Genomic DNA, 140,899 nt, shown 5'->3' with positions numbered 1-140,899 from the left:
GCGGCTTGTCACCCAGAAAATGCCCTGAAGCACGTGCTGCCCCGGCCGCTGCGTCACACACCAGAGCAGAGACACAGGGGCAGACCGGACAGAGGCCACCGCTTAAGACAACATACATCAAACACGAGCCCACAGCGAGGGCCGGGGTGGGACTTCTGGTCGAGCTCCATAAATTACATAAAAAATACAGGCTAATACCTCCTGACATGCACCGTGCAAAACGCTTTGCCTGCAGTGCTGCATTCACCTTCACAGCAAGCCAACAAAGGACCCAGTTTACAGATGAGGAAACCAAGGCTTAAAGAGGATGACGTGCTTGCCCACAGTTACACAGTTAGTGACAAGTAAGACTTGAAACAGAAAGAAAGAGAAAAGAAAAAAGGAAGGGAGGGAGGAGGCTGGGGTTTGGTCTTTGTCCTTCCAGAGCCAAGCCTGCTAAACCTCCCTATTCTTCCCCTCTAAACATGAAGCATCCACCACTCTATTGGTTCAGTGGCTGGAAACAAACAGGAGAAAGAGCTTGACCCCAAGACTGCCACACCTTCTGTACAGAATATGGAGAGCAAAGCAAGCTGATTCCTCTCCATCGATTATCACACCCAACGCAGAAGCTCCAGAAGCTTCCAGAATGGTCCAGCCTGTCTGGGGCCCAGCTTCCCCCCTCTGTGAGTTTGCTTAGGGCATCCCACCCACTCGTGGAGACCGTACATCCTCGGCAGCAGACGGCTCTGCTTGGTGACAGAGCAGAGCTGGGCTTCCCTCCAAAAGCGCAGTGGCTGGGCTGGCGCTGGGGCTGACCCGCTGACGTTCGGAGTCTCGGGCACCCGAGGTGCCGCAGGACCGCGAGCAAGTCATTGCACCTCCACCTGAGCCAGGCCCTGCGGAGAAGGAACGCTCCTGCCTGCCTTCCTCGCTCCCTGGGTGCTTCCAGACTCGAGGATAAGATTGCTATGAACAGTTTCTCACTGTTCAGACAAAAGGGCTTCTGAAACTCAAGGCAACTCACAAAGCGATGAACTCAGCCTGAAACTAAACTCATGCGCTTCTGACGCGTTCTCACCAGTGTGGACCTCTGGACAAAGTCTCGGATGGGTCAGGCGGCCCCCTTACCATTGGAACAGGGTGAGGAACTGCAGGAATCCATTTTCTTCTCACAGTTAAAGCCAGAGAAGCCCCCAGGGCAGCGGCAGGTGTACCCTCCCTTGGGGTTGTCCGAGCACCGTCCCCCGTTGAAGCAGGGGCCGTCGGCACACACCATGGCACTCAGCTCGCAGATCCTGCCGTAGAAGCCAGGCGGGCAGGTGCAGGAGTAGCTGTTCTCGAGGTCCTGAGTAATGGAGAAGATGAAGAAAGCTTTCCTACGTCGTTGCGAGGGACCCACACGGTCTGTCTCAAACCAGGGTTCCCGGTTCGGCAGGAGAGCCCACGGTGGCCAGACTCACCGTGCAGCTCCCTCCATTCCTGCAGGGGCTGGCACTGCACTCGTCCACCTCCGTCTCGCAGTTGGCCCCCGTGTACCCAGGCCGGCAAGAGCAAGTGTAGCTTCCCTGGCCCGTGTTGGTGCAGGTGGCCCCATTCTTGCAGGGCTTATGGTGTGTGCAGTAGTTCAGGTCTGTGAGGGTGGAGACAGGAAGAGGAGGAGAAGGGAGGCCCAGGGTTAAATTCGGGAGACTGCACTTCCCCGTGACAGAGCCAGGGAAGACAGGCTGCCTGGTGGGGGATGGGAGGCTTACCCTGGTTGCAGAAAAGGCCCCCCCAGCCTTCCTGGCAGTTGCATTGCCAGGGCTGCTGGCAGGTGCCGTGGAGACAGCCGGGGTACCGAATGCACTGGTCACAGTACCGGCCCTGCCAGCCCACTCTGCACCTTAGAGGAGAGGACAGAGTCAGTGGACGCTGACGCTACCGGGTTCCTAGCAACACCTTTCCCACTCATGAGAGACTGGCTTCCAACAGCATCAACACCGCTGGTTCTCAAATGAGGCAGGACACTGGACCGTCCTCAGGAGCTTTAAACCACATGGATGCCTTCGTCCCACGTCAAGAGCGTCTGACTCTGGGTACAAGGGCCAACCAGGGCAGCATCTCTAGGTAATTCTAACGTGTTGCGAAGTTTGAGAACCAACTAAACTCTCTCCTCTTCTGTGCCAATTCTTTTTAAATCTCCATCTGTAAGTTCCACAACCATCGAGGAGCTTAGATGGATGACAACCCTTGACCCTATGCCCGTCCATGTATTTATTTAGTAGAAACACAGAAAAACAGCCCCCTCCAACCAGCTAATCTTACCTGAGGTTTTCAAAAGAGCATCTAGAGATGCTTTACTAATACACTAGGTGTAAAAGGACAGCAAGAAAAAGAAAAGAGCAACTTTTGCAAACTTACTTGCATTCCCCGGGCTTGTCACAAAACCCATGCTGCTCATCGCACCCCGGCAAGCAGATGGCTGCAAGGAGAAAAGGCACAGGGTCAAGCCCACCAGAGTGGCCCCCAGCACAACAGGGCTACAGACCGCGCCCAGCTCCGCCACAGAGCCTCGCCGAGCCCCGGGCATCGACCGTCCTGCCCGGTAACCACCGCGGACTTCACTCAGCCCAGGAGGAGCATTCTTCTTAACACAGCGGCTCCAGGACAAAAGAGCGCGGAAGCCCACCCCCACCCGGCCCCTTTTCTTCTAAGAGAGGGTCAGAAGTCCTTCCCCCTCCTCCTCCCCCACTTCCCAATTCTATGCACAAAGCTCCACCTCTTAATACCCAGAAAGTGTGTGTGTAGATAAGGGTGGACAGCTGGTATGCAGAGTACCAGGGCCAGACAGCTGCTCTATTGTCTGTTCTCTCCCCGCAGCTGCCCCAGTGCAACAATACCGGCCTCCCCCTCGCCCCCCGCGCCCCCACCCCTCACACACACCCCAGCGTGTGCACCACACACACACACACACACACACACACACACACGTGCACCCTTTCCACCAATGGGCACAGGCGTGCGTCCCAGCCGCCTATCCCTGGAGAGATCTAATCGATGGCACGCGCGAGCTGGGGGCGGGGAGAGACTCCAGTGTTTGAATAAGAAGAAAAAAAGTTTAAGTTTATGGCAACCCCACGGTGAAGGAGAGGGAGGGTAGCCAGGAGGGAGGCGGCAGGCCGGCCAGAGGTCCCGGAGGGGGTGGGGAGGCTGGAGGCTGAGGTTTCGAGCTGGCTTCCTTCTCCTGGTTATGAAACTCATTAACAAGCCGCCCCACAAGTTTTAAAGACAACAGAGCCAGCTCAGGCCAAGACAAGCTCAAAGGAGCTGTGGAAAGCTGAGTGGGCCGAGCGACCATGACGCTGTAGGTAGGTGCAAATCAAAACTGAGAAACTGCACCTCCCAGCGAGAGGTTCTGTCCTGCCAGAGAAGGTTCCCAGGCTCAGCGGCAGAAGGAAAGTTCCCTGGGGTTTCTGGGGAGCTCTAGGACCCACCCCACCTGACACCTAGAGTGCGAGGTGGCAGTGAGGCGACTGGGGTCCAGCTGAACCAGGCCCAGGAGCCAGCTGGTCCGCACAACCCTCCTACTCCCCCTGCACCTGTGCAGCTGCCCTGCCTGCCTGCAGAATACAGAACTACGGGCAGGCAGGGCCTAAGTCACTCTTGTAAAGGCATGTCCCCCTCCCAGGCAGGGTGCTATGTGAGCATCCCGCAAGCAGGACAAGCAGAGCCCTCCCCAAGCAGGGTTGACAGGCCCAGGCCTCAAAACACACCCACCCACGTCCATAGACCCTGCGAGTGAAAATGTCACGAACAGTGGAATGTTTTTAAACAGGCTGAGCACACCAACTCCGGAGAGAAAATGAAGCACTTTTCAATGAGAAGCTGTCTGGGCGAAGAGAACTCCTTTGGTAAAAGCAGGCCCTGCACACAGCCTCCTCTCTGTTCCTCCCTTCCTTCCTCCCTCCCTTCCCTCAGGCTTACTTCCTGACCCCTGGCCCTGTGTCCAAAATCCTCCCTGATTAAGAAAGGCAGCTTCCCATAGCGGAAGTTAAAACGTCTAAGTTGACCCCCACCTGCCACTGGCTAACTGTGAGGTCTCAGCAAATCTCTCTGGCTCCCCGGCCCCGGTTTCCCCACCAGAACATCTCTCCGGGGCTAAGGTCCCAAGATGCCAGCAGCTCAGAGACTATGTCCCCACCGCCGGGGAGCGCAGGCCCGGGGAGGGGTAGACCGAGGGAGTAGCGGCCTCCCGGAGGGACTCACGCTCAGTGCAGTACTGGCCTTTCCAGCCAGGGTTGCAGACTTTCTCCCCTCTCTCCCCGCAGGTGAAGTGGCCGAAGGCGTCGTCGCGGGGCCGGCAGAAGACGGAGCAGCCCTCCCCAAAGTAGTGTTCGTCACACACAAACCGGTAGGAATACTTGAGGTCTGTGCGGCCGCTGCTGTGCAGGTCCTGGGACCACTCCTCGCCCACCGTCAGGTGCCTCTGCGTGGCCAGGCGGCTGATGAGTCTTTCCGGGTTCTCTGCAGGAAGAGGACGGTCTGTTGGCTCTGACTGGGAACCCAGAGGCTTGGGGAGTGAGGGAGGTGGAAAGGATGCTGGGCGAGGAGGCTGAAGACCCTTCTCCTCAACCTTCCAGAGCAACTTGCAGAATGAAAGACGCAGACGTTTGTTTCTGGGGAGATGTGAACTCAAACACATAATAACTGGAGACACAGTTTGCACAGTTTGGGAGTTTTTTGGTTTGTTTTTACCTGTTGCGAGGTCATCAGGAGAATCAGTGTGGAGAGCTTCAATGATCAGAGAGAAGGTTCCCTGGAGGAAGAGGGAAGAGACAGAAGATAAACCAGAAATGTTTAAAAAAGAATCAGAGCTTTCGGGACAACCAAGTCGTCGCAGATCTGTGTGCAGTGTGTCGTGGGGAGGGTCTCTGTACATCTCTTGTCTGATTTCACTTTCCTTAAGGAAATGGAAGAACATTTTAAAGAGTGGTTTCCTGACGTGTTTTTTCATCCTGTTAATACAGGATATCGCGGTAAAAAAAAAAAAAAAAAAAGAAAGAAAGAAAAGAAAAAAGGAAAAACGATTGCGCGGAGCAGGCGGGGTTGGAGGGGCTTGTCTGGAGTCTTCTGGTGAAGGAGCCAAGCAGAGGGGGCTGGGGGCTGTCAGGCTGCGAGGGCGACTGAACAACTAGCCGGTCCACGAGCTGGGGAACTAGAACTTTCCCAAGTGAAAGAAAGGGCCCGTTCAACTTGGGGGCTAGGGGCAGAGACCGGATACGGAAATGTTCTGGGTCCTCAGCCTCTCTGCCTCACTCTACCTCGGCTGTCACCTCCCACACTCCCCCACCCCCCACGCCGCCGCCGCCGCCGCCGCATGCAGATCACCCGGGCGTGGAGTCAATGCCCCAGGCCCCCGCGGACCGCGGCGCCCACCTGCCCAGGCCCAGCCGCGCGCCCCCGCCGCGCCCCGGAGCAGGGTTGGCGGCCGCCTCCCTGCCCACCTGCCGCCCGCCCCGCCCGCCCCGCGCCCGCAGGTGCGGCGCTCACCGGCCAGGTGAAGCCAAAGGGGAAGCGGATGGGGTTGCTGAAGGCGGGGTCCGCGCCCGTGCCGTCCGGGAGGCTGAAGGAGTCGACGCCCAGCACCGGCGTGACGGCGCTGCCGTAGGTGCAGGGAGGCTCGGGGGACACGCTGGCCTGGTAGTGCTTGAGGCACACGCGGAAGAAAGTCCTGCAGGCGCACGGCGGCGGCCCCGCGCCCCCGCGGCAGCAGTTGCGGTTCCCCAGCAGCCCCTTCTTGTTGACGAACTCCTGCAGCTTCAGCTCGAACACCCCGGAGCTCCAGACCTGCGGGCGAGGCTAGGGCGTGGGGCTCCGGGCGCGGGGAGCCGGCCCGGCCGCGTCCTGCCCCGGGCCCTGCCCCCGCGCGGCCCGCGCCCCGGGTCCCCCCACCTGGCGCCACAGGGAGCCGGAGAGCCCCGCTGACAGCCTACCTGACGGCGCGGCCCTTAGGACCCCGCCTGGCAACTTACCTGGCACAGCAGGGCCGAGAGCACGGCGAGGGCCAGGGCGCACCGCCGGCCCATGGTGCACCGCCGGCCGCGCTCGCTCTCCTCGCGTCCCCCTTCTCTTCTGAAATCGCCAGGGAGTGCTCGGGGAGGAACGTGTCTCCAGGAGCGCGGGCAGGAAAGCGCCGCCGCTTTGCCTCGGGCTGGGATTATCCGGACTTCTTTCCTCAAGGGTCGGTCTCCGGCTCTTTCGGAGGCCGAGGTTCCTTAGATCCTCCCTGCGGAGGCGACTGCGGCTCCGGGGATGCGCGAGGGAAAAAAAAAAAAAAAAAGGGCTCCCCGGAGAGATTGCTTCTGGCGCGGCAACTTTCGGTTTTCCCCTCTTTCTTCCAATCCACGAGTAGGTAGGGGTCGTCTGCTTCCTGGTTTTGTCTCAAGATTCTTCGCAGGAAAAAAAAAAAAAAAAGGGAAGAAAGAAAGAAAAAAAGGAGAGAAAGCGTCCAGCTATTCAGCCCAATTCCCAACGAGCTGCAGGGCTCCCCGCGAGTCCGATTAGCGAGCCGGGGTCTGGAAATCCCACGCGCGAGGCGGTAATCCGGCGCCGGCGGAGCGCCCGCGGGTGCGGCCCGGCCGGCTCACTCGGCGGCCGCGGTCCGGGGAGCGCCCTGGACCCGAGTTTTTCCCAGGGACCCAGCCAGTGCCATCCAGGTCAACACCCGGGGTCCCGGACCGGGTCCCGGCGGAGGCTGCGCGCCAGGCTGTGCGTCCGGTGCGGCGCCGGCCGGGGCTCCGCGGGCGCGCAGGGGCTCCGGTTCGCCCCGCGCCGCCGCCTTATATCCCGCCGGCCGCCCGCATGGCTAATGAGATGCAAATGAGCAGCCCCCCAATCTGGCGAGAGCTGTCACAAAGGAGCCACTTTTCCAAACCCTCCTCTCAATGGATCGCCAAATGGTCAGTGAGCTGTAAAATGTGCAACCCTCCTCCCCGCCCCCACCCTCCCCGCCCCCGGCCCTCCCCTGCCCCCGCCCCCAGCCCCCCACCGCACGAAACGCACTCATTTACATTCCTGCAAAACGTCCACCGCAAGAATCCCCTCTGCGCCCGAGGCTGGTGCCGCCGCCCGGGCTCCCCGGCGCTGCCCTCCCGGCCACAGGCTCGCAGAGGCCCCGGGACCCGCGGGGGTGGCGCTGCGCCCCTGCCCTGCCGAGAGCCACCCGGCGGGTGAGGCCGCGTCCGGCCTCGGGAACTCTCCGGTCGCCGCGGCGCCCGCCTTCGTCCCTGTTGCGCGCCGCGGCCGGGGCCTGGCGGCGGGGGCGAAGTCGGAGGCCCAGTTCCCGGTGGGCCGCCCCTTCTCCCGGGCAGCCTCTTCCTAAGGAGGAGTCTCCGGGGCGGGGGACCGGGCACGAGAGGGAGGGGGCAGGCTCGAGCGGCGGGCAGAGAGTGGCGAGAGGGCAGCGGCAGTTTCGGGAAGTTTGGGAAGGTCTGACACCCAGACGTCTCCGGGCAAGGACGGCGACTCTGCGTCTGGGAACACAGGGGCGAGCGCGGCGCCCCCGGGGACCCTGTTGCCGCGAGCTCGGGGTGTCCCCGCGCTGGTCGGCGGCCGCTGGGGGGCGGGGTCCGGCTAGCGCCCGGGATCCTGACGCCTTAAACCACCGCCCCCCCCCCCGCCCCAAAAACACACACGCACCCTTCCGGGCGCTATTCTCGGCCTCCGACACCTTTCCTGGGTCTCCGGCCCCTTTCTCCTGTGTCTTCCCCCCTCGGCCTCCCTCTGCTTGGTAAAAAGTGAGTTTGGTGTGTGTCGTTCGCGTGGCTGTCATTAAGGCAGTCTGTTATTGTGCGAGGCTGAATCAGTGGCTCTTTGTGCGCTCAGCTGTATGGTAATGCAGACCGCACCTGCTCCCCGCACAATGCGGAGAGAAAGAGCTCCCCTCCGCGCGCGCCGCGGCCTCTGCAACAATGTCCGGCACATGTTCTAAAGACCCTCTAGCCTGGCCGCCTCAACCCGCAACCTTCGCACAACCATCACCTTATTAGGGTTTACACGTCCATCAGACACTAGAACTTTTGTTTTCTTTTTTTTTTTAAGGGAAATGAGTTTATTGGGAGGGCCGAGAACACACGTTATCACACAATGAGCTATCTAAATTGCTCTTATGCTTGCGGGCGCAATGCAGAGTTAAGGTGGGGCATGGACTCCTACTCCGGCATCCAGCTTCGTGCTGGGCGCACTTCGAGGTCTCTCTCCCACCCCTATGTGCTCCTCCTTCATTCCCGCCTCTCCCCAACACCGAGGGCAGCTTCATCCAGGACGAGCGGTGTCAGCGTTGGAGTACATGTCACTTTGATGGCGGCACAGCCCCAGGGCGCCTGGCCACAAAGGCCTTGCTCTAGGTGTGCTACAGCTGCCTTGTTAGTGGGAACGTGCACTGTCCTGGCAAAGTGTGACTTTCATTGAGGCAGATGTTGAGATCACAGTGTACCATATAATGCACGGGAAGAGGGAAAATTCTCAAATACCAAGTAATCAGTTGAAGTCATTCATGGCCATCCCTCCAGCTGTTAGGCAACAGGCTCCCAAATACCTTCAGGACAGATTTTAGGTTTTCCACTGATGCCAGAGAAGCAAAGAATTAATCAAAAGTAATGTGCATGTAATGTTTAAGGCTGAGGTGAGAAAGGCAGGCTTGGACCCCACCAGAACCCCCTACGGTTTGGTTCAGAACAAATGGAGACTTCAAAACCTCCTGTGCCCCCATGACGGTGGCAGTCCCAGCGTGGCCGCCCTCTGGGGACTTTTCGAGGACTCGCTGCATCACCACAGGGCTGGGCCAGTGCGAATCCTAATTTAATCTTGCCACCTAGTGTCAGCATCCTTTTTTCACTACATCCATGTTTCCTCTGAAAGCTAATTTCTGAGAACTCTGCTCCCTACTGCATGGAAGCTGGTGTGTGTGTCTGTGTGTGTGTGTGTGTGTGTGTGTGTGTGAGAGAGAGAGAGAGAGAGAGAGACAGTGGTGGGGAGAGAGGTAAGAGGGTTCCAGGAGCAGGAGAGGGCAAAAGAAGAAAGGAATGTGAACTCTAAATCCTCTGTGCTTCCAGACTGAGAGTAGATTTCAGTAAGAAATGAAATATCGGGAACCTTTTAATTAGAAAATGGAAGTGGGAAAGAGACTCATCTGAATGCCTGTTTAGAAAACTGGAAATAAAAAGTTCCACGCCCAAGGGCTTAAACCTTGTGGGGGGGGGGGACGACTTGCCCCAAATCTTTAACAAACCCGCCTCAGTATCAAGTATTTGTTAAATTGACATGGCACAGATTTCTCGATTACAGCGGCAAAGCGGAACTGAAAGGCATCGTAAAATCCATCAGAATCCTGCCCAAAGCGTTCATTCTTTTCCAACTTAATTTATGCCACGCAATTCTGTATTGGGGAAATCAAGCAGAAAGCCCTTTTCTTGCCCTTCCTCCTCCTCCGGCTCTTCTTTCCTTACTTTCTTCCTCCTCTTCTCTCTCCATCTTCTTCTCCTTCTCTCTCTCTCTCTTTCCCCCCACCCCGCGTTGGGCCCTCTCCCCCTCTCCCTTTCAAAGCTGAGCTAACGGGAGACTGTTTAACTTCAGTGTTTCTATAGGAGTCTGTTGTAGTTTAACTCCTGCACACCAGTAGCTGAGACGAACAAAGGAGAGACTCGAGGTCCAACTATTCATCCTTTCTTTGCACTTTAATTTTCATTGATTGGGAAGACAAGGGGAGCCCTTAGGGATTCAGGCTGAAGGGGGACGACACGCCTTTCGACGCCATCAGCCCCCTAGCCAGCCATCTGCTCCAAACCAAATGGCGTTTTTTCACTCCCTAACTGCATGTCTGTATACTCCTGCAGCTAATCGCTCTGAACCCCCTAATGCAGGAGGGAGCTTAAGCTCGACTATGTTAAATAGACTTGCCCCCGTGTTGGCTTTAGCAGCGATTCCCTCCTCCCACACACACCATAAATCCTCACCTTGCTCATTAGGAAAAAGCAGGAAACTTTCTTTTAAATACTTTTTGATGTCTCAGCAAATTTACTGTACAAAGTGAGACTCATTAGGGCTTCGAAGGCACCCAATATATCAGACACAGGAGTGGAGAGAGGGATTTACCGCCTGGTGTTGGTGTTTTATTTTTGCCAGGCATTCAGAGCTTATAGCCTGAATGACCCCAACAACCAGGGTAGGCCTAGCTGTATAATCAGAACCACAGCCGCATCAACTACAGCTGAGTTCTCTGTTTGTTGGCGACCCTGATCATTTTACCCATCATTTTATTAGGCCACTTGGGAATAAAAGCTCATGACCATCATTTTATCAGATTAAATATGCCCATCCTCAGCAGTGAGTGTGACTCATACTGTGGTCAGCCCAATCCTGTTTCCTTCCCCCTTTGCCCAAAGAAAGGTTCTATCCCTGAGGTATGTGTGTGGCGGAGGTTGTGGCCGGGGGAGGAGGGCCTGGGCAGATTGCAATAAACAATGCCCAGAATAGGCTCCAGACTCCAAGCCAGCCCCAGGTTCAGTTTTCTGTGTAAACAAGTCTGGAGACTTGAGTGGGGTTTGTGTTTTCTTAGACCAACTGAATACTGTATACCCAACAGAGAGGTTCTCTTATTCCTAAGAAGAATTAGGGTCCTTGTTCAGAACAAGAAAATGAAAAACTTCCAGGCAGCAAATCTGGTGTTGATCAAACATGCCAGCTTACTTGAAAAAGAAGATGATGAAGGGAACCTAAAGCAAGTTTATGAATTGGTATTAGTATCACATCTCCCACCAGCACACCCTTCTGCCCATTCTCCATCAGTCACAGGTCTGGAATCCTTCAGTGGGTAAAAGAGCAGGACTGGCCTGCTTGCTTTGCACATAGGAAGCTCCTACACGTATCTGTGGGTAAAACCGCACCCGCGCCGGGTAGCTATGACGGATAGTTCCTTACTTCTTCTTAAGGACCGAACCCCGGAGACACGTGAACATTTACAAGACGCGCTGGCCCGAATGTATACACGGTGTGTTTGCACCTGATCAAGTTCCTTCCGGATCACTCTATTGAAGATACATCCTAACCCAAGCCATCCGTTTGTCCACGGCGGGAAAGAGGGGCAGATCTAGCTTTTATATTCAGGCTCCGAGGCTTCCCTCTCGCTAAGGATAAACGCTACGCGGCACACCAAGGAAGGCCCCACAGCTCGGCCTCCCCTGCCCTCCCTGGGACATTTCCCTCGGAGGAGGGGCGGCCTGCAGACACCCAGGACCACTCCTGGTGGTCGGCAGGTTGGCGCGGGGCGGAGGGCGCCGGGACCGGAGGACAGAGCCCGGGAAGACCCAGTGGGCCTGACGCCTCCCCTCCGCCCTCCCTTCCACCCGCCAAGCGCAGACACCCGCGGCTAGGGAGGAAGGACGGCCCGGCCACGTGGTCCGGAGCGGGGACCCCGCGCCCTGGGGCGCAGCGCGGGCCGGGGTTGCGGAGGCATGCGCTGGTTTGCATGAGAAAGGCGGTCGCGTGGCTCAGCTGGCGGCGCGGAGTCCGCTCCTCCGACCCCGGGATCATCTGCCCGCCGGTCCGCGCTCATCTCCATGACAAAGCGCTGTTTACCTGGCGCGGCTCCGGGCGCCTTTGTCCCGATCGGATGACCGCGCAGCTGCTCCGCTCGCCCGCCCGAGCAGCCCCCGACTGAACGCGCCGGGCCGGGCGCTCTGGAGGGCTGCCTGGAGGGGGTGCGGCGCCAGTGGGCGCTCCGGAGGGCTGCCTGGAGTGGGTGGCGGCGGCGGGCCGGGCACTCGCCGCAGGGGCATGAGCGCCGCGTTGGGAGGGCCAGGTCAGCGGGTCACCCCCGGCCGCCGGGCGTGCGGCGTGGGGGGGGGGGGCCCACCCTGTCACCTGCACCGAGGCGCGGCCCCACCTGGGAGTCGCCGGCCCGTGACCGTGTCAGACAATGAGGATGGGAAAGAAAGGGCGGCGAGAGCCACCCGGGCCCTCCCGAGGCCTCGCTCCGGGACGCGCCCCATCCGGAGGTCGCGGGCACCTGTCGCCGGTCCCGGCGCCCGTCAATCACCCGGCCCGCGGGGCGGGGCGCGGGCCGGGCCGGAACCGCGAGGAGGCCGCCCCGCCCGCTCGTCCCAGCCGGACCCGAGCTGCCCTGCGCGACTGCGCCGTCCTTCCCCGCCTCCCACCTCTTTTCTGCGAGCATCTGCCCGCAGAGGAACAGATGTGGGCACCTGCGGTGACAGGCCGCATATGTTCCATCCTATTCACAGGCATTCAGACGTGGCTACAATGAGCGGCCTTTGTGCGCACAGTCACTAAATATATTAATCTGCACTCCCCAGAGCACCGGGCTGTTTAATTTTTCACTAGCAATAACATCTGATCTAATCCTTAAATCGGCTCCCAAAAGCCTGCCCTCCCGCCCTCCTTTTTTTCCTCTTTCTCCCCACCCCCTCCCGAAAAACGTGTGAAGCTATTCAACCTTCCACCTGTTGCCTGCTGAACTGGGCGTGGGTTCCTGCAGCATCTGATGTCGGTCGGGGCAGGGGGTGGAGGTGGGATTGGGGGCGGGCGGGGGCGACTGTGCGGGTGATGCTGCCTGGCCACATGGGCACCGCCAGGGCCTGTGTACCAGAAGGAAAGTAAGCGCAACGTGCGAGGGTGGCTCCCGAATGTTGGGCAAACAAAGAACGATGATTATTAAACAGCTTCCAAAGCAGCCCAGCATTCCCATCCTCTCCGTGGAAGCGCCTTGAAAATGTACACGTTCCCATTTATCTTTTTGTTTATTAAACTCTGATGGTCATTATAAACACTGGTCAATAGGCCACACAGCCAAAAGGTAACATAAATTTCAGATGTACGACTTAGATTTTTTTTAGCGATTTTGTTGCATGACTCTTTTATCTTAGCATCCCGTATTCTGTTTTGGTTTGTTTTCGGTCACAATGAGTCCCTTAGTGCCATTGTGGGTGTCACAATGCAGACGGACATCGGGCTGTGAATGAAGACAGAGGCAGTTTAAACAAACCAAGCTCTTTCTTTCCTTTCCGTCCATTGTACTATGAATGGGCCTTCTGCATTCGGCTGCTAGGAGACGGCTTTGCAAAGCCCTACTCCAGTAAATGGGCTGGAGAGAAAGGGACCCCAATAAACAGCCTAAGTATTGGAGAAAAAAGGGGGACAAGTTTAGGCAAATGTTTTTCCACCTTCGCATCAACACCTTTCCTAATCTCAAACCGTAAGACATACTTTCCAGCAGTTTCCCTCCTTCTTGTCACTGTAATTCTTACTCCCCAACCCCACCCCCCACACCTCCTAGGAGACGCAGAGTGGGGACAGCACTGGCTCACCATTGAGATCTGTTTCCAAATGCTGCTTTGTCTCAGGAAAGTAGAATGGGGCATGGGGCTGTTTATCAGTCATCATCGCTAATAACTAAGGATTGCAAACTGCTCTCAAAATGAATGCCTGGAGGTGTTGCTAGGTAAGTAGGGGCAGGGTTGGTGAGTCTGTATATTTAAGGAACAATCATGAACTATGAATTGTTTTCGTGGTAGTTGGAACTGTTCTTATTAACATAGGTAGGTTAACTGAAGCAAGAAACATAGCTGTTTTCAGGTCAAGGGCCCAGCTCGAGTACATTAGGGAATGACCCACCACCACCACCCGCGTTTCTCAGGGGCTAGAACGAAGTCATAGGCCACCACCGACCCAAACGCAGTCAAGGGAAATGGGAGAACCACGACTGGCTTATCTCAATCACAGTTCACAGCTGGGGCGACTGTCAGACCCAAAGCACATGGCAATGAGAAGGCCAGTTCATTTAGTCATGTATTCATTCATCCACTCACTGCTCAAGGGGCTGGAGATCCAGAGTGAAATCAGACCTGCTTCCTGCCACTAGTTGAGTAGTACAAGTAGAGAAGTGTCGCTTGGTCTTTTATTTTCGGAAAGAGTTTTTGTAGGATTAATATGTCTTCCTTCAATGTTTGAATAGAACTCACCAGTGAGACGACCTGGGTCTGGAATTTTCTTTTTTGGAAGATTTTTACTTACAAATTCAACTTAATATAGGGTTTAAGAAATATAGGGTTACTCAGATTTCCTATTTTTTCTTTGGTCAGGTTTGGTAATTCATATGGTTCAAGGAATTTCTTCATCTCATCTAAAAATGTTCAAATAGTCTCCTTTTTACCCTTTGGTGTTAGTAAAATCTGTGATACCATCCTCCATCCTTATTACGGGTAATCCGTGTCTCCTATCCTTCTATCATGATCAGTACAGCTATGGGTTTATCAGCTTAATTGATCTTATCAAAGAACAGTCTTCTTTCAGAATCTCCATCCTTCACTGCCTGTTGCCTAATGTCTAAAAATAGTAATCTCATATATTTTATCTAGTTTTCTAGTTGTTTACAGTGGAAGGACAAGTTCTGTAGGAATTATTCCTTCATGCACAGAAGCTGAAAATTACGATACTTCTGGCTGCAAATAGCAGAAAACCCTAATATTCTTAACTGTAAGGAAAAGACATCATCTCATAGAATGAGGAGGTAGAGTGGTTTTAGTTAACTTCTGGCTCAACCATGTCGTCAAGGCACAATGTGCCCTCCATCTTTCTGCCCCACCTTTCCTGTCTTGCTGGCTTCCAACATGGGTTAGCTCTCTCTGGTGACTGCATGAAGCCTGCAGGGATCCAAGAAGTCACAAACAGACACAAGGATGGCCAGTAGAGGAAGAGGACAATTTCTTTCTATATGATGCTCTTTTGTCAGTGATAAAACAATTCTGTAATATTTAATGTGGATCTGCCATGTAGAAGTCGGTATGTTTTAACGGTTGTAGCTTTTTTTCTTTCCCAGTTTTTGGGAAACATTTTACTCTCCCTTAATTCCCAACTTCTCCCTACTTTCAACCTACAGTTTTCTATTTTTCTTCCTTTCTTTTTGTCCCTGTTTTTCTCTCTTATGTAAATCCTTCACCCCCTGTTTTTAGATTCTCCCATGAACTGATAAATCTGATGTGTACAGTAGGGCACAGGAAAGTGTCTATAGGTGGTATGAAACAGAAGGTGGGGAAAAGGATGTGAAGAGTCTCTTGTAAATCTTTGTGCTCCTTTTACACTGATTTCTATGTACAACTTTTCCTTTAGTATCCTAGGAAAGAGACCTGGAAGTAATCTTTGGCTCTTCCTTTCCTTCACTGTAGTGTATGGTAGTCGTAAAAAATTTTAAGAAGCCATTAGAATTTAGACAGATTCGAGTTTGAGTAATAATTGTGCCACTTACTACCATTGTCCTAGTTACTTAATCACTTTTTAAAACTTGTAATATTTTCCTTTTATCAAAGTAATATACTTACAGATTTTAAAATTCAAATAGTACTTCTAGATTTACAAAAAACAGCAATTTCCTACATCACGCATTCCCACTCCCAATTCTTTCCTTTCTAACTCGTAGCTACTTCTTTTGAAATTTATTCATATTTTAAAAAAACTTTCTAATGCTATGTCTTTTTCAGTTGTGTACATTGTCTATGGACTTCCTAACTCTAGAAGATGAAGGTTTAACACTTCCACCTGATTTCCTAGACACATGCATGTTTATGAACGCATAGAAGATCACCTCCCATTTTTTCAAAAATAATTATAGTACCCTTTTGATTAAATTACCATTCAGCATTTACCTCATTAAAATTATGGAATCATTATTCACAGCTGAGGCATATGCTACGATTACGTTTTCTTTTTTGTACAATTTTGTCTTTACTGGATTCAACAATTGCCGAATTTATTTGCTTATTGACTTTTCTATGTACCTATTACATATTGTCACCAAACCCTGAAGATCTCCTTTTAAAACACTCAAACAGGGCTTCCCTGGTGGCGCAGTGGGTAAGAATCCACTTGCCAATGCAGGGGACATGGGTTCAAGCCTTGGTCCGGGAAGATCCCACATGCCGCGGAGCAACTAAACCCGTGCGCCACAACTACTGAACCTGCGCTCTAGAGCCCGCGAGCCACAACTACTGAAGCCCGCACGCCTAGAGCCCGTGCTCCGCAACAAGAGAAGCCACCGCAATGAGAAGCCCGTGCACCGCAACAAAGAGTAGCCCCCGCTCACTGCAACTAGAGAAAGCCCGTGCTCAGCAATGAAGACCCAACACAGCCAAAAATAAATAAATAAATAAAATAAATTAAAACAAACAAACAAGAAAACACTCAAACACCTCAGGCATTCCATGGACTGGCTTTTTCCTGGAGATGTGTCTCTAGCTTTCTCCTGGGATTTCCCACCTCTCTCTTCACTTGGATTCCCTACTGTCTGGGTCCTAAATATTCCTTTTTCTTGGCCTCTTAGTTTTGGAGAATATCCTCCAGCAGGTATCTGAGATAAAGTATTTGGTAGAAAATATTTTTGAGCTGCATATCTGAAAATATTCTACCCTCACAATTATAACTAATATTTTGATTTTGAGTAGAATTCCACGTTAGAATTATTTTCTTCAGAATTTTGAAATTTAGTGCTCCACTGAATTTCAGTTTCCTGTAATTCTATTGAGACTTTCCATGCCATCCTGGTTTCCAATCCCTAAATGTGACATTTCTGTTTTTCCTTATGGAAAATCTTTAAGGTCCTTTCTCTGCCCCTGGTGTCCTGACATTTTTTTTTTTAATTGTTTTGTGGGGTTTAGGCATTGAGATTTTTTTTTTAATTAATTAATTTATTTATTTATTTTTGGCTGTGTTGGGTCTTCGTTTCTGTGCCAGGGCTTTCTCTAGTTGCAGCAAGTGGGGGCCACTCTTCATCGCGGTGCGTGGACCTCTCACTATCGTGGCCTCTCTTGTTGCGGAGCACAGGCTCCAGACGCGCAGGCTCAGTAGTTGTGGCTCACGGGCCTAGTTGATCCGTGGCATGTGGGATCTTCCCAGACCAGGGCTCGAACCCGTGTCCCCTGCATTAGCAGGCAGATTCTCAACCACCGCGCCACCAGGGAAGCCCCTGTCCTGACATTTTGTGATGATGTGCCTTCATGTGGATCATCGTAAGTTTGTTGTGCTGGGCGTTTGGTGGGTCCTTTCCATATGAGAACATGTCTTTTAGATCTGGGAACTGTTCTTGAATTATTGCTTGAATAATGTCCTCTACTTCATTTTTCTGTCCTCTATCCTGTAACTCCTATTTTTCAGATGTCAAACTTCTTAATCTTCTAATTTTCTTATGTCTTTCTCTTTCTCCATCTTTTTCTCTTCTGTTATGAGAGATATCAAATTTATCTTCTCTTTTATCAGTTTTTAAGTTTAAACTACTGCTTTTTTAATTTTCAAGAGCACATTTTCTGAATGTTCTTTTATATACTTTTTTTCCTTTCCCTGGTATATGATCTTCAGAGACTGCAGATCATGAAGTTTTTCATAATAGTTTTCCTCTTCCTAGTTTGTTTGTTCCCTTTTTTGCTGTCTTCCTCCAACGTCTGTTGGCCTTGGTCATCTGTGCATATTTAGGAGGGGCAGAGCCAAGTGCCGCCGAGTGGCAGGGCTCACACAGGGCGGTGAGTAGGGCTGTGGTCGGCCTGCCTCCTCTGCCTCCACGGTCTGGCTCCAGGGGTCTGCGCTGTCTGTCTGTGTGAGGCTCCTGCTCCTACAGTCCGGGATGCCTGGCTTCTCCCTCACACCACCTGAATCCCTACCTCCATCGCTCTCCTCCGTTTGCCCCTCTGCCCACAAGTCCTCCTTCTTCTAATCCTGCCTCAGGCCCCACCCGCCCTTCCAGGCTCAGCTCTCACATTGTCTCCTTGCTGCCTTCTTCATCCACGTGTTCTAAGACTTTATGTTTCACTTGTTCCCTGATACCTGAAGTGTGTGTTTGTCTCCCCAACCACCCGCGCACTCAAGGTTCGAGACCATTTCACATACTGTTGGTGTGACCCTATGGCACCCAGCAAGTATTAGGTGCTGAGCGCTCTTTATTGATTTTAGAAAAAAATATCAACAGGAAATGAAAGCCTTGTATGCCGAATGAAGAGATGGCTTCCCAAATTATTTAATACATACATATGGTGTCACTTCAATTTGGTAATGCTTTTTTTTTTTTTTTTTTTTGGTGGGAGGGCGGGTAGATCTTAGTTCTCTGACCAGGGATCGAACCCATGCCACCTGCAGTGGAAGCTGAGTCCTAACCACTGGACCACCAGGGAATTCCCATCAATTTGGTAATGCTTTTTGAGTGCTTGATCTGCAAGAGACTCTGCAGGAACAATATTTGACCATCTTATTTCCCTGATGGAAGCCTCCAGCTCCCTGGGGCTTGCAGCAGCCCTCCTGAAATATGTCATGTGTAAAGATAGGTTTTGAGATGCATCTTAAATAACTTGATATCATTAATTGAAGTTTGTCAAGTATTTACTTAAAAAATAAGTTAGATTGGTTTCAAAGTTATTCTTCTGTCATAACACTTGGCTACCAAAATGTTCTCTTGGTTGTATAGAAAAGGGTGGCGTTGTGACTAGAGGAATGGGAATTGTGTATAATCTGAAGCCTGCCTATCTCCCAGCCCAGGGGAGCATGTCCTTAATGGGAACCTTACTGGCCTTAAAGCAGATGCAGAAACAAAGTCGAGGCGGTGGCTTCCAGAGTCCAAACTCCTTAACGTGAGACGCAGACACCGCACGACCAGGCAAGCGCGTCCTCGCTTCCTCCCCTCCTCCACTGCCGTGGCTGCCCGCCCCGGAGCTCTCATGCCCCGTTCCAGACCGCAAGCCTGCTCACTAAAACTGTGGGCTCCAGAACAGTTCGGGTGGCCGCCGCCGTCACAGCAATGCTAGCAAGGCTCCTCTCTACCTAGTGCTTGCTGTGCTCTGCTGTGTCCTTGGTCAGCCCGCGCTGGGGAGCGCCGCCCTCCTCCAGACAGTACAGACACCGAGGCCCAGGGTCGAGGTGGACAGCGCGCCAAGGTCCCTTGGCTGGAAAATCCACCCGTTCCGGACCCCCGGCCGCCTGCCTCCTGCGGGGCCCGGGCTCAGGGCCAGCCTGCCGTCTCCTAGCAGCCCGCACCGCCCTCCCGGCGCTCATCCGCCAAACTGCGGCGTCAAGGCCCAGGCTCGCGTGTCCGCACCACCAGTGGCCCAAAGCGCCAGCGGGTGAGCCAGCGGCAGCCGAGCGAGGCGTGACCCCGACCTCCACGCACCGCGCGGTTTCCGAGGCAACGGGCGCTACGCCTGCGCATCTCGCTCCCCGGCGCCTGTGGGGCCCGGCCGCGCAGGCCCCGCCCACCGAGCGGGCGGGGCGGTCTCTCGGGCGGAAACGCCCGAGCGGAAGCGGAAGTGCGCGGCGGCTGCGACGGGCCGAGGTTTGTGCGGGCGCGTCTCCGGCTGTGCTGGCGCATCTCTAGGTAGGGCCGGGCCTGCGGGGCCAGCGCGTCTGGGCCGCTCTCGGCCGTCGCGTCGGCGCGGCGGCTGCGCTCGTGGTTCTGCGCCGTCGCGGTCCCTGGGCCGCGTCTCCCTCACCGCATGTCCCCACAGCCGTGCGCCCTGCCTGCTCTTCCCGGTGCCGCTTTGGCCCGACTCCTCCCCGGAAAGAGGTGTGCAGTTCCGGGTCGCCGTGTGGTCCCTGTTGGCCGTAGGGAGGCGTCCTCTGACCTTTGCACTTGGCGTCTCCGAACTTGGGCGCCTTCCCCAGTGACCCGGCTGTTCTGAGCCGGGACCGTGGCACCCAGCAAGCACCATGCCCTCCGGGGAATAAAGGCTGGCGGGATGACGCCTAGGTGGCTGAGAGGATGATTTGTCCATGTCGGCCAAGGAGGGGCCAGAAGTTTCTATACGGGGGGGGGATTCCAGTTTAGTTTCGAATAAGTGGGAGTTGGGAGGTGCTGAGGGGCAAGAAGCCATTCATTCCTTCAGAGGGAGCAGAATGCTCAAGACCTGCAGGTTTGAGACTGCCTGACATATTCTGGGAGAGACAGGGTGCTAGAGCTGGGGATGGCAGGAAACTCAGGGGAATTGGGAACAGGGAAGTGATGTGATCGGATCGTAGTGTTAAAAGAGTCATCTGGCAGGCGTAGGGATGGTGGTGCTGGGTGACTGCATGTGATAAGAGGGCTTTTGCAGCCATTTAAGGAAGAAGTTTTAGGAATGAAAACCTGGAAATGGTAGTGGGGAGAACTTGGAGGTGAGTTTGATGGGGAAAAAGTGAGGCCGTGGTATTTCCAGTGACTTCCACATTTTTGGCTTGAGCGCTTGAGTAGGTGATGCAGAGAATGAGAACCACAGAATGGGGACAGGTCTGCAGCATCAGGTTTTTCACCTGTCGCCTCCCAAATGTATTACGCTCTGGTTCCTCCGTGTCTGGTGTCCTCCTCCTGTTTTGTCCTCCATCTCTGTCATTTCTGAATCGTGGCCTCCCATCCTCATGTGCTCTGTGGCCTGCCCACGTTTGGGCCTTTCTGTTAGGAGCTACCACTCCTGCACCATCACAGCCTTCACACATTCTCTATGTGTCGATTTCCCCATCACCGCATCTCTGCCATCTCTAAGCTCTGCCGTAGGGGTTTTCCCCCAACCTGGCCGTCTCTCCCTCCCAGGACTGCAGTGGTGCATTCCTTATAGGTTGTGTTCAAGGAAAGCAGTGAGAACACCTTGGCTGTGTCAGGTCGCACACTACTCATCTCCACACATACCGTTTCCTGACCACCTTACCTCCCAGTTTCTTTGTGTAATTTCCAACAGGCATGTCTATCTTCCAGACATGGAAATCTCTAATCACTTCTGGCCCTCAGTTTTCTCGTCTGTGAACTGAGAAGACCGCAGTAGGTGTTGGTGGAGGTCACTTACAGTTTTTACTATTCTGAGGTTCTCCCTACTCCCTGAGCCTGAATCAGTGTCATTTATGGGGCAGGTTTACTGTAAAGCTAATGAAGTTCAGGCTTCAGGGTCCTCGCTTTCACAGGCCCCTTCCAAGGCACTGGGAAGGACCTCAGTGGTCTTGTGTTTATAATTTTGTATTTTTTATTTTTATTTATTTATTTTTAAAAATTTATTTATTTTTGGCTGTGTTGGGTCTTCGTTGCTGTGCGCAAGCTTTCTCTAGTTGCGGCGAGCGGGGGCTACTCTTTGTTGCGGTGCGCGGGCTTCTCACTGCAGTGGCTTCTCTTGTTGCGGAGCACGGGCTCTAGGCGTGCGGGCTTCAGTAGTTGTGGCTCGCGGACTCTAGAGCGCAGGCTCAATAGTTGTGGCTCATGGGCTTTGTTGCTCTGCAGCATGTGGGATCTTCCCGGACCAGGGATCAAACCCATGTCCCCTGCATTGGCAAGCGAATTCTTAACCACTGCGCCACCAGGGAAGTCCCATAATAGTGTATTCTTTTTTAGAAGAGGGACCTCAAATTATATGTTTCAGGCCCTACAGTACTTGGATCCCTACGAAACTGGCCATTAGTCATATCCTGCTGTCTTGGTTCTTGTGTTCTTGTCCTTCAGACTTTCCCCTCCCCACCTCCTAGTCCTCCTTGTGTGTGCCTCTTATTGAGGCTTAGAGAGAAAATATGAATGAATGGAACTGGTCAAATTCCTGCTGTAACCTGGCTTTGGTTTGCTCTTGGGTCAGGAAGAGAGGTGTCAGATTGGCAACTTAGCACTGTGGGCAGAATCTTCACAGCAGTGCATGTATTTGATTTGCTTGTGTGCTGGGTTGCCATCTCTTTCAAGAAAAGGTTGAAAGTAAGAAGGGAAGTCCACTTAATTGAGATCATAAAAGCAACTCTTATCTGTGTGGAAACTAGAATCATACACTGGAACTTCATTCAGAGGAATTAATCGCATCCTTATTTTATTAGTTTGAAAGTGAGGCAACCCTTATGCTATCAGTTACTTTTATAGAGCTTTATAATAAGTGTGAATAACTTTTACATTTTCATTTGCTTTTAGAAGCAAATTTCTGTTTCTTTACAAGGTGTTCTGTTGGAAAAGTCTTCAGAGTTAAAACATGTTATTTAAGGTTTAAATTATTTATATAAATATAATAAGATACTTCTAAAGGATTTTATAGTAGTAGTTTAAAATCTGCCAAATTGAGAGGTAAATCATTATCTTATTTCTACAAATAAGGAAATCAGTGATGTACAAAGAGAGTCAGTGATTTGTCTTCAGTCAGCCAGTAAATCAGGGCCATTGCTAGCTAAAAAAGCCAGGTCCTAAGCACTCTTTTCCTTATAAAAACGTATGGTCCAGAGAAGGAGGAGTCCATTTAAGTCAGCTCTTACTGTCGAATGCTTACTACAGCGTGGACCGAGTTTATACTTCCCCATACCTGTCCAGCTGCACGCCCGTGTGCATGCTAGGCTGTAGAAAGTACACAGCCGAGATGGATGCTTTCCCCATCAGTTCTTGAGCCCGAAGAATCAACTCAGTACAGATTCGTGTAAGTTACTGTAAGTCATTTATAATAAAGCGGTTGGCAACCAGGACAAGGGGACAGTAAGTCTTTGAACAGCAGAGTTTGCTGGATAGTTCAGTTTTGGATTTTTGCCCATTAAGCACCAAAATTTCACATTTAGGATGGAAATCTTTCTAAAATAGAGTATTTCCCTGCTTTTTAAATTTTTTTTAAATTTTTAAAAACATTTTTTAAATTAAAAAAAATTTTTTATTTTTAAATTAAAAAAAAAATTTTTTTTTTTTTTTTTGGCCACACCACAACAGCTTGCGGGATCTTACCCCAGGCCCCCTGCAGTGGAAGCGCACAGTCCTAACCGCTGGAGCCATTCCCTACTTTCTTAATAGAGTGTGCTAAATGTGATATGAACTTTCCCTAACCCCTGTGATATGATCTCAAGTCAACATTTTAAACATAAAATTTGTGATGCAAACGGTGTTCGGGCTCGTTGAGGCACATACAACTGTTCTCCCTGTTATTTGTTTGGAGTTTTTATGTCTTTCGGCCGCTTTCAGTTTTTCTGTCCCTTTGCTTTCCCCAGGTCAGCTGTTAGAGGCTCTGACCCTTGTCACTATGTGCATGCCTGCAAATGCCCTTTCCATACTTTTCTCTACTGTGGACTTAGGAGCTAATTGTTAGAACTATGGAGAAGAAGAATTTATAGATGATAAATCAGAGCCTGAGAAGTCGTTTATGAATAAATTATTTCAGTTTTACTTGTGAATTTTAAAATTTTTATTGGAGTCTTATCCTAAATTCTGGATACATGAGGCGTAAGTTTTGGTAGGTGGCAGACATTTTCCTTTTCTATGTTCGTTGACTTGAAGGGGTTTTGTAGCGCTGCAGTCGGGTGGGGAAAGGCCCAGGGTCCAGCCTTCTGGGTTGCTCCTTCAGTGCAGATGTTCTGTTGGGCCCCCGGGGCTGGGAGGACCTTCAGAAAGGAGCGCCCTGGGCTAAGCGCGTGCCCCGCAGGCTGACTCTGCCACGCGAGTTGGTGTTCCGCGCGTGCCGGCCGCCAGATCGCTCTGCAGTGCAGTGTTGGGGTGGGGGCTCCCCTGGTGAGAGGAACCGGCTTCGGGGGCAGGTGGATCCAAATCCCGGCCTTGCCGTTGCTGTTTGTGCCCTCAGGCAGGTGACTGAGCAGCACACCCTGCCGGCGGCCGCCATTCCTAACCTTCGTCGCTGGCGGGCGCGCCCCACAGTGACGTCTGAACAAAACTTGATAGCGTGCCAGCGGGACGAGAGGGGTGTCTGCCGTGGGGCTTGTAGAATAAGCTGCACGTATTTAAAGTGTACGGCTTGGTGCGTTTTGACATGTGTTTGCGCACCCCCAGGCTTGCTTCTTTCCTGACGGACCCTGAGCCTTTGCTCCCTCTTTCAAGGTGCATGTCTTAGGGACTTTGTCTTGCTCGTTGCTGTGCCCACAGCTGCTAGATCTTTGGTGTATGGGGGGGGGGGGTGGAGGAGCAGAAGAGCCTCTCTGTACCCTCCTTTGTATTTTGCAGCAGGAAACAGGGCTCTGCCTCCCTGCAGTGTTGGGGTTCTTCCACATCCACGTGAGGGAGGGTGCTGGGCGGTGCCCGGGGTAGCTGGTTTTCTCCAGTCCGGCCTGCCTCTCTCCCTCCTCCGCAGCACAGGCAGGGCAGTGCTTCTAAAAAGCGCTTGCTTAAGAGCCCTGAGCAGCATCTGCTTTCCATTAGGATGCAGTGTACACGTGCGTGCGGCTGTGGAGACTGGTCGCTGCGCCTCTTCATCTCTCCAGACTTCTTCCCTTACTGCAGAGGTTCTGGCCAGACTGAGGGGTTTTGTTTTTGTTTTTTTTTCCCCCATTTTCCATGTTGAAGAACACATTTATGATACAGTAAATAAAGTTGCAGGTTAAACTACCTAATAGAACAGATATTTTAAGCACCTTAGAAACACTGATTTAATAATAAAAAAGACACCTTATGGACTTAAAAAAGATTCATCCCTTATTCCTCTCGCTCACGCCCCCCGTCCGCCTGCTCTCCCCCTCCCTCTGGCTGTGCCTGCCGGCTCTTCTGCCTCATGTCAGGGCCGCTTGGCGTGCCCTTCCTCGGGAGGGCCGTCTCGGATCCCAGGTCTGGGTTGGGTCTTCCTGCTGAATATTACACACGCTCTCTGCTTTTCTCTGCCCTATAGTAATACCCAAGTGATCATTGCTTGTTGGAGGTTTTCCTGCTGGAGCATAAGCTGCCAGAAGGCAGGGACCCTAATCTGTCTTAGTCATAGCTCCACGTCTGCTGTAGCGATGACAAAGGTAGTTGCTGAATGAATAAACCCGATTTATGTCTAAATAAAGTTACCTGGTGTCACTGAGGAGGAGTAAGTGTGAATGAGTTACAGCTACAGTTGGGGAAAAATGACCAATATGTGCTTTTGCGTTGACTCAGCAGTTTCACATCTAAGATTAATCCCAAGGAAATGATCAGAGATAGTGTGTTCAGAGATGTGTATTCACTGATGTGATTGACGTTCTTATTTATGGCATGCAGCATTGGAAATGAATGTTCAACAGTAGGGTTAAATAACTCCTATTATGTCTACATGGTGCATCCATTAAAAGTGACACTGCAGGAGAAGGTTAACGTTATGACTTGGCAATATATTCATAATAAACTAAGACACAGAAGTAGATCATAGAAAAGCATGATCCCAATTTTTAGTAACAATGAATAATTTAAAAAACTAGAAATACGTACTCAAATGTTTGTTGTAGTCATCCTTGGAAGATGAGATTATGGGTAGTTTTTTTTCTTTTTGTGCTGTCCTTAATTTCTGCAAAGAACATGGCGACTTTTTTTTTCATGGCTACTTTTTTAATCAGAAAAAAAAATTTTATAAATAAGTACGTTCCTGATATTAAAAAGTAATATAGGTAGTAAAAATCATAAATACAGTAAAGCCTGACTAAAATTTATATGGCTTTGTTTTAAATTTTGAGATAATTTAATAATTTTGACTTGTGCTGGGCTTATTTCACTAAACTTTAGCAACTAATGAAAAATGTTTGATGACCAAATTTATGATATAAATAAAATTGCATCACAACAATTGAGTCTTATAAACCTCATTTTGCATATAAGAAGAATGAAGTAACTTGCTCCAAGATTCACTGCTAGTGCGTGGAGGTTAGAATTTCAACTGAGCTCAGTTTTGTTGTAGAGCCTTCCCTTCTGTCAGCAGTGCTGTGCTGCCCAGTGTTCTGTCTTTTTCCCTAGGACGCAGCCAGGAGGGGTTGAGCTCCCAACTCCATCTGCCACGCACGGTTTTCTGAATGTTGGCGTCAGTGGTCATGGCCAGACTGTGGTCCAGAGGGTCCTCCAGGGAGGGCACCCTGAGTCTGGAGTCGTGACGGCTGTGGGCTTTCCATTTCTACTTTGAATAAACTTTATTGAGGTTGGAGTTAGCGTTAAAACATCCCTCTGACACTTGTTAAGACAGTGAGAAGGACTCTCTTCAAGACTTGAGTGGGGAGAGAGGCGGGCTCAAGTTCGAACACAGCACAGACACCGGGGGATTGAGAGCCTGCAGCAGAGGGAGGGCCAGTGGGACCGGAGGGCGGGGGAGCAGCTAGACCCGATCTTGGGGAGGGTCACGTGTCAAGGGGGGGGGGGGTTGCTCAAGCTGACTCAGCAGGAATCTGGCTGAAATTGGTAAGGATGACCTTGCAGCTCAAGGTGGAGGCCTGTCGAGAAGAGGGCCCAGGAGCCTAAGTTTGGTCAAGGAGAGCGTGTTGGCCAGTAGTTCTGCGAGTCCCGTGTGGAGGCCTCTGACGCAGGGAGACCAGCCTGGGTGCAGCCCCCCCGGGACCACCCTCGGTGAACCGCTGCCCTGGCTGTGCATTCGTGAATTCCAGCAAACACTGGGCAGTTGCTGTGTATCGTGTGCTGGCCTGGGACACGTTTTCATCTCTGAATTTTCAGTCCCTGTTCTTACCCTGCTGTGTTGAAAGGGTCCCTGTAAGTTCCTCTTTTTAGCTGGGGCTAAGGGGGAGGAGAGGAGAGAGCAGACTTCAGACCCTCCACTTCAAGGTGTGAGGGGCCTCATGAGAGGGCCCAGGCCCAGGCAGCAGGTTACCACTGAGAGAACAATTGTCCAAGACTCAGACACGAAGCAACGGAAAAAGAGGACTGTATGTTCTTCACTGAATCCTGGGACATTGTCCAAGAGATCCTTCCAAGATTATTCAGTTTTCTAACAGAAGGTCCCTCTCTGTTTTACTTTGCTGTTTACTCTTCATGAGAGCTCAAACACTGTGATGTTACATGTTAACTTGTAGATTTTTGTCGTGTAGAGACATTATTTCTGTCTGATAAAGATCTATCCAAAGGTTATGGTTCTATTTCTGTAGGACATTAACCCAGTTCGTCTCCAACTTTAAAAAGCTCACTTTGGTTGGCCAGCTCTTCAGATGCGCTCGGAACTGGCTTCCTGTCTTACAGTCTCTTTCATTAATTTATATTTGCACGGGTTATGTCTTTTCACCTTTGAACATTATGCCTTGACACCTTTGGGATGCTGGAGGTGGCTCAAGGTGGCCGCAACTGCTGGTACTGGTTGCCTACAAACACTGCTCCATGGGGGTGTGTGCCCTGGGCTGTCCATGGGTCCAGTGTCCCTGTGTCCAGAGTGACTCTCCATGTGTAGCTTTTGACCCCGTTCTCTCAGTGGCAGATAGGGTGCATATGTGTTTTGCTGAGCCCTGCCTCTCTCTTCATTTCTCTAAGTGTGTGTCCGCTGAAAGACTGTGAATAAAGGAGCTTCTGGGCTTCTCTTTCCTTTTCTCTCCAGGCCTCATTTACTGGTAACCCAGTACATTGGGATTGGTCTGGGTGTAAGGAGAAGAGAGCCATTGCTAGGAGCGAGGCCTCCTCCCGTATCACACACTCTAGCTGCACTTGTGCGCCTGCTGCTGCGTCCTAAAATCTCCTGCACTGATGCTTTGTTTCCCGAACCAGTTGGTCAGCTACTCAAGGGCAGACTCTACTCTGTACTCCTTCTTTGCCCGCAGTCGGAGTCTATAAACTTGTTGATTCCTGATTTCTCTTTATGCGCTTTTGCCCTTTGATGCCTTTATCTATTTATTCTTTCACAAGGGCTTGCCAGGTCCTCATGTGCCGACACTGTGCTGGGTGTTCGGCATCTGACAGGGTGACATCTTCTGCCCTGAGGCCCGCATTAGTGCCTGTGACTCCCAGACTGTGTTTTGGGCAGTGGGCCTCCTACCTAGTGAGACGTAACTTTTGTTTTCCTTCCAGACAACAGTTATCTAGATAATGACAATTTCCTGTATAATTTGCAGGTAGAATAAATGAAATTTTATATATGTGTGTGTATATATACAGGTATAATTTTACAATATATATTATATAATCATATTATATGTGTTTGCAATCATCTTAAAAACTACCTTTAGAGTATATGCTGTTAGCAATAAAAGGCTTTAAAAAACAGAAGAAAGTTATTTAAAAAGGTGATATCCACAGACTTCTCTTTTTAAGCATCTCCTTTCACACCACACTGACTGCATTGATGGTGGGCTAACGCTGCATTAACGCTTTGAAGAGCCGAAGTGCCGGAAGGCATCCTCTAATGCCCAAGTCCCCAAACCTTTGCCTATCCAAAATTGTCTTTGTGAGTGCCATAGAAGAGCACATTGTAACATGACATTCCTGAGGTAATTTGTGATTCAAACTGTGAGAAATTGGCAGTGTGAAAGACAGGAGAAACCAGTACATGTTTAAAAAATAGTGAGCTTTTCACTACTGGGGTAAGCAAGGAGGAAAAACATTTGAATAAAATCAAAGCAGAGGCTGAGCCCGACCTCTTGCAGAATAAAGAGGGGAGTGTTTCAAGAAACTCAGTGTTGTCACTTGCAGTTTCAGTAGAAAAATGCTTGGAACAAAAATGTCTTCTTATCGGTGCGGGAAGGCAGCCAACGCAAATGTGGCAGAGCTGCTGCGCAAATGGACCCACGTCTGTGTGGGGTGGGAGTGAAGGCGGCGCCGGGGCTTGCCCTCCTGGCTCCGTCTCCACGTGGGCTTGGTGGGAGGGTCCTCAGCACCCCGCACGGAGCCTGGGGAAAGAAGCAGGCCTCCTCTCACCGTATAGAAGAGGCGGCCTCCCGCTGGGTAAGACCTACCTCGGATCCAGGATCCACTCGTCGTCCACAGACCTTGCCCTTTTTTTTTTTTTTTGAAATCCATTTTGGTATTTTGTACAGTCTGACATTGTGTTCTGAAACATATCTCCTTTCCACACCAGGCCCAGAGGGCCCGACTGGAGAACTACCTTATGGCTGAGATAATCATGTTATGAAGTCTATCGTCTGCTTCAGAAACACACACCTTCCCAAGATGAACCCAATGCTAGTAATAGGTCTACAGTGGTTTGGGGTATATGGATCCATTATGTGTAACAGCTTAATGAGCAAGGCCTCACTCAATTTCAACTTAAATGTGTGCTCTTTGTGTCCACTCAGTTTTTAGATGTTCTTTATTATTAATGGCTGTTAAACAGATAACTTCAAATTCTCTTTGGGGCAAGGGTCCATTAACAGGCAGCACATTCTTAAAAGATAAATCACGAGGGGGCCTTTTCCCAGCCTAGTAATTTATTTACTGAAATAGGGCTAATAGTTTTTTACCCGCCAGGGTTGTTGTGAAGAGCGGAGACGTGCCTTGAGTGCGCAGCGCTGTCTGGCAGGCAGTGGGCACAGACAGGACCTGTTACTGCTGTGCGTGGGCAGCCTGGGGCTCCGGCCCTCAGTCCCCAGCCTGGGAGAGGCACCATTCGCTCTTGTGCTGCTGTTTGCATAATAAGGGTTTTTTTGTTTTGTTTTATCGGAGGATGGGAAGCCCTGATGAAAAGAATAGGCCATTAAGATAAAAGATGTCTGACTACTGATGGATGTTACTGGCTATATTACACCTTTTCTTATGCGTAAGGACATCATACTTACTACATAAAGGACTCTGCTTAGATTTTGTCCAGAGTGTGAATTCTGACCCTTTGAACTATTTTGTGTGTTTTTACATTTTAGAATGGGCAGTTTTCCATCCAAAGTCAGTCAGTCACCACCTCAAATGTTGCTGCATTTGGCCTAGTGAATTTTCATGTAGTTTTCTTTTTAACACCTTTATTGAGATGCACTTGATGCACTTGGTGCACAGGAAACTGCACGTATGTACAGTGTATGATTCGAGAGGTTGAGCATGCGTTCACCTGTGACACCATCCCCACAGCCAAGGTGGTGAATGTGTCCCATCACCCTGTCTCCGCTCTGTCAGTCCCTGTCGCCTCCTGGCCCACTGTGGGTGACCACAGGGCTCTCGCCACTGCGGGCAGCTCAGCTCCTAGTGGGCTAGGCTTTTACGTAAGTGGGATCATGCAGTGTGCACTCCTTGGTCCAGCTTTCACTCAACACAATTATTTTGAGAAACATCAGTGTTGCACGTACCAATTTTACATTTTAGGTTTTCAAAATTAACTTCTGTTTGAGCTCCTAGATGGGCAGTATTACTTCTTTGAAATCGTTAACCTGTTTTCGAACTTTGTTGAGAAATCTCTTGAATAATAGTCTTAGTGACAATCTTAAAAGAGTGCTGCCCTGTGCTGTCCTGGTGGAAGTCCGACTCAGCACCTCACTCGCAGGTGCAGCCCCACGGGTGTGTCCGGGGAAGCCTCTTTAGGCTCCTGACCAGCGTGTCGTGCTCTGTGTCATGCTGGAGACAGAGAGTGAATGTTAAATATTGTCTGTGTTTGCTCTGAAAGGTGCCATATGTCTGGAGATAATGCCATAAGTACTCATTTCTTTTCCTTTCCAGATCCTTTCCAGGAGGTCAGTTATGGGTGTGAGAGGCTTACATGGATTTGTGGGAAGTAGCTGCCCACATATATGTATGGTAGTAAATTTCAAAGAGCTGGCAGAGCACCACCGAAGCAGGCATCCTGGAGGGACTCCTACCATTGTGGTCGACGCCATGTGTTGCCTCAGATACTGGTACACGCCGGAATCTTGGATCTGTGGTGGCCAGTGGCGGGAATACTTTTCTTCTTTGCGAGAATTTGTGAAAACTTTTACAGCTGTTGGCATCAAGTTGATATTCTTCTTTGATGGCATGGTGGAGCAGTCCAAGAGAGACGAGTGGGTGAAACGAAGACTCAAGAACAACAGGGAGATAGCCAAGATCTTCCATTATATCAAGTCCCACAGGGAGCAGCCTGGCAGAAACATGTTCTTCATCCCCTCAGGGCTGGCCATATTCACCCAGTTTGCCTTGAAGGCCCTGGGTCAGGAAACTCTGTGTTCGTTACAGGAGGCCGACTATGAGGTGGCTTCCTACGGCCTCCGGAACAACTGTCTTGGGATTCTTGGAGAAGACACTGACTATTTAATTTATGACACCTGTCCCTACTTTTCCATCAGTGAGCTCTCCCTGGACAGTCTGGACACCGTCATGCTCTGCCGAGAGAAGCTCTGTCAGAGCCTGGGTCTCAGCCTGTCCGACCTTCCTCTACTGGCCTGCCTGCTTGGCAACGACATCATCCCAGAAGGCATGTTCGAAAGCTTTCGTTACAAGTGCTTGTCTTCTTATACCTCTGTGAAAGAGAACTTTGACAAAAAAGGTAACATTATCTTAGCTGTAGCAGACCACATATGTAAAGTTCTTCGGTTGCATCAAGGTGAGAAGAAGCTGGAAGAGATGTTACCTTTGGGGCCAAACAAAGCTCTTTTTTATAAAGGAATGGCATCATATCTTTTGCCAGGACAGAAATCTCCATGGTTTTTCCAAAAACCTAAAGGTGTAGTAACTTTGGACAAGCAGGTACTATCCATGAGTTCAGATCCTAAATCCAAGCAAGAAGTTCCCGTGTGTACACACCCTGAATCCAAGCAAGAAGTTCCCATGTGTACAGACCCTGAATCCAAGCAAGAAGTTCCTTTGTGTACACACCCTGAATCCAAACAAGAGGTTCCCATGTACACAGACCCTGAATCCAAACAAGAAGTTCCCATGTGTACACACCCTGAATCCAAGGAAGAAGTTCCCATGTACACCGACCCTGAATCCAAGCAAGAAGTTCCCTTATGTACACACCCTGAATCCAGGCAGGAAGTTCTCTTATGCACACACCCTGAATCCAAGCAGAAATTACCTGTAGGTATGGACCCTGAATTTAACCTAGAAGCACCGCTGTGTACAAACCCTGAAATTAAACAAGAAGATCCTGTAAATATGGGGCCTGAAGTCAAGCAACAAATAACTATGGTTTCGGATCCTGAAATCTTAAAGGTATGTAGATGTGCCCACCCAAATCTAATATGTCATGATTGAAAGTGTACCCACTGATAGATTTGCCAGTGAATATTTATTGACTGCCTGCAGTGGTTAAGACACTGGGGTGGGGGCAGGGGGGAGGACACAGAACAGAACCCTTGGAGTTTAGCTAGGAAGTAAGATACAATACATGTGAAAACCCACATTATAAACTCTGTATCGCGTTGTTACATCACTGTTGCCGAGAGAGTGCTCGAAATTTGAAAGAGAGTAATCACTGTGGGTTAAGTACAGAGAGAAGCTCCCAGAGGAAGGATAACGGAAGCCAGGCCTTCATGGGGCCTGAGATTCACTGTGAACAGGTGGAGTTGGGGTCTGTGGGAGCGCTGGAGGGCTGGCGTGTAGAATCTGTCCCCTCAGGCACAGTTCTGGGGCAGGTAGCTGAGGCATGGGGTTTGAAGGGCTAAGTAAGGAGAAAACAGTTGGAAAAGATAGACTGCAGCCAGATGGTGGATTTTAGTACATGCCATGCTAGGAATTTGGACGTAGTCCTGAAGGTAATATAGAGCCCTGATCGTTTTTGAAGGAGAGCCACTGTTTATTAACTGCTTGCTGCGTGTAGGTTCTGTGTACGTGCAGTGCGTGTATTTTATCTCATTGAATCCTCTCGTTCTCCTTGGGTTAAAGAGAAGGTGCATGTCCACGTGAATGCCCCGAGGCATCTCAGCAAGTGCAGAACCAAACATGACCACAACCTTTCATTGTTCCTGGCCTTGACTGTCACCATCTTGCACAAGTTAAAAACCTGGGAACCATCTCTCCCATTTTTCATAACCAGTCTCTCCCAAGTCTTGTTACTTTGATCTGTTCAGTGGCTCTTACCACCCTAGGCCAAAATACCGCTGATGTGAGTGACTGCAGTCATCTCTGAGCGCTCTTCCTAAACAGACTTCTGCCCCTTCCCGTCCATTTGTCGTGCTGCACACAGAAATAAAGCTCTTACTTGCGTTCCATAGCTCTTAGGAGGGACACAGTCACCGGAGCAAGGCTGGCAGCCATCACCCAGCCGCCACCTGCGGTTCCCCCTTTGTCTGCCCCTCGGCTGCTTGCAGCCTTGCCTGCGCTCTTTGCCCTCCTGGACGGCTCTCCTGCCCCCTTCCGCCAGTCGACGCCTGCTCGGCTTTTCCACCACACACACCGAGAAGCCCCCTGACTGCCCACCCTGTGTGTGGGTGCCTGACATTTGCAGCACGTGCCCCTGGAATGTCGTGTTTGGTTCCTGTCTTTCCTGCTAGATGGGGCGGTTCTGCGAGGGCAGGACCTTGTTTGTCCTTGTCACTGCCAAGCCCCTTGTCCTGTCCTGCTGTCTGTCTGGTAGGGGCTGCTAGTTCAGTCTCAGAGGGGATGTTCTCTGTCTCTTGCATCTTTAGGTTTTCTCTAGTGACTTCTTCCCTCCTTCCTGTACAACTGCAAGGGTTCTCCTGTCTGCAAAGTCTTTCCCCTCTTTCTCTGTTACATATATTGTAGCAGAGGAGCTAAGAGGTAGAATGTGATACATGTTTTATGAGAGTTGTAGGTGAAAAAGTACTAAGAAGTTAAGAAATTTATTCTACTGGGAAGCATTCTTAACTGCTTTTTAGAGGAAAAAGAATGTGGGTGGACATTGGAGGAAGGTTAGAAGTGGACCTCCACATGGAGGTGCTGCCAGGCAGTGGGACATGAGTAGAACATGACAGCACGGGGACGGGTGGGCCTCAGCAGAGAATGAGGGGTCGTCTGATGAGGAAGAAGGAGAAGAGCATAGAGGAAGGACAGAACTAAACCTGGGCTCGACTTGCACGTGTTCAGTTTGGTTACTTAGGTGGTTCTCCAATGATACATCTCTATGTAGTTGCTCATGGTTCCCAGAAGGCGTTCCTCACTGTGTCTCCTTTAATCATCGCAGAGCTCTGTCGCTAGACGTGCGGGTGAGGACACAGGTGTGAAAGGTTAAGTGACATGGCCTGCAGTAGTCACACGGCTAGTGCTTGGCAGACCCCGGGGTTGAACCCAAGCCTTTGCCGCTTTACAAGATCACAGCCGCCTTCCCTGCTGGTCTAGAAGTTCATTGGCGCTTAGAGAGGTGACACAGTCATGGTCAGTAGTCTAGAGGCAGGAGCGTGGAAGAGTTTGTAAGGGAACCCCCTGCTCTGAGTCCCATTCGAGAGGCGGTGGTGTCTGCTTCTCAGCCAGCCCAGGACTCTGACGGAGCGATCACCTGCCACATCCACAGCGCCATCCAGGCCCTCTCTGCTCATTCTCTTCTGCCCTGGCCCCTGCCAGTCCCCGACTCCCGCCCCGGTCTCCCGTCTGTGTACGCCTTGCACCTGTCCCGTCTGGGCTCCTCGTCACTCACCCTGGCTCGTTCGCCACACCCACCCCATACCCACCTGGGCTTCCGCTGTGCTCATGGGCGTCCTGGCCATCTCACCCGGTCTCCTGCAAGGGGAGTGCGGACGGGTTGGGTCTGACTGCCAAGGGTAGCACGTGCGCGCTGAAAGAGTTCAGGACTTAGTTCTTACACTCTTTAAGGAGGCATTGGCTATCAGGCAGAGGTGTGGTGAGATCAGATCTTTGTTTTTTGAAACATTGGGTACACGGCAGAGAATGGCTATTGGCACATAGGAGGGTTGGGTGGCCTCAGAGAGCTGTGGTCACCCAGGGGCTTGGGGGAGTTCAGATTACAGGGATTTGGGGAGCAATTTGGAGGCAAAAAAGGCAGGAGCTGGGGATGGGGTTGCTCTTTCAGGAGGTTTGGCAGAAAGAGCCTGGGATGGGAAGAGGCCGGAGAATCTGGTAGGCCTGTCTGCCGGTGCGGGCGTGGGAGGAGGGTAAGGGCAGATAGTGTGCTGTTCCAGTGACACTCGCATTTATTGAGCTTAGTGATACCTTTGAAAACAATTTTGAAGTTTCTTAAGTTTCCCTTAATTTTTCCTTAAAAATTTTTTTGCAATGGAGTCTTCCAGCCCTGTCAATAGGTAACCAAAATTCAGATGTGTGCATTTTGACCACACATAGTCACCCTAGAAATCCTTAGGTGCAAAGTTGCTGAATGCAGCAATTACCTGAGTACACACCCACAACCATTGCTCTTTCCTCCGGAGTTACACACTGTTGGATAAACTGAATTCTTGCTTTAGAATTTTCAGATTAGGTGCATATGGTAAAGGTTTTCCAAGTGTGGAATGCTATATAATATCTGCAGTTAAGGGCAGAGATAAAAAGATGCTGAGGTGATGAGCTAATTAATGAATTAATATTATGCTTGTAGAGAACTTCTCTGAAAACCCTGTGTATACCCAGAAAAGAACGTTACATCTCAATTTCTATAGAGTTGCCAAAATTGAAGATTTCTTGGTAGAGTGAATATAACTTATTATAGCTATATACATAAATTTGTCAAAATACTAACTCTTTTGAAATAAAAAAAGAGTAAGAAATGGAAGAGGGAATAGGAGAATAAATTAGAAGGTATTCTGCCTTAAAAGGATCATGAAATATCTAGCCATATTGTTTCTGATAGATTCTGTATCAAAAGGGGCATTATAGAGAAATAGGTTACTTCTAATGATCTTTGATTGGTTCGAGCATCAGGTAATAACTCTTTTGGAATCCTTGCTGACCTTAAAGTTGCTAGCTTGTCTGCCATCCTGATTTAAAGAAATTTTAGCCATGAGATAGACACTCGAGTATGTCCAGCCTGAGAGCAGAAGTTATCACCTATTGGCCGTGCACTATGTGCCAGCCTCGTATATTAACACATTTAATCCTCACAATAGTTCTGTGAGGTCAGCACCTTTGTTAAACCTATTTTACATATGAAGGAAGTGAGGAGTTAAAGGGATTAGGACTCAAGTCTACAATAATGAATGGGCGTGACTGAGCTGCTTCATGTGTATGAATAACGAGACACTGACACACAGAGGTTTTGATGTTCCAGGTTATTGTCAGCACACTTTAAGGGCCATTAGTGGTACCCTGGATTTAAATTCTGAAGAGTAATCTAGATGAATTTATTCCTGCAGTAATAAGAATGTTTTTGCAGGAACATGAAACCTGTATGGAGGATATTATAGGCCATCTGATCTCAACTACTCATTGAATGAGAAAGTGGTATCCATTTAAATCATCCATCTCATCACCTACCATGTGCTGCCACTGTGCTGCATTCGAAGTAGAAAGAAATGAGTGCCCAGTGCATAGTTTCTGCTCAGTAAAAAATTCCTGAACAGTTGAATGAACGTGATGCAGTTTCTAATCCCAAGGAGTTTATGGTTTCATAGGAGAAGTAAGGCCAGGTAACCAGTGTAGGGTAAATGTGAGTTGAGCCCATCAGGCCAGGGGTAGGTGAGTTGCTGCTCAAAGAGGGTGACAGGGTTATGGAGAGATGACGCTTTAGGGGAACCTCGAAGGGGCAGAGACTGGGAAGTGGCTGGTTGGGAAGGGCTGAAAGAGGTCAGTTTCCCGGAGCACAGGGAGGGTTCTTGCAGAACCGTGGAGGTTGGGCCCCAGAGAGTCCGCGAGGGGCAGTGGTGTACGCGGGAAAGGAGATGGAGGCCTCCGCGGGGCCTCCCTTGACTCTCAGGCTGAAGAATCTGTGGTAGCCGGCCAGATGCTTTGAGGAGGTATTGATTGGGCCTCTGTTTCCAGGAAGGCAGAGTATCGCTGGGATGAAGGGTGGGTTGGAGAGAGGAGAGACTGGCGGGGGCGGCTGGAGCCCTGGCTAGCATCTCTCCCTGTCAGGTGGACGGGATGATGAATGACGGCAGAAGGAAGTATGACAAGTCTGGTGGGTGGTTGGAAATTGGAGGAGGAGGAAGAGGGGTAATAGAAGGTTTTGAGCTGGAAGCCCAAAGGAAAGGAAGCACAGAGGCCAGCTTGACGTCATGAGTCCAAGTGACAGTTACTCTATTTCTGGGCCCTTAGAGGCGTTGGACTTCCTATTAAAGGCCACTGTTTTGTTTTCAACGAGAAACCAGTGCATTTAAATTTCCTGCAGGTTGCCAGAGCACATCACGTCCAGGCAGAGAGCTACCTGGTGTACAACGTCATGAGCAGTGGGGAGGTCGAATGCAGCAACAGCCTGGAGGACGCGATGGACCAAGCTCTGCCCAGCCAAGCCTTCGTCTACCGCCCAGTGCGGCAGCGGGTGTACTCCCTCTTGCTGGGGGATGGCAGAGGTGAGTCGTGGTCTCGCAGTGACTGTGCTCATGGAGCTGAATTCTGAGAACTGGCCAGACAAAGTAGAGTGCATTCTTTCAGGACTTGGGGTTTGTTTCTCTGTGAAATCTGTAATGGAGAATGCCACTCACATCTGTGCAGAATAAAGGGTAAATGCCTTGGGACGTCTATATCTAATTAGCAAGCAGTTGAGCAGTATTCATTAAAAGAGAAGTGCATTGTTTCTGTAAAATGTCGAGGTTTTTTTTTTTTGGCCGCACAGCTTATGGGATCTTATTTCCCCAACCAGCGATCGAACCCACGCCCCCTGCATTGGAAGTACAGAGTCTTAGCCACTGGACCACCAGGGAAGTCCCTAAAATGTTGTATTTTTATGCCTTAAAAGGATTCGTGCTTTTTAAGAAATGTGAAAACCCTTTGCTCCTGTAGGAGTATAGCGTGTGTTTATTATTAGAAGACAGCGTCTAGTTACTCTCCCTCAGAATGTGAGTTTCGTAAAATGATTGTATGTAATCTAGTACATCATATTTTAAAATATAAACAAAATTTTCCTTTGGAGTTTTTGTAATTAAATTTATGTTTTTCAATCTGTATTTCAGTTGCACAGTAGGAACAAAGAATATAAGGAGAGGACTGTCCATGGCTAGGCCAGTAAAATTGGGAGGACCTTTAACACCAGGAATAAAACTAATCAGACCCTGTAACCCTCTGTTAGGAACAGTCTGGGGGAATTGGGAGTGTCGGAGAGCACTGTAGCACAGGCTAGTGATGCTTAATGCATGCAGTTACCTCTGTGCAAGGCCTTGCTGACCTGAGGCAGGCTGCTGGAACATCGTGGTCTGATCGGATGGTGCTGGGATGAGAAACAGAGTCTAGCACACTACTATCAGGGCAAGGATTGAAGCAGAAAAGTCCTGGTGAAAGGTTGTCTGTGGCCCATTTGCCTAAACTCCATTATCTCCAAACCTACCAACATGACTATTAATATTATTCCAGAAAGGAAACATTTACATAATCTAAAGGTGGTGATAGAATCATCAGATTGAAGTGTTGTGATTATTCTTTTTTTGGGCGGAGGGAGTGGCAGGTTCTTTGCACCCAGACTTTATTAGATTCCCAGCACCACCCAGCATGTGCTGCCTTCTCCCATAGGTCCTGTGAGAGTTCAGACACTGATGTGGCCTAAGGAGGACATGAGAAAGATGTTTAAGCTGATTTGAAGACAGAAACAGAAGAACCTATGTAAACTTTGAAACCAAATATTATTGAAATAATTTTTCTATTTTTCTTACGTGGTTCTCAGCCCATACTCTTTCTTAGTATGAATGATGGCACATTGACTCCGATGATTAAAGAAGAGATATCTTCATCATGAAAAAATTTTATGTTATAGAATAATATTGGCCTAGAATTATTTTTAGAGTATTTTGTTAAATGAGGTTAAAATATATAAACTTCATAACTTAAATTTCATACTTTCTTAATGCAATTTATTGACAGCCATAGAGATAACTTTATTAGATAACCACAATAACAGGAAAATTACTCAGATTGAACTTATCTTCACAACTGATCCTCACTTTCCTTTTTTCTTTCTCAACTTTTTGGCTTTCTACATGAAGTCTACATTATTAGGATGTAAACATAAAAAGCTGCTGTTGCAGGTTTATTTATGATGAATATAATAAAGCGTATTCTGCGCTGTTTGCTTGGCTTGGCTTACTATTGCACATGCACCTAAAAGAGATGTCTTTTCTACAGTTGAGCGCGGTGTTCTATAAATGCCAGTATTGTGAAGAGGGCTATGAGAGTCTTCCACCGACTTTCTGTCAGCTTGTTAGTAGTTTTTAAGAAAAGAGTGTTGAAATCTCCAGATACTGTTGTGATTGTTTTTATTTATTCCCTTCAGTTCTGTTAGTTTTTACTTCAGATGTTTTTGAGGTTCTGTTGTTAGTGAATGTACATAGAGGATTGTATGTTTCTTAATGAATTGGCTCCTTTAACATTGTGAGATTTCCCTTTTTTAGAAAATCTGATCATATTCCCTATGTTGAAGCTGGCTTTGTCTGATACTAGTATACACACCCCAGTTTTCTTATGACTATGGTGTATCTTCTATCCTTTTACTTTTAAACTATTTCTTTATATTTAAAGTATGTCTCTTTTAAGCAGCATATACAGTCTTTCAATCTCTGTCTTTTAATTGGACTGTTTAGGCCATTTACATTTATTGTACTTATTGACAGTACATGTAATGTCTTCATGGGTTTAAGTCTTCATTTTTCTCTTTGCTCTGTTCTTTTTTCCCTTATATTCTCCTTTTCTGACTTCTTTTGGATTAATTGAATAATTTTTAGTATTTTGTTTTATATTGGCTTATTATTGGACTTGGATTATTAGATTTACCTGTTTTTGTTTGCTTGTTTTTTTTAGCAGTTTTTCTAAGGTTTATAATATATGTCTTTAACGTGTCACAATTTGACTTCAGTATCATACCACGTAATGTGTATTGTAAAAACCTTACAACAGTGTACTTTCATTCTCCCTGCTATTCTGTATATTTTAAAAACTCTTTAAATGATTATATACTCAAGGGAGTTGCAAAAAATAGCTCATAGGGTTTCATGTACCCTTCACCCAACTTCCCCAAAGATGACATCTTATGTAATAAAGTACAATATCAAAGCCAGGAATTTGACATTGGCACAGTACTATTAACTAGATTATAGACATTATTCACTTTTCAGCATTTTGTCCACCCATTCATTTGGTATGTGTATAGTTTTTTGCAGTTTTATCCCATGTCAAGGTACAGGAATGGTCCATCACCACAGGGGAGCTCTCTCATGCCACCCCTTTCTACCCTGCCCTCTGTCACTGTCCCCTGGTGACCACTAGTCTGTCCTCCAACTCAACATTTTGGTCATTTTGAGAATGTCACATAAGTGGAAACATAGTAGGTAACCTTTTGAGATTATGCATATGTTTTGAACCCCATAACACACGATTCTTATTTTTACTTTAAACCATGGGTTGGCAAACTTTTTTGTGAAGGACCAGATGATAATAAATATTTTAGGTTTTGAGGGCCCCACAGTCTGTAACAAGTGCTGAGCCCTGCTGAGTCAAGTGCCATGGACCTACGTCCAGAAGGGCGTGGCTGTGCCAGTGATGCTTTATCTAGTTTTCCCATGTCACAAAATTTGAATTTTATGTCATCGGTCTGTGTCACAGAAAATTCTTCTTTTGATAATTTTCCAATCATTTAAAACAGTATGAAAAGCATTATTAGCTTTCAGACTGTATAAAAGCAAGCAAGCCAGATTTGGCCTATGAGCCAAGTTTTCCAACCCTTCCTTTGAACAGTCAGTTGTCTTTTTTTTTTTTTTTTTAAGAATTATTTATATTTTTGGCTGCGTTGGGTCTTTGTTGCTGCGTGCAGGACTTCTGTAGTTGTGGCCAGCTGGGGCTACTCTTCGTTGCAGTGTGCGGGCTTCTTATTGCAACGCGGTGGCTTCTTTTGTTGCGGAGCACAGGCTGTAGGCCGTGCGGGCTTCACTAGTTGTGGCACGTGGGCTCAGTAGTTGTGGCTCGCAGGCTCTAGAGGGCAGGCTCAGTAGTCGTGGCGCACGGGCTTAGTTGCTCCTCGGCATGTGGGATCTTCCCAGACCAGGGATTGAACCTGTGTCCCTTGCATTGGCGGGCAGATTCTTATCCACTGTGCCACCAGGGAAGTCCCAGTCAGTTGTCTTTTAAAGGAGTTAATAGGTGAGATGAGGTCTTCTGTGTGCACCATTTCTGCTGCTCTTTATTTCAGAAATATAATTCTGCTGGATGTAGAATTTTAGGTATTTTTGTTGGGCACTTTCAGGGTGTCATTCTGTTGTCTCTGGCTTGTGTTTCTCATGAGTTGACGATGGTCCTTCTGACTGTTGTGTCCACAGGTTGCAAGTGTGTGATTCTCTGGCTGTCCTTAGGGTTTCTTCTTGATTTCTGGTTTTCAGCCACTGTTTAAGCTGAGCTTTGGAGTCGTTTCCTTTCTGTTTATTCTGCTTGCAACTCTTGAGCTCTTTGGGTCCATTTCTATTCCCTGTTGACTTAGAAACAACATTTCATGAAACGGTGCTCAACTTTTTCAGTCTCTCTCTCACCTGTCACTCTGGGCCTTCAGTTACGTGCCTGGGTCACACCTCACAGTGTCCCTCAGGCACCAAGGCTCATTTTTATGCCTCTTCTCTCTGTGCTTCAATTTGGGTCACTCTTGTTGTTTTCGCATTTACAGCGTCTTTCCTCTGCAATGTCTAATCTGCTGGTAACCCATCCGGTGAAATCGTCATTTCAGATATTGTGTTTTTCAGCTTTTTAAAACAGTCTTCCATTTCTTTCTTCCCTGTCTTCATGTTTTCCTTTAAATACTTAAACTTGTTCACAGTAGCTGTTTTCAAGTCCTTGTCTACTAATTCCATCATCCCTGTCATTGCTGGGCCTGTGTCTGTTTATTGACTTTTCCTCCTTATAATGGGTCCACATATTTCTGCTTATTCTGATGTCCAGTAATTTTTATTGTATTCTAGAAGATTTTGGATCTGTGAAGGGTCTCGATTTCTGTCCTGTCGGGCAGTTCATTTACCTAATCCTTTCAGGGCTTGCCTTATAGGGAATTTCAGGAGGTAGAGTGGCCCGGCTCCTGAGGCTGGGCCTTCCTGGGCTGTCGCCCTAGTGCCGGTGTTTGACAGCGTCTCTGCACGCTGGCCTCGGGCGGCCCCGTGTCGCGGAGCCCTGTGCAGCTCGCGGGTCGGTCAGCAGGGCTCCCCATGGTTGTCTCGTCTGGCCTCGCTGAGCTTTGCCCTGGACCCGCCAGGACCTCGAGCGTGCCCCTCTGCAGACTTCTGGCGCCCTCTCTGCGCGGCACCGGCTCCTGGCTCTGCCTGCAGCCCCTGCTGTCGCGGCAGCCTGTCCCGCCCTAGGCTGCTGTCTGCACGGTGCCTCGAGGTAAAAAGTGTCCACTCGAGAACGTGGTGGCTTCTGGAGTTGTCAGAGAGGGAAGAGTCGTCAGCACGACCGCCCCGTCTCAGCCAACCCCACCCTCCTCGAGTGTTCTGGGTGCTGACGGAGTTGAGTGCGAGTGTGGTTCTTGTTCCTTTTTTGTGACTGTTTTCCCCTTGGAGAGTTCTGTCCTGCATGTTTGTACATTTTTCTCCCACCCATATGTCCACTTTCCTTTATTGGAACTGCTAAGAGATGTTGCACTTTCTGGTCTGATGTTCTGTTTCTTCATCTTCTACTTCCTGGTTTGTTTTTCCTGCATCTGGGGAACATTTCACCACTTCATCCTCAGCTCTTTTGGAGAAGTGTCCCTCTCTGCTTCCTCTCTCCATCGGGGCCTTTCTCTTCTCCCTCCTGAAGCTCCTCCTGGACCGTTGCATTCCTGCTGGAAGCCGCAGGTTGCTGGCCTGGCTCCTGTTCTCTGTGGCTCTGTTGGTGGGAGGCCATCAAAGCTGGGTTTGTCCCCTTTATCCACAGGGGATTTCATTCACTTGCATTGCTTTAAAAACCAAATCCATGTTGAAAAATACAAAATTTATTTTTCTGGCTCAGACCATCCTTTTTTTTTTTTTTTTTTTATTGGAGTGTAATTGCTTTACAGTGTTGTGTTGGTTGCTGCTGTATAACGAAGTGAATCAGCTATATGTATACCTATATCCCTTCCCTCTTGGACCTCCCTCCCACCCCACCCCCCATCCTACCCATCTAGGTCATCACAGAGCACCGGGCTGAGCTCCCTGTGCCATACAGCAGGTTCCCACTAGCTATCTCTTTTACACATGGTAGTGTATATACGTCAATCCTAATCTCCCAATTCGTCCCACCCTCCCCTTCCACCCATGTGTCCACATGTCCATTCTCTACGTCTCCATCTCTATTCCTGCCCTGGAAATAGGTTCATCTGTACCATTTTTCCAGATTCCACATATATGTGTTAATCTACGATATTTTTCTCTTTCTGACTTACCTCACTCTGTATGACAGACTCCAGGTCCATCCACATGTTTACAAATGACCCGTCCTTCTGATCAGTTCTCTTTATCCCTCATGCCCTTGAAAACTAACTCCCCCAGATTCCTCCCTTACACCATCATCAAAATTGATTTCCTCTCTGAAGATGCTTTGTGCTTTTCATTCTTAAGCTTATTACAGTTTGTCCTTGCACCCTGTTCATGTGGGTGTTGTCCAGTGGCCCTCGTCCCCACTAGGCTGAGAGAGCAGGGACTGTTCAGGGGGCATTTTGCCGCACTTGGAAGATTTCTCAGGTGAATTAGGTGACCGATATATGTGTGTTGAGTGTGTGTTTAAAATGTTACCTTTTCAGGAGTACTTGCATTTAGCAAGGCATTCCTTAGAAAAGGATTACCCTAATGGTTGAATTTCAGACACGGGAGGGGAGGGAGAGCGATGGTCTCACAAATCCCACTAGGTAAGCAGCTGTCTCTAAGCCTCGTCTGACTGGCAGGCAGGAGCCCACTCATTTGGAGTGAGGTTTAGAATCAAAGGTGCCTTTAACTCCACGGTCATCGACGCTCAGCACCAGGGCTCCTGCAGGTGTACAGCTGTGGACCCTGGAGGTCTGAACCACAGCACAGCACCGAATTGATGGCTTCATACTTCAGAGTTCCTAATTGTGGGCACGATTTGGATAATGGATCTGTTGGACACTCCAGTCCATCTGGAATGTGGGAGGGCGCCTCTTCAGGGAGTGCTTGGTCGCTGTCACTCCTACACGTATTTTATATAGTTGAATATATGGTATTTAGACAGCTCAATGGCATCATGGCCAAAAGTAGGGAGAAACCCTGAAATCAGCTCAGACCTCAGCCCATCCTTGGCTTCATACCCATTCTTACCACGGATTTTAACTCTGTCTCTGTTTTGTAGTCTCCCTAATGATAAAATTAGGTCAAATCACCGTAAAGCTTGATATATTTTAGGAAATAGAAGGAACTCAGAAAGATGCAAGAAGGCAGATCCTGTTCTGCTCTCCTTCTCTTGTCTCACTGGTTTGCAGCTCTGGAGAAGAGCCCACGCCTATGGCAGTCTTTAACAATTAAGGTTAACTGTCCGTTTTCCTTGTCATTCTCTCCTCGTTTTCACTTAGCAGACGTTCTAGGAATCCACGGGCGTTGCAGGAGAACGACGGTCTTGTGATGGGCGGTTAGGGGGTCATGTCATCCGTGTGGCGCCTTTGCAAAGCGCCTGTAGGCCATCAGCTCATCCAAGTCCTAGAGGTTGACCTAAAAGGTGACTTTTTTTTTTCAAATGTATACAAAAAAGAATGGAGAGTTTTTCTATTTTTTTAAGGACTAAAGCCACACATAATTATAGATTAAACCAGCAATATAAAAAATATTACAGGATCCTAAGGACACATACATACTTTTTAAAGCCTGGAGGATTGTTATCAAACTTGAAAATCCCAGCATTTGAGCGGTTAGAGTTGTGACATTGCTTCCGCTCATTCTCTTTTCCCCTCCCAGTGCTCACAGACCCTCCAGGTTGTGTGAGAAGAGTGGGCACTGTTGAGAGTCTGTGTGTTGGCATAATCAAGAGTTTTTATGGGAGAGCGGTTGGACGTGTAGACAGTGCCACAGTTTTGCTCGCAGGGGAAAATGTCTTAGTTATACTAGAAACTTTTATAAAGCAGTATAATGTGTCTGTTCTTTGGGAATAGCAGAAGAACAAGTTTGATTATGCTGTTTTTCTGTTTTCCATATAAAATGTTATAGCGTGAATAGAGAGTAAAACTAGTAAAGAAATTTTACTTGAGTTTTCACTTTGCTCTTTTGAACTCAGAGCCTAGCAAATTGAAAGTTCAAGTGAGAAAATCAACCTTTTCTTTTAGGAATTACCAAACTCAATTTCCTCTTCTCTTTTTCTTGATGTGTAGGCATTTAAGAAGATTATTTTAATTCAGACAAACCAAATTATTGCAAACATTCCTGCTGTTGTTTCAAAGTGCATACCAGGTTAAAACCTCTGAAATTATGTGGTACCCCAGAGAATGTGCTAAACTATAGGATTTTCAAGCAAAATGCATTTATTTTTATTTTAAGAAGATTTCAGGTAACACTTTGCATCCGGCTGTGGCTTTTAGAAGGAGTGGGCTGTAACTGTGTCTGTGGTAGGCATAGTCTGAACTAACAGTGAAAGTGCTTCCAAATGAATGTTTAGGTCTGGACAGAGACCTTATCCAGACTACAGACTTACTCTGCCATGTTGATAGCATTTTCTAGCTGCTCTGCACTGCCTTTTTACCCTCTTCTGGCAGAAGGAGGAAACGAAGGCGTATTGAGGGTCTCTGTCACCGGGCAGCTCACCAGGTGAGGGCAGGACGCAGAAGAACCTGCAGACACCTGCCCTCCATTCAGAGAAGATGCTTGTTTTTATCCCTCTTTTCCTGTATCCTTCCCCACCATTTATAAAATGTTTAGGGAATGAAAATTCAGATCAGCATTTCTGATTGAACTTCTGTGCTCTGGCTAGTTAACTTTATTTGAAAATTAAGAGTTTCCTATTCAAGGCTCTGTAAGTAGATAGCTGTAAGTACTGCGTTTTAAGCAACATAGTTTGTTGTTCTGAGACCTAGTCAGTTAAACTCATCAGATGTCAGTTAATCATTTTCTTGTAAAAGCAAAAGCTTCCCTTCTTTTGTTAATCAAGAAATACTTTGTAAATATTCACTTAACCCTCAATGGTCTAAATTATGGAGAAAAGACGGAATTTGGTGTCAGTGCTGGTCAAAATAATGAGGAAAGAGGGGATTGGGCATCAGTGGTGGTCTAAATTTTGAGGGAAGAGAGATCTTGGTGTTGGTGCTGGCCTTGGGCCTGTTTTCTCTGCCGGGCCTGATGCAGAGGTGGGTTCACAGCTCCTATTGGACTCGTCTCGATGGGCTGGGCAGCTGTTTGCTCCTGGATTGCAGCTGAACGACTGATACTGTGTGGCATTTCTCCTGGAATATTTGTCCAAAAGATGACCTCCCTGGGTCTTAACAAGAAAGGAAACAACAGAAGGTCTATCAGGTGTTTTTATTTTATTTTATTTCTTTAATTTTTATTCATTTATTTATTTATTTTTGGCTGCATTGGGTCTTTGTTGCTGCGCGTGGGCTTTCTCTAGTCGTGGCCAGCGGGGGGCTGCTCTTCATTACGGTGCGCGGGCTTCTCATTGCGGTGGCTTCTCTTTGTTGCGGAGCACGGGCTCTAGGCGCGCGGGCTTCAGTAGTTGTGGCTCGTGGGCTCTAGAGCGCAGGCTCAGTAGTTGTGGTGCACGGGCTTAGTTGCTCTGCCGCATGTGGGATCTTCCTGGGCCAGGGCTCGAACCCGTGTCCCCTAGCATTGGCAGGCGGATTCTTAACCACTGCGCCACCAGGGAAGCCCCTATCAGGTGTTTTTAAATAAAGGATACCAGTTCCCATCGTGAAACCTATCTTTACTTTCTTTGTGTGTTATTTAGAATTAAAACTTTGAGATGTCAACTCTGAACCTCTGTCCTGTGAACAGTTTTAGATGAAAGATGGTCACTTCCACGCGGTGTGAAGTGTGGCTTTGTGAATGTTTTAGTGATTCCCAAGGAGTCAGCTGGCAGGCTAGGTTCATTAATGGCAGCGGTTGAGTGTGAGTTACTAAACCTACTAAGGTTTGTCTCTTGGCATGAGTAGGACAGTATTCACTCAGTTGGCTATTTTTTAATGTAGTGAAAACCTAGGCCAAGAGGGTTATATAGAAAGTGGATTGTTTTGTTTTTAGCAACATTAAGAATACTTCTCAAATTTTCTTTCTTTTTAAAAAATTTTTGGTATGTGTGAAATTTAGACTAAGATGAATTTGCTCATTAAACTTAACAGTTAATGAATATTTGCTCTGGGCCTTGTTTTATATGAAGAAGACACAGTTCTTGCTCTGGGGAGCTCACAGTTAGGGTGGGCAGCGCGGGAAATATGCAGGCATGGGCGGGACTCTGGCCAGAGAACTGAGGGAGGGAGGCATGGGCTGCTGGGGGGTGCAGGGGGCGGCGCCGGCCCGCAGTGGAGGGACTGACGCCTAAGCTGAGAGTGAGGGAAAGGGGGAGTTCACCACGCGCCCGTCAAGGGAAGTGGGCCTCGGGGGGGTGGGGGGCAGAGAAGAGAGTGCGGACCAAATGCAGAGGTAAGAAAAGACAAGGTGAGCGTGGGGACCTGGGGGGCTGCAGCTGAGTGGAGCACGGCACATGAGCCGGAGCCATGGTTCTCCGGGGTCCCCAGACCAGCAGCGTCAGCTGCCCGGGAACCGGTCACCAACCCCCGAGCAACTCAGAGGCCCTGGGCGATTGCTGGGCTCCGGGGTCCGCACTTTCTTCTGGTCCCTGGGCAGCTATTGGGGGATCTTAATTAGAAAGAGCGACCAACCTGGTCAGATTTTCATTTTTAAAAAAGCAAAACCCGGGCTTCCCTGGTGGCGCAGTGGTTGAGAATCTGCCTGCCAATGCAGGGGACACGGGTTCGAGCCCTGGTCTGGGAAGATCCCACATGCCGCGGAGCAACTGGGCCCGTGAGCCACAATTACTGAGCCTGCGCGTCTGGAGCCTGTGCTCCGCAACGAGAGAGGCCGCGATAGTGAGAGGCCTGCGCACCGCGATGAAGAGTGGCCCCCGCTTGCCACAACTGGAGAAAGCCCTCGCACAGAAACGAAGACCCAACACAGCCATAAATAAATAAATAAATGAATGAATGAATGAATGAATGAATGAAAGAAAGAAAGAAAGAAAGAAAGAAAAAAAAAAAAAAGCAAAACCCCCAAAGCCCCCATTGACATGGAGAATGGCTTGAAAGGGGGTGAGGCTGAAGAGGGGCCTGCTCTCCCCGGGGCGGTGTTGGCGTCGGGGGGGGGGGGCCGGGAGTCCCCCTTGTGGCCAGGCCAGGGCTGCTGTGGTGAGAGGGCCCTGGGGGTGGACAGGGTCTGGGGGCCGCAGGGGAGGCAGGCGCTGATGGCTGCGAGAGGCTGAGAGGGAACGCTGAGTAGGACAGGCTTCCGCCACCTCCGCTCTGCTGAGGACGGTAGAAGAATGGAAGCCAGCTGAACTTGTGTAGCAATTAATAATCCAGCAACAGACAGAAAGGCCTTTAATTCTAGGTTATTTCTGTCAGCTTTCTGAATTGTCTGACATAACAATAGTCTTGATAGTTGCATAAAGTAGTGAATTTAAGAACAGAAAGGACTGTCCTGCTCCTCCAGTTCTCTGTAAATGTTTTCTGGAATGGTGGGAGGGTGGGAAGGAAGGAAGGCAGAATGCTGCAGGAGTCATCTCCGTGGCTACCTCTTTGCCCCCGATAGTCACTTACCCAGGTGATCCTGCCATCCCCCCTCCCAAGGTTGTCGTTCTTGTTGGAACGAACGGATGGCCGTCAGATCAGAGGGCAGGGGACCCACTGCTGGAAGCCCAAGGCCTCTCAGTGACCTTGGATGTGAGAACTCACTGTGCTCACCAGCGTGGAGTTGGTCCCGGCCTACGTGGGTCTGGTGCAGTGTTAGCCTGGTGATGAATTGGCACTCACGCATGTCCACTGATGCAGCTGTTTTTACTCAGGTGGTGCCAGCACCTGCCCCACTGTCAAGGAGTGGTTTGTGTACTCTGGGAACCCACTGAGGCAGCCGGACCTCGTCAGGCCTCTGCAGATGAACATTCCAGGTACAGACAGCCCTGATTGAAATAAATCACTGATTTGTTCACCATGTGATGCAAGTCCAATACTGATCTCTGTGGAAACATACTTTTCCAGAACTGTACACGTACTAATTTTCATTTCTACCATGGGTCCCAGAGCAGTGTATCTAATAAAGTTCTAAAACAACTGAGGAAAGGGTATTATACCGGTTTCCCCAGGGCCCGCCTGCCAAATCGTCCTGTCTCGCTCCCCTCCGCTGCTCAGGGTCCGTGCCAGGGGGAGAAAGAAAGGTCGTCGTGGGCCGGGCCCCAGTGCCTGACGCCTGGCCGCCACTCAGTGAAACCCACCCAACTAACAAGGCTGGGCTCTTGCTACTCTGCTTGAGTCAGTTCTCGTCTTGTTCCCACCACTGGAGGTGGGCTTGAGGAACTGGGGAGGGGAGGCGAAGAAAAGTTACTTTAACTGGAAAAAAAGTTTTTTCAAGGGAGGTATCTTAAAACACGAAATGGGAGGGGAGGAAAAAACAAAGTTCTCCTAAAAATTAGTTGAAGTAAACCCTTCCTTCCTGTGAGTTCTTAGGATCTGAAAAAGGTGAAGCATGTTTGTAGGAGATAGTGTTTTACATACAGACAGCTGAAGAAGAGGCGGTTTAGGGTTTATTTTAGTGGCCCTCGTTATTGTTTCAGAGAACAAATACTTTTCTAAAACTTTTATATTCCGTTTTTGTATGTATTAAATTCTCTCAAGTCACTATTGTTTTCCATCACTCAAGCCTATAATTTACCAAATAAGGATTTGAGCACTGCAAAACATTTTTCTTATAGGTGGAATTGTGTAGGGAGAGAAGTTGAAGGAATATTTCCTTACTCTCTCAGTTGGTGAGTGATATACTCGAACCTAAAAAGGTGCTGATCACAAAAACAAATTAAGATGAATTGACATTTGGTTTTACAGCAAGAAGTATTTTGAAAGGAGAGCCAAAATCGTTTCCCAGAAGTGTTCTGTTATATGTGTAATTTTCATTTTATAGGAGCTTTCCAAAAATAATGTGGAAGGTGATTACGATAGTTCTTTTCCTCATTTGAATTATGGAGAATATTTGGTTATTCATGATTATGAGTTAATTTTAGAGACCACTCCATATAAGGTGTTAATAAGCTCTAGAAGTCATTCATTTATCAGAGAGACTGCTTCTGGGTCTTGTGAACCACAGGTTTGTGCGTGTGGCACACCCAGACTGCAGTTGGGACTCTGCTTCCAGAAGGAACCGGGGACGGCACGTCTGCCATCACTAGGAAACTGGAAATGGGATCTTGAACTTTTGTTGCAGGTGGTTTAGATGAATGACTCTGTTCATGCTTATGTTAATAATGATACAAGATGACAAGATTTTTATATATAAATAACTTTCTATATCCATGAGGAAAAATGGCAAGTGGTTTTAGACTAAATTGGAAAATGGACTATCCAATTCCTGTCTCAGGTATTTTCCACCACCCTGACAATGTGGGATTAAAAACAGTGGACTCCTGCTGCTTGAGCCTCACCTTGGCAGGCCCCTTGTGCACAGGTGCAAGGTGTCCTTGCTGCCTGATTAAAGCTGTCCTTTCCAGCAAGGCCAGTGGCACTGCTAGAGCTGTTGCTTTAGGGGACCATGTCTGATCCTTCTTGTTCTCCTGAGATGGTTCAGTTAGGCTGATATCATGAATGTTAACATTTTCAGTGAGTCTCCCAATGTAGTGGCCAATGTAGAAAAAAAGACTTTTTCCTCTAACAGCACACATGATTTAACACTTGCTTTCTTAAATGGTGGAAATAAAAAATAAATCAGATGTTTTTTAACAAAGTGGAAAGGAGACAGAAGGGGAGCAGAAAAATTATAAAGATTACCTAAAAATTAGGTAAGAATTAAAAAGGGAAAGAATTATAAATGACCAGCCAGGGAGCAGAAAAATAAATTTCATTACTGGTATATTTTATTCAAGGAGCTCATTTACATGCATATACTCCATCCGCATCCCCATCTTTATGTGTGTGTACATATACACACATCCAGATGTACTAGCTATATTATGTTTATAATTGTATAGATATTACATTCCACTTATCTTACAATATGTCATGAAAGATGATGTTCCTGGTAACACAAGAAGGGTGTACCTTGAAATTTAGCTTCCTTTCCCCAGACGACCCTTACAGGATCCTTGCGTCCATGTGTGTTTGTTCATCCTGAACACACCTCACTTACGAATGTTCTGCATTTTGTGGTGTGAGTCTTGGACCGCATAACAGGCAAGCATTTGAAATAGCTTTCTATCTCTAGAACTGGAGATTCTTCTTTAGACAAAGTGTAGATGATTTTTTTTTCTTCACAGAGCCATTTTTTAGTCATAATAAGCATATCCTTATTTTACAAACCTAGGAAAGCTGATGGCACGTATCTAATTGGTAATTTGTCTGTCTGTTGGGGTGGCCAAAAGTTCGTTCGTTTTTTCCATAAGTTGGCTCTAGTAGCACTTAGTTGTCTTCAACTTCATTCAAAACAATTTTGTTAGATTGTATGTGACAGCTGTCATATCAACGTGCATTTAATAAAAGACTTAACCAAAATTGGAGAATTTTTGTGTAGCCATTTTAACATTGAAGATGGAAGAAAAAAAGCAACATTTTTGGCATGTTTTGCTTTATTATTTCAAGAAAGGTAAAAATGTAACCGAAATGCAAAAAAAGATTTGTGTAGTGTATGGAAAAGGTGCTGTGACTGATCGAATGTGTCAAAAGTGGTCTGCGAAGTTTCATGCTGGAGATTTCTCGCTGGATGATGCTCCACGCTCGCGTAGACTAGTTGAAGTTGATAGCGATAAAATCGAGACATTAATTGAGAACAATCAACGTTACTCCATGCAGGAGATAGCCGACATACTCAAAATATCCAACTCAAGAGTTGAAAATCATTTGCACCAGCTTGGTTATGCGGATGTTTGGGTTCCACATAAGTTAAGCGAAAAAAACCTTCTTGACTGTATTTCCACATGTAATTCTCTACTGAAATGTAATGAAAACAAAAAACAAATTGTGACAGGTGATGAAAAGTGGTTACTGTACAATAATGTGGAACAGAAGAGATCGTGGGGCAAGGGAAATGAACCGCCACCAACCACACCAAAGGCCGGTCTTCATCCAAAGAAGGTGATGTTGTGTATATGGTGGGACTGGAAGGGAGTTCTCTATTATGAGCTTCTTCCGGAAAACCAAACGATTAATTCCAACAAGTGCTGCTCCCAATTAAACCAACTGAAAGCAGCACTCGATGAAAAGCATCCAGAATTAGTCAACAGAAAATGCATAATCTTTCATCAGGGTGATGCAAGACCACATGTTTCTTTGATGACCAGGCAAAAACTGTTACAGCTTGGCTGGGAAGTTCTGATTCATCCGCTGTATTCACCAGACATTGCACCTTTGGATTTCCATTTATTTTGGTCTTTACAAAATTCTGTTAATGGAAAAAATTTCCATTCCCTGGAAGACTGTAAAAGGCACCTGGAACAGTTCTTTGCTCAAAAAGATAAATTCCATCTTTTGGGAAGATGGAATTATGAAGTTGCCTGAAAGATGGCAGAAGGTAGTGGAACAAAAGGGTGAATACATTGTTCAATAAAGTTCTTGGTGAAAATGAACAATGTGTCTTTTATTTTTACTTAAAAACTGAGGGCACTTTTTGGCCAACCCAATAGAATGATTTTTTAAAGTGTTGTTCAAGAATCAGTGAGTAAACTTAGTATTTCTTGGCTGTATAAAGATGTTTGACTCACTAGAATCTTGCAGATCATCTTAGAAGACTATTTTATAAAATGAAGTGAGGTGGAGTGGTATATTTTATGACAAGAAAGGGCTATATTTGACTCCTTCCATCATTTGCTGAACAACTGTAGTGAAGTTTTCTTGTTTCAGCTCCTCTTACATGTACTGTTGAAGGTTTCCATCTTGACACTTGTTAATACAGGTGAAAAAAGTGTTGTCAAATCTTGGCGGTTTCTGTGGGTGGTAACTGGAGGTCACCAACCTGCTCTGTGGGTGAGAGAATGTGCTCCTCGTGAGGAGATGCTGTCAGGGCCCCAGCCTCTGAAGCCACCTCCCTGATGTTGTGGATTAGAATAAATGGATTTAAAACCTCAGTCGTGTGTTTCTTCCATTTGTAAAGATAATTGTAAGCTTTGTCAACTAAATGTTACAAATACACGTATGAGTCACAAGCCAGTGGTTGAATTTTGCACTGACTGCTTTTTATACCTAATTCACTATATTTTGAATGTATTAGGTAGAAGCAGTATAACACTGTTATTTTGAAAACATGAAATTAGCTCATCCATGGAAGTTTAGAGTTTAATACATTGAGATGTCAACTCATTCTAGTCCATTTATATCTGAATGAATTTTTTTGCTTATTGTAAATAGGCTACTGAAGTGTATCCAACCAGAATAAAGATTCAGTTTGCATGTGAGTAGTCAGCGTTTTTTATTTTGTCTTTTTTTGGCCAGGGGTGCTCTTTCAAACAGAATGCTAAATAAATATTAATTTAAATCAGACTTATGAATTAAAACCTTCACAAGTAAATTTGAGACACACAGTGTATGCAGGTTAATTTCTGAAAGTGTCACCTCTCTTGTTCTCAGAGTGCACACAAACCAGACAGTTTTATGGTTTCTTACCCTAGGAATATGCAAGGAAAATAATCATAGGATAACTCTAAAACCCAACGATTATATTATTTCCATATAGAAAGCACACAGAAATGCCACGGCTTAGAGTGTAGGAGTGTATTCATTCACTCGTGCATTTATAGCTGTAAAAGCACACACAGGACCGTTGCTTTGTTACTAGTGAGGCATCCAGCAGCCTCCACCCTGGGGTGGGTCCTTCCAGGCATCTCAGACAGTCTTCCAAGTTGTCGTTCACAGAAATGACCACTTTCCTTGTCCCTCTGCGCGGCCCTTCAGGGCTCGGTTGCTCCGAAAAGCCTTGAGACTTTCTTGTCTGTCCGTGGATTCACGCAAAAACCTTTGCCAAGTGACATAATTTGGTTTTTGAAGCTGATGTGTTTCAGAGGCAGTGTATTGTAGTTGGTGACCTACAGACCAGATCACCTGCTTAGATCTCTGGATTGTTCTTTGGAACATCTCAGCTGCCCATGGAGCTCTGGGTAAAGTGTAAGGGCTACCCTTGATCTTTTCTGGCAGAGTTATACAATTTTCTCATATTGTGAAATATTTTTACTTTGCTATTTTCAGCTATTTAAAAATGTGAAAGTCATTAATAGTTTATGGGTTGTACAAAAACAGACAATGAGCTGGATTTTGCCCACAGGCTGCTACTTGCAGACCCCTGCAAGATGATTGTTTTCCAGAAAAGCGTGTTTCTAAGAAGTAATAGCTGACCCTGTGATTCTCTTGGAATAATATATCTTAAAAACGAGTGCTGTTGTTTTTTTGTTTTTGTTTTTGCCAATTACCTTCATTTTCTTTCTTCCAAGGGAAAAGATGATTTAATAAATAATGAAAAAGTATTTCGGGGAGGAGGGAACACTTCAGCCATATCAGAAATGCAAGTGACTTTTGCTGGGCTGTTTCACTTCTGATGGTGGGAAATACACACCTGAGAATATTGAATGACATTGTGAGAAGCATAAACAGAAAAGGGGAAGAACTTCCTTTTTTGAGTCACTTAATTCTGATACCATTTGGTTAGTGAGTTTTGTTTTCTTAGTGAAGCTGTGGGATGGTTAGGTCCAGCCGTCCTTGCACTTGAGGATGCCTTACAGCCACGGGACCTACAGGAAGTCACAGCTGCTGCTCTTGGCAGGACCTGGCCCAGCCCAGGCCTGGCGCCTCTGGGCAGAAGGAGCAGGGCTGCCGTGTCTTCCTCCAGACTCGTGCTGCCATTGATGGTGACTTGGGTAGATGAGTGAGAAGTTTTTCTTTTCTTTGATTTTAATAATTTAAACATATATATGAAATGTAGGAATAAAACACAAATTTAGTAGAATTTTAATATGTTAGGAATTTCTGTTTCGTAGTTCTAGGGATGTGCTTTCCAAAGCATGGGGCTCACAGATGCCCTGCTTATCCCAGTCTCTAGTTTGTTCAGTGCAGACTCCCAGGTACCTTACCTAGCAAAGCAGAATTTCTGCATACAGACCCCAGGAAATGTATTTTGTACAGTTTTGGCAGCTGGTTCTTTTGCACACTGAAGTTTGAAAACCACTAGTCTGGGGAAATAACAGCAAACTAACAGCAGATCGGTGGTGTTTCCGCCAAGCACCCCATCGCAGCTGTGCTGTGCCTCACGCCCTAAGACAGCACAGCGCGCAGCGCAGGTAGGAGAAAGCCCGCTTCCCCCACAACGTAGCCATTTGAAAAAAGAAGACTGGTTTCAGTGAAATACGTATATGCTGACCTCTTAGGGTTTCCGCTTGTTAAAACCAGGAAGTTCTGTTCTCGTTTATTTCCAGTTGCTTTACACTTTAAAGCCCACGGATACTGGGAAGGGAAGAGGTTAGTGCCCTTTATTCCTTTATTGTATTTCTGCAGACGCGTGTTATAACCTGCTAGTGCAAAGAATCACGGTAAATGGACTTTCCTCTAACTAGGGGGAACGCCTAGTTTGAAGCTCCTGTGGCTGGGCCAAGAGGCAGGACTACAGGCCCAGCGCTTGGACACACTTCTGGCCTGTTTTGACCTTTCCTTCTCGCGAGAAGAGCTGCAGGTGGTCGAGAGCCCCTTTCAAGCGTTGTGCTGCCTCCTGATCTACCTCTTTGTGCAGGTAACTTCCTTTCCTGTCGAAGCCGCTGCTGTCACCCCTCGCCTTTCGTGGGGGGTGGTGCTCTGGGATGTAGCCGTGGGCTGGTCCCCTGCACCATCTCCGCCCAGTGTCTGTGCCATAAACTCCAGTCCTTCGAAATGCTCGGACTCCAGTGAGGGTTCTGTGCGGGCGTGCATTTGCGAAGCCCTGTCTGCTGCCGGACTTAGAGGTGGGCCCCGCACCTAAGTGTGATAGAGGCTTGAGGCGTCTGACCCGTGCAGGAACCCTGTTGCACTTTGCTCACGCTTGCCGAGCTTTCTGGGCTCTGGACTGTTCCCGTGTCCCTATGTGGGTGGTGGTTCCTGTTGGTGGGGTTTCATGTAATGGTGAGAAGGTCCAGCGCTGCAGTCCGGCTGACCTGGCTAGAGTCACAGCTCTTCCTTGGTAGCTCTGTGCTTCTGGGGAGACTACTTCAACTTTCCTAAGTCATGTCACAAATGTTCGCTTTTCAACCTGCGAACGGGGTCACACCTTCTTCCTGAGGCTGCTGGCCAGGCGTGCTGTAGAAGGCGAGAAGTGTCCTGCACAGGTGCCCAGAGAAAAGCCCACCAGGGTGGTTGTCACTGTCAGCTACCCCCACCCGCGGAGCTGGGCCACGCGCGGGGTGGAGAAGGCCACAGCCACGCGCGGGGAGGCGCCGCCAGGTCCTCGTTCGTGCGGTTCGTTAGTTTATGCAGGGAGCTTACAAGGGCCACTGAAAACATTCGCCTTTTATTAGTTTCCATGTGCATGATAACGTTGGGACACCTCAACAAAAGAAGGGCTTAAATACCTTCCATCTCCCCTTCCCTTCCCCAGCTGAACTGTTTGTAAAAGTCCTTTGCCATCAAGTGTCTGTTTCTTGAGCCATTTAGACCTTCTCACCAGCTTTCCTGATCCCCAGCAGCTGTCCCCTCCTCTGGTCTCCATAGGTGATAGGTCTGCGTCTGCTTTGCCATAACCATCAAGTTTTCATTTGTCTGGAATAGAAAATTATGTTTCTGTTTTTCAAACCTGAATGCACTTTAGGAATCATTGATTGTCTTTAAGAAACTTATGGTAGAATTACATTTCAGGGGAATCATATACTGATTTTTCCTTTCTAAAAGTCCTCTGCCATTTTATAGCTAGTCCTGTATTTTGCATTTTGTACAAACGTGGTATATATAGTTAAATCACCCTTAGAGATTTTATTGCTTCTTTATTGGTTTCACACGCACCAGTATCAACTTTAGTTTTGAGTAGAACTTTCCTTTATTTGCACCAGACTCAGCAAAGTGTAAATCAATAAATGATGGCAGGATTATTTAGTATTTAAATGTAAAAATATATTTCTTTTTATATTTGTACTAAATGTACATGCATGTATTATCAGTTAATATTTTCTGTCCATTGTTTATGAATCTACAGGTGGCTGAGGTGGACCCATAGAGGGAATTGGGAAGTGGTAGATGACCGATAGCTGAGTTTTCTCCTCCAGAAAGATCAGTGGTTTTCTTCTCAATACTCCGTGTGAACATACGGATAGTGATGCCATGTGTTAGCACTCCTAGGACTACGTTTTGCATTATTTTTTCCAGCAGTAGAGATAGGTCCTTGAACCCATTCACAGTCACCCGACACAGCTCTGCTTTCTTGTCAGCTGTGCAAGTGATCGTTAGTTATGAAAATCCACTTGCAGCAGGAAAAAAATCCCAAATCACAGAACAGTCACTTTACATCTCACATATTTATATAAACCTGAAGCAAGACAAGCATCAGGAGGAAAACTTCTACTTTTACCTTCTTTCTACCAGTAACTACCTTTTCAGTGAAGATCTCTTTAGTGTAAGTCAGCATGAGATAGACTCAGTGTTGGTTTGACTTGCAAGGACACATTCAAATTGGAACTTTTTAAAACTAGAAAACAAATCGACACATCAGCGTTGTCCCTCAGATCAAAAGGTACTGTACTGTGTTATTATTCACGGGGTTAACTGTTCCCTCAGGATTAATAAGACTAAAAAGGTAATTTTTAAAAAATACTGTACTTTTATATAGTTAAGCTTAAATTAGATGTTTTGATGTGCCATATGGGATAACTACATACTGTTCAGTGTACAGAACATGTAGAGAAACGAAACCCTCTCTTTTGTTCATTTGGAGTCATACCTCCAAGTGAGCAGCATTTTTTATCAGAGGCTTATCTGAGAAGCTTTTCTGGAAGTGTAAGTTTGCATCATAGAAAGTTTACATATTTTTTATAATCCATACTGGAGCAAATACTTTATAATAATAATATTATCCATTATGCGAAATTCTAAAAAATTGGTATTACTAAGACTCTTGCCTCCTCTGATATGTTATAGATTTGTTAATTACAAAGGTGGTGGCAGAGTATGAAATAGGTTAACTGAAAAAAATATGACATGAAAGAGTTATTCCTTTCTCATAGGTTGTGTCTTTTAAAATCAGCCTTCTGCAAAAGTTGCTAATGGCAAGAAGTAGAACTAACTGTATGCCAACAAACCTGTCTAAGCAGAGAGAGGTGAGGGTTTATGGGTTTAAAAAGAAATACTTTCTGCTTGGTCTTGTGCTTCTGTGGATTGGGATCTTTTTTCTTGGTCACGAGTGCTGCTCATTTGTAGATTTCTTGGTTTTTCCCTGAAATAATTACAGCTGTCATTTATACAAAGGCAACAACTATTTTGGAGTAAACATGGAAATGGATAGTGACGGGACCAGTGTGGCATTTGGTGGCTGAGCCTCGTGACCCTGTGAGGAGGGTGCAGAGGTGTTGCCGATGGCCGGGCCTGGCGCCGTCTTTGAACTCCATCCCCTCTTCCTTTCCATGGTCCATCGCTTTCTCCATGTCTCTGTCTCTCCTTGCTTCTCACTCACACTTTGGTTAGACTCTTTGATTCCACAAAGGATGGGAGGGGACTCACATCTGGGGAACGCTGGTTTCCTTTAAACCGGGATCTGAGGGCACAGTTGACGTCTGGGGCTGGCAAGGGTGGGTGTTTATCCCAGCTCTGACCACTCTGGCTCAGGCCAGCTGTGGGTGCTCTCCGTCTGCAAACCCCTGAATTGTCAGTTCCGGAAATTTGTGTCAAAACTTGATGACCTGTGTTGCTCCAAAACTTAGACTTGGTCATAGCTCAGGCTTTCCCCAGGCGTTCTGGAGCGTTCTGCCTTGCTAGTGAGTAACAGGCTCCCCTGTCCAGCTTGGCCCTGGGTGTCGTGGAGATTTTCACACCAGGGACTGTGGGTGGTGGGAGAAAAGACCCTGCTCACCTCCACTGACGTCTCTTCTGCTGCCAGTGTGTGTGTGTGTGTGTGTGTACGTGTGTACGTGTGTATGTGCACATGCATGCATCCCATGCCTGTATTTGGTCAGAGCTGGTTTTCCTGGGGCTGACGCTGGCACTCTCTCCCACGCAGGTGGACACCCTCTGTCTGGAGGATCTGCACGCCTTCATCGCACAGGCCCTGTGCCTCGAAGGAAAGACCACCATGGAGCTTGCAGACTTGCAGGTACTGACTGTCACACCTCTGAGGATGGCCCACCTGACCAAAGGGGTGGCACACTTGCCAGCCTTCTTTACATTTGGTTGGTGTTTTACAGGAACGTTCCCCATGACTTATGTATTTTGTAACTGGAAATTTTTACCTTCTGAACCCCTTGACCCATTTGGCCCACCTCCTACCCCACCTCTGGCAACCACCAATCTCTTCTCTATGTCTGTCAGTTTGTTTTTGTTTTTGTTTTTGTTTTGTTTTGTTTTAAGATTCCACATAGAAGTGAAATCATATGTCATTTGTCTTCCTCTGATTGATTTCACTTAGTGTCATGCCCTCAATCTACGTTGTCACAAATGACGAGATTTCATTCTTTTTTACGGCTGAATAATATTCCATTGTGTGTGTGTGTATAACAGTTTCTTCATCCATTGCACTCATCGGTGGACACTTACGTTGTTTGCTTGTCTTGGCTGTTGTAAATAGTGCTGTAGTGAACATAGGGGTGCAAATCTCCTCGAGATAGTATTTTTATTTTTTTCTGATAAATACCCAGAAGTGGAATTGCTGGATCATATAGTAGTTCTGTTTTTAATTTTTAAGAGCCTCCATGCTGTTTTTCAGAGTGGCTGCACCAGTTTACATTCCCGCCAACGGTGCATAAAGGTTCCCTTTTCTCCACACCCTCTCCAACATTTGTTATTTCTTGTCTTTTTGATGATGGCCATTCTAACAGTTATGAGGTGATACCTCATTGTGGTTTTGATTTGCATTTCCCTGATGATTAGTGATGTTGAGCACCTTTTCATGTCCCTGTTGGCCATCTGTATGTGTTCTTTGGAAAAATGTCTATTCAGATCTTCTGCCCATTTTTTAATCAGATTGTTTTGTTTTTTTGCTGTTGAGTTGTATGAGTTATTTATATATTTTGAATATTAACCCCTTGTCAGATATATGATTTGCAAATAATTTATCCCATTCAGTAGGTTACCTTTTCATTTTGTTCATGGTTTCCTTTGCTGTGCAGAAGCTTTTTTTCCTTTTTTTTTCCCCTTCTTTTCTTTTCTTTTTTTTTTTTTAATTGAGGTATAGTTGATGTACAATAGTGTATGTTACAGGTATACAATACAATGATTCACAATTTTAAAGGTTATACTCCATTTATAGTTTTTATAGTTATTATAAAATATTGATTTTATTCCCTGTGTTGTACAATATATCTGTGTAGCTTATTTATTTTATACATAGTAGTTTATATCTTTTAATCTGCAGAAACATTTTAGTTTACTGTATTCTCACTTGTTTATTTTTGCCTTTGCTGCCTGTGCTTTGGGTGTCAAATCCAAAAAAGTCATTGCCAAGACTGATGTCAAGGAGCTTACTGCCTATGTTTCTTTCTAGGAGTTTTATTGTTTCTGCTCTTATGTTCAAGTCGTTAATCCATTTTGAGTTGATCTTTGTGTATGGTGTAGATACAGTTTCATTGTTTTGTATGTTACTGTCCAGTTTTCCCAATATCACTTGTAGAGACTGTCCTTTCCCCATGGTATATCCTTGGCTCCTTTCTTGACCACTTATGTATGGATTTTTTTCTGGGCTCTCTATTCCGTTCTGTTGATCTTTGTGTCTGTTTTTGTGCCAGTACTAACTGTTTTGTTTACTGTAGCTTTGAGATACAGTCTGAAGTCAGGGATTGTTATGCCTCCAGCTTTGTTCTTCTTTCTCAAGATGGCTTTGGCTATTTGGGGTCTTTTGTTCCATACAAATTTTAGGATTGTCCTATTTCTGTGAAAAATGCCATTGGTATTTTGATTGGATTGCATGGAATCTAGATTGCCTTGGGTAGTATGGTCATTTTAACAATATTCATTCTTCCAATCCATGAGCATGGTATATCTTTCCATTTGTGTTATCTTTAATTTCTTTCGTTAGTGTGTTATAGTTTTTATTGTACAGGCCTTTCACGTCCTTGGTTAAATTTATTCCTAGGTATTTTATTCTTTTTGATGCAATTGTAAATGGGATTGTTTTCTTAATTTCTCTTTCTGATAGTTTGCTATTACTGTATAGAAATGCAACAGATTTCTATGTGTTGGTTTTGTATCCTGCAACCTCACTGAATTCAATTAGTTGTAACAGTTTTTTGGTGGGGTCTTTAGCGTTTTCTACATATAATATCATGTGGTATTATATCACAAATGGTGACAGCTTGACTTCTTCCTTTCTGGTCTGGATGCCTTGTATTTCTTTTTCTGCCTAATTGCTCTAAGACTTCCAGGACTGTGTTGAATAAAAGCAGCCTTGTTCCTGACCTTAGAGGAAATGCTTTCAACCTTTTACTCTTGAGTATGAATAGCTGTTAGCTGTTCCTCTGTTTGCAAAATAAAATTTTAAAGAGTTAATGTTGAGGTATTAGTACTAATTCTTAATACAAGGCTGTAGCCGCAGCCACATGGCCTTCCTTCTGGTCTCCTCTCTTGCTGCCATCAGCCTGCCCGTCCCCTCAGCAGCTGCTTGGCCACTCGCACCAGAGCTGGGCCCTCACCTGCTATCCTCTTCCCTCCTAAGAAAACCAAACAGCCAGGCAGGGGGAGAAAGGAAGCTGGAGGTCATGCTGGATCCTGTTTTGTTGTTCAGGTGGGGAAACTTGAGGCCCTGTGGGCAGCAGAGCGATCTGGGGCCATGTCCCTGGCGAGCTCTGTGACCTGGAACATGTTCTCATGAATGTACAGCAGAACCTAACTTGCCTCTTTTGTAGAATAAAGGGGACTCCACACTGCTTGCTGCCAGGTCAGGGCGCAGGGCTGTGGGGTCTTTGTCAACACGGATGTGTGGTCCCACCCATCTGTTACTGGTAGAGCCAAGGTAGAATCAGGGCTCCTGACACCCAGCCTCTGTTCTTGCCTCTGCCCTTTTTTGTGAGAAATGCCCGTTCCTAGGAGGAGGGAGGCCTTCGGGAAGGGGCCCTGCAGGAGCACCGCGCTCGGACTGCCGCGTCCAGACACGCCAGGTGCGCGGCCGTCACTCCCCACCAGTTCCTCTGAGTCCCGTGACCGGCTGGCATGTGCTCTCCACACGTGACGCCAGAGCCACCGTGGGAAGTGTTTAACCCGCCGAGAGGTTTCGACTCGGCTCTGACTCTGAGGAGCCCCTGGTCCAGACCCCGGTCTCTACAGGAGCAAAGGGGCCACATGGCCACTGGGCCTGGCCTTCCTGCTCACCGTTGCTCATGGGGAATTTTTAAAATACTCTCTTAGTTTTTTACCCAGCATTATTTTTCTTGCCCCAGCGGCCCAAGTATAGCTTTTAAATGATATGCGTATTTACATGTTTATTAAAAATCCAGGTGATTAGACTATATTTGTAAAGATTATATCACATTTTTTATAAATATACTGTACACACATTCATTTACAGACATAGAAGTCTGCTATATATGAAATCAAAGCATACAGGAACCCTTAATCTGCAGTAATATAAAAAAAGAAAGAAGAAAAACAGTATTACTTGGCATTAAAAAAAAAAAAGACAGGCTTTGTAAAAAGCAGGGAAGGCAGTGACCAAGGACACTGGTCTCCTGGGTGCTGAGAGCGCGGTGGGGCCAGGCCGTCCGTCTGTCAGTCCGTCTCCAGTCGCTGCTCTGTCCTCTCTGAATGCGGGGTATGTACTTGCTAGTTTTCCTGTCAGCGTCATAACTGCCCACGTGTGCGTTCAGCCTACAGCTCTAGAGGACGGGGTCTGCTCACGTGGTCCTTTCATACTTGGTTTGTACAGCCCATGTGAACACACGTGCATGCGTATAGATAGAGATGCAGGTGCATGGCTAGCAGGGAGAGTCAGTTAAGTGATATTCTGAATTGTATAGCGAATAAGTAACTCGTGAAGTCCCCCGCCGTAAGCGACTTGAAAGGGGGAGGGTGGATTCTTAGATTCTTCTGTCTGTATCGTTTAAGACAGGGATGCCTCAGCCAGAGAGTCCTCACAGGTAAGGTGTCACATGTCATGATGTGTGTGTTCCTGTGGTCACTTGCCCCCGTCCTTTCCTGGCTGCTGCCCATCGGGCGGTGGTGGGAGGAGCCCTGGGCCTCAGCAACCCTGGCTCCTGCTGTGTCCTGTGAGCAGTACCTCTAACTTGGGCGCCCTGGGTGCCTGTCCAGGAATGTAAAAGGGGTGCACGTAGCTGCCTTGCTCACCCCCAGGGGTTTGTCAGACTTGGGCACGTGCCCAGAGTGTTGTGTAAAGTCCTCTATGAAGCTTACTGTCACTGAGCCAAGCGGAGCCCAGGCCTGGCGTCCCAGCCAGACTGCGTGCTCTCAGAGCCTCTTTGCTCCGCCCCAGGGTGCTCCGTGGTTTAAATTTGCTTTCACTCTCTTCTTTTGGAATGAGCCAAAGAGGCACTGGGGCTTTCTTTGCCTGTCAGTTCCTCTCCGCTGCATTGGGTCCCTGAAACCAACAAAACCATAAACCATCTCCTTCCAGGGGGAGGCCCTCAACTGCTGGAACATTCCAGGCTCACCTCTCCCACCCCTGGCGCTCGGGGAGACCTATCTGAGCCACCCCGAAGCCTAGCTTACAGGCTGGCACCTTTCCTGGCACTACCAGGGCTCCTTGGAAAGTTCTTGGTCATTTTTTTTTTTTTTTAAGAATTTCACTTTTATTTATTTATTTATTTTTGGCTGTGTTGGGTCTTCGTTTCTGTGCGAGGGCTTTCTCTAGTTGCGGCAAGCGGGGGCCACTCTTCATCGCGGTGCGCGGGCCTCTCACTATCGCGGCCTCTGTTGTTGCGGAGCACAGGCTCCAGACGTGCAGGCTCAGTAGTTGTGGCTCACGGGCCTAGTTGCTCCGCAGCATGTGGAATCTTCCCAGACCAGGGCTCAAACCCGTGTCCCTTGCATTGGCAGGCAGATTCTCAACCACTGCACCACCAGGGAAGCCCTCTTGGTCATTTTTGATTGGGGAATTAAAAGGAAAAGAGCTAAGAGTTAGTGGAAAGGAAATTTCTGTTCTGAACTTCGAGCTGTACCACATTAGCAAGGGGTCTGCTGTGAGCATAGCATCTCATCGCCCCGGTGAGGGTGTTTCAAGATTTACCGGACACGTGACGATCGGGGCTGGTCCACGGCTGGGTCCTCTCTGCCTCCTGTCGGGTGCTGGGCGAAGGTCCAGCGCTCAGCACATTTCGTATTGAAGGCAGTGCTGTGCCTTGGCGCTGAGTGCTCGGGGCCACAGGCAGTTCAGTCAGAGCCCTGCGTCTTGGGCTGAGCCACATCGAGAGGCCACAGCTCCTTTTCCACGTGGGTTCCCCAGCGTCGCGTCACCCCCCCCAGCAGCCATGCACCTCTCAAGTGGGGAGCAAACGCAGCGTGTGTGAAAAGCAGGTGTAGACGTCTTCGTCGAGAGATCTCTACGAAATATTGCCCTGGCTGATAAATCCTCACTTTCTAAATCACTTTAAGTCCCATAGGCAAAAATCAAAGTGCTTTGAGGACGTATTGAGATCACATTCTTACAGCACATCAAAATAGTATGCTTTGCTGATTAAATCACTGAAACAGCCACAGAAACACAGGACTGTGTAAAAGTACATTCAGAGATTTAGAAAAATGCTTTCATTATTAGGCAGCTCAAAATTGGATGAATGAGTGAATAGTAGAAATAGAATCTATTGAAAGTTTTAGTAGGCTTTTTAAAGTTGATATGTAAACATAGGAGATGAGTGCTCCAGACAGATTAAATTAGATAAACAAGATGGCAAAGAAATGGGTAGGAAACCTGGTTTCCATATTTTCCTCATTTTTATTCTCTCTGGCATGCTTATGACTTTCAAATGCTTTTCCCAGGCAGAATATTGTTGAGTGACTTTGGGAGGGAAGAGAGGTTAGTGAGAGCGCTCAGGGTGCCTGGAACCCAGAGTCCAGAAGGCCCGGTGCCCAGCGGTGGCAGCAGTCCCAGTCTCACGTGTTTTGTATCACAGTACAGGTCCTGGTACTTGGTCCAGAAGATGCGGTCTCTCCGGGTGAGCACGAGCGTTGTGAAGAGACCACAAGGTGGGCAGTGGGGAACGCGGCTGACGAGCCCTTGAGGGAACTGGCCGTGAGGGCTGGTCCCAGCTCCTCCCCGAGTCCGTCTGCAGTGCTCAGACAGGTTCTCCGGGCGAGAGGAGCCCGGGGAGGATGGCTGTGCCCCTGGGAGGGGGCTGGGGGCCCTTGTTAAGTGAAGACGTGTGGGTGTGAGGGCAGCAACGGAGCAGGTGGGACGCCTCCTTGAGAGTCGGGAGAGATCTTGGCCTGCCCTCCGGGCCCGTAACGGTTCAGAAGGGTCGATCTCTTCCCCACCAGACACCCAGGGTGTGCACTCGGGCAGGAGAGAGCGAGGGAGGGCCAAACCCAGCCCGCCGCCCCTCCCGCCCCACGCCCGCCCCCGACACAGCCACGCTCAGTCTCTCACACGTTGTCTGCGGACGCGTTCACATCACAGCTGCAAAACCGGGTGGTTGCGATAGATGCTCTCTGCCCTTCCCAGACAGCTGGCCAGCAGCCCTCGGCGTGAACCTGAGAGCTGGTTGGTGGGCACGGACGCTCAGGGTCAGAGGGGGGGTCCGTGTGTGCATGCTGGCTGCCCAACTTTAGAATCTGAGCTGTTCACATTTGGGTTGTCGTCCCTCTCCTGTTTTTGTCTTGAATCATAAGCAGATGTTACAACTTCTTACTGCTTCTTACTACATTCAGGTATTAAGACTTCACCCCTCTGGCTTTGAAACTGTCTCTAGCTTCTGTTCTCCCCTTTCCAGGCCACTCATACCCCAGGGTAGATTAAAGATTTTGACGCTCAGAATCTGCACTTTTCCAAGTAGGCTGGCCTTCCAGGCCCTCTGATTCTGTCTGCCCTGGTGCCTGTCTTGCAGTCCAGCCCCCATGAAGCAGGCCCTCCACAGACCCCAGCTTTCCATGCCCACCAAGACCCAGCGCTCACTACCAAGGTGACTTCTTTCCTTCTGCAAATACCTGTAGTTACCCCTGGTTACCTGTACTTGCTAATAACACATAAATACCTGTAGTTACCCCTGGTTGCCTGTACTTGCTAATAACACATAAATACCTGTAGTTACTCCTGGTTACCTGTTTGGGGCAATTACACAGGTGCTGTGTGATCCCGTTTCCAGTGTTGCAGGATCTACTTCAGAACCATGTTCTTCCTTTTCTCAGCGAGGGTCTCTTGCTGTAACGCTGCTCTTGGATACATGTCCCCTTTCTCATGTCATTTAGACTGTTCTTAAACTCCTTGGCTTGTGGCTTCTTCAGGAGTGGGGACTCCGCTTTATGCATCTTTGTGTATTCTCTGGTACCTATGCTTCTGAGTAACTTAGCAGGTACTCAGCTAGTATTTGTTCAAATGAATTGAAATACATCCTTCCTGGGGCAGAGTAAGGGGCAGGCCGAGTGTTTATAACTTCCATGGAGCCCCCTTGTGTGTCGTATGCACTCAAATAATTGTCCGTTTGCTTAATGTTTGTATAAACCGCTGTGGTGTTGGTAGATGTCCTTTTTATCTTCACGAATAAGAGCCTTTCACATAAAATGTGTTTTTCTACAGCAGAAACGGACCTCAGATGTAATGTCAGTTTCACCTTTCTGTTTCTACAGCAATGTGATTTCTTTTACAAACCCCATCCCGTTGGTTGTGGTATGTATCCCGCGGTTGAGCAGGTGGGCACCCCCGAGACACTGTGCCCACTCGCTCTACCAGTGGGGGCCGGGCTCCCCTGCCCCGCTGCCCCCGAGCCTGCTCACCTCCCCCGTCAGCGGGGCAGCAAAGCTCAGACACCTTGCACAGGGCTTCTTCCCCAGAGCCCACCTACCAGAGGCGGAGCTCGCTGGCTGCCTGGCGGTCCCCCTGCGGGCCCTGAGCTCCACGCACCCGAGGCCCCTCCCCTTCCTGCCCCGCGCCTGCCGCTTCCTCGTGCCCTGGCTCTTCACACCTGGGCACCTCGGAGGTCTTTCAGGTTCTCCGGGGGTGAGGCTTTTGAAAGCCAGAGGTCGGAACTTGGCAGTTTTACCCTTTCCTGTCCCCATGTATTGATGGCACAAAGTCTTAGGTGACTGAAGGCCTCAAGGAAGAATGGGAAGAAGGGTGGAATTATGATTAGAATTACCTTACTACATTTTTTGTAAACATTAGCCTTTTACCATTCTTTCAGTCCTGGGCCCTGTCTGCGGCTTTGTACTTGTAAACATAATGGCAGACCTCATGGTGGTCGTGGACCCTGGAGCGCCTTCCTTCTGACTGGATCGCTCAAGGCTGCAAGAGCTGCCTGAGAGGAGGTGGCGGGGCGGGGGAGGTGAGTCCAGCTTGGAAGCCATAGGACGTCTGCATGTGTGCAGGTGGCTCTGAGTCTGGAGAGGGGTCAGGACCGAGGAGGCGGTCTGGAGTGGACAGTGCGGGTGGTAACACTGTGGGAAAAGCAGGCTTCACCCTGCCAGCCGTACGTGGGCTGTGCTGCTCCCACGGGTGTTTCCTCTGTCACATAGTTTTTCGTGAAGGAAAACTTGACTTCAGACCAAGCTGCATGTTCTCTTCTTTCCTCTGTTCTTGGGTCCTTTCTGTGAGCCAGAAAGCACTCTAGTAGAAATTGTTTTTCCTGTTTGTTATCTGTGGTCATCCATTCTGAACCTTAGGTGGAGGTCAGGATGAAGTTGGAAGTTACATGTGTGTTCAGAGGCTGTCTCCTCATGCCCTGCACCTTCGGGGGCTGCAGATCAGAAAGTTACGGTTGGCAGGCCTATCAGTCCTGCCGGACCCAGCATGCCTGAGAAAGCCACTGACTTTGGCCGGGTGGAGATTTTGTTTCTATGTGTGGTGAGTGCAGAAAACCTGCAGTTGTTCCACTGGGTATTGTGGGTATTTTAGTGATGTTACAGGGTGCTGCAGCTGGCCCAATCCTATGACAGGCAGCCCTTGCCAGTTTCTCACTTACTTCATTTTACTCTCTTCCCCTTTTGTTCCTTGCAAGTGTCCATTTAACTTCTAGTGGTGCATCTCAACACAGTTTACTTTTGCCTGGATTAAAGATGTGGTGTAAAAACAACATTGGATAAGGAAGTGTACAGGAGAAGTGGAATTTTTATCTCGCTTGCTGAGGGCAGGAGCCGTGTAATGACTGCCCACGCAGGCCTCGATGTTCCCCTCGGGGCAGCACCTGTTGTCTCTCATGGTGACCCTGTGTTCGCCAGAACCCAGCCCTGCCCCTGTGCGTCCTGAGAAAGAAGAGGTTTCTGGATGCACTACTGCTGGGTGCCTTGTTAAATGGTACCCTGCCTCTGATTTCTTTTACCCTCTAAGGTAGGATCAGAAGATGGTAGGTTTCCCCACGCAGCCTTCACATGTCACTTATTTACATGTAAATCCAGCAGCTATTTTTAAAGTACCCACTGTGTGGACAGCCCTCCTGCAGTGACCCGCCTGACACGCTTGCCCCTGCTGTGTTCTCACAGGCTTATCTGTGTGTCAGACAGGTGCGGTCGCGTTAGCCTCCGCTTAAAGGTGAGTGGCTCTCCAGGGCCTCCCAGGTAGTGTCCGCGCCCGCCGTACAGACGCAGAGCCCTGCTCCTCCGGTTCCCGTCTTCTCCCCCCACGCACTCATCACGAGTCACGTGCTTGGCTCCCTGTCTCCTGCGTGTTCACACACCTGCCTGTTGGCTCGCGTCTCTCCCCGTCCTGGGGGTTTGAGCTGACTCTGGCACCTGGCGCGTGGTTGTGCGGTTGACGTGTAGGTGCCGGCCCCCGGCCCCCCGGCCTCCTGCCCCCGGCCCCCAGCCCCCGGCCTCCTGCCCCCGGCCTTCGGCCCCCCGACCTCCTGCCCCCGGCCCCTGAGCAGCATCACGTCTCGTTTCACGGCAGGGGGGAGCACTGGACAGAGGTGGGAGGTTTGGAAGGTAAAGTTGGGGAAGCTGCTGGGCTACGGGGGAGCGTCAGTATTGGATTCGAGCCCTGTGCCAACCCTGTTGGAGGCGGAGAGTCTGGGGGTCGCAGTATGACTCGCTTAGGTGGGTGTCCCTGACAGCGTCCTTCAGCAAATGAAAGGTTTCTTTTGAGAATGAAAAGTATTAAGAGAAGGGACAGGTAAGTTACCCAGTGCAACATGAGAAGCCTCCAGGGGAGGATCTCAGCAGACGGTTGGCCCTGTTTTGGGTGGTCTCTGCCCTCAGAAACCATCTTTAACGAGCTCTCACGGAAGCCGCGGGACCCCTGTCTGACTCGGGAGGGCTGAGTGGCAGCCGGATGTTAGGAAAAGCCGGACCAGCCCCTCTGTTCCTCGTGCGCCTGCCCAGCAGGGTTCAGGCGGCCTCCTTGGGCTTGTGTTGTACAGTTGTGCCTGACTGTAGCCACAGAGAGCTTAGGGGCAGAACCTCCTGAGTCCAACCGGCCTTTCAGACCAGAGAAACTCAAAGTTTGCTTTTGTTTTGTTTTCTGGCGAGTGGTAACGAGTCTGCAGTGCTCTCCTCGCCGTGTCTGGATTTCCACCTAGTTTTAGGACAGTCGCTCTGGTGAAGCAATGCCTGAAACAGGGCATCAGCTGACTTGGGGGTTTTGGCCTCCATGTATACATAACTGCTAATACCTTAGCATATAAACACCACACAGTTGAGCTGTTTACTGTTAAATATTTACTGTGAGGCTTTGCAGCGTTAGAGCTGGTTTTTCTGGTCTCTGTGTCCCCATTAGATGCTCCATCGCCTCAGCAGGAAGCTCCCAGGGCTCAGCTCCCCCTTGTCTTCATTCCAAAGCGCCTTAAATCCTATTTCCAAAATACGGGCCACTTCTATGTATGACTCTTATTGGTAAGGCCATACCTTAGCCACGTGGAATTAGTCCATGCTCACCAGCGACTCTGAGTCCGGATTCAGGGTCAGCCTTCTGCCACACTGACTTGTTCCCTAAATTCCAATTCTTTGGGGAAGAAGAAGAGTTGCTGTGTGACTTTCTCTGTTGCTGGAAGATAACCTCAGAGCCTCAGATTTTGATTCTGCAGCCTGTGAAAATCTTCTGCTCTTTCAACACAACCAACAGTTTATTTTTGGAATACAGACTTGGTTTAACATTTGAAAACAGGTGTGATTCCCTTCGTTAGTACCACGCATGATGCAGAGAAAGTATTCGGTGGAATTCAGTGCTTGTTTGTTTGTCGTAAAAAGTCTCAGCAGACCAGGACTGGAAGGGAACTTCCTTAATCCAATAAAGAGTATCTACAACAGAAGTCAGACCTGATGGTAAAACAGTGGAAGTTTTTCCACTCTGGTGGGAGTGAGTCAGGGGTGCCTTCTTTCACCGCTTCCCTTACACTGGAAGAAAAGAATAAAACTATCATTATCGACAGGTGGCGTGATTGTGTATATGGAAAATCCAGATCTACAGGGCAACCATTAGAATTACTAAGCAAATTTAACAGGGGCTGGTGCAGAGTCAACATATACTATCCAGGTATATTCTACAGAAACAATAACAAGTGAAAATAACCCCCACGTTTTTTGTGTTTACACTAACATCAAAGAAGAAATATGAAATACTTAGGAAGAATCAACAGTTGGGCAAAGTCTCCACACTGGCAACCATAAAGCATTGCCGGCAGGATGCGCTCCTGGGCTGGAAAAAGGCTCACTGTTTGAAGAGGCCCGTTGTCCGCAGAGTGGTTTGCAGGCTCGGAGCATCCCCAGTGAGCCCCGCATATAGCGGCGTGCGACAGCACGGAGGGGCGGACGGCCTGGGGAAACCCCAGCAGCGCCAGCCCGGGGAGGCCGGGGACCGTGTGTGCGCTTCACTGCCGGAGCCGGTTCCGTCAGCCCGGGGAGGCCGGGGACCGTGTGTGCGCTTCGCTGCCGGAGCCGGTTCCGTCAGCCCGGGGAGGCCGGGGACCGTGTGTGCGCTTCACTGCCGGAGCCGGTTCCGTAAGCTCGCTGGCGAGCAGGCCCGTTCCTGCTTTGAGGAGTCGGTTAGCGCTACCTCTGGGGACAGTGGGTGTGACAGGCAGGGGCAGGGGGGCTTCTGTGGCCCTGGTGACATTTGCTTCGTGGCCCAGGTGTTGGTTGCCTGGTTTGTTTGAAAATTCAAATGGCGCACATAGGATCTGTGCTTTGCGGAGTGGTGTACTTCATTTAAAATTTACTTTAAAACAGACAGACAGGTGTCGAAGAGATGAACAGAAACTGACTCCATTAGGGGAAAATGTGCTTCATTCGAGAACTGCCCCCAATACTCAGAAAATACGCAGCCTCTGCGTCAGTTCACCTGACCTTGAGCAGCCGTGGTGGGTGCACTGACCTGGGGTTGAGACCTGCCCTGACCCGTGCGGCCTGCAGTGCAGCCTCGGGGCTGGGCGCTTTGCGAAGAGGGGACGCGGGCGGTGGAGAGGGTCCAGCGCTGGGCAGGCGGGAAGGTGCCGACTGACACTGCCACTCGGGCCCCCGAGCACTTGAAGTAGGGTGGTGCCTCTGAGAAATGGAGCATTTGATCTTACTGCACTTAAATTCAAACCTCGCCCCGGGCCCCAGCTGCTGGTGTGGACAGTGCGACTCTAGACAGACAGGACCCCGTGTGCGTGGGTGCACAGGGCAAGGGCTCGGCGATGGAGAACAGGGAGACGGTGGAAGGTGCTGACGACGGCGAGGGGCGGATGGCCTGGTGAGGGCGCGGGCAGGGAGACCTGAGGGTCACGACCACGCTTCTCTCAATAAGGGAGGTGAGACCTGACTTAGAAAGGGCATGAACATCTGTCCCTTTTCCTGGTTTACTTCAATTTTATAAACTATGTGAGATTCATAATGACATTTAAAATCGCTGCTGTTTACTTTGAGCAGCACAGATCCACCCGATGCTGACAGACTGAGTTGAACTTCCCTTTTTAACGAAACCCCGTGGACAGTTGCTGGCTGTCGGTTCACTGTGTGTGGTCAGCACAGGCCACAAATTCCAGAAACACGAGCGATTGAAGGTGAAGGGTGTCTCTGCAGGTTCTCACCAAGCGGAGCCCCTGCTGTGTCCAAGAACAGTAAGGAGGTTTGACAACAGAATAAATATTTTGTATGGGTGTGACCTTAATTTGTAAGAAGTAACAGACCATCAACCCTATGCAGTAATAAGCCATTTTATTCTTAAATGATAGACATTCATGTAAAACATATCTAATACTGTTCACAGAACTCAGTGTGATTTTTAAAAATGCAGTGACTCATCAGTGTCTAAAATGACCCTGTCTTGGCTTCTCTTCCTTTGCCTTTGCTTTTAAAGAAAGTTTCCCAGTAGGCCCGAGGCTGCGATCCTGTCACCTTCCTGGCAGGTCAGAACTTTGGCCTTTGCAGCTCCAAGGGTGTCTGTGTGCAGAGCAGGTCGCACCCCGAGGGCGCAGCGGCTCTGGTTCTCTGCACGAGTGGCGCCTCCTCACCTTCTCTGTGCGTCGTGTCTCCACAGCTCGACCACGTCGACCCCAGGGCCGTGCAGCTGGGTACCCTCCTGGTCCGCGGCCTCACCACCCTGGTGCTGGTCAACAGTGCCTGTGGCTTCCCCTGGAAGACGTCGGACTTCATGCCCTGGAATTTGTTCGACGGGAAGCTGTTTCATCAGAAGTACCTGCAGTCTGAGAAAGGGTACACAGCAGAGGCGCTTGTGGAACAAAACGTGAGTTCACAGTTTTCTTTATGTTTAGAAAAAGTAGGTTTGAAATCAGTTGCTCAAATGCATCATGAAAACTCAGAGTCCTTGGCTGGCGGTCAAAAGGGTCAGCGGCACTGTCTGTCCTCACGGTCACTGTACTTTAGGATCAGACCCCAGAAATCCACTCTGAGGAGCCGCAGGTCCCAGGCTTTGAAACTGACCCAGAAAACAGTGCGGCTGCTGGTGCCGGTGGCCTCCTCCGTTGTGGCTGTGCCTCAGGCCTCAGGGTCAGCGTTGCTGAAGCTTCTGCCAGAACCTGTGAGGAGGCGGGCGAGCAGCGTCCCACCCAGTCCTGCACATTTTAAATTTTCGAGTGCTTTCACTCCTTTCCCCTTTTTGAATTAAGAATGCACATTCCCTGCAGAGCTGCCTCCGCAGACATCAGACTAATTCGATAGGAGCGGTGATGATTTGTTACTTGAAAATATTCCCTGAAGGCTGACAGTTTAGTTGGGGTCATTGGCTGCTGTTCTCGCTTTGTAAGTACAACTGCTACACGGGTCCTGGAAGATTTCCAAGTCGGGCCTCGGCCAAGCTCATTTGGAACGTGTGTTAATACCCACGGGACCCTGTGATCAGCGAGAGCGGACTGGCCTGTGACAGGACAGCGCTCCACGCCTTCACATCAGATGGAAAACATTATTGACGTGTCGGCAGTGCCGCTTCACACACAGACACAATCCAGGGTGTCATAGGAATGTAAGTGTTCAGAATTTAGAAGCAGCCAAAATTCTGTACAGTCAACGAAAGCAGAGTACTGACAAAAATGTCCTGTAAGTGTGGCTTTAGTACCGAATCAGTGAAAGGTAGCAGTAGGCCAGGCTCATGGCCTGCACATCACCCATCACGGACCCCTCCCTCCTTTCCTTCCTAATGTCTTGACCAAGTACAAAATGATTACAGGTTCACACTCACTGCTTTAAAACAAGTTAGGGCAGACAGGATCGAATATGCAATAGTACAGATGAGGCTGGAAGGGAAGGTCACATGTCGATTTGTTGTCTGTGGCCTTGCTGTTTCCACTTACTGTCTTACAACCAGGAGGAGCTGAAGTGATAACACATTACCGGCATGGATGTTTTAGGTATGATGGTGTGTTAGGGCCATAGATGTCACAGTGGAACTTGAGGGCCCTTTTGGAAATGCCTGTATAACCTACAGAGGACAGAGAAGGTGTAGCTGCCACTGTCGCCTTTCCAGGGCACGCAGGAGAAGATCAGTTTCTAAGAGCGTCTTGCTGAGTTGCAGCATGGAAGGGAAACTGCAGCCATGCTCGCCCACGCCGCTGCAGCGTCCTTGGGCGCAGTATACCGTGTAGTTTCACTCACGTGGTCGCGTCTCCCGAGTGCCTGCCTGTGTCTGACGCTGCTCCGCCCCATCTGGTCTGTTTGCAGAGGTCCCGGCTCACCCGACTCCATGCCCTGAAGTCAGTCGTGTGCAAGGCCTGCATGAAGGAGGACAGACCCATCGTCAGCCGGCGGCACTGGCGTTCACACCACTCAGGTGGGCCCCAGCCTCTCGGTCCTTGGAGGGGCCCCACTGCCACGTGCAGCTGCAAGGAGAGGCTGCTAAAATTGGAAGAAGAAACAAAATTAAGATGATAGTGTGCTGCTGTGCGGTTTAAGTTCTGGTCCCCTTAGGAGGGAGTTTTCAGAGGGTTCATGTGCTGAGAGTTAAGGACACTCTGGGGCTGACAGATGTTTTCCTGTGTTTCAGTCTCATGATGATGATACCCTGCACGCTCGTGTGCCCTGTCCTCCCGGCACTTGACTCCCAGCACGGTCTCGGCCACGGTGGTCAGGCTCCCCTTGAACAGAATCCCCACCGCCACACGCGCTGCCTTTGCGTCGCAGCCCCCCGCCTCGAGCTTCCGTTTTTTCTCATTATACTTGATGCTTTTCTGTGTGTTGTTTCCTTAGGATAGAGTTCCGTTGTTCACAGAATTATAGATCCAAACGTAATTGGATTTTAGATAAATGTTGCCGACTTGTTTTCTAAAAACACATGGTCACTTCACACCTTCACCAGTGGGATTAAGAGTTTCTGTTTCATGCATTCTTGACACCACTTAAAAGTTTGTTTTTCTGACTAATTTGATAGATGAAAAAGCCTGTCTCCTTGATTGGGTGCCTCTTTGTTTATCCGTGAAGTCGGACATCTTGTTCAGTAGCTTATTGTGTTGAGTTCATTTTAGTCATGTTCTCATGTCCTCGTTTGGGTAGGATCTATACCTGTAACTGTAGCAGCCCCATTTTTTCTCGATGGAATGGAGAATTACCCCAAATTCCTACCCCCCCAGACTGTCTTGGGTTCTCACACCAGCCCGGCACGTTTCACTCCGAGAGACTTTGTGCCATGAGGTCAGTGAGGCCTCAGGTCGTGTCCAGCTCCCGCCAGTCGGGGCTGTGCAAAGGGGCTTCCGGCCCCTCCCTACTCCCAATAGTGACAGAGTCCCTCCTGGCCTCGCCCCCTCTCCGTCCTTTACCTTTCTCCAGCTGCCTGGAGATAGGCAGCATTTGAGACCCCAAAGCAAGAGTTTATTCCTTGCAGAAGAAAGAGGCAGCGTTCTCTCTGTGTCCCCTGTTCCCCACATCTGTTGGCAGCACGTCACTCAGGCCGTCTGCCCTGTGAGCGCCGTACCAGGATTCCCGTCACTAGTGAGACTGTTAGCAGAGCAGTGACAGGCTGGCTGCAGACATGCAGATGGCAGGATGCAGGCTCTGTCAGCTGCAGTGGTCACTGGGATTTGGATGCCTGAACCTCTTTCTGCATTTCAGAGTCCGACACTCGGGCTTAAGAGGACCGTATGTGTGACAAGTTTTCTTGAAAGCCCTAAGACAGCCTGTGGTTTCACAGAGTTTAATGCTGCAGTACAGTCGCTCCTAATACAGACAGGAAACTCTGTGATCTCTTTCTGGTGAAGTGTCCGTAAGATGGCAGACCTGGGTGATCCTGTCGAGTTACTCCAGATTATGGAAGAAACGGTTTCAGCAGATAATCATGAGTCAATTTACGTGATTTGGAAACTGCTCCTTTTTTCTGTCCTCGATGTCGTCATTTTCTTCACAATACAGCCTGATATTCTGTGGTTTACTCCCCTGGGCCCCGGTGGCTCGCCAGCACCGCACAGGCTCTCAGTGGCAGAGCCCAGCCCCTTGGCCCCAGCCCGGCGTCCTTCGGTCACCTGCCCCCAGCCGCTGTCGCCTCCTCCTGGGACGAGCTGGTGCGTGGACACTTGCCCCGGTGCCTTTCAGGCCGCTCCCTGTCCTCGGCTGACAAGAGTGTGCATGGAGGGCGGGGGTCGCGGGACTGGACCAGCACGCAGCCGCCTGCCCGTGTCCTCAGAGCGCTGGTTCGCCCCTGTGGCTGGTACCGGGCAGGCTTGGCCTCCTTTCTCTATGGAATAGCGTGAGGTACCAAGGTAGTGTGTAGAATCACATTTAAATATGTACTTAGACTTGCTAGTACTGAATTCTAGTAGAGACAAACAGAAGGCGCCAGGGTTTAGGAATTTAGGAGAAGAATTTAGAGTGAGCTGATTGCGTGCCGATGAAGTTTGCGGGGGATTGGGAGGAGAGGGCGGCCTGGTCAGGCCCACCGTGTCCCAGAGCCCCACGTGCTGGTGGCCAGCAGTGCAGGCCTGGGCCTGTGGCCACTGCCCAGGGCCGCTGCCCAGGGAGGCAGAAAGGAGAACTTACTGCCCTGCTTTGAGGGACCTGACAAGATAGCCTGCTCGTCCCCCACACAGACTCTCCTGGGAACAGGTTTAAGTGCAGCCCTGACCCAACCCGGCCGTAGTGCCGTGGCCCTAGCATCTGCATTTTTCAGGGGCTTTCCCTGTGATGGTAAGGATGTCAGAAGTTTGGCAGCTGCCAGTCCAGGGTCACCTTGCTCTACTCTTAAACACGACTGCCATTTGGAGTTCAGCGTCTGGTAGCTGCTGACGTGCTGATCACGTGTCCCCACAGGGCGGAGGGGCCGACAGGGACCCAGCGCCCACAGGACGAGCTCTGGGTACAGCCGGTCTGGCCAAGGACAGCACTGGAGGGACCAGGGGCCAGGTAAGAGGCCGGCGGGGTGGCGGCAGTGTTCCGGAGACTGCCTCGCAGCTGTTTTGGAAATAGGTTGTATGTTTACAAGTAAATAAACAGATAAATGTACTGATAGATCGAATTGCTTTGCCTAGTGAAGTAGAGACGTAATTGCCGTGCTCGGTGCTAGCCTGCCTCTGCTCACCGCTTTATTCATTTTCTATCAATTTATTCATCTGTTCAAGACCCAGTTTTTGGTAATTTACTCAAAGGAAGGCTCTTGTAAAGGCTACATATACATACATCCTTCTAATAAAATAAGAACACAAACAGTAGCATTCTACCAGTAGAAGCATTTTCTTATGTTCTATGACTTGGTTTTTATACATAAGAGCCTTAACGGTGTGATCTGGGAAGTAAGATGAATCCTTTGCTTCTTATGTGTGTAATACAGATACCTGGTTTGAACGCATAAAGATGAATTTAGTACGTTGTAATGTACATTTTAAATACACAGAAAACCTCACATTGGTATTTAAATTCAAATCCCTTACAGTTTTGAGAGCCAAGCTGTATAGACTTTTGAATTACCTAAGATTTATAATTTTATCCTTCCAAATACAAACACACCTTTATTTTTTCTGTCACTTCTGCAACCTCTGAAATGTGTGGAGATTTTACAGGTTGCCCCGCACAGAGGTCTTTGTCTTTAACCAGACATCGTTTCTGTGAGCGGCCATTGCCGGTCGTCGTGGAGATGTGGCCACGTGGACTCTGCGTCAGGCTGTGTGTGGACCGCTCGTCCCGCGGTGGCCTGTGGGGGGCTGAGCTCTTCCCGCTGGTTCTTGGTAGGATCTGCGCTTACCTAATGTTAGGAGTCGGTTGTACGGTTCCGTGAGGCCAAAGTTTATGATGACTGTTTCTGAAATGCCCATACCTGAGGGGAGAGGAAAGCTTCCCAGGGTTAGACTCGCAGTGGCTGCAGCTGTTCCTTTGAGCTCACTTCACCTGCAGTCTCTGCCCTCACAAGTGACGCCACCCACTGTCACCTGAAGCTTCCAGGTGGACTGGTTGAACAAAGTGAGTAACGTTCCATCTTCTTAGAATCCCTGGTCCATTGTTGGGACGGGGTTACTTCGCCCCAGTGCCAGCTGAGTCATCTGAGCGATCGCGTAGCGCCGTGTCACTGAGCAGGGAAAATACCTCCTTTCTGTGACCTCACAGTGAGAAGGTGCTGAGGTTGACTAAATCGCAGACAGGGCACCCAGAAAACCATAGGCACGTCTGTGTATGCCCTGGAATCAGAAGGCGATAGCAGTGCTGTGGACTCAGGGCCGAGGGCTCAGCCCCCCAGACACCGGGCTGGGGCCTGTGGGGGGCTGTCCACCCGTCACACCCACATAGTGCACAGGGACACGCTGCCGGTGGCACTCATCCGTCAGCCCCATCCCCCTCTAGCTGGGCGGTGGGACTGCTTGGAAACAGGCCGAATTTCAGCTTCTGACTCTTGAGAATGATGGGCCTTCCTCAGGGGAACCAGGGGGAAGGTGTTCCTGAGAGAAGGAGGAACCTGGACAGATATGCGGAGGCCTGGAAGGAACAAGGCGGGGCTCACCCCCCCCCCCCCCCGCCACCTGCTGGGTTACACGAGGGGTCTGAGGAGAGGGGCAGGGACGTGCGCAGGAGGCCACAGCAGGGCCCGCAGCCGTGGAGGGGCAGGAGCGGCCTTCCCCGGCCGCGCTCTCCCCTCGTGAGGGCCGGACAAGACGCCCTTGGTGTCCTGAGCAGGGTGATGCCAGGAGGGGCGGCGGTCAGTCAGCAGACTGTCACCCACGTGCCCAGAGCCCACGGCCTTCAGTGCGGAGCAGGGAGGAAACGCCGTGCGGTTCTCGCTGGGTTTGGGTCTCGGTGCTGGCCCTGGGGCCTCGAGGTGTGTGGTGGGCTTGGAGCCGGGTGGGGGCCCGATCCCCCATTCCAGATACGAGTGCGACGCTGGTCCCCCTGGAGTCAGGCCCCCAGGAGAGCGCGGAGGGCGGGGGAGCTGGGGGCCATATTTAGCTGCCTGGCCCGGCGTGGCCAGGGTCAGCCCTCTCTCCAGAGTCCGCTCCCAAAGCCAGGAGACAGGCCCCTGCCAGCGCCTCTCCGGCCGTCTCCCTTCCCCCCACCACTCTGCGCTCCCCGTCGGGGCCTGGTGTGCTGTGAACGGCCACCTTCTCTCGCCCCTTTGGCTCAGGCCTGTGCCCTCTCCCTCCTGCTGGGCCTCATGGGTCAGGAGAGCGAGGGTGGGAGGCTGCAGGTTGAGACGGGCACCGGGCGGAAGAGGCCGTGACCTTGGGCACCTGCGGGGGAGCACTTGGCCGACACCAGGCCGTCCTCTAGAGGGCGTGCCATCTCGAACGGCTCCTCCACCACCCCCAGGCCTCATCATCAGGTGTCCGGCCCAGGTATCCCTAGTGTCCTTCTAGCTCTGAGCCCCGAGGTCCTTTGCTGCTGCGTTTTCACGCTGGGACAGTGGCCCTGCAGAGTGCATAAGAGGCAGACCTGTGTCCTTGGGACGCACCATCAGGTGCAGGCCTCGTGTTGCCCCACGCTGGGTGGCGTTGGGCCTGGTGCATCCTTGAGTTTGAAGCCTGTAGAATAGTACACGCTACAGACTTTCTTTTCTTACTTCACTTGGGTCCAGACAGGCAGAAGCTGTCTCGAAACCTGGGTCCACCACCTGCCAGAGGCCTAGCCTGAGCAAATCACAGATCCCCTGGGGTTGTTCCCTGACCTCTGACCTGGGGCCGGGGTCTTCCTGCAGGCTGTGGTGAGGGCTGGAGAGAAAGTATCGATGGACTCGGCCTCCGGTGGCCCTTACCGTTGTCCTTTCTTAGATCTTGTTACCCTCCTGGTGTTAACTCTAGCGTTTCTCTTAATATTTTTACGTTGATCTGTTTTATTAGAGTTGTTTTTCTATTAAAAAGCAAACAAAGTCAATTATACCTCAGTTAAAGCTGTTTTTTAAAAATAAAATAAAGGAAGGAAACAAAGCAAAGCTTGACTGTGCAGGCTTGGCCTGTGTGAGTTCAGCCATCACTTGACCACAAGACCAGAAGCCGTTGCTTAAACACCAAGTCCTATCCAGGGCGTTGCCCTCAACCTGGTCAGAGTTTCCTCTGGTTGCCGGCCAAGGGCCAAGGAGAAAAGGTCGTGAATGCTGGCTTCGTCCTTACTTCCTTGTGATGGCAGAAATTTCAGGAGCATGTTCACATTGAAGAAGGAGAAACAGTTTTCCTTGGATCTACTGTAAACAAAGAGGTTTCTTCAAATTCTGTTGGCAGACAGGAGTAGTGTCCGGCAATTTCTCCTTGTGCAAATTAGAAAAACAGAGTGACTTTCCTTAGGGCGGAAGCATAGGTATTCACCATCGGCCCTGGTTCCCTGCTGGGGAGGAATCTTCCTCTTGAGACCCCACGTAACTTGACAGCTGGCCCCCTGGGGAGCGGCCGGAGCCCTGCTGGTCGTGCGGAGGCCCAGGTGCTGCCCGTGTTCACGTATCCTACGTGTGTGGACGGGCCCTGTGCAGGTTGAGGTCAGGCTGAGTGGTGTTGGTGAAGAGAGCAGTGGACGGACGCAAGCCTGAGAGCGAGCAGGTCAGTGCAGAAGGACGGGGACACCCGGACGCTGAGGGCCTTTGGGAGGCTGGGGGGTGACAGTGTCCCAGTGGGACTGGGCCAGAGGGCTGGCAGGCAGCTGGTGACTGGAGAACGAGGGGCTCCTCGTTGGTCTGGCGGGATTTAAGGTGCTGGGAGGAATGATTCAAGGAAGTGGTTGGGCCTGGGGAAGGAGGGTGGAAGGTTGTCACCTGCAGGAGCGCAAGGCCGGGTGTTGCCACCACCTTGGGCTGATGAGAGGGGTCAAGGACGCGTGCCAGTGAGGCCTGTGTGTGTCTGCTGAGTCTTCCCGCCTGGTCTCGGGCTTCAGGCACGTTGGCAGAGCAGAGGCCCCCGGGGAAACGTGCTGTCTCTCCCCTTCTTCCCCCTCTGCCAGTGACCTGAGCTCTGGGCCCCACAGGTCTCACTACCAAACCTCAAGTGCAGGTCACAGGACCCAGGTCGATACGTGGACTTACGGAACCATCGACTCAGGGAATGAGGCCAGAGGTGCAGCTGCGACTCATCTTTCAGGCATCGGTGGTTCCCGAGCTGGTGCCGGTGCCTTGGGGCTGTTTTCCCTGTAGACCCAGTGCATACGTTTGATAAGGGGTCTTTGAAGGAAACCCCTGCTCTGTCGGGGCCACAGTAGCCACACCAAAGTCAAGGGGTGCTAGTGCCAGAGGGCTGGGGCTGAAAAACTTCCTCTGGGAGGCCTCAGGTCAGAGGCAAATTGAGGTGGTGAGCGCTGAGTTGGTATCAGACTTCGGAATTTAGGAGTGGGATGGTGGAAGTTCCGACAGGACACATATAAACGGCCGGAGTGTGTACACTTGCATGCTGCCTGACATGGAGAGTGCTCAAAAAATGTTACTGCCGTGCACGTATGTTTCCTAATTGCAGATGTTTCCATATAGAATCTGTTTCGTACACACACACATACACACATACGTATACATAAAGTCTTTCATTGGGACAGGAATATGTTTTTTTAGGTTAGGTAATCCACTATTTCAGTTTATGCTATGATTGAATTATGTCACCTTCACTTGGCCAGCACATTTTTTGCTGGGTTTTGTCTACTTTTGAACTCCTGTTTTAGTATTTTTTGGAGATACTAAGGTAGTCCAAGCAGAAAGTTGTCACTATTTCCAGGGCAGAGTTAACAGGCAAAATTCTTCCTATTGGTGAAGAACTAAGAATGCCTCAAAATGAGAGTATTCAGTTACTGCCCAGAAGTTGGGAGGTTTCCCACGGCCGCCCCCTGGCCTGATGAGAGGCAAGCCGTTCCATTTGGGCCCGGGCGGCAGAGAGAGGTGAGAATCACAAGCCTGTGAGACCTTTCTGGGCTGCGATCCAGTGCGCTAGGGGTGGGACCCTGGACCAGCAGAGGTGTGAACCTCCACTCACTAAGGGGGTGACCATCAAAGCTTTCGGAACTTTTAAAATGCTAGCCGGCAGCTAAAGTGAGAACGGTTTAACCTCTTCCATGCTGTTGGTGAGAAATGATGTGTTAAATTCCACAGTCAGTAGCCACAAATTTGCCTGTGATTTCTTCAGATTTTCACTTCTCTGTGGTAATTCTTAGGAGGCCTGGGCTGTTGTAAAGCTGCCACCGATCATCTGTGATAACAAGGGTGGGGCCTGGAAACCTCATTCTGGCCACTGCTGTGACCTCCTGCTACCCTCCTGGGGGCGTGGGGGACAAGACTGCCCCTCATCTGTGAGCACGGCGGAACGTGGGCAGCAGCCCCGTGGGCAGGGCGAGGAAGCCCCGGGCTCTGCTGCGGAGGGAACCACACTCGCGCTTTCTGCGCTCAGCAGAACGTCCCACGAGCCGTCTCCACGTGAAAGGCCATTTCCAGACTTCACTGGCAGCAGCCACTGTGCAGGCGCAGTGCAGACGGTTGGAACTGGAGTTGAGGGGAGCAGGTGTGACACTGCTTCCTTCCACTCACAGGGCTGCCTCTTAATTAATTGCTTCCTACTTTAATGGAATAATTATGGTGGCCAAAACTGAAAAGAGAATGAAGTTCTGACCCCAAATACAGCTCAGGTGTTGCTTTTATACATACTTAGAAATGTGCCATTTTTTCTGTTTGAATTTTAGAGAAATTTGATTCTTATTTTTTGTTTTCATATTTATTTGGTGCAGGAAGTAGACAGTATGACCCTGACCAATGGAGAAGATATTAATCATCTTCTGGGTAAGTCCACCACTTACATCTTTAGAACAAATCAGCTTTATCAAAGATTGAAGTAAAACATCTGTCTTTATAACATACATCTTTCATATCAAGTGCCAAACTTCAAAAGAATTCAGATGTTAAAACCTCCCAACAAGGAGCTAAGTTAACTTGGTTTCAAGATGAGTTTGCTTCCTTCAGAAAAAGTGTGCACAGAAAAAGATGCAGAGTCCGGCCATAAAACCCAGCACCCTCCTTCAGAGTGAAGTAATCAGACAGTGCCTGTCTTCTCTGAGGAGAGGCTGACCTGTGGCTTCTAGACCCAGCATCACATAAAGAGGAAAAACATCCTTGTCAGTCTTCTCCCTCGTATCATATAAAGAAAGCCTTTGTTGGCTTATTTTTAGACATCGTGCCTGATTCCATGGCCCCAAACAGATTGCATGGCCCCAAACGGTCATTGTTAACATCTTCATTCCAGTGTCTTCATCTGTGATGTGGGTATGGTTAGTTTCTTTTAATGAGTGGGAATCTCATTATATCCCACTTTTTCTAACTTTAACACTAGATAGTGAGGATGTTTCCCAGATGATCTTGTCTTTGAAGACATGATGTCTACTAGCTATGTCATTTTCCAGGAATTGTTTTCTAATTATAAATTCTAATCAAAATAAAGTTTCCAACCATATCTTCTGTTGGTCCTCAGAAGTGTTTGTATAGCGAAAGAGGTACCAGCTTCCTTCTCACCTTCCTGGTGGGAGAGGTAACTGCGTAGTCTTGACACAGCGTGAGACTCATGGGTCTGCTTCTGTTGTGTCATCCTTTTCATTTTGCATTGGTTAGGCTCAAGCCCAGAGCCTGTGCTTGTGAAGACACACCTGGGTTCTCAGCAGACATCAGGCATCAGGCAGGAAGCCTAATTTATGATGCCGCTAATGAGTGGTACATTTGTTGCCCTTTATCTGTGAGCCCTGCAGGGCTCTTGTTGTTAAAAAATATCTTAAATGAATCCAAGTTTAGAGAAATTCTTTTCATGGAGGAATTTTCAGATAATCCAAAAATTGAAATATTAAGCCCCAGATTGTTCTGAACTCAACCCCTGAGATTTTGATAATAGAAAAAAATCTAGATTAGGGGTTAGAAGACAGGCCCTTCATTAGCAGCTGTCTCCCTTTGGCCTGGAGCTGCTGTGACTACCAAGTCCCCTTCTGGGCCACAGCCACGACTCGGGAGAGCCCCAGCACTGTCAGACATGCTCACCGGCGCTCGTCGGACGTGCCCTTCAGTTGACGTCGTTACGAACAGAAGAAGCCCTAATGAATCACAGTCCCGTTTGCATCCTTGCACTTGACGCTTCCCCTGGCTGACGGCTCTGTGTGCACAGCTCTGGACTTTGTCTTGTTTTAGAATCCCATCTGGTATTGACCAAAAAGGGATATAGTCTCCCGCCATTTTAATACATTTATATCTCTTACGTTTGAAATATCCTCACCACTTCCTTCTGGTCCTTCTTAAGGACATCTGCATGTCTAGTCTCTTTTCATTCAGTCTTGTAGGACCTACAACCTTATTTCCCAGCTTTGGAAACAGATCTTTTTTTTCATGTGAATGTTTCCTATCTAAATTTTAACATTCTATTCCTTTCATTTTTGCTAATTTGAGACCACTGCTGCTTCTAGAAGTTTTGTTTCGTTGCTGCTTATTTGTGTAACTTTGTAATAAATTTCTCATTCCTTAGACTAAAATAGTAGATTTCCATGAATGTCATTTTCCCCCTTCATAATAAGTAAATTGTAACTTGTCAGTAAAATATTGGTGTTCCTTTAGCAAGCTTAAGTAAGCCATTGAGCTGGTATAATTTGAAAATACAGTGCAGTGATTTTTTTGTAATCTTGATGTTGTTATATAAATTATCTCTGCAGTTAAGTCTTCTGATGAAAGTTCCATATATCAGTTTAAAAATGAAACTAAAACAACGTATTTATTACTCATAATGAAATGTAATTTCACATTTCTTTCATTATTTGGAAGACATTTTACTATCCAACATATTGGGATCTTTGTGAAGAAAAAGGATGTTGAATTTTGTCAGTTGCTTCTTCTGCATCTATTGAGATAATCATATGATATTTAGTCTTCATTTTGTTAATGTGGTATATCACATTGATTTGGGAATGTTGAACCGTCCTTGCATCCCTGGAATAAATCCCAGTTGATCAAGGTATACGACCTTTTTAATGTATTGTTGAATTCAGTTTGCTAATACTTTGTTGAAGATTTTTGCATCAGTATTCATCAGGGATATTGGCCTGTGATTTTCTTTTCTTATGGTGTCCTTGTCTGGTTTCAGTATTAGGATGATGCTGTCCTTGTAAAATGAGTTTGGAAGTGTTCCTTTCCCTTCCGTTGTTTGGAAGAGTTTGAGAAGGGTTGGCATTAATTCTTTTTTAAATGTTTAGTAGAATTCACCAGTGAAGCCATCTGGTCCCAAGCTTTTGTTGGGATGTTTTTGATTACTGACTCACAGTCTCGTCTTACTGATTTGTCTGTTCGGATTTTCTATTTCATCATGATACATTCTTGGTAAGTTGTAGGTTTCTAAGAATGTATCCATTTTTTTCCAGGTTATCTAATCGTATAATTGTTCCTAGTAGTCACTTACTAGGAACACTTATACAATTCTTTGTATATCTGTAGTGTCAGTTATGTGTCATCTCTCGTTCGTAATTTTTTTTGAGTCATCTCTCTTTTTCTCTTGGTTAGTCTACCTAAAGGTCTGTTCATTTTGTTTATCCTTTCAAAAAACCAATGTAGTTTCGTAGATCTTTTTTATTGAATTTCTCATCTCTATTTCGTTTATTTCTGCTCCAGTCTTTTATTATTTCTTTCCTTTTCCTATCTTTGGGCTTAGTGTGTTCTTTTCCTGGTTCCTTGAAGTGTAAAGTTATGTTGTTTATTTGATATTTTTCTTTTTTTTAATGTAAGGGTTTATTGCTATAACTTCACTCTTAGAACAGCTTTTATTGCATCCCTTAAGTTTTTGTATGTTGTATTTTCATTTTTGTTTGCCTGAAGATACCTTTTGGTTTTCTTTTTGATTTCTTCCTTGACCTACTGGTTGTTCAAGAATGTGTTAATTTCCACAGATCTGTGAATTTTCCAATTTTCCTCCTCTTATTGATTTCTAGTTTCATACCATTGTTATCAGAAAATATACTTGATGTAATATCAGTCTTCTTAAATTTTTAAGACTTGTTTTGTGGACTGACATATGATCTGTCCTGGAGAATGTTCTGTTTATACCTGAGAATACTGTGTATTCTGCTGTTGGATGGAATGTTCTGTATATGTCTGTTAGGTCCATCTGATCTAAAGTGTAGTTCAAGTTCAGTGTTACTGATTTTCTTTCTGGATGATCTACCCATTGTTGAAAGCAGGGCATTGAAGTCCTATACTATTATTATATTGCTGTCTGTTTTTCCCTTTAGTTTTGTTAATATTTTCTTTATATATTTACATTTATACATTTATATTTATTTACATATGTATATTTTAACATCCTTTCATGATAAAAAACATTCAGTAAATTAAGTATAGAAGGAATGTACCTCAACATAATAAAGGCCACATATGACAGACCCACAGTTAACGTCATACATAATGAATGGTGAAAGGTTGAAAGCTTTTCCTCTAAGACTGGGAACAAGACGAGGGTGCCCACTCTCACTACTTCTGTTCAACGTAGTGCTGGAAATTCTAGCCAGAGCAATTAGCCAAGAAAAAGAAATAAAAGACATCTACATCAGAAAGGAAGAGGTAAAATCTGTTTGCAGATGTCATGATCTCTTATGTAGAAATTCTTAAAGACTCTGCCAAAAAACTGTTACAACTAATAAATGAATTTAGTAAAGTTGTAGGATATAAAATCAAGATACAAAAATCAGTTGCATTTCTGTACACTAACAACAGAGTATCCAAAAAAGGAGTTAAGAAAACAATCCTATTTATAATAGTATCAAAAAGAATAAAGTACTTAGAGATAAATTTAACCAGGAGGTGGAAGATCTGTATACTGAAAACTATAAAACAATGATGAAAGAAATTGAAGAGGACACAAATAAATGGAAAGATATCCCATGTTCATGGACTAGAAGAATTAATGTTGTTAAAATGTCCATTCTACCCAAAGTGATTTACAGATTCAGTTCAATCCCTACCAAAATTCCAATGGCATTTTTACAAAACTAGAACAAACAATCCTAAAATTTGCATGGAACCACAAGATACCCCAAATTGCCAAAGCAGTATTGAGAAAGAAGAATAAAGCTTGGAGAATCACATTTCCTGATTTCAAACTATATTACAAAGCTAAAGTAGCCAAAACTACAGTTTCAGTGTAAAAGCAGACATATAGGTCAGTAGAACAGAATAGAGAAGCCCAGAAATAAACCCTCATACATGATCAACTAATATTTGACAAGAGCTCCAAGAATACACAAGGGGAAAAAATAGTCTCTTTAATAAATGATATTGGGAAAACTGGATATCCACATGCAAAATAATGAAATTGGACCCTTATCTTACACCATACACAAAAATCAACTCAAAATGGATTAAGGACTTAAATATAAGGCCTAAAATTTTAAAACTCTTAGAAGAAAATATAGGGAATAATCTTGACATTCATCTTGGCAGTGATTGTTTTTGGATATGACACCAAAAGCACAGGCAACAGAAGTGAGAATAAACAAGTGGGAGTACATCCAACAAAAGCTTCTGCACAGCAGAGGAAATAATGGAAAAAATGAAAAGGCAACAGAATAGGAGAAACTATTTGCAAACCATGTATGATAAGGTGTTAATATGCAAGATATATAAGGAACCCTTATAACTCAATAGCAAAAAAAGCAGATAACGCAATTGAAAAATGAGCAAAGGAACTGAATAGACATTTCTTGAAAGAAGACATACAAATGGGCAACAGGTACATGAAAAGATGCTCAATATCACTGATCATCAGGAAAATGCAGATCAAAACCACAATGAGATTATCACCTTACAACTGTCAGAATGGCTGTCATCAAAAAGACAAGAGACAACACGTGTCGGTGAAGATGTGGAGACAAGGGAATCCTTGTGCACTGTTAGTGGGAATGTAAAATGGTGCAGCCACTGTGGAAAACAGTGTAGAGGTTTCTCAAAAAATTAAAAATAGAACTACCATATGATCCAGCAGTCCCAGTTCTAGGTATCTATATCCAAAGGAAACTAAATGAATATCTCAAAGAGACATCTACACTCCAGTGTTCATTTCAGCATTATTCACAAGAGCCAAGCTATGGAAACAACATAAGTGTCCATTGACGAATGAATGGATAAAGAAATTATGGTATATATACAAAAGGAATACTATTCAGCCATAAAAAAGAAGGAAATTCTGTCATTTGTGGCAGTGTGAATGAACTTGTAGGCCATTATGCTAAGTGAAATAAGCCAGACACAAAAAGACAAATGTTGCATGATATCACTTATATGTGAAATCTAAAAAAGTTGAACTTAAGAGAGTAGAATGGTGGTTGCCAGGGGCTGGAGAGTTGGGGAAATGGGGAGATGTACATCAAAATGTACAAACTTTCAGTTATAAGATGAATAAGTTCTAGAGGTCTAATGTATAGCATGGTAACCATGTTAATAATAATATATACTTGAAATTTGCTAATAGGTCCTAAGAGTTCTCACACACCCCACCACACACATACAAATGATAACTATGTGAAATGATGGTAATGTTAATTGGATTGACAGTGGTAATCATTACACAAGGTATACTTTATCAAAATATATATATATATATATATATATATATATATATATATATATATATATATATACACACATGGCTTACAATGCAGATGTATGTAAAACAGTCATGTATAAGCATCAGACTGCTTAACAGTGGTTATCTTTGAGGTGGGGATGAAATTACAAGAGACTTTTCATTTCTTGTATTTCTCTCTTGTTTGAAAAAATGTTTTTATAATCAGGGAAAATATTAATTTGAAAGGGACCCAAAGATACAGAAATTTTTTCTTTATTCATTGTTCTATTGGCTAGAACTCCTCATTGGATACATATATGGTATATAGGATTTGAACCACCAACTAGCACAAACTGGTAGAAATAGAATTGCTGGATATTGTCAAATTGCCTTCTGAAACCGTGGTACCACTTCCACCCACCTCTCATGGATCCATTCCCACTGGTATATGAGTATGTTGACAGCCACACGTCTCATTGATCTTCAGTCTTTTTAATTTTTACACATGGTCAAAAAGGGTATTTCATTGATTTAGTTTGCATTTCTCTGAATATTAGTATTTTTACAACACTTACTATTTTCATACACTTACTGGCCCTTAGTATTTATTTTTGTGAACAATTTATTCACAGAATAAATAGGATCCTTGGCCAGATTTTTCTTGGCTGAATTTTTAATATTGATTTGTAGGACCTGTTTATATATTATGGGTATTAAACCTTTGCTGAAGAATATGTGGCAAATATTTTTTCCCTGTCCTTATTCCTGGCTTCCTTATGTTGGAAATCCTCGGTCACCTGCATACCTAGGAGTCATCCTTGATTTCTCCATTTCCCTGCGTCCTCACAACCAATCCGTCAGGAAGAGAGATGTCCTGAATTTACACTCTTCTACATGGTGCCCACTGCTGCCACTGTAGTCCAAGCCTGCATCCCCTCTCCATGCTTTACCTTTCACCATAGCTTCTGAAACTCCACATAAATAAACAGCAAAATCCCTTGACCTGCAACAGCCTCTTTGGCTGTCCCTTCACCTCCTGCTCTAACAGAAAACCTGGCATTCCCTTAAGGTAGCTGTTTCCCCTGTACCTTTGTGGTCCTCATGCCTGCTTCCAGACTGCTCTGGTAATGACTAGAACTATTGTTGTGTTGGCCAAAAAGTTCATTCGGTTTTTTCCATAAGATGGCTTTAGTAGCGCTTAGTTGTCTTTAACTTCATTCAAAACAACTTTGTTAGATTGTACTATGACAGCTGTCATATCAGCATGCATTCTTTAAAAAACTTATCCAAATTGGTGAATTTTTATGTAGCCCTTTTAACATTGAAGATGGGAGGAAAAAAACAACATTTTCAGCATGTTATGCTTTATTATTTCAAGAAAGGTAAAAACGCAACTAAAACGCAAAAAAAGATTTGTGCAGTGTATGGAGAAGGTGCTGTGATTGATTGATAGAACGTGCCAAAAGTGGTTTGTGAAGTTTCGTGCTGGAGATTTCTCACTGGACGATGCTCCACAGTCATGTAGACCCGTTGAAGTTGGTAGTGATCAAATCGAGACATTCACTGAAAACAATCAACGTTACTCCATGCCAGAGATAGCCGACATACTCAAAATATCCAACTCAAGCATTGAAAATCATTTGCACCACCTTGGTTATGTGAATCGCTTTGATGTTTGGGTCCCACATAAGATAAGCGAAAAAAAACCTTCTTGACCGTATTTCCACATGTGATTCTCTACTGAAATGTAACGAAAACGTTCTGTTTTTAAAACAAATTTTGACAGGCAATGAAAAGTGGATACCGTACAATAATGTGGAATGGAAGAGATCGTGGGGCAAGTGAAATGAACCACCACCAACCACACCAAAGGCCAGTCTTCATCCAAAGAAGGTGATGTTGTGTATATGGTGAGACTGGAAGGGAGTCCTCTGTAATGAGCTCCTTCTGGAAAACCAAACAATTCCAGCAAGTACTGCTCCCAATTAGACCAACTGAAAGCAGCACTCAATGAAAATCATCCAGAATTAGTCAACAGAAAATGCATAATCTTCCATCAGGATGATGCAAGACCGCATGTTTCTTTGATGACCAGGCAAAAACTGTTACAGCTTGGCTGGGAAGTTCTGATTCATCCGCTGTATTCACCAGACATTGCACTTCCGGATTTCCATTTATTTTGGTCTTTACAAAGTTCTCTTAATGGAAAAAACTCCCATTCCCTGGAAGACTGTAAGAGACACCTGGAACAGTTCTTTGCTCAAAAAGATAAAAAGTTTTGGGAAGATGGAATTATGAAGTTGCCTGAAAAATGGCAGAAGGTAGTGGAACTAAAGGGTGAATATATTGTGCAATAAAGTTCTTGGTGAAAATGAAAAATGTGTCTTTTATTTTTATACATAACAAATTATCCCAACACTTAGTGGTATGGAACGTCCATGTCAAATGCTCACAGGCTCCGAGTCAGGAATTCAGGCAGCTTGTCTCAGCTCCACCGTGTCTTTGACCTCAGCTGAAGACATGACGTTATACAGAAGCTCATTCACTCACATGTCCTGCTGATGCTGGCTCTTGACTGGGGGCCTCAGTTTCTCTCCACATGAGCCTCTCCACTGGTCCGTGGGGGCTGGTTTGGGCTTCTTCCCAGCATGGCAATTGCCTACCAAAGACAAGTACCCCAAGAGCTAGAGAACAAGGCAGAAGCCATGTCGACTTTTATAACCTAACCTCACAAGTCATGCATCAGCTCTTCTGCCATATTCTGTCCAAAAAGGTAACCAGAAAGGCCTGTACAAATTCAGGTGGAGATGAAGTAGACTTTCCTCTTGATGGGAAAGGAGTAGGGTTCTGGAAGAGCATAGGAGACCAGAAGTAGTGTTGTGGCCATTTTTGGAAAATAGAATCTCCCACACAGACTATTTCCCTTCTCCATAAAAACAGTGAACTTTAAATCTCATGTCATCCACCCCACCACCACGCTTCCTGTTGTACTTCACATTCTTCAAGATTTGGGCTCCCAGCTCACTCTTTCCAGCATGACTCTTGGAATAATTTGAACAGCCTTGGACTTGATAGTCCTTCCAATAGCGTAATGTTAGTCCCTTGACGCCCCTTTCAGTGGTCTTGTCTTCCACCGTGGCCTTCTCATTACCAACAGCTCAACCCCTTCATAACTTCAGTTTTATTTTATTTTTATTTATTTATTTATTGTTTATAGAGCGGGTTCTCATTAGTTATCCATTTTATACATACTGCTGTATACATGTCAATCCCAATCTCCCAATTCATCCCACCACCACCACCCCCCCACCACTTTCCCCCCTTGGTGTCCATACGTTTGTTCTGTACATCTGTGTCTCTGTTTCTGCCTTGCAAACCAGTTCATCTGTACCATTTTTCTAGATTCCACATATATGTGTTAATATACGATATTTGTTTATCTCTTTCTGACTTACTTCACTCTGTATGACAGTCTCTAGATCCATCCACGTCTCTACAAATGACCCAATTTCGTTCCTTTTTATGGCTGAGTAATATTCCATTGTGTATATGTACCACATCTTCTTTATCCATTTGTCTGTCGATGGGCATTTAGGTTGCTTCCATGTCCTGGCTGTTGTAAATAGCGCTGCAGTGAACATTGGGGTGCATGTGTCTTTTTGAATTATGGTTTCCTCTGGGTATATGCCCAGTAGTGGGATTACTGGATCATATGGTGATTCTATTTTTAGTTTTATGAGGAACCTCCATACTGTTCTCCATAGTGGCTGTATCAATTTACATTCCCACCAACAGTGCAAGAGGGTTTCCTTTTCTCCACACCCTCTCCAGCATTTGTTGTTTGTAGATTTTCTGATGATGCCCATTCTAACTGGTGTGAGGTGATACCTCATTGTAGTTTTGATTTGCATTTCTCTAATAATTAGTGATGTTGAGCAGCTTTTCATGTGCTTCTTGACCATCTGTATGTCTTCTTTAGAGAGATGTCTATTTAGGTCTTCTGCCCATTTTTTGATTGGGTTGTGTTTTTTTAATATAGAGCTGCATGAGCTCTTTATATATTTTGGAGATTAATCCTTTGTCCGTTGATTTATTTGCAAATATTTTCTCCCATTCTGAGGGTTGTCTTTTCATCTTGTTTATAGTTTCCTTTGCTGTGCAAAAGCTTTTAAGTTTCATTAGGTCCCATTTGTTTATTTTTGTTTCTATTTCCATTACTCTAGGAGGTGGGTCAAAAAAGATCTTGCTATGATTTATGTCGAAGAGTGTTCTTTCTATGTTTTCCTCTAAGAGTTTTATAGTGTCCAGTCTTACATTTAGGTCTTTAATCCATTTTGAGTTTATTTTTGTGTATGGTGTTAAGGAGTGTTCTAATTTCATTCTTTTACATGTAGCTGTCCAGTTTTCCCAGCACTACTTATTGAAGAGACTGTCTTTTCTCCATTGTATATCCCTGCTTCCTTTGTCATAGATTAGTTGACCATAGGTGCATGGGTTTATCTCTGGGCTTTCTCTCCTGTTCCATTGATCTATATTTCTGTTTTTGTGCCAGTACCATATTGTCTTGATTACTGTATCTTTGTAGTATAGTGTGAAGTCAGGGAGTCTGATTCCTCCAGCTCCATTTTTTTCCCTCAAGATTGCTTTGGCTATTCGGGGTCTTTTGTGTCTGCATACAAATTTTAAGATTTTTTTCTTCTAGTTCTGTAAAAAATGCCATTGGTAATTTGATCAGGATTGCATTGAATCTGTAGATTGCTTTGGGTAGTATAGTCATTTTCACAATATTGATTCTTCCAATTGAAGAACATGGTATATATCTCCAACTGTTTGTGTCATCTTTGATTTCTTTCATCAGTGTCTAATAGTTTTCTGAGTACAAGTCTTTTACCTCCTTAGGTAGGTTTATTGCTAGGTATTTTATTCTTTTTGTTACCATGGTGAATGGGATTGTTTCCTTAATTTCTCTTTCTGATCTTTCATTGTTAGTGTATAGGAATTCAAGAGATTTCTGTGAGTTAATTTTGTATCCTGCAACTTTACCAAATTCATTGATTAGCTCTAGTAGTTTTCCGGTAGCATCTTTAGGGTTCTCTATGTGTAGTATCATGTCATCTGCAAACAGTGACAGTTTTACTTCCAATTTGGATTCCTTTTATTTCTTTTTCTTCTCTGATTGCCATGGCTAGGACTTCCAAAACTATGTTGAATAGTGGCGAGAGTGGACATCCTTGTCTTGTTCCTGATCTTAGAGAAAATGCTTTCAGTTTTTCACTGTTGAGAGTGATGTTTGCTGTGGGCTTGTCATATATGGCCTTTATTATGTTGAGGTAGATTCCCTCTATGCCCACTTTCTGGAGAGTTTTTTTCATAAATGGTGTTGAATTTTGTCAGAACCCTTTTCTGCATCTATTGAGATGATCGTATGGTTTTTATTCTTCAATTTGTTAATGTGGTGAATCACATTGATTGATTTGCTTATATTGAAAAGTCCTTGCATCCCTAGGATAAATCCCACTTGATCACGGTGTATGATCCTTTTAATGTGTTGTTGGATTCTGTTTGCTAGTATTTTGTTGAGGATTTTTGCATCTACATTCATCAGTGATATTGGTCTGTAATTTTCTTTTTTTGTGGTATCTCTGTCTGGTTCTGGTATCAAGGTGATGGTGGCCTTGTAGAATGAGTTTGGGAGTGTCCCTTCCTCTGCAGTGTTTTGGAAGAGTTTGAGAAGGATGGGTGTTAGCTCTTCTCTGAATGTTTGATGGAATTCACCTGTGAAGCCATCTGGTCCTGGACTTTTGTTTGTTGGAAGATTTGTAATCACAGTTTCAATTTTATTACTTGTGATTGGTCTGCTCATATTTTCTGTTTCTTCCTGGTTCAGTCTTGGAAGGTTATACCTTTCTAAGAATTTGTCCATTTCTTCCAGGTTGTCCATTTTATTGGCATAGAGTTGCTTGTAGTAGTCTCTTAGGATGCTTTGTATTTCTGCAGTGTCCATTGTAACTTCTCCTTTTTCATTTCCAATTTTATTGATTTGAGTCTTCTGCCTCTTTTTCTTGATGAGTCTGGCTAAAGGTTTATCAATTTTGTTTATCTTCTCAAAGAACCAGATTTTAGTTTTATTGATCTTTGCTGTTGTTTTCTTTGTTTCTATATCATTTATTTCTGCTCTGATCTTTATGATTTCTTTCCTTCTGCTAACTTTGCAGGAGTTTTTTTGTTGTTCTTCTTCTTTCTCTAATTGCCTTAGGTGTAAGGTTACGTTGTCTATTTGAGATTTTTCTTGTTTCTTGAGGTAGGATTGTATTGCTATAAACTTCCCTCTTAGAACTGCTTTTGCTGCATCCCATAGGTTTTGGACTGTCGTGTTTTCGTTGTCATTTGTCTCTAGGTATTTTTTGATTTCTTCAGTGATCTCTTGGTTATTTAGTAAAGTATTGTTTAGCCTCGTGTGTTTGTGTTTTTTATGTATTTTTCCCTGTAGTTGATTTCTAATCTCACAGCATTGTTGGTCAGAAAAGATGCTTGGTATGATTTCAATTTTCTTAAATTTACCAAGGCTTGATTTGTGACCCAAGATGTGATCTGTCCTGGAGAATGTTCCGTGTGCACTTGAGAAGAAAGTGTAATCTGCTGTTTTCGGATGGAATGTCCTATAAATATCAATTAAATCTATCTGGTCTGTTGTGTCATTTAAAGCTTGTGTTTCCTTATTAATTTTCTGTCTGGATGATCTGTCCATTGATGTAAGTGAGGTGTTAAAGTCCCCCACTATTATTGTGTTACTGTCGATTTCCTCTTTTATAGCTGTTAGCATTTGCCTTATGTACTGAGGTGCTCCTATGTTGGGTGCGTATATATTTATAATTGTTATATCTTCTTCTTGGATTGATCCCTTGATCATTATGTAGTGTCCTTCCTTGTCTCTTGTAACATTCTTTATTTTAAAGTCTATGTTAATCTGATATGAGTATTGCCACTCCAGCTTTCTTTTGATTTCCATTTGCATGGAATATCTTTTTCCATCCCCTCACTTTCAGTCTGTATGTGTCCCTAGGTCTGAAGTGGGTCTCTTGTAGACACCATATATATGGGTCTTGTTTTTATATCCATTCAGCAAGCTTGTGTCTTTTGGTTGGAGCATTTAATCCATTCACATTTAAGGTAATTATCAATATGTAGGTTCCTATTTCCATTTTCTTAATTGTTTTGGGTTTGTTTTTGTAGGTCCTTTTCTTCTCTTGTGTTTCCCACTTAGAGAAGTTCCTTCAGCATTTGTTGTAGAGCTGGTTTGGTGGTGCTGAATTCTCTTAGCTTTTGCTTCTCTGTAAAGTTTTTGATTTCTCTGTCGAATCTGAATGAGATCCTTGCCAGGTAGAGTAATCTTGCTTGTAGGTTCTTCCTTTCATCATTTAAATATATTGTGTCACTCCCTTCCAGCTTGTAGAGTTTCTGCTGAGGAATCAGCTGTTAACCTTATGGGAGTTCCCTTGTATGTTATTTGTCATTTATCCCTGGTTGCTTTTAATAGTTTTTCTTTGTCTTTAATTTTTGTCAATTTGATTACTATGTGTCTTGGCGTGTTTCTCCTTGGGTTTAACCTGCCTGCAACTCTCTGTGCTTCCTGGACTTGGGTGGCTATTTCCTTTCCCATGTTAGGGAAGTTTTTGACTATCATCTCTTCAAATATTTTCTCGGGTCCTTTCTCTCTCTCTTCTCCTTCTGGGACCCCTGTAATGCGAATGTTGCTGCGTTTAATGTTGTCCCAGAAGTCTCTTAAGCTGTCTTCATTTCTTTTCATTCCTTTTTCTTTAATCTGTTCTACGGTAGTTAATTCCACCATTCTGTCTTCCAGGTCTCTTATCCGTTCTTCTGCCTCAGTTATTCTGCTGTTGATTCCTTTTAGTGTATTTTTCATTTCAGTTGTTGTATTGTTCATCTCTATTTGTTTGTTCTTTAATTCTTCTAGGTGTTTGTTCTTTCATTCTTCTAGGTCTTTGTTGAACATTTCTTGCATCTTCTCAATCTTTGCCTCCATTCTTTTTCCGAGGTCCTGGATCATCTTCACTATCATTATTCTGAATTCTTTTTCTGGAAGGTTGCCTATCTCCACTTCATTTAGTTGTTTTTCTGGGGTTTTATCTTGTTCCTCCATCTGGTACATAGTCCTCTGCCTTTTCATTTTGTCTGTCTTTCTGTGAATGTGGTTTTCGTTCCACAGGCTGCAGAATTGTAGTTCTTCTTGCTTCTGCTGTCTGCCCTCTGGTAGATGAGGCTATCTAAGAGGCTTGTGCAAGTTTCCTGATGGGGGAGGGACTCGTCGTGGGTAGAGCTGGGTGTTGCTCTGGTGGGCAGAGCTCAGTAAAACTTTAATTCGCTTGTCTGCTGATGGATGGGGCCAGGTTCCCTCCCTGTTGGTTGTTTGGCCTGAGGCGACCCAACACTGGAGCCTACCAGGCTCTTTGGTGGGGCTAATGGCGACTCTGGGAGGGCTCACGCCAAGGAGTACTTCCCAGAACTTCTGCTTCCAGTGTCCTTGTCCCTGTGGTGAGCCACAGCCACCCCCCCTCCTCTGCAGGAGACCCTCCGACACTAGCAGGTAGGTCTGGTTCAGTCGCCTATGGGGTCACTGCTCCTTCCCCTGGGTCCCAGTGTGCACACTACTTTGTGTGTGCCCTCCAAGAGTGGAGTCTCTGTTTCCCCCAGTCCTGTCGAAGTCCTGCAGTCAAATCCCGCTAGCCTTCAAAGTCTGATTCCCTAGGAATTCCTCCTCCCGTTGCCAGACCCCCAGGTTGGGAAGCCTGACGTGGGGCTCAGAACCTTCACTCCAGTGGGTGGACTTCTGTGGTATAAGTGTTCTCCAGTTTGTGAGTCACCCACCCAGCAGTTACGGGATTTGATTTTATTGTGATTGCGCCCCTCCTACCACTTCATTGTGGCTTCTCCTTTGTCTTTGGATGTGGGGTATCTTTGGATGTGGGGTATCTTTTTTGGTGAGTTCCAGTGTCTTCCTGTCGATGATTGTTCAGCAGTTAGTTGTGATTCTGGTGCTCTCGCAAGAGGGAGTAAGTGCACCTCCTTCTATTCCACCAATTTATCTGGACTCTCTGAGGAGGCAGACAGGCACAAGAGGCCTCTGGTGGTACAAAGTTCCAGTGCCTCAGAGAGTTCAGGGGAAGGAGAGAAGTCTGCTCTGGGTCCCTTCTGTGGTCACTAAAAAAATAACTTCAGTTTTAAACACCTACTGCCAGCCACACAGCTCCCTGCCTCTAGATCTGGGTGGTCCTTTGGTCAGATCAGGACCCCAGTCCACTGGTCCAGCCCCCTTCACTGGTCCTCACGTTCCTTCTCTGCTGTGTCCCCTCCCTGTTTACGTTCCATGGTCAGTAATCAAAGTGACTTTCTTGTATCTATTCTTGACTGCTTTGCCTCTCTCATTTTACTATGTTTATGTGGTAAAACTGCAAACTTCGGTTAAATCCAATCCTTTGCATTTGTATTGTGGCTAGAGAAAAACCCACAGTCAACCTTACCAGCCCCACCTTACACTCACGCTCGCCGACCTCAGGGAAGTCAGCCTCCACTCTGTCCCACCGTCACACGTTTCACCTCTCCTCCCTGCTTAGTTTTCCAGCACTCTCCCCGACCTCAGTCACAGCCGACAACTCTGCTTTCTGTACATTCCTACAGCCACATTTGCCCTCTTTCAAGCATCAACGCATTATCAAATTTAAATTGTATAAGCAAATGCCAGGAGAAATAGACAAATCCAGAATAACAGAGGGAATATCTGCTTTTTCGTCTCCTCCTGTGGCTGAGCTGCCCACGATTCTCTTCAGCTGTGCCCTCAAGTCCCCGTCACCTGGTCAGCGGCATTGCTCCGCCACAGCCTCTCCCCACTGCCCGGCTCCCAAAGCATCCGCTACACCCCCTGGTTATTCCTCCCATTTTGCAGAAACCCTTTGTAATCTACTTTCTCTCCAGCAATCACGTCATTTCTTTGCTTTCCTTTGGAGAAAAATAATTTTGAGCCCAGACTCCTATAGTCAGCCAAATTAGCATTGTAGCATCAGAGCAAAAAATTAATACACTTTCAGGAATTGTAAAATTTTGACCAACAGATCTTTTCCAAAAGAAAGTGGATATGCTCTAGCAAAATGAGCACTTCAGCTAACAGGAATGCATGAGATATAAGAAAGTGTTGAACAAAAAAAACAGTAAAATGTATAGTTATCGCTCTATAATTATTAACTGTAAAAAATAAATAAGCAAAAACAATTGGAGACTAAAATCTCGGGGTATTATAAGGAAAGTTATGAGTGTTTCTGGGGCATAAGATGAAAAATAGGGGCTTCCCTGGTGGCGCAGTGGTTAAGAATCAGCCTGCCAATGCAAGGGACATGGGTTTGAGCCCTGGTCTGGGAAGATTCCCACATGCCGCAGAGCAGCTGAGCCCGTGCGCCACAGCTGCTGAGCCCACATCCCACAACTGCTGAAGCCCATGCACCTAGAGCCCGTGCTCCGCAACAAGAGAAGCCACCGCAATGAGAAGCTCACGCACCGCAATGAAGAGTAGCCCCCGCTCCACAATGAAGAGTAGCCCCAGCTCGCCACAGCTAGAGAAAGCCCACGCCCAGCAACGAAGACCCAACACAGCCAAAAATAAATAAACAAATAAATAAATAAATTTATTTTTTTTTAAAGTGAAAAGTAAAGGCAGATTAAATTTTTTATCTTGCTTAGAGAATAGGTTTTGAATAAATCTAGCTGTTTTTAGAAAAATGTAAGTTTACGTATGTTTGTAAAATGTAGGGGTACACTCTAGAGGAAAGAAAGAAAGGGGGGAAGAAAGAAAATGATAGAGGAAAATCTGTCATACCCTTTATGCACCTGATATAAATCAAAATTATAAGCAACATAAAAGGAGAAATAGACCCAATAAGAGTATACTTAATACATCTCTCTCTCAGAGATAAACAGATCAGGTAGACAAAGGTATGATATACATTTGAGTAACTTCATTAACAAGTTTACTGTAATAGAAATATACAGAACAATATATGCCCTCTTTATTTATATTATTTTCAAAAATAAATGGACAGTTAAAAAATCTAACTGGGTATTACAGGTTCCAAAGTAAATCTCAACCAATTTAGTGAAAAGCAGAAATCACATAAGACATATTTTCTGTCCATAAGAAAATAACTTAAGAAATCAACAACAGAAGGATAAAAAGCAGAAATCTTCCCACTTGGAAATTAATCCACCATTCTAAATTTTTACTGAGGAAATCAAAATCAAAATTACTTTTAGAAATAATAATAAAAGTACTACATTCAAAAATTGATGGGAAGAGAGTGATGTCAGGGAAGATGGTGGAGTAGGAGGCTCCAGGGCCCATCTACCTAGACAGCAGCTGTGCTGGCAGAACCCGTCGGAAGGAGCTGTTCTGGAACTCTGGAGTCTGAAGGCTTGCAGCTTCCAGGGGAGGCTTGGCTGGTTAGTTGTGATTAATTTCCATCCATCCCTTCTGGCTGCCCATCCTCCAGGCCCTCGGCAGACAGCCATGCCCACGTTCCTAGTGCAGCTTGCTGGAGCCAGGATGGGCAGTGAGGTCCTGGGCCACACATCAGGCTTCTTGATTGCTGAGGGACAGGCGCTGGCCGCCACTGTCTCAACCCCACAGTATTTAAAGGAGCAACCCCTGTGGGGCTTTTGTTTCCTCTTTTTTCCCTTTGTGCTCTTTTGGAAGCCAGACGTTTAAGGGTTAGGACATTCAAAAGCAAGCATATATACAGGGGAATTGAGAAAGCCGCCACACATGGCCAGGGAAGGGTGCAGGCTCAGAAAAGATGTGAGCAGGCCTTACGTGTCCCCCTCAGGCTGGTCCCCAGCACAGAGACGGCAACAACAAACAGCAAACACCAGGAGATGAGGAGGATCTGATTTCCAGAATTACCACAGTATAAGGTTTAAATGTCCAGTTTTCAACGGAAAATCACAAGGCATACAAAGAAATAGGAAGACGTGTCTGGCAGCTAAAACTGGCCTCAACAGACAGCAGTGTGACGGCATCAGGTCACCTCTGACCTTCAGCTTTATTGTGGAGGCTGCTCTCAAGCTTCTAAAGTGCCGCTCACGCGCTGCTGAGGTTTTGTTTCCGTCTCCGAGGTTTTCAGAGGAAGGAAGCTGGGTGTGAAGGCGTCTGCCTCCTTCGTGAGTGACTCGGTTGCATCCTCCGTTCCCTCCACGGCCCGCAGCCTGTCCTCCGCTCTTCACCTCCCTCTTTTCATCCACCTTTATGCCCTGGTTAGCAGGTGCCATTCTTTCCATTGTTTTGCAGTAATGGAAGCTTCAGAATGGATGTTCCAGATTCTTCATTATCAAGATTTTGCCGCATTTGCTTCAACTTTCCATGTCTTTTCTTTGCTAACTTAACTCTCTTTCACTTTGTTAAAAGACAAGCTAAAGCATATTAAATTTTTAAGAGTTTATTTGAGGAAAAAAATCAATTCAAATTGGGCTGCACCAAAGCAGAATCTGTTTGGAGGCGTCACCAATAAGAGCTGAGGGGAACCTTGTCCAGAGAGAGGCGAAGCAAGGCCGGGAGCTTTCTGACTGGCTGGAGCTCGTAGCCTCTCTGGCTGCTTGTGATGGGTTGTCCTTAGGTTTTGATTCCTTCATTTCAAGGCATTTCAGGGTTACGGTTTCGGTTTGCTTACTTAGGCTGCTAAGGCCTTGGAGCCGAGTCAGTCTGATGGCCTCTTTGTTTAATTAATTTAACAACCTCTACACACTGGGTCTGTCTCTGGCCTGTGGTGAGGAAGGTGTGTCCTTCACTCTCTAAGGAGGTCGGTGTGGGTGAGCTTCTAAGGAAAGGCCTTAGGCCTGGCCATCCTGATGGGCCCCAAGTCGGGGAGGTCCAGCACCCAGCCCAGCTTCTTGGCACACACCTGACCACCAGCAAGAGCTTCCAAGGAGCCCCTGCTCAGAGCGGTGGGGGAAGCCAGCCCATCTCCAGCGCGCCCCACCTGCCGAGTGGACGGTGACATGAAGCTAATTCACGTCTTTCAGATCCGGAAAACTTTTCTCAAATGATTCTGTGATGATTTCTTCCTTTCATTTTCTCTGCTCTCAGCTATTTGTCTCAGAGGTTAGACACTGTATTCTGAGTCCTATAATTATCTTATATTTTCCTCCTAATATCTTTTTGTCTTTTTACTCTACTTTGTGGGAAATTTCCTAAACTTTATTTTCCATCCTTTCTATTAATGTTTTAATTTTGCTGTTTTTAAATTCTGAAAGCTCAGCATACTTAATTTTTATCACATTTTCTTCTTTGTGTCAAGACTGCACGTTTTCGCTCACATCTGAGATTAATTACACCTGTAGGTTTGTTTTATTTTGTTTCTCTTCCTTCATAGACTGTCCTTCCAAGTTTCTTTTTCTGTATGTTTGTTTTGGTTTCTGTTTTTACTTTAGTTTTTTTTTTTCTCAGATGCCAGGTGATTCTTGAGTGTCCGCTCTTGTTGAAGAGTCAGGCATTAGAAAGGGGATTGGAAGTCTGTACCTGGCGGGGCTTCCGCCCGCCATCTCCTCAGTCATGGGACCCTCATGGAAGCCCTGACACTGGAATCCTTCGCTCTCTTACCTCGGGTTGGTCACTTTCTTTAGAGCAAAGACCTCTAGTTTTCTTCTGGAGGCACAGAAGGGATGACGTAGTTGAGAAAATCTGAAGCTCTGCGTGACCTTTGGAAGCAGGGTGAGGGGCCTTGGAATAACCCCCAGGTTTCTGACTTGTGTTGGGTTAAGATTTCAGTACCGTTGACTTGGAAGCATGGGGAGAACAGCAGTAACCTGTGGGTGTGTTGCCCTTGAGACGCCGATGCCACACACGCACACAGATGCAGGCACACACGGCGAGCACATTTGTAGAGAACTAGGAATAGCACCTGGGGCACCAGCACCCACAGACCACGGAGAAAGGGGAGGTTGAGGGAGAGCTGCCGGAGGGGGCAGGAGGAGTTGGGTGCAAGTGCCCTGGGTCGCGGGGAGGAGCGTTTCAGAGGAGAGGGGCTGGCACCTTCCAGCATCACCGAGGCAGGAGTGACCCACAAAATAAGGATGATGTTGAGCCCTGAGGACAGCAGGGGTCACACGGAAGAAGCACATGGTTGGTGGCGTCAGATCAGCAGACCCATCGTGGGCCTCCAGGGCCACACTCAGTGAGGGGGCGCCCCAGGGGCAGGGGGTCCTTCAGCTTCTCCTAGACCCTCCTCCATGTCCAGGCAGCACCTCACCCATGCCGACACACACGGCCTCAGGTGTGGTGCTCCCTGTGGAGGGAACTGCAGCTGACACACCCCTCCTTGCCCGCTCACCCCCCGCCCACCCAGGCCCTCCAGCTTAGGAGGCTGTCCTGTCCCGGCAGGGAGAGAGGGCTGGCTCAGAAGATGCGGTTGCCACGGAGACTCACGCAGTCACTTGTGTTCCCGCAGTCCAGCCAGTGCCTGCCTGCTGGGTGGGACAGAACCCTGTCACCGTTGGAGAGAGAATTGTTTTAAAACTTGGACGTTGAACATAGTGCCTCTGGCTTATCTACAGTCAAGACACATCATAAAATACACTGTTTCACACGTTACTGGCACCCAGTCCAAGACGTACATGGGACGTGGTGTGTGTTTTAAACTCCGTTCCCTTTGTGCATTTCACAGGCAGCGGGTAGAGAAGGGAGCCAGGAAGACAAGGCGGAGCTGAAGACACTCACGGAAAACCACCTGCGACATGTCGCCCAGAACCACCACTGCAGCTTCACCCCGAATACAAGTATCGCCCTAACAGTGAGTGTAAATGCAGAGACGCTCGTGGGAGAGAACAGGGAGTGGAGAACTCGGCCGCGCTGCAGGAGTCCTCGGGTCGGCCGCACGGCAGAGGCCTCGATGTCTGTCCCGAGCGCGTGGCTGCAGCTCCTGCTTCGTTTGCACACAGCCCGGCGCACACACGTGTCTTCATGTAGCTGTCCTTGAGTTCAATTCACGATTTCACAGAAAGTTACTTTCTCACAGTGGTGGGCCCAGGCCTCTGACATACAAGGATCCTTGTAAAATGCATTGATGTGTCCATGGTGCAGCGTTTAGGTTTTGATTCCTTGTTTAAATTTGTCAGAAAGGCCATTTTGTCAGGAGTTAAGAGTTTTCCACTGGTGAGTGGAAATGACTGGTTTGTGGTGACCATTTTGCTCCTAGGAATTAGCCAGACCTCATCATTAAAGGAGACACATGCAAGAACCAGGGAAAAGCCGTGACCCATCCGGGAGGGGGGCACCAGTGCCGCACTCCATGTGCTCTGTTCCTCAGCACTAGCCACAAGGCCCACAGGGAAACCTGCAGCTGTACCGATGGTCTGGTTGGGTTTGCCATCTCTCTTCATGTCATAACGGTGATCTGTGATACCAGTTTGTGGTTTATGCCAAATATAAATGATTAGTCTGTTACTAATGAGAAAACATGACTGACTTCTTTGCTTCTGTTTTTCATTTGGACCTGTAGTTAAAGTTCTAGAGCTGGAAAGGCCTTGGGGCTCTAACCCAGGCCTCGTAGGTAGCAGACGACTCCCACGAGGTTACCGTGGTGACAGCACGGTCTGGTCCTGGCTCTGCCTGGCCTCCTCCTACTTTGTGGCCCTGGTGTCCTCATCTTCAAGTGTAAGTCACACGTACTCCCTAAAAGGAAAGAAGTGATTTCTGTGCTGATTTGTTGCTCTTCTCATGTTACTTAAATTCGTGCCGACTCGCATTAGGTTCCTTACGCTCACAGCGCTTCCTTAACACAGCCTTCAGTCTAAGACGTGATGTAGATGAAAGGAAGCTAAATTATGACGCAGATACTGTCAGCATCACAGCCCCAGTAGCTCTCCGTGGGCTGCCGTAGCCTGTGCTGGAGGAGGGCTTTGCCGGGACAGTGGCGGCTGAGCCTCTTGCCGGGCCTGCGGTGGCGGCGCAAGGGGGAGCAGAGCCTTGAGGGGAGCGGGGCTTGGGGGACCCTGCCCCGGGCGCCCACCCACCCCTGCAGCTGTGGTGCGGTGGGTCCTTCCTGTGCCTCGCGCCCCTTGGTACCAGGCTGGGAGTCCCCCCTTTGCTGCTCCCTCGAACTGGTAGAGCTTCTGGGGGACCGGGTTTCAGGAGGGCTCCTGCCTGAACTGTGCTGTGGGAACTTCTGCAGCAGCAACGTGTGTGTGGTCCCGTGGAGGAGCACAGCACGGCAGGGGCGCTGTTTTCGTCTGAGATAAAGTGTACTTTTCTTAAGTACTAATTAGTTGGATTTTATAAATCTGATTTTTGTTTCAGGTTTCAACACCCAGAATTTGGTTATGTTCATTGTTTTCCATCCTTTGAACTTCTTGTTTAAAATTTCAAGCTCTTTCAGGCACCTGCCACAACTTAGGAAGAAAAAGAAATAAGCAGGCACCACTATCTCCTGACTCACAAAAAAGAAAAAAAATTTTTGCAAAAGGGAAACGAAGCACATGTGTGAGGCGGGTCTGTGTTTTGTACGTGGTGTTGAAGCTTCGGCTGGCGACACACAGGTGACTGGACATCCTCGCCGGTCTTCAGTGTCGGCCTGGCTTAGTGCCCAGTGAATTCCTCACCCCACTGTCCTGCCGGCTTGGGGAAGAGCAGGCTTGCGGACCGTGATGTTGTCAGACCACGAACTGCGTCCCTTGGTGGAAAGAGGGACCCTGAATGCCGTGCTCTGGGGAAGCCGCAGTTCCGTGCGGGGAGAGGGGACCCGGCCTGCGCGCAGGTGCTGCGTTCGGGGGGCCCCGCAGGGCCTGATGCTCATAACTTCCTCCTGTTTGATGCCGACGTAACCCGTGGCCGAGCCGGCTGCCTCCCTGTTAGTGTAGCAGAAGCTGACTCGTGGCTTCTTCCGTGGCTCCCGTCTCCCAGATGTTCTGGGAGCTCCTTGTGAAGCGTTAAGAAGGGCTGGAGCTGGCTCTGCAGACTGATGGTGAGACCCCATCCACGGAGGTGAACCAGCCAACAGTTGGCAAACGTTCTCTCACGTCGAGGTCCTGTGTGGTTAGAAAAGCTACTCGTTCACGGTCTCCGGTGGCACCGAAGGCCACGGCTCGTGCCTCCCCTCACTGTCCCCGGCCCAACCGAGCCCGCCTTGTGCGGAAGCAGCGCGGGTCTGCAGGGTGGTCACCGTTCTGAATGAGAAGGTGGGTGGCGGAAGCCGGCTTTATTCGAGGTTGGGTAAAAACTGAAGTTGACTTCAGCCTTCTCTTTTCGGCAAGTTTTCTGAACTAAAAAGAAGGAGAAGCAGCAGCCTCTCCAAACCAGACTGGTCTTCGCGTCTCTGTGGTTTTCCCGGAAAGCCTCTCTCCTGGAGAGCCAGGTCAGCGCCCACAGGACACGCAGGGAGTTGCGGGCGAAACGTGTGCTGGTGCCGACGACCAGGCCCCCGCGGGCACCCAGGTCAGCGCCCACCTCTGCCCGGAGGTCAGAGCTGGAGGGCAAGGGGGTCCGGCAGGCAGTGACTTGAGGGCAGGAGGGAGCGAGGCCCACTGGTCACGGCTTCACACCTGGACACTTGTCTCCACTAGAGCCACTGAATGTTAGTAAAGCTGAGCATCCGGGGGAAACCTCTTCCAGGAAGGTTCGATGGGCTGTAGGTTTTCTCGCTGGCTGTTTTACAGTTTCGTCGTCTCCTAAACCCATTTTCTTTGAGGCAAATCTGGCACCAAGAGTAAAACACTGTCCAAGATCTGTTTTGTGGTTTGATTCAGCCTCTCCAGCCTCTCAGTCCTTTGCGTTAGCAGCTAACTCATAAGTTTGTGTAAAATGGCGTGAGATATACTCTCCCTTTTCTTGATCCATGTAGCTGTTAAAATTCAGGAAAAGCAGATAATTCGATTAAATTAAGCCACCAGCCTGTCTGTTGAATCGAATGTTCAAGCCACAGCCCTTAACTTCGGATCCAGGCCAAGATAAAAGCCTGTCACGTGTGAAGAGATATTGAAATAGTCTGAGCCACTGATACACATCTGGTGTCACCCCAGCCTTCCTGTCCCAGGCAGCAGGGCAGTGACAGGTCACCGTGTGCCCGGGCGAGGGGGATGCAGTCAACTCGAAAGGAGGAAATTGTCTCATACCTTTGGCGTTGGTCTCAGAGCAATCCACTTCTGAGAAGACAGTATTGCAGTGGCTGAAGGAATCATGACTCAGCATGAGTCACCAATTTAAGGTTACAGAATTTTATTTCTTTCTGAAAAGGTTTTCCCAAAGAGTCATGCTCTTTCCCTCCCCACCTTAGAAATCCTCCTCTTCCTTTGCTCTTTTCTGATATTCTGGGTTTCAGCATATTTCCTTCTAACAGTTGGACCTTTCCAAGTCTTAAAGCTGGATTAAAATCGTTTTAATCCCAGATGGTATGTAGCGAGGTTCAGTCCCTGGCCCTCATAAAAACGTTCACAGCACATTATAATGAGCTGATTGTCAAACTGAATATTTCTGAGCTTGTGTGGACAGATGTCAGGAAAATCACCTTGTTATGTTGGATACTGAAGGGTTTCTCTTTCATAGAGGAGCAGCAGATCATCACAGTAGACTCCCAGGCTTTAGTGGGCCCTAGCAAGTACACAGAGACCGTAGAAAATGTGCTTTTCGTCCTCTTAGGAACAGTTCTCGTTCTTACTGGTCTTAGACCCCTTTTATACCTAGAAACTATTGAGGACTCTAGGTTACTGCATTGAAAATTAAAAATGATAAAAAACCTTAAATGTGTATTTATTAATTCATTTAAAAATAACATTTCCCCCAAATTAGTGAGAAGAGCAGCATTCTTTTGCACTTTTGCAAATCCATTTCGTGTCCAGTTTTAGGAAAGACAGCGGACCGTCTGCAGCAGTGCGCCATTCGTCTGAGGGAAAAGGAGGACCAGCCCCAGGCCTGTGGCTCGAGAGCAGGAGGCCTTTGGTGGCCTTTCAGAGACGTGTGGACGGGCTTCCTGGAAGTCCTCCCGAACGCCACAGGCAGGCGTTCTCTGAAGGCAACTGCCGTGGAATCTGAAAGCGCTTCAGTTAACTGCGCGCAGCGTGTGTGACGGGCCTTGGTCAGCCCTGCACTCTGGGCGCACAGTTGTGTACCCTGCTGGGTCATGTGGAAAATACTGGCGCTCTGAGTCCTGCGGCCTTCCAAACGCTGGCATGTGTCCTTGTACGAGAGTCACCCTTGCTGCTGTCACCCGCAGCCCCGTCTGAGAGCTCTTCCATGTGCACGCCCTCCAGCGGCTGTGGCTCACACAGGGCTCCCAACTCTAATTTCTGCTTGAAATTTCAGATTTCATCATTGGCAACAAAACTGTTTTTGTGTTGTTTTCCCTGAAAGGACAACTTCAGCACCTCTGGAAAGGGAAAGTGGGAAGAGATACGGGTTAGAATTTAATGCATTAAAAAAAGCATCAGAAACAAGATGGCCAAAAGCTAATGCAGGACAGCCTGGAGGAGGCGTGGATGGAGGTGTGGGAGCCTGGGGACAGCGGGGAAGCCACGTAGGTTGACGCAGCTGTTCTGTGGGCAGATGTACTGACGTGACATTTGTGTGGGAGACTCTGTCCCCAGGGTCCAGATAGGAATTTACTCTCGTCCTGTCCGTACAAAGCTCATTCTGAGTCGGGCAGCCCAAGGAAAAGGGAGTGTCCGACTTATATGGGCCACAGGACACGTTCAAATGCAACTAGAACAGAGGAAAGTGTGGCATGTGCAGGGGTCTTCTCCCGTCGGCCGGGCTGGAGGCTGATGCTTAAACCTCCCACAAAGGGGGTCAAACCAAATGCGGTGAATATTTACAAACAGCACAAGACGCAGAATCGCAGGGTCACACACTGGCCGGTGGCCAGGCAGCGTGACCACATGCTTCCCGCCCTTGAGTCCCCAAAGTCCCCACGAGGACCTGTCTCTGCCCCACCCCGTCCCTGAAGACGCTGAAGGAGATGTTTAATTCTCCTCCACCCCACAGGGAAGTGTGCTGCTCCTGTAAAAGCCACAGGCACAGCCCAGGGCTGGCAGGGCTGCTCACCAGCCTCTGGGCCCCTGGTCGTCCGCGTCCCACTCGGCTGACTGAAGCCCAGCTGCACACACACGCGCTAATCTCCGTGACGCAGCACAAGGGGGAGGGCAGGGAAGGAGACGTCAGGGGACCGGGCGAGCGCCCTGCCCACCTTCCATCTGTGCCCGCGGCGGGGCTTACGGGGCACATGCTGCCTGTCGCTCACTGACCATCTGCTCCGAGTTGCTGAAGTGTCCCCGTTACCGTGGCAACACAAACACTCCCTGGTCAGATTTCACTTTTATCTGTGCTCTGGAATGGGGCTGGGGAGGGGTCGGGTCTTCCTTCCTCCCGGCCCTCCAGCCCCTCCCTCAGCTCTCCCTCCACCTCTGGCCTGGCCCTCTCCCCCCACTTCGGAGCACATACGGTTGGAAGTAGAGCTGGCCAATCTGAGAGCTGGGTGGCCGTGGATTTCTGTTCACCTGGCGCCTGGCTCCAGAATGGACCCTTCCCCAAATTTCAGGCTGGTGTCTGAGGGCTGAGTCTCTGCCCGCACGGGAGAGCTCCAACCGGCTGGGACACTGTCCCTCGGCCAGGGAACGTCTGTCCACCCACGCAGTTTGGGGAGCTGGTTTAATGGGACAAATGGGTGGGCTTTCGTCAGCTGTTAGCAGGACCGTTTTGTGGGCCCTGTTGTGGGATCCACGTCCCTCCCGGCAGCACCAGGGGGCTCCTTGCAGGGGGCGCAGCTGCGGAGCCTCCTAGAGAGTCCGTGTTTCCGACTGGGGTTGAGAGCTGCTGAAGGGAGCGGGCCGGTCACAGCCTCCTCTCCACCGAGGTGTCAGGTGGTGAGACTGGAGCCCCCCAGCGGGGGGCTAGGAGGGGTCTAGGGCAAAGCCAGACCTTTGCTATGTTACCCCAAAACTGGGTTCCCCTCTTGGTGAGCGTCAAGCCAGAAGACACAACCAAGCCCAGCACGGGAGAAGGAAGGATTTATTACTTGTAGCAAGTAAGGAGAGCGCCAGGGATATTTCCCAAAGCAGCAATATTGGGGATGTTTTAAGCTTAGGGTACCTGCATCTTCATGAGGGGGCTTGAGCAGAAGAGAATTCAACACAGAATTGGGCAAAGGTGGACACAGCCCGAGCTTTAGTTGACTGAAGTTGGGAGGGCCAGCAGCACCACTCTTCGTCCTCCTGGGTGGGGGACTTAGTTCCTGCAGAATAGCTCGGGCTGCGGTGTACGTCCCTAGTTCCCGCAGAATAGCTCGGGCTGCGGTGTACGTCCCTAGTTCCCGCAGAATAACTCAGACTGCGGTGTACGTCCCTAGTTCCCGCAGAATAACTCGGACTGCGGTGTACGTCCCTAGTTCATGCAGAATAACTCGGACTGCGGTGTACGTCCCTAGTTCCCGCAGAATAACTCAGACTGCGGTGTACGTCCCTAGTTCCCGCAGAATAGCTCGGGCTGCGGTGTACGTCCCTAGTTCCCGCAGAATAGCTCGGGCTGCGGTGTACGTCCCTAGTTCCCGCAGAATAGCTCGGGCTGCGGTGTACGTCCCTAGTTCCCGCAGAATAGCTCGGGCTGCGGTGTACGTCCCTAGTTCCCGCAGAATAGCTCGGGCTGCGGTGTACGTCCCTAGTTCCCGCAGAATAACTCGGACTGCGGTGTACGTCCCTAGTTCCCGCAGAATAACTCGGACTGCGGTGTACGTCCCTAGTTCCCGCAGAATAACTCAGACTGTGGTGTACATCCCTTGAGGAGGAGCTGGGACTCTGTCTTATCGCTGATCTATTGCTTCTTGACTGCTTTTCCTTTGTTCCTGCGTTCCCCACCTCCATTAAGGTCATTGACTGCTGAGACCTGTTCAAAGGCAAGCAGAATAACTCGGACTGTGTCCAGGTTCAGATCACGCCAAAAATGGCTTCTTACGTCAAGAAAGCCGTGCCTGGTTCTTCCTCCAGGGACCCCCTGCCCCGTCTGCTTACAGTTACTTGCTTTTTTGAGAACTGAGGGATACAAAGTAGATTCTGTTTCTCCCGCTGGTTCTTGTCGGGGAGACCAGCTCCCAGGTCTGGCTGTGACCTTGGGCTGCTTCTCTCGGTCAGGACGGGCGTGTGTGTCCGAGGCGCTTCCACCGGGCACCACGCAGACCTGCACGAGGAGGCCTCACAGGCCGGTGAGCTGCACATGCAGGGCCCACCCCCAGGTTTATCAGGAGAGGGCAGAGCATGGCAGTTCCTCCCAGAAACAAGGGCGCCAGGCCGCCCTCCGTATTCTCCAAGTTGGTGGAACCACCCAGAGCTGGGACCAGGCAGGAGGGCAGCACGGGACCTACTCCAGGGTTTCTGGGGCCCCCTCGGCGCTTTGTCGGCCAGACCCTGGGCTTGGGCAGGAGTGGATGCCCAGGCAAGACCCGAGGCATCTCAGGGTCTCCAGGGAGTCACTGGGAAGCCAGGGACCCGAGCGATTCCATGCGGTATAGGAAGCCACTTCTGGGGCGGAGTCAGCCCTTCGTGGCCAGACTCACCCACCCAAGCCTCTCCTGAGATGCCCGCCCCGCACAGAGCCCCCGGCTGCCATGGCTGCAGCACCCCCAGAATTTCACAAAATCTGCTGTGAAGGTTCATTTGTGGCTCTAGGACGTGACTTCCCTCAGACCCAGGGGCTGCGTGTCACCAGGAGGGTCTTGGTCCCCGCGGTCACTTCATCAGCACGGCCCCCCAAGCTCGGCAGTAGCCCTCAGCCTTCCGCATCGTACTGCCCACCGGAGTTAACGGTCTGCACGCTAGCCGGGCCCCCAGCCGGGCCCCCCAGCCACCTCCTGCCAGGCTCCCTTCAATCTCCAGTCACCCGCCCAGTGCTCGACCGCAGGCAGGTCCTCCTTGCTTCCTGGAAACAAGAAAGCAGGTGCTTGGCTGCTTATTAAGTTACATTTTCCTGGCTGTTCACCATTGCACTTGTGAGCATAAAATAGTGTTATTTAAATAAAATTAAAATCTGGCCTTCAGCTTCCAAATTAACCAGCAAACATTGCTGGGCACCAAATGGCCTTAAGAGCAAGTCAAACTTGGAATTTTACCGAAAGCAAAACTCCTATTAGACTTTATTATCTCAACGGCTTTTTAAAATAGGAATTTCTTCATAATATCTCAAGTATCTTTTAATTTCCAACAGATGCACATAAAAGACCCATTTCCAGGTTACTTGGGTAAAGGGTGGAAAATACTGATTTCCCTCTGTGCCATTTACCCTGTCTGTTCCAACATTAAGCCATCGCAAATGTAGAAAGAAAGCAAACATAACATTGACACCAAAGAGATCAGCAAAAACGAAAACTATCAACTAATGTATAAGCAAGTGTGAAAATCCTAAGTAAGTAATTAGCAAACAGAATCCAGCAGTGTGTTAAAAAGATTATATACTAATAAGGGACTAAGTGTTTTTTTTTCAGTGAAGTAAGAATGGGTCAATACTAGGTCTTTTGATATAAACCACCATCTAGTAGAGCAAAAGATAAAAATGTCTCTATAGATGCTGACAAACATTGGATGAAATTCAACATCCACTCTCAGCTTTTAAAATGCTCCTAATAATACAGAAATTGATGAATACGTCTTTAACATTATCAGTGCTGTCTCAGCCTGAAAGCTCACATCCTGGGGAACCCTGGAAACACTGGGAAGAAGACAGACCCTCACAATCCCACAGCCCCTTCACACAGTTTTGGTGGTTCTGGCCCATGCAGTTTAGTCAAGAGAAAGAAAGTACAAAAATGGGAAAGGATGAGATAAAGTGATGATTACTTACAGGTTATTTCATTGTATATCTGGAAAACCCTAGAGAAGCAGCTGAAAAATATGTACAAAAATATAAGAGAATTTGGCAAAGTAATCAGCAGGCTTCCTGTCGGGAAACAAGAACCACTAGGAGATATGATAGAAGAAAAGGCTTCATTTATCACAGCATCAAAAAAAAGATAAACTATATAACAATGCGGTTAGGAAGCAATATGAAAGTTCTACAGCAAGCAAACTGTACAGCACCTCTGGGGAACGCACGCGCTGGGACGGGGCCAGCACGCGGGCACTTGGGTTAGAGGACGTATCGTAAAGATGCCAGCTTCTGCAAAGTTAATCTGTACACATAGTGCAACCCCAAGTAAAATGTTAACTCTTTAACTAGACAGGGTAAATCTAAATTTGTGTGAAAAAATAAAAATAGGACAAATCTAAGAGAAAAAACAATAGAGGAATTAGTTCTATGAGATATTAAAACACATTTTGAAGTTATATTTTAAACTCTATGTTACTGGCAAATGGATAATTAGGAAGTCCAGAAACAGACCCAAAATACAGGTAATTTATGATAAAAGTGTTTAAATCGCTGGGGGAACATGATTTTCCTGTAGTGATGTTATATAGACAAACATCTTGGAAAAGTATAAAGCTGGCCCTATACTTCATCAGAGTTAATTCCAGACAGATCAATGATCTAAATGCTAAAGAAGAGAAACAGACGTGTACTGAAAGAAACCACAGGAGGGTTTTTCATGTTGTATGGAAGGCCTAAATATAGCACAAAACCCAGAAGCCATAATGATATGAACAAAAAGATGACATAAGAATAAAAATGCATGGAACTAAACCATCACCATAAGCCAGTCAGAAGATAAAGATAAGCTGTAAGAAATATTTGTAACTCATATCAGAAACAGGAGTTTCTTTGTTATTTAAGTCAATAATAAAGAGACCAATAGGTCAATGAGGAAAAGGAGGCAAAGGACGTGACAGACAGCTCACGAGAAGGAAGTAGAAGTCGCCCTTAAATGAAAGGATGTCCAGCTTTTCTCATAAAACTCCCCGAGCGACCATGTTCCACTTGGGTCAGGCTGAGCAGGCAATACGAAATCCCTCCCTTCTCAAGGGACGAAGGTTTGGCGTGTCCATCAGAGCTCTATTTCCGTGAATGTGTTCCACAGGTACAGGCACACGTGTGTGCAGTGACACGTGTGGTTATTCGTGGCCATGTTTCCCGTGGATCCACCCTCATCCACAGGTGCTGTTGCATGTCACCTGCCCGCTGAGCGCTGGCCCTGCAGAGCGGAGCTCGAAGCCCAGCGTTGTGGCCACCAAAATCCTCACCTGAGACTCGGACCCGTGGACACCGTCGTTCCCGTTAGGACCCCGATGTGAAGGGCTGGCTTGGGACAGGTATGACCCCCAGAACCCTCGGTGGCTTTGTGAGCCCCGAGTCATGGGGCCCAAGTCCCTGCAGGTCACAGGCCATCCTGAGGGCCCTTGTCTCTCCAGAGACCCTGCCCCTCACGCCCGTACCCGCACTGTCGTGGGAGACCTCACCAGGGCCCGGAGCAGCCTGGGCTTGGGGGGGGGGTCCATCCACAGGGGCCGAGGAGCCACCAGCTGGGTGTTCATTGAAACCACGAGGTGCGTTCAAGTCTCCTCCTTATTTACATCTCAGCCTGTGTCTGGGCGAGGCTTTTCTCCCTGTGGGTTAATTTGGAGAGAAAACACTGCAATTCAGAAACATTTACAAATTGAAAAGGCACAGAAACGCTGGAACTGCCTTTTCTGATCACTTATTCAAACTCATAGGGCTGTCTGAGCAGGACCCTTGCTCCTGGAGGTCAGTGGAGCCGAGGGACTTTGACCCCACGGAGAGCTGGAGCCCTGCCTTTCCGCCCTGAGGACGGACCCCCTTCTCCCCACACAACCCATGTCACACGAACGAAGCAGTGATCGCATGGGACGAAGTCACCGGGAAAAGACGAGGAAGCTGGACATATGTATGCTGTGGGCTAAACTCAAGGTGAACAGAATTGAAGAGCCTTGGAACTAGGGACCCGGGTTTAAGGTTGAGGTCTCCAAGTCTGTGAACCTGCCCCTCTCCCGGGGACGCGAGTCCCATGCCAGATACAGGCTGGCACCAGGTGGGCCCAGCTCGGGGGCTCGACCAGGCTGGCAGGAGGCTGTCCCCTTGTCCGGGGTCTGTAGCTCTGCGGCACCTGCCCACTGTCCAGATGCTGTCCTCCCCGAGCTGACCATCTCCCCCCGGAGCCCAGCTCCAGTTTCCAGCTGTTCCCACGGATCTGAGAAGAAACTAGGGTTTGCACAGCAGCCGAAGAGCCTTTTTCATTCTGGAGTGTCTGTAACAGGTGGGAAACCAGTCTCCCAAAGGAGCCTCGTTGACTTCTTCCCTCTGTGCCTGTTTCTTGTGGGGAGAACAGCGTCTGGTTTATAGAAGCTATAGCCGCGGCCTCTACATGTAGTCGGGCCACAAAGCCAGGTCTGATTGCCCAGCTCAGTTTTAGTTTTGCCCACAGACGTAGCTGTTCTGTTTTGGCTGTGCGATTGTGATGACGGGTACTTTACATTTCGGGGCTAAATGAGACAGCTGCTTCTCTGTAAGCGTCTTTGCTGAGCACACAGAGACCCTGCACTGACTGTAGGTGGCCTCAGCCACTCGCCCAGCGGTCCTGTCGGCTGCCCTTTGTGCCGGGGGCCAGGAGACCCCCTCAGCCCCACGTCGGGTGGACTGCAGAGGAGGCGGAGAAGATGGGAGGGGCTGGGGTTCCCATCACAAACACTCCCTGCAGCACGTCCAGCTCACGGGGGCTGGACCCCACTCCCCAGCCCCACACATGGTTCTCTGAGCCAGTCCTGTTTTCTCCCAGGGCCCCAGCAAGGCACAAGCCAACCCTGATTTCCATAAGAAACTGTGGCCGGCATGAGGAGCTGGGGCCATGTGGCCAAGGTGGTTGGGAGACTGGCTGTGTGACTTTCAGCAAGTTACTTACCCTCTCTGAGCCTCAGTTCCCTCAGCTCGGAAAGCAGGACAACACTGGGTATCATGTAAGGACTGGCATGCAGTGCCCAGCACACGGGAGGTCTGAACAGTCGCCGCTTTCCTCCCTTCCCCCCCCAACCCCGGTGGGACCCCCGAGGGGTGGGCCCAAAGCTCGATGTCACTGGGAGTCACCCTTGAGCCATGGTTCTTGCTTCTCAGCGGATGTGCCGCGCCCACCCCGTGGGTTCCTCAGCAGTGGGGATGGGGGCAGGGCAGGAGGAGGTGGGGTCTGGGGGCCACAGATGTGCAGCCCCATCTGCCTGGGACCCAGGCGGCAGTGCCGTCGCTGTGTTTGTGTCCAAAGCCCATGTTTCACCGCAGAACCTGACAGTCTGTGGATGGGATACTCGGGTGATCGCTTTGACAGCAGGCACCTCTAAATCCTCTGTCCCGGCAGATCCGCAGTGGCCTCGCCCTCCTGGCAAGAACGGTGCGGTGTTGCCTCATCTGGGTCTACAGTGTGTGTGTGTGTGTGTGTGTGTGTGTGTGTGTGTGTGTGTGTGTGAATTAAATCTCTCAGCAGCTGCTGCCCATGCAAGACCAGCCAGCTCTTCTTTCTCCTCTTCCCGCCAGGAGAAGTGGCCTTACCTGACTCAGCAGGGGTTTTGTGGAGTGTCCGCTTGCAGTTTCCCAGGCAGGGGTGGGGTCACTGCTCAGCCGGCCACCACCTCGCCTCTCCCCAGCTCAACTCAGGCAGAGCTGGAGCTCTCTGGGCCGCCGCGACCCCCCTGCCGACGGGGTCCCCGTGGCTCTGGGGGAGGCAGCGGCCCTGCCCTCTTCTGAGAGGGAGCCATGCGGCCCTGGGTTGGGGAGCGGCAGAGAGGGCGCTGGGGCTGGCTCGTCGCCACCCAGCTCTGCTCGTGCGCGAGAGGACAGAGGAGGGCACGGCCAGGCACACCTTCCTCACCTCCGACCGGGGTGCCGTCGCACCAGCCCTGGTGTCCCTCTGGGGCAGTGTCGGCACTGCCATCCGTGGGTCCTCTGGGGACCCGGGTGGGTCCTCCACTTTTCTGGTGAATGAGGAACGGAACAGAGGTTTGCCCCAGCCCCGAGGGGGCGGGGCTCTGGCTCTGGCTCTGGCCCGCAGACACAGGAATCTGCTTTCTTTAAACGAGACCGGATATGCACCTGCACTTGGAGTGGCTGTTACGTGTGACCCAGACGTTGGGTCAGGTGCTCGCTGACCACTGAACCAGCCCCTTCGGCCACATTTCCTCAGGCCCCTGTAGCGGACTGAGTGGATCTCAGCCTTTGTGGCCAGAACCACCCAGAGTTCAGGACCGGGAGGGCACAAGAACCTGCATTTCTAACATTTCTGAGGAGCTGCACGTGCCCCTGGCCCGGGAACCAGACTTGGGGAACCAGGCTCACTGCTGACATCCAGCTTCAACTCCAGGGCTCGCTGAAGGCACACGGGCCCCTAGGAGGCAGGAAGGCCCCAGTTAAGAGGTACCTCATGCTGCTCAAACCTGAATTTGTGTGTAAGTTTCCTGGGGATCCTGGTTCAGGAGGCCTGGTCCCCCTCGTGAGCAGAGTGGTGACAGCACAGAACATCCCGGGGGCCACCTTCCTTCTCGGAGCTGGGGACCAGGCCCCGACATCCGCGGCTGCTCTGTGGTCCATATGCCCCCTTCTCGACCGGAGGCCTCTGCCTGACCCACGGGAGCCTGTTCCGGGGGACTCAGAGCTCCTGCCCGACCCAGCGGCCGGAACCCCAAACGGCTGAAAAGCTCTGTCCTGCTGGCTCTCACCTGCTGACGAGGACCTGGTTAGAGGGCCGGTGGGTCGTGCCCCACCCAGGCTCCGGGCTTACCCACCCGGGTGCCGGGACCCAACACCCGGCCGGGCCAGCCGCTGAATCGCCCGAGGGCGACGCCCCTCACCCCCCAGGGCCTCACGCTCCGCCCTCGGTGCGGGGGCCTTGGGCAGAAGGGTTCCCTCTGGTCCCCCCGCGCTACTCTCCCGGCCCAGGTTTCCTCCTCTGAAGTTTCCCCCCAAGCCCCCCATGCAGACATGACACGTGATAAACAAAAGTGAGCCCACCTCTGGCTCTTATCTGGGGACATGGGACAGGCGACCCTTCCACCGACCAACCTGCCACGGACACGCCAGGCCCCTGTCTCCGGTGGACGGTGTCCCCCTGCCCTTGTGCTGGCACCACACCAGTGTCACAAGTCACAGTGTTTCTGAGCTGAGGAGACTCCAGGACGAGCTGGACGACCACGTCCACTCCTCCAGCCGACGGCATGGGCGCGGGGGGAGCGTGCCTGGGCCTCCCTCTGGGTGAAGCGATTGGAAGGTGGGGCTGCAAGCTGCGACGCCCCCGACCGCCGCCTCGGCCGCAGAGGGATGTGCCGCCGTGAACCTTTTCACACTTGGACTTCCCACCTGCGAGGGGCCGGCAGGAGGCGCTCGGGACACTGCCCTCCCTGGGCTTCGAAGTGGCCACGCCTGCACCTCGGCCAGCAGAGGGTGGGAGCCTGGCGGGCATCACACCTTCCTGCAGGTTCCAGGGTTGCCCAGGGCCTCCTCCGAGGGAGTCACAGATCTGCATAACCCGGAGGAGGGGCGGGGTGGCAGCGCAGGGCAGCTGGCAGATGAGAAAGGTCAGCTGTGGGCCCCCCCAGGCCGCAGACCTAACCCCAGCAATGGCTTGGGGTTCCAGGTGCCACGTGGGCGGGCTTGGGCTGTTCCCTGTGCGAATCGCTGCAAAGACACTTCCGCTGCTGGGAAGCTGGTGGGAAGCAAGTTCCGGGGTCTCCAACCCCACAGAGGGGTCTGAGCCCCCAAAGCCGGGATTACGTCGGCCTTTGCCCTTGGAGCACAAGCCAGACCCGCAGGGCTGTCCCTCAGAACACGGGCAATGGAGCCGTGTGGCCCCCGAGGACCTGATGGGGTTAAGGCTGAGGCAGGGGTGCAGCCTGAACCTGCTGGCGGGCGGGCCGACGTCCCCCAGCCTTCCCGCTCCCCAGCATGGCCCCGGGCCCCGGGCAGCCCTCCAGGGTCCTGCCTGCAGGGTGAGGCTGGGTGTGGAAGAAAAGTCACTTTGGGAAGCTTTCCACTCAGGCCTGCCTCACCCCCAGGGGTGCTCAGAATATTGCTTTTGAGAAGATTCTGAGGCGGGGCCCCAAACGCTCCGTTCCCGCAGCGGAGGGCCCAGGACCTGGATCCCGCGGCCTGGAGGCCGGAGGCAGCGGCGGGGGGCCCAGGAGGGAGGGCAGTGGGCCCTGGCGCTGGCCGGGGAGCTGCGTGCCTCTACCCACTCGACAGATCAGGGAATCGAGGCTCTGGGAGACATGCCACCCACCCAGGTCGCCGCGACCCGGCTCTGCTGGCTTCCAGGGGGCCCAGCACCCTGCTCCCGTCCCACGGCGCCACAGCCCTTCCCTGTCAGGGGCGACGGAGGCCACATCCGAGCCAGGGAAGCCCTCTGCCAGCATCTCGCCACAGGCCCCCAGGGCTCCGACTCCTCAGGAGACAGGAGGGGCTACAGCCCCGGGCGCCTGCGCACCCCGTTGACGTACTGAGAACAGCAGACGTGGGTGTCGAAGGAAGCGGAAGTGAGGACGCAGGGGGGCCCGAGGGGCCAGGGGCAGCCAGCCCTGCAGGGGGCGGGGGGCGGGCCACGCTCAGGCCTGCGCCAAGCTTTCGGTCAGACTTCTGGGAAACGGGGTCCCCCAATCAGGGCAGCAAACCTTGTCTCGGTGAGGTTGGGGAGAGCCGGTGGGACAGGCGTGGAGCAAACACACAGTAAATCCTGGGGAAAGCGGCAGGGGCACGAGAGGGAGGGCGGTGGCTTCAGCTGGACAGGTAAACGGGGCTGCATGTCTGAGCCTCCATCCAGCCTGGGGTGAAGCCGCAGGGAGCAGGCGTCGGGGCAGGCTCAGGCCAGGCCACACCATCAGAAAGGCTGGGCTGAGGTGCCTGGGCCGACCCCTCCGGGACACACTCGTGGCGCCTCTGATGGGCCCGGCCACGCTAGCCGTGAGTGCCAGGGCTCCCGGCCTCACGTCCACGCCCGCTGCCCTGATGCTGCCTGGTGACTCTGGCCCTGCGAGGGCTGTCTGAGCAGTGTTCTAGAAAAGCCCACCCTCTGTGTCATCAGAAGCAGGCCAGCAACTGGCCGACCCCCCAGCACATCCCTGGAGCCCCCTTTCTACTCAGTGGTCTGTCCAAATCCTCCCCGCGTCAAAAGGAATGCTTTCAGCTACAAGTAGCAGACTCCTGGAATAACAGTGGCTTCAGCAAAAACAGGCTGTTTTTCTCACAGAACAAGGAGTCTTGAGGTGGGGAGCTCAGGGCTATTTCAGTGCTCACTGATACCAGGGCACTGGGTGAGCGTCTCCTCATGGTCACAACATGGCTGCATAGCCCTAAGTGTAATATGCTTACACAAAGCCAGAAGGAAAGGAGTGGGTAAGAAAACGTCCACCTAATTAATAAATAAATAACATAATGTGTGCAAGGTGTCCCATAACAGGGACAGCAAAATGGTAGTTATCGCTTTTATAAAAAAATTTAAAAAAGAAAAAGAAAGAAAGAAAAAGAAAAGAAAACGTCCAGCTAGTGGGAGTTAGCATAAAAGAATCTTGGCAGGAAAGTGACAGCTTTTCCCAGCCACTGAGAACCCAAAGTCTCTCTGTATGACCAACAGGGCTGCAGGAGCACGTGGACCCATCCAAGGAGACGGGAACAATGGGACACACCAGGCCAGCTTCATGGGCAGCAAAGCGGAGGCTGAAAGAGGTGAACTTCTGAACTATTTGCCTGAAGTAAGAAAAGTGGAACATGGACCTTGAACCATCACATGAGTAGCTGAACTCTTCAGAACCAGACGGGGAGCGGTGGGGTCACTCCAGGAGGCCGGTCCGACCGGCCGCTCCCTGTTCCTGGCCAATCTGAAGACCACCTAAGGGACAGTCCGGCCACGCCGTCTGCTGTCTCAGAGCCCAGCCCGTCCCGTCCCGTCTCCTCTGTAGAGTATCACCAGCCCAGCGAAGATCAGCGAGGCCAGCGAGGCTCCCAGAAACACATCCAGTGCCAGGAACACGGCCCGGTCCTCTGAATGAGGGGTGTTTCGGCCGTGCACTCGGGACAGTGCCCCGCCCACGGCGCTCCCTCTGTGGAGCTGCCGCTGGCTGCGTCGGTGACGCCCATGCACCGGGCAGCGCTGCGAGACACAGGCAGCGTCCCTCCACGGGTGTCGCTAGCGCCTGGGCCTCACGCTTTCTCAGACAGACCCTGCAGGACAGAGCAGCAGCTGTGAGCAGTGGCCCGAAGAGAAGGGAGGCAGTGCCACAGACGCCTGGGAAACCCAGGCGAGACACGATGGTCCTGTGTAGGCTGCTCAGGACGCCGCTCGGTGCCGGGGCCGCGGGAGCACCGCACGGACGCGGGCCGCCGCCGGGCCGCCTTCCTGGAGGCTCGGGGATTGGTGACGGTGCCACATTTCCAGTGTGCTGAGGCGGGCGGGCCGTCCGTCAGTGGGGCGTCCTGCGCCTTCCCTCCTCTTCTGGGCCTCCCTCTCATTACTGCCGTGTGCTGGGAGCCATGCGGCCACCAGAGCTGAGCCTCTGCTGCACTCGGGCCACGGTGGGCAGGGGGCCTCAGCACCGGGCGCTGCCTCCACGTCAGCGGTGGGCTTTCCAGCCTGCTGGCCCACGGCAGGACGGGGGAAGACAGCGAGAGCAGCCCTGCGTGGTGAGGTTCTCTGGAGGCTGAAACAGACAGACAGAGAAGCTCTCTGACAGCCCCCTCCTGTTTGCTGAGCTGAGTGGCAAGGACTCGGCATGCCCGGAACCTGGGAAAGTCACATTTTAAAGTCCCTACTGTGTATGGGATCTAGGGCCCCAGAGAAGCGTTCACTTTGCCCTGATCCAAATTGGTGCCGTCTCCTGCTGAGGCTAGTTTCCTTTCTTTTTTTTTTCCTGCTTTCACAAAAATGAGCAAGTTAGCATCGAAGCACGGAGGAATCCCAGCTGCTCCTGACCCAGGCTGCTGACCCCTTCCTGAGGGCACCCGGAGGCCAGAGGACTGTGATCACGGGTGGTGCCTGGACTTGCAGATCCAAGGGGAGCGGAAGCCTCTGCTCAGGCCGAGCACGCGGGGCCCACGTGGCTGGCAGTGTGTGTTGTGTTAAGCTTCTTAGACAAAGAGCTGTTAAATATATAAAACTATTGAATACTACAAATCCCTCCCATCAAATGGCAATGACGAGAAGCGGGCAGTGTTGCCGCACAATTTAATCCGTGAAGTTTGCATGACTTCGTCAGACAGCGGGGCTGCCACCAGCTGCTTTAACCACACAATGGGAGGAGGCTGCACGTCAGAGGCCCCTGCGACGAGGGTCTCTGGGAATCTGGCCACGTGACCTAAAGCAAACATCCGGGCCTGCCTGTGAGTTCAACAGCCAGGTCCAGGGGTGGCCTAGGAAATGCTAAATTATTTTCCAAGAAAAACAATGCATAATATAACATACAAAATGCCTAGCACACAGTAGGGATGCAATAAATATTTGTTGAAGGATTTGATGAGGGATGAAGCATTTGCATTTTGGTGTAACTTTTATCATTGCGTAATCAAAGAAGTCCAAAATTCACAGCAATGCCGCCAAGCCACAGAGCCTGTGACCTTCCCCATCCCGTGTTCAGCCTGGGTTTCACGTCTGTCCAGCGCCTGCCCCGTGTCGGTCCCAAAGTGACCAATTGTTCCCTATTGTTACTGTACGTCTCAGCACCCCAGAAGGCTAACCACACTTCTCACTGAAATAGAGACATAGGAAAATATAAATGAGCAAAGAAACTACCTCCCCCAAACATAAGGAACTTTAAATGACCTGTGTGCCAGTGTCACTAGCAAATCTGCGAGAAGCCACAAACGGTGCCACCATGGGTGGGGAGGTGGGAAGACACCAACCACCCCTACGCTGGTCACGGCCCTGCAGAACCCCCGCACCCGGGCCCGAGGCACGCGCTCGTGCATGCCCACGCACAGCCCATCCCCGGGGGGCAGAGTCGGGGCCCCCCATCCTCGTGTCAGAGGGTGTGCAGCGCGGCGTCTCCAGGCAGTGTTTTCTTTCCAGTGAAGTAGGAATGGGCGAGTACTAGGTCTTTTGATATGAACCACCATTTAGTAGAGCAAAAGATAAAAATATTGTCTTTGTAGATGATGACAAACATTGGATGAAATTCAACATCCACTCTCTGCTTGTGAAATGCTCCTAATAAAATAGAAATCCAAATAAAATAGAGATCCAACGCCGTGGAGCCCTCTTCAGACCCTCAGCTGCTTTTTTCCACAAGCTCCACGTCTGGCCCCTGTCAGGCGTCCCCAAGCTTTCACCACCACACAGCTTGTGTAGTGCAGACAAGTATTGATATTCCTGACCTGTGTTTTATGTGCCAAATAAGTAACATAAACAGAAAATACTCACAGGCTTAGCAATACTGACAGACTTTTTTTAAAATTGAAGTGTAGCTGATGTACAATATTATATGTTTCAGGTATACAATATAGTGATTCACAATTTTTAAAGGTTATACTCTAATTATAGTTATTATAAGATATTGGCTATATTCCCTGTGCTGTACAATGAACCCTGTAGCTTATTTTATATATAACAGTTTCTCTTAACCTCCTGCCCCTAGATTGCCCCTCCCCCCTTCCCTTTCCCCACTGGTAACCACTAGTTTGTTCTCTATATCTGTGAGTCTGTTTCTTTCATGTTTTATTCACTAGTTTGCTCTATTTTTTAGATTCCACATATAAGTAATATCATACCGTCTTTGTCTTTCTCTGTCTGACTTATTTCATTTAGCATAATACTCTCTAAGAAGTCCATCCATGTTGCTGCAAATGGCAAAATTTCATTCCTTTTTAGTGGCCGAGTAGTATTCCATTGTATCTGTATGTACCACATCTTTACCCATTCACCTGTCGGACATTTAGGTTGCTTCCATATCTTTGCTGTTGTAAATAGTGCTGCACTGAACACTGGGGTGCATGTATCTTTTTGAATTAGTGTTGAGCACCTACTAAGCATCAAGCTCTGGTGTTGTGCACAGAGTTGGGGCGGGGGGGGGGGAGGGGAGGTGAAGAGGCAGGTGCCCTCAAAGGGCCAGCAGTGGATGACGCTCAGGACCCACACCACCACTGCAGGCAGTGCCGAGCGCGAGGGTCACCACTGGTAGCGGAAACTTCTCTCTGTGTACCGCTAACCCAAGGCCCCCACTGCCTGGACCGGCGCGGCGGCAGTGTTGGGGTCGATCACGTGAGGGCCTGGCGAAGGAAACGGGGCATCTGGCCCGTAGGCAGAGGTGGCCCCCAACACTGTCAGCCAGGGCATCGTAAGAGGAGGGCTGAAAAGGAATGGCCTGGGAGGAGGAGACGAGCTTCGCAAAATGTTACTTAGGCTCATAGTGGCTTTCCCTGGCTCCTGGTGGGGATGGCACCTCAGCACTTGTGCATACGGGTCCTCTCTGGTTGGAGGAAAACCTCGGCTCCCAGTGACAGACAGCCTTGGTGGATCAGCGTGGCCTGGAGGGGGGCAGACATTGGCATCCCCCCACCTCCCAGCCGAACTGGGAGAAGGGCTCAGGGAAAAGGGGGCTGGGACAGGTGTCAGTCAAACGATACTTCCCCTGCACCCCATGTTGTTACAGAAGTGGAATCAAGCTAAGAATCAGCCTGGGAGCTACCATCAAGAAGGCAAGAAATAACAGATGTTGGAGGAAGAGGAATCCTCGTGTGTTGCTGGCAGGGATGTACAATAAATCGGTGCAGCCACTGTGGACAACAGTATGAAAGTTCCTCAAAAAACTAAGAGTAGAGCTACCATATGATCTAGCAATTCTGGTTCTGGGCATTTATCTGAAGAAAACAAAAAGAGTAATTCAAAAATTTATATGCACCCCAATGTTCATTGCAGCACTATTTATAAGTGTCTTTACAGCCAAGACGTGGAAGCAACCCAAGTGTCCATCGACAGACGAATGGATAAAGAAGATGTGGTATGTATTTACGATGGAATACTACTCAGCCATAAAAAAGAATGAAATCCTGCCATTTGCAACATGGATGGGCCTTGAAAGTATTATGCTAAGTGAAATAAGTCAGATGGAGAAAGACGGATTGTGCAGTTTTACTCATCTGTGGAATCTGAGAAACAAACAAAACAAAAACAAGCTCATAGATACTCAGCTGTATTGTGTCAGATGGAAACTACGCTGGTGGTGGTGATCACACTGTAGTGTGTACAGATGTCAAATTATATTGTTCTACAGCTTAAACTTCTATTTTAAAAAAAGAAAGAATCAGCCGGGCGGTTGCCTTTGCGGGAAACGTGGTCACAGAGGGGCGATGAGGGCAGGCAGTGGTATCAGAGGGCGCTCGGCACGGCCTCTGGGGACAAGGGTGCAGGGTAGGAGGGAAAGGGGACCTTTTCCACAGTGCATAATTTATTTTTAAACCTGTGAGAGGCAAGCAGATGTTCTCTGATGGTTTTGCTTACAGGCCCAAAGTTGTCACCAGGGCCCAGCTAGCCTGGGCTTGTTTGTCACCAGCACAGGTCTGCACACAGAGGGGCCAGCAGGAGCCTGGAGCCCCCGCCCAGCACACCCCCTCCAGCGGGTGGGCGGCGCCATCTGTCCCCCCCACCCCACCCCCCCCCGCCCCGTGGGGCTTCCGGGTGTGGTCCCACCTGAGGCAGAGGCCTGGATCTAATGAGCTTTTGAGGTTCCTTCCCTCACAAGCCCCTAAAGTCTGTTCACTGGAGCCTGTGAAAGGTTAAAAACATAAAGCAACCATGAATATAAAAGAGCCAAATGGAAGCTTTGGCTTTCGCCCTCCTCTCCCTGTGAGAGCCGACACCAGGGCCTGCCCTCTCAGCTTCTAGGGCTGCTGCCTGCCCGCAGGCCTCTGGGAACTGAGCCATCAACACTAGGCTGAGAAGTGAGGCCGCTCCATCTCGGCGCACAAACGACCCTGAAGAGTGTCTGAGATCAAAGGAGCCAGGCCGTGTCTCCAGCTCCGTCCCACAACGGCCCCCAGACGGGAATTCACACCTGCCTGGGGCTGGCCCCGGGTGAGGAGGCAAAGGTGCATGGGTTTGAACTTTCAAAAGGTGCCCTCCGGCAGCCCCTCCAGGGACAACAAGACGAAAGGGTGACCTTGCTACAGCACAGAAGATGCTTTTGTGGGGTCTGCATTGCAGCGGACCCTCTTCACAGGTCCTTGGCTTGAGGCCTCTAATCCTGCTTTCCACAAACTGCCCCTCGCCAGCCAGGCACAGAGCTTCAAGCTGTGTTGGAGTCCAGAGGGCTGCCCGATGTGACTTTGCCAGAAGGAGCCAGAACTCAAAGGATAAAGAGCGAGGGCAGGACACATTGGGAGGGACAGCGGTGGGCACCTCGGCCAAGTGGATGCATAAAAACTTAATCTAGTAGCTGGAGTGGATACACCTGAACTTGTTACCATGACCGATTTCCCTGAACTTCTCCCATTCAGCTGGGAAACCAAGGGCTGGCCACTTGAGTGTGTCACTGTAGCCCTGGTGACGTGAGCACATTCACTCAAAAACGTCTCTAAAATGGTGCCCGGAGCGTGGGGCTGGGGGTGCGTGCCCCTGCGGGGGGGCTGCTCTCTTAGGGTAGCTTGCACACCCTCGGTGCTCAGTGAATGTTTGTTGGATACACGACTTGATGCTGGATATAACCTTCCTGAGGGCTAGCCTCTGCCACGGAACAATCATTCACCCGAAACTCTTCAAATGATGTATGTTAGTTGTTTCTGCTCATTTCAGGTACTGTTTAGCAGTGTTGTCTGAGCATCTGGGTTTTGCCCCCGTGGCTCGGACGTGCATGGAGACTTCGGCTGTCCAACAAGTTTTCCCAGAACAAGCAAACTACAGGTAACCATAGTTCACCTGAGCCCTGTGGCCCAAATCCAACGAAAACACTATTTCAGGAAGAACTTAATTTTTGTCTACAAGAAGTGTCATTGGCTGCTATACACCATAAACTAGTGAGATAGTTGTCAACAGAAATCCTTCCTAGAATAGACAATTTTCTACTTAAAATTTGCCAACCTAAAAAATACCTACACAAGATTGTTTCTGCCAGTTTTTCTAAAGCCTGACTTATGGCTACACAATTTACCCTTGATCTTGGCTCACCAAAGATGGTCTTAGTGGTTTGAAAGTCAAGTCGACAGAGTTCTAACTAAGACCCCCTTTAGCAGTGGATGGAGCAGCAGTCCACTAAACACACACCAACCTCGGGGCACCCCTGCCTGCACCCCCGGGACGGGACGCCCTCTGGACAGGCCCCAGGTGAGCCCCAAGCCCAGGCCGTACCCTCTCACATCTGCCCCCTGAGGAAGCGGAGCTTTGCTCGCCTAGGTGCTCACTCACTGTTCCTGTGACAAAGGAACAGAATGAATGAGCGGAAGGGCGGCCGCCCTGGACCCCGGCCCTCGACTGCTTCTGTCAGCAGAGGTACTGGCTAAGGGTGGGTGGCGACTGGGCACAGCTGCCCCTCCACCCCAAATGAGACCACCCCTCACCAAGCCGCTGTCAGGCCGGCCAGCCAGATTCCGACAGGTGGTCTGCACAGGTTAAAAACTCCCTATCCTGTTACTGGTTTCCAGAGCTATCCAGTTCCCCCTTCCTTCTTCTGGGGAGAACTTTGTTATGAATAGAAACTTTGAATCTCAAGGTGCGTCCTCTGTCCTTCCCTCCCGGGCAGGAGAACCTCAGACCAGACGCAGAGGAGCAGGGCCTGTGGTGCTGAGTCCCCTCCTGCCAGTGGAGGGCTGCCCTGGGCCGCCCGACCGGACGCCGGTGCTTGTGGGCAGTTCAGGCCAAGATGTGGACAGGGGTTCAGGGATCTGCTTCCCAACCCACCAGCCAGGAGAAAAGGACTAAGGTGAGGGGCTAAATGATCCCTAGGGCCCTTGGCCCCAAAGTTCTACCACCTTATTGGGCTCACGACCCCAGTCACACTCTGGCCCTTCCCGGTGCAGGGTTGGCAGGGGCGGGGGGCGGGGAGGCTGGAGGAAAGCACAGGGGCTTGGCATGAGCAGGCACTAGCTGTGTGACCTTGGACAAGCTCCTCAGCCTCTCTGATCCTCGGATCCCTCTTCCAACGCGGGGATGTGGTGCCTCCCTCTCAGGGTGATGAGCAGGGGCGGAGACCCGGCAAACGCAGCGGCTGCCACCTGGCTCTCGCCCTGGAGTTCACCTCCCACCCACTCCTCACAGCCTTCCCCTCCCCCCAACCACATCCCCATCGCTAAGAATTCGTGGTCTCCCCAGATGTGTTGATGTTCCTTAAAGAGGCCTTGACAAATCATGAGTCCTCTCAGTTTCCTCATTTTAAAAAGCTGAATGATGCTTTCAACAACTTGTACTGCAAACGTTACCATGGAATCCAATGGAAAGTTACGTAAAAGTCCTTGAACAGTCTAAACACGACACGAACGTTAGTTATCGTAATGGCACACTCACCATGGCGACTGATTCAGTGTGGCACTTCATATGTTAAAAAATGTGGATTTTGCCACAGGTGCTCATAATTCAGGGAAGTCTTTTTCATGGTTTTTTATGGTAGGGAAATGAGCTTTATTTGACAACCTAAGAGAAAGAAAAGTAGATAATTAACTTTGGTGTTTTTCCTTTTACATTTTAATTGTCTTAGCTCATTGGTTTTGTCTTGTTTTGTTTTTCTTTTCTCTTCTCAAGTGACCGTGCCTGAATACATGCTGTGATCCTCAGTAACAGAATGATCTGGGCAGTTCCGAGGCGTGTCAGTCCCTCTCATGCCTCCCCCGCCAGCCAGACCCCGCCCAGCTTGCAGCCGTCCTGCTGGTCAGTCACCAGTTGCTTGGGACAGCAAAAAGGGAAGGGGGCTGTTTCCCCTGGTCCCTCGTCCCACTGAGAAAGGTTCAGGGGAGGCTGGTGTGGTGACCAGACAAGGCGGGGCTTCCGGGAGACTCCAGACAGCGAGAAAGGAAAGTCAGGAATCGCAGACTCCCCCACTACCACCCTTCTGTCAGGCAGGGTCTCACTGGTCAGCCCCGAACTTCAGCTGAGATCCGAAGCACAGTCAGTGGTGCGTCCGAAGAAAGGACGAGCGAGAGCCCTGCCGGGGGCCACCTGGCGGGGTTTGTCCCCAGGGCTGCGGTTGGAAAAGGTGGCCCTGGCACACGGCGAGCCGTGGGGTGTGGAGGAGGGAGGTGGTCTTGATGGCCGTCTGCACTCCCGCTTCGCGTGGCGCCGTGGTCAGTTCTTTTCCCATGAAAGACCCTCCCAAGTCCCGCTAGGGAAGCCAGTGAGTCCTAAACAAGCCACGTTCATTTGGCGTTTGACTTTATGATGTCCTTCGCTGTCCGCAGTAACTCTGGGCGGTGAATGTTTATCAGTGAGGCCCCGAGCGCCACTGCCTGCGACTGGAAAGCACAGTCACGGTGTCTTGACCGGTCGCGGTTTGCCTTCTCGATGAAGGGAGTCACCGGTCCGGCTGGGGCTGCACGATGACCCAGGACCGGGGGGTCTCATTTTGCTTGAGACCCAGATGCGGAGGAGGGCGCCTTGTCAGGGCCCTTTCGGAGACCCCAGCAGCACCCTCCGGCTCCCGGGGAAATTCCCAGGCTCCCGGGCGGTCAGCCTGGTGCTGGCAGCCCTCTTCCCGGGTGAGTAACCGAGGCCTGAGAAGCTGTGCGTTTGCCCCAAATTATACAGCTGACAAGTGGTGGGTCCAGGGTTCCAAACCAGAATCCAAACCCAGGTCTGTACTCAAGTAGGCAGGCACGCACACACACAGGCACACGTGTGCACACACCTGCACACGCCGGTGAGGGCAGCTCGGAAGGCTGCCCAGGCCCAAGGACCTTCACGCGGGCACAACGCCACAGAGCGCCCGGGGGCAGGCTTGGGGCTGGGAAGAGCAGCTCTGTTTCGAGTCCCATCGCGAGGACTCTGCTGGTGTCGTTTAGCAGAGGAGCCCTAAGTCCCCACAGATGGCTCCTTATTGCTTAAAGAACAAGGCAGGTGGGGCCTGGCAGCCCAGAGAGCTACCAGCACCCTCTCCTGAGGTCTGCGTGCCTGCAGGGCCTCTGACGTCCCGAATCCTAGTCCTGGAAGCAGGGGCTCCAGCCCTCTCACCGGGCTCGTCCTGAGAGGGTGGGGCAGGGGTTGTTTCTGGAAGTCCAACCTAGAGCCCGCCCCTCGGCTTCAGATTCCGGAAGTGCCTGTCCCCTGTGTTATGTCCTCCTCTGCTTGAACCGGCTCAAATAGATGCGGGTCTCTGCAGCTATACTCTGACCCCCAGATCCTGTATTTGCCCCCAGCTGGGCCTACGCTTGCCCTCCTTCTGGAGGTGAAGAATGCCACTGATGAACAAGTCAACCCCTGGGCCTTGTTCTTTCTTAGCTACGAAACAAGCCGGTCGACTGAGCTATTGCTCAGTGCGTCCTCACCTCCAGCCCCCCCCCCCCCTTGTGGGACGACAGTGAGGGCTTGCCACCGCTGAGCCAGGCCCGGAGCCTCCCCCCTCGTCCCAGGAGGGGACCTGCCAGGCCTGCTGCCCACAGCCCAGCAGCCACAGACCCCGAGTGAGAAAGGCAGCTTATCGTCCAATGCCACTGAGCACTGGGGTGATGACTTGCGGCCCAGTGTTGTCATAGCGACAGCTGGTTACTGCATCCAAGCATGGTTTTGAGAATAAAAGGAGAGATTAGACAGTTTCGTGTGTCACACGCACACGAGCACTATCGTTGAGACACCGTCGCCTGACAGTCTCTGCCGGTGTCTGAGATCCAGCTGTTTGCTGGGAACTCCTTTCTCCCCGGTTCTTCTCTCCCCTCCACCCATCTCAGCACCGTGCAAGGGTCTGATCACAGACGCTGTGCTCTGTAGGCAACTCCCTAGTGTCTCCCTACCCTCCGGGTGCTGTTCTACTACCTCAGGTGTGGCGGGGCACCACCGGGACAGTGGCCCCAGACGGAAGCCCCTCGAAGCCTTCCTGGGCCGCCATCTCCACCCTCCTCCCCAGCCGCCCCACAGCTAGTCCTGTGTGTCTGTTCCCTCGCTCAGCTCCGCCAGCTGCGTTCCCAGCCAGGCCCCCGTGAGATGCACTCAGGGAACCTCTTCCACCCTAGCGAGTCCCGCGGCACCCCTCCCCCTCCAGACCCCGCCGTGTGATTTAATAAACACAGACGCCTCCATCTTCCCCCCGCCAAGCTGCCTTCCCTCCTCCCCGAGGGGAGCTGTCATGCTTGCCGTCGTGGCCCTTTCCGTCAGCTTCTAGTTGACCCGGGGACACCCAGCCTCTCCGGTCTGCACAGGTGGGGCGTCCCTCCACCTCTGGCAAACTGCCCTCAGGCCTGATGCAAACACAGTAATTTTGCTCTCTCCATCTCTTCCTTTTGAATTTCCTCCACAGCTTCCGCGGGAGTAAGGAGACCCAGAGGGCTGGGGTCAGACAAGCTGAGCAAAACCCAGGTGCCCCTGAATCTCCCTGAGCCTCAATTTCCTCACCCATAAAATGGGGGCGTCCTTTCCAGGAGGTGGGGCTGAGTCAGAGGAGGCTGTGCTCACCTCCAGCAGGTGCCGGTCGCCTCTCCGTCCTCTCTGTGTGCGTCTCTGCCCCGTCTCTCTGTCTCTCTCTGTCTCTCTCTCTGTCTGTGTCTTTCTCTGCCTCTGTCTCTGCTTCCACCCCTAACAGTCATGTCCTGGCTACCTGGCCTCAACGCTAAGCCCTGGACGTCCAGAAGACGCACACAGGAGCCCCTGCAGTGCTCACTGCCCTTCTTAAGTCACTCCTAGTTCAAGGGTAGCGTTTGAATGTGCCCTTGGCCCGAGAGGCAGAAGGCCCAGGGGGCTGATGGGAAACTGAGGGGACGGCCAGCTTCTCTGCAGGAGTTGGAACTTGAGACAGACAGGCAGCAGGAACTGAGCCGCTGGCAGCTGAAGCCAAAGCCAGAAGACACACAGAGAACAGGTAACGAGAAGCGGAGTCGGCGCAGGGGCCAGGCGGGAAGGGGCCACCTAAGAGGGGCTGCGTGTCCTGGGCCGACCATCTTCCTTCCCTCTCCTGACCCCTCCTGATCCGAAGGCTGCATCCCCCCTTTGCAGCCACATGAGCGCCTGCAGCCCAGGTGGGAGGGTCAGCCTGAGCCGCGGCCACAACGGCCCTTGCGTGTCTGGGGGTTTGTCTTCTCTTCAGCCAGGCCTCCGAGGGGCCCGGCCGCACACTGACCCGCTGAGCCTCCACCCTCCTTGTCACCCCCAGTCCTTGGCTCTCCCAGGATCTCGTCTCCTTCAAAGCGGCCACACAAACTAGCTTGACGAGCTAATCCCAAAACCTGAAAGAAATGAGGCACCATTGAAAGCAGTCAGGCAGATGTCACCTAGACAATGGCTCTCCCTCCCCTCTGCACAGAAGGCTGGTAAGTGGGGACCTCAGACAGGTCTGGGCCACCAGCATTGACTGTCTGAGTACTTTCTCCTCACGGATTTCTCATCTAGAACAGAGTCGGAGGGGATTCAAAAGCAACAGGAGATAAACCTGGAAAAGCAGGTTTTCTCCTCATTGTAGTAATTCTTTAAGTATAATAACCATAGTAATAACTAATGCTTATTGGTCATGTATTACTTGTCAGGTGTGTTTTCAGTTTAAGTCACTTAAGCCTGTGGCACAGCCACTACCATCATCCCCCTTATTTTACAGATGTGGAAACTGAGGCACAGACAGGGCAGCACCAGGAGTCTCGCCCTGCGTTCCCACTTCACAGCCTGAACTCCTAACCACCACTGTCCTTTGCAGTTTTCAGGGAAGTGTCAGAAGCTAAGAGATCTGTAACATTTTAGGCTTTGGGGTCAGATGCAATCTCTTCGCCTCTCCAGCTACGGTGACTGTGGGGAAGGATTTACCCTCTCCGAGTCCCAGGCTCCTCATCTGTGTGACAAAGTAGGGCTACTGTCAGGATTAAATGGCATGAATTCTGTTACAGAAGACGCGGCCCTCCTGTCAGAGCCGAGCCTCCAGGCTGAGGGGGGCTGGTGAGGGGGTGGTCTGAGGATTGCTCCTTGGGCAGGAGTTTTCCTTTGTCCCCTCGGTTGCCACCCTCCTACCTCTACCCCACGGAGTGCTTTCTGATGGTTCTGGAAGCCCTCCTGCCTACCCATTTCTGTCCAGGGCGACTCCCCAGCTTGTGTCTGCTGGTTCCCAGTGTGGCTTCACATTCATGACATAGAATCACAAAGTCCCCTCAAAACCCGTGTTCTCGAAGGAGCGGAGGGTCAGAGGCCTGAAGTGGTCTGTCCCGTGCCACAGGCTGTGCGGTACAGACGGTCACCGGTCAAGCAGGGGCTGGATCCACTCATTCACCAAAACCACTTGCTGTGCACCCTGAGGGCCAGGCACCTGTCCAAGCGTGCAAGACGTGTGAAGCTTTGCCCTCCTGGCTGCAGTCGATAGGGGACAAGATTATAACCAGCAGACACTGCACAAGGGGCCACAGCAGGAAACAGTGGCGGAGGTGGGGAGGGCGTGGTGCCCCAGAAAGGGACGAGGGAGCCCCATCTTCTGAGCAAGCCACCCAGGGAGGGCGTCCCGCAGGCTGGGCGGGCGGTGCCAGCTTCCCGCCCGCTCTCAGGAGCCCTGCCCCCCGCCAGCTTACGCGTAGCCTCCGGCCCTGCCTTTCGGGCCCAGGCTCTCTGAGCACCTACTGTTTACAACAGAGCAGGGAAAGAATGAGGCTCCTCCCAGAATGGGCGCAGGGGCTGGGAAACCAGCAGGTGCTCTGGACAGAAAACTCAGCAGAAAAGAGAATATCTGGAAACAGCCCTCTGACCTACGTACCACAGAGCGGGAATGTGTCGGCTTCCAGAAGCGTCTGGGGACAGAGCTTCCCGGGTTTCAGCACCACTCCCCACGGCCCCTGGGGAGGCACCGGGACTCCCAGAAGGGGAGAGAGCAGTAACCCCTCTTATCCTCGAGCCTTTCTGTGCCTTTCCTCACTGTCATTACCACATCTGTGAACATCTGGATTCCAGAGAAACAGGGCACTGGATTAGATCTCTAGTAGCCAGGTTCTTAGGCAAATTTTTCCCCTTTAAACGAAGTAAGTCTATTAATATGAAAGACAACATACAGCTCTGGACACATGGCCTGTTGAGGCTAAAAGAGATGAAGGTTTCTTCATTTGGGAAAGGCTTTGGGGAGATATCTCGACTCTGGGAAATAGAGCACAGCTAATATCTGGGAGGAAGGCTCTCGTGCTCCGACGTTTCGAACGCTGATGGCTGTTGTGCGGTGTTTGTTGTGCTGTGTTGCGTTGTGTTGCTCACTTGCCTTTCTTTCTGGGAGGTTGTGCATCTCCGATCTTCTTCTTCCTTGGGAATTTTTAGCAAGTAGCAAATTCACAAGTATGAAATCCATGGGTAATGAGGGTTGACTGTATACATATGTACACATACATGTAGTCTCAGGGTATGTACATGTGAGATGGGCACCAAACATAGGCTGCATTGAAGTTGCCAACCGTGTATTGTGCTACTTTCGTGTGCCCTGTTTGCTCCAAGCACTGGTACTGAAACACTGAGAGGCACAGAGTTGCTGCTCCTAGAGGGTTTATTCTAATGGGAGAGACTGAGTAAACTCAAGACAAGTGAACAAATAGTTGCAGATTATGCTAATTACTAGGAACAAAATAATCAGTTTACTCTTCCAAAGAATAAGTACTCAGACAGGGTAGATGAGAGAGATGACAGCTGGCACCTGAAGAGCCAAAGGAAGCCCTTCGTAACGGCGTGAAGACGTCTGGGGAGGGGAGAAGGTGAGGTGGCTGGTGGCCTGGAGACCCGAAGTGGCTGGCGAGGCTGGCAGAGCCCCAGGCCTGGGGCGTGGTTAGTTCTGTGGACGAGAATGGGGCTGGTGGGAGTGGTTAGTGGAATTTTGACTCTTTCTGTAATTGTGGATTTTTAATGAAAAGATATAGTCATGTAGCATAATATAATAACAAAAATTTAACTAACAAAAGCCAAGCGTATCCAAGTTTCTTCAAGAGTGGCCTCCAGAGCCCTAAGAAACACCCACGACCAGAACTTGGATGAAGAAGGAGAAAGCATACAGAAGTCCGAGGAGCAGCTAATGAAGCAGGAGAAAGCTCTGGAGAGTGCGGCGTCACAGAGCCAAGACAGACAGAAGGGAGTCCAGGCCAGAGAATTCTTTTTTGATTTGGCCTGACTACATCCGTGGTGCCTTGACAAGAGCCCTTCGATGTGTCAGAGTGCAGGAGGGCACGTGGAGGGAAGGATCGCGGGCAGTGTTTGCAGAAAGTGTTTCGGGGACTTTGACTATAAAGAGAATCAGAGTAATGGAACAGCAGCTGGAGGGGGGTTAGGAGGCCAGAGAGGTTCTCTTGTTTCTTTATGTGGGAGACCCTAAAGCACATCAGTTTACCAGTGAGGATGACCAAGTCCTAAAGAAAGATCAGTAATTCACAACAGAGGAGGGTGTTATAGGAGGAAAGAAGACCTAGACAATGAGAAGGAATGGGGTCAGAAATTCCTGTGAAATAACTGATCTTTGTTAGGAGGAAAGACCTTCTCCAGTTGTATCTGGATGGAATAAAGAGAGAAAGGTGCAGATAGTATAGACTTGGGAGGAGAGTACAATGATAGTATAATACATCAGGGTGGCACAGTGGTTCCTGGTGGCACAGTGGTGGCACAGTGGTGACACAGTGGTTAGGAATCTGCCTGCCAATGCAGGGGACACGGGTTCGAGTCCTGGTCTGGGAAGATCCCACATGCCGCGGAGCAACTGAGCCCGTGCACCACAACTACTGAGCTGGTGCTCTAGAGCCTGCGAGCCACAACTACTGAGCCCACGTGCCACAACTACTGAGCCCACGTGCCACAACTACTGAAGCCCACGTGCCACAACTACTGAAGCCCGTGCGCCTAGAGCCCGTACTCCGCAACGAGAGAAGCCACCGCAATGAGAAGCCCACGCACCACGACAAAGAGTAGCCCCTGCTCGCCACAACTAGAGAAAGCCCGCACGCAGCAACGAAGACCCAACGCAGCCAAAAATAAAAAATAAATAAATTTATTTAAAAAAGAATACATCATAAAATATGATTTAATATTTGTAACTTTATAAGACTTCTCATACAAAAGAGTTCACAAGTCTGAAATCAATCTTTGGTTAACACAAACTCAGTTTTGGGGTCTGAAAATATAGTCACCATATCATGCTGGGTCATTTACAAAATTTTGCATGCATAGAGTTTTAACTGCAAAATGGCAGGAGGTGAGAGGAGCTGGTCCCATCCAACTGTTTGCATCAAACTAACCCCAAGGGACCTTAGGGAGTGCAGGGACTGGAGGCCAGCCCACAGAAGGCCAACAGGGACGCATGCCAGGCAGAAGGGGGAAGTGACCCAGGAAAGGCACTGGTCAGCTGCAAAGCACTGTATCCTACCTTCAGTGGCAGCTGCTGCCTCCTAAGCTCAGAAACAAATGCTTAATTTGGAGATAAAGCTCCCGCTGGGATGGGAGGAGAAGCTAGCACAGCGGTTCCTCAAACTTCCTACCACCAAGAATTCTTTTTATCTTTTCCACCCCGCCTCCATTGACCCATCCTGTGTCAGGAAGGTTTTTCTTACAAAATTGCATTTAGTAACAATGAATTCTTCAAGAATCAAAGATATTTATAGCTTCCAGCCAAAGTTTTATTGAATAAAGCCCTGAGTTTGTTTAATTAATTATTTTAACAAATATTTATTCATCAGTAATGGTAGACATGTATGTCGAGCCCTCTAGGGTAACAGCCAGAAGTCACCATGCAGTGAGGAGTTACCCTCCTCAGGACGTCTGTGCAGGAGGAGAGGGGAGCGGGGACGAGGCAGGGAAGGAAGAGGAGGCAGAGGTGGGTCAGGGGCGGCTTCCCAGAGGCACCCCTGAGCTGGGACTTGAAGGAGAAGAAGGATAAATAAGAGTTTCCAAGTAGGGCTTCCCTGGTGGCGCAGTGGTTAAGAATCCGCCTGCCAGTGCAGGGGACATGGGTTCGAGCCCTGGTCTGGGAAGATCCCACATGCTGCAGAGAAACTGAGCCCACGAGCCACAACTACTGAGCCCATGCACCACAGCTACTGAGCCTGTGCGCCTAGAGCCCGTGAGCCACAACTACTGAGCCCACACGCCTAGAGCCCATGCTCCACAACAAGAGAAGCCACCGCAATGAGAAGCCCACGCACCACAACGAAGAGTAGCCTCTGCTCGCCGCAACTAGAGAAAGCCCGTGAACAGCAACGAAGACCCGACACAGCCAAAAAGAAAAAAAAGAAAAAAAAAATAGTTTCCAGGCAGATAGAAGGAGGTTCGGTTGTGGGCCCTCCAGAGAACGGGAACAGCCTGAGGCTTAAAGAAAATAACTGCCATTCACTGAGGACTTGCTGCGCATCGGGGTCCGGGCTGAGCACTCACACGCATCACTTCATCCGCGCCTCCTAACGTTGCACACATTTCACAGGTGAGGATGTCTGAGGTCGCATGGCTGGGAAGTGAGGGAATTGGGCCCCAGGGCCGACAGCCACCGACTCTGCAAGTGTCTTTGGCCCACAGCAAGCAGTTTGTCGGCACTGGAAAGGGACGGTGGGAAGACAGGCCAGGACCTGAGGGCGCTGGTGCGGCTCGGCTGCGCCACGTTGGTCTGCAGAGCCGCTCCGGTGCCGGTGGGGGGTGGGCAGAGCGCAGTGCGGACCGAGCACAGAGCCATCCACTGCACCGCTGCCCAGTCACCCCGCAAACACAGAGAAAGCGGAGCCTCTTCTTGGGCCTTATTTCACATTAATGTCCAATTCATGTTAGATTTTCCAAAATATCGTCCCTGGACGCCCCCTCTAAGCTGGCATCTTGTAAACACCCCGGGGCTCATGGCACACCCTGGCTTCCTCTTGGCATCCAAGTCTGTCTTGGCTGCTGAATGAGCCCAGCTCCGACTCTTTCTGGGTGGAAATCCACGTAAATTTGCTTCCTATCTGTAACTTCCCTTAATTCAACCTCCTGGCACATACATTTGTCACAGCTGTAAAGGAAGGAGAAGAGCTGTGATCTTGCCCTGACCATCTGCCACATTTGCGAGGAGTACTGTCCCTATAGAAGCTGATTTTGGAACGGAGTCATGGAGGAAGCTGAGATAAATAAGTGTCTCCTTTTCTGGACAATTCCTTGAGAGGGAATCTACTCCAAAAGGCAAGGCACTTAGTTTCCACCCAGAAACTGATGTCACTTGGGCAACAGTATTCCATCTGAAGGTGACAGTGACAATGAATTGGTATCATAGACGCAGCTGGACCTCCGCACGGCACATTCACAAGTGGATGTGACATGTCACACGCCACCCAATTCCAGGTCATAGAGGCAAGAGGACACCCTTGAAACTTAAAGACAGCTTTACTTTAAGGAAAATGAGAGAGAATATGCTCAGGAATCATCGTTTGGATTCAATTCTTCTTCAGAGTGGCCCAGACGTAAAATATAAATAGGTTTACAAAGGCTTTACATAGCTTGTGGATGACTGATTCATGGCCGGCTGTTAAGGGAAGCTCAAGCCGACCAGGCTATTTTGAGGCCAAGCTCTGGGAGGCACCCTCTCGCCCCCACAAACTGTTCCCTCGGCGCTTTCAGAGAGAAGCTGCGCTTGTGCAGCCCACCCTCTGACTCTCCCTTTAAGGCCATCAGGGGTCTGGGCCCGGCAGGCAGGGAGCGGGCAGGGCAGCTGGCGCACGAGGAGTCGTCACTGCGAAAAGCTTGACTCTGAAGTTTCTAAAAGGGAACCTGACAACCTGGGCCTCCCAGAAGAGGCACCAGTCACACAGACCCTCTGCCCCGGTGCCCAGAGGAGCCATCTGGAGCTGAACTGAGCTGGAACAGACACTCGGCTGGTAGGTTCCCTGAGTCCCTCTCCCAAAAACAGTCCCACCGGGAACAATAAAGATAAAGGCAGAGGTGACGATGAAACTAATAGCAACGCATTCTAACTATTATCCCTAGAATAAAATATGAACAGAGGTGTTGACCACAAGCAGGCATAGGAGATAGAGTGTTGAATATGGGGCTGAACTGTAAGAGGATTCGCAAGAGCAAGCAGAACTCCCTCAGTTAGGGGCCGGATAGTCTGGAAGGTGTGTTACTTCAGAAAGCAAGCGCTATTTACATTATTAACACAGAGCAGGGTAACATGATAGAAACCCCGTTTAAAAACAAAAAACCAAAAACCTTGGAAGAAAACGCACTGCCCTGGAGGAGAAGCTGAGACCTTGTCGGGGAGCTTCCTACGTGGCCCCGGGGATGGGCTGGGTGGACGAGCCCCCATCCCTGGAGATGCTCAAGCAGAGGCCAGGTGCCCCCACCCCAGGGCAGGGGGAAAGGACCATCTGACCTGCACAAGCGGGAAGTTTGAAGCCCTGCCCTGTCTGAGTTTGGAACCTATGATTGAAAGAATGTTGTGGCTTTTTTAGAAACTGAAGTTTATCTCATAGCGGCATAAACTAAAACAACCAATGGTACTTAGATATGTGTCACATCACAGTGGATTATTGTTTGACTAATAGAAACAGGTCAAATTTGCCGATCTAAGCAATGGTAAGACATAAACTTAGATTGCTCTGTTGATGAAAAATTGAACTGAATCTGATCAAGCTTCTAAATCTAACTACCAATTTATAGGAAAAGACAAGTACAGAAACTACAGGAATATAATCAGCAATATCCAGAAAGTGGGAAACTCTGCAGTACAAAGCACCTGGCTTCTTTGACCTTTGAGTGTCAAGAGATTGAAAGAGATTAATACAGAGAGAGAGAGATTGGCGAGGGAGAGGAAGATTGAAGAGAGAGATTGATTTATTTGGCTCCAGATTTGAATGGACAGTAAATAGACATTTGTGAGACAATGGAGAAAATTTGAATATAGACTGGATATTTCGTTGAGAAATTAGAGTTAATCTTTTAAAGTATGATTATGAAATTGTGATTATATTTTAAAATATCATTATCTTTTAGAGGGTTGAAATATTTATGGATGAAGTTATAGGATTTCATCTGATTTCTTCACATCAAATAGATGCTTTAGAATCAAATAGAAGATTTCTTTCTTCTATTTAATAGAAGATACAGAACAGGAGGCACTGAAGTATCAGGAGGGCTCAAAACTGGCTGTAAATTTTGAGCAAATGAAGATCTCATATTAAAGTCTTCTCCAGTGTAAAATCACACACATATTTTTCTCATAGAATTATGAGGGATACGGGACAATACAAATTTATCAAGGGGAGAAGAGAAGTTAAAATGCCCCCCAAAACTACACCAAACTTCCTGATAAGTTTTGACCAGTAATTGTTTCCCTCCAATTTGTGAAAACTGTAAGAAAAAATGTGTTTTTTTTCCTTGTTTTTGAAGTGTTGATATTTGACGTTACTCCAAAGTTCCAATGGAATAAAAAAGGCGTTGGTGATTTTCCCTGGAGTTATTCTTTAATTTTTTTGTGGGGGACATATTGCCTCTAAGCATTTATTAGCGTGTCTTTTTGAGGGAAACTCTACACCCTTCAATATCATTTTCTTTGTTAGAATTTTGTAATGTTTGCTAAAGGTTAAAACTCCTTTCACCTTCATGAAGACTGAGGGAAGTAAGAATTCTCTGTGATTTTCTCCAGACAACCGAGAGACTTTGTGCACCTCTTTCTAAAAAGGCTAGGGTTCCAGTTTCATAATTCGACAGATAAACAAGACTAGTAGTCTGGCCATGCCGTTGCCTAACTGCCTACCACTCCTGAAATACCGCAGGCACGTGCTCTGCCGCTAGCCCCATGCTTGCCCCATCTACCCACCCCCAAAATATTTGTGGCTTATGAAAATAGCACCATGAAAACAATAGTTTTTATTAGTTAACAATTAGGAAATGATCTGGTATATCTCTTGATGTCAACGTGGCTGGTTAAAAATGAGATACTCTGTCAAGCAACCTAATTTTTTACCAACTCAAATCAAATTACCAGTTAGATTTTTCTCATTAAGTTGATTACTAGATTGCATCCACACTCAAAATAAAATATTTTGAGGAGGTTGGCAAAAATGGAAGAGGAGTTATTAAATGTAGAATTCTGAATTTACAAAACTTTACCTAAAACTTTTTTTTAATGACAAAATATCATTATGGGGGTCTATAAAATGAGGAAAACCACCCGTCTTGGGCCACTCCACTGTATTAATTTGGATGTTTTTTCTTCGGCATTATTATATTCATGTTTTCGCCTACCCGTGGCCATGGCGCACAGACAAGTTTCATTCTGTGGATTTCATGTAACGTTCTGCCCTAATATTCTGCAGTGTTACCACAAGGGCTCCACGGGCACTACTTTTAAGGGCTGCACAGTTCCTAGGAAGTCAGTATTTCATAAATTGCTCAATCATTCCCAATGGTTGGTTTATAAGGAACTTAAAACAGAAACAGCGTCTGGATGAGGTTTTTATTTACCTAGATGTGCTGCACGTCGGGACCCCCACCAGCAACAGCCCACATGGGCCGAGTTCCAGGGCTTTTCTCAAAGGGAACCAGG

General features: G+C 49.1%; 2 protein-coding genes and 1 long non-coding RNA gene across 14 annotated transcripts in view; 2 read left to right on the top strand and 1 right to left on the bottom strand.

Moving 5' to 3' along the window:
* The window catches only part of DLL1 (delta like canonical Notch ligand 1), a 13,800-nt gene extending 1,782 nt beyond the window's left edge, over positions 1 to 12,018 (bottom strand). The window contains exons 1-9 of one of the 3 annotated variants that reach the window (XM_059940783.1): positions 11,903 to 12,018; positions 5,994 to 6,410; positions 5,512 to 5,808; positions 4,717 to 4,777; positions 4,228 to 4,485; positions 2,383 to 2,443; positions 1,734 to 1,864; positions 1,443 to 1,612; positions 1,111 to 1,327 (exon numbers count right to left, since the gene is read on the bottom strand). In XM_059940783.1, coding sequence (XP_059796766.1) covers positions 1,111 to 1,327; positions 1,443 to 1,612; positions 1,734 to 1,864; positions 2,383 to 2,443; positions 4,228 to 4,485; positions 4,717 to 4,777; positions 5,512 to 5,808; positions 5,994 to 6,047 — 1,249 coding nt within the window. In that variant the 5' untranslated portion in view covers positions 6,048 to 6,410; positions 11,903 to 12,018. Of the gene's footprint in view, positions 1 to 1,110; positions 1,328 to 1,442; positions 1,613 to 1,733; positions 1,865 to 2,382; positions 2,444 to 4,227; positions 4,486 to 4,716; positions 4,778 to 5,511; positions 5,809 to 5,993; positions 6,411 to 7,023; positions 7,548 to 11,902 lie in introns of those variants that run through there. The other 2 variants (XM_059940781.1, XM_059940782.1) reach the window with 2 other exon arrangements.
* Positions 3,141 to 4,438, top strand: LOC132375766 (uncharacterized). The gene is made up of 3 exons (XR_009506096.1): positions 3,141 to 3,329; positions 3,797 to 3,872; positions 4,290 to 4,438. It is a non-coding gene; the product is annotated as an uncharacterized LOC132375766 (long non-coding RNA).
* Positions 12,019 to 19,300: 7,282 nt separating the features above from the next.
* On the top strand, positions 19,301 to 135,362 carry FAM120B (family with sequence similarity 120 member B). 10 transcript variants are annotated; one of them, XR_009506093.1, is made up of 18 exons: positions 19,301 to 19,378; positions 30,266 to 31,735; positions 36,759 to 36,939; positions 48,560 to 48,661; positions 55,289 to 55,461; positions 58,903 to 58,995; positions 72,442 to 72,648; positions 74,079 to 74,187; positions 75,805 to 75,907; positions 76,653 to 76,745; positions 82,497 to 82,557; positions 103,075 to 103,200; positions 126,076 to 126,183; positions 127,019 to 127,198; positions 128,014 to 128,139; positions 130,715 to 131,272; positions 131,564 to 131,720; positions 132,002 to 135,362. XR_009506093.1 is itself a non-coding variant. In XM_059940775.1 (12 exons), exons 2-11 carry the CDS (start codon positions 30,287 to 30,289, stop codon positions 82,510 to 82,512), a joined length of 2,517 nt encoding a protein of 838 aa, XP_059796758.1. In that variant the 5' UTR covers positions 19,301 to 19,378; positions 30,266 to 30,286; the 3' UTR covers positions 82,513 to 82,557; positions 103,075 to 103,865. The 10 variants fall into 10 exon arrangements, 6 of the variants coding, with proteins under 6 accessions (XP_059796758.1, XP_059796757.1, XP_059796761.1 ...); XR_009506094.1 differs by lacking the exons at positions 126,076 to 126,183; positions 127,019 to 127,198; positions 128,014 to 128,139; ... (1 more) ...; positions 131,564 to 131,720; positions 132,002 to 135,362 and adding exons at positions 103,909 to 104,063; positions 104,706 to 107,143; XR_009506095.1 differs by lacking the exons at positions 126,076 to 126,183; positions 127,019 to 127,198; positions 128,014 to 128,139; ... (1 more) ...; positions 131,564 to 131,720; positions 132,002 to 135,362 and adding an exon at positions 113,469 to 113,492.
* The last annotated feature ends 5,537 nt before the right edge of the window (positions 135,363 to 140,899 follow it).

Source organism: Balaenoptera ricei, chromosome 12 (genome assembly GCF_028023285.1).
Source record: "Balaenoptera ricei isolate mBalRic1 chromosome 12, mBalRic1.hap2, whole genome shotgun sequence".
In the NCBI taxonomy this organism is placed as follows: Eukaryota; Metazoa; Chordata; class Mammalia; order Artiodactyla; family Balaenopteridae; genus Balaenoptera; species Balaenoptera ricei.
Note: the sequence above shows the minus strand (reverse complement) of the source record. Positions and strands in the feature narration are given on the sequence as shown.

What these genes read in the sequence shown, in the direction of transcription:
- FAM120B (XM_059940774.1), top strand. Translation starts at nt 30,287, where the DNA reads ATGGGTGTGAGAGGCTTACATGGATTTGTGGGAAGTAGCTGCCCACAT. An exon ending in CTTGCTGGGGGATGGCAGAG is followed by an intron (nt 36,940 to 48,559) that starts GTGAGTCGTGGT and finishes GTTTTTACTCAG; the next exon opens with GTGGTGCCAGCACCTGCCCC. An exon ending in CCTCCTCCTGGGACGAGCTG is followed by an intron (nt 75,908 to 76,652) that starts GTGCGTGGACAC and finishes GTGTCCCCACAG; the next exon opens with GGCGGAGGGGCCGACAGGGA.